Genomic DNA, 133,780 nt, shown 5'->3' on the forward strand with positions numbered 1-133,780 from the left:
TGGAAGAGCCTTTGCACTGTCTTCTGTCACAATGTAGCAACCCACTTCTGGCTCATTCTCCCACCCACAACCGTACAGATATGAAAAATATATAAAAGAACTCTTGTGAGGGCATTGCTGAAGGAAAGATTATTCTGATACTTTAATAAAACACCATGGAATACTTTCATTAAGATTGATACAATGGGGCATTATAACAGAAGAAAAATTAGATTCAGCTGTGAATTCAGCAAAGCTAGCTAGGAATTTGTAGCCTAAGCAAAAGAGTAGACACATGGAAACTTTTAAGAGTATACATGAAGGCTAAGAGTTGGATGTTTGCTAAGACTGAGCTGGGCAGACCAAAAACAGGACAGGGGCCTTAGCTGACGCCTATTTGACGAGAGGGTACGGAAGAACCTTCCCAAAATGCCAAGAATTCGCAAGATCAAGTATCAGCACTATACAGTAATGGATATAGAGATCTTGAAACTTGAGGGGACAGAATCTTTCAGAGAAATGGACATCTGGTCAGTTTTTACTCTTGAGAGCATTTTCTGATTTATTTCCCAAGCAGAGAGAATTAAGGAAATACTTTATAAAGCTACAAACATTTATGGGAAAAGTCTTGGTAAGGGGATGGACAGAGAACTCAAAATCAGGCAGATCATTCCAAGAAAGGAAAGCTACCAATATTCATGATGACTATAGGTGCAAAAATCCTCATCAACAAAAACCCTAACCAATCATATTTATCAACATGGTCAAAAGTATATTGCTAGGAATGGAGAGATGGCTCAGTAGATAGATGTTCTTCCTGCTCCTCTGAAGGACCAGAGTTTGATTCTCAGCACCTGTGTAAGGTGGCTCACAACCTGTAACTCCAGCTCCAAGGGATGCATACCCCCTTCTAGCCTCTTTGGAGACCTACACACATGTGGCATGTACACACAAGCGCACACACACACAAATAATATTTTTTAAAAATCAAGTATTATCAAGAGGAATTTATTTTAGAAAGGCAAAGTTTATAAAGCTATTAGTATAATACATCATCATATAAGTAGACTAGGAGAAAAAATATATAAGTTATTTAGATAAAACATCTAACAAAACATATATGTATGTACACATACACGCGTGCGCATGCACAGGCATTCATACGTATGCATGCATTTTGAGACATACTCATAAAGCCCAGGCTGGACTTGAACTTGCTGTGTAGTGGAGGGTGACCTTGAACTTCTGATTTCCTAGTGCACAACTACACACTCACCCCTTTCTCATGTAGTTGGGGTTGAACCTAGGGCCTTCTACATGCTAGATAAATACTCTACCAAGTGATTTACACCCTCAGATCCCAATATTTTTTATATGTAAAGAATATTATTATATTATTAAATATATTAAATATAAAATTAGTTTTATAATATTATAAACTCTTATTTTTTAGTCATAGAAATATTAAAGTCGAAAAAGAAAAGGCATTCTCATTCTGACAAAGGGATAAAGAAAATTCTTAGTTAACATCATATTAAACTGCGGGAAAAAAATTACCCCTAAGATAAAGAATAAGACAAGGATATCATCTGCTTTTATCACCTTTATACAACATTGTACTAGAGATTTGGCCAGGCTAATTAGTTAAGAGGAAACTATCTGCAGTTACAGATGAGATAATCTCACATGTAAAAAAATCCTGAGGACTAGCTGGGCATGGTGGAGCATGCTGTGACTTAACAGTCTGAGTTAGGAAGATTGTCAGTTCAAGGCCAGCATGAACTACATTGCACAGCTAGTTCCAGGCAGAATACCTAGACCTCTCAACACAACAAAGAAAGGAGGGAAAGAGGGAGGGATAATGGAAGCTCTTGTGCAAATATATGCACACAAGAATGAAAATTCCTAGAGCAACAAGTTCAAGTATGCAAGATATAAGGACTATCAGTTATACTTCAATATGCTATCAGTGTATAATCCCAAACAAAATTAGGAAAACAATTTAACTTGGTCAAGAAAACGACTCTGTCAGAAAAGTGATTGCCTTGAAAGCCTGAGGGCCTGAGTTCTATCTCCAGAACTCATGCAATACTCATCCAGAGAGGACTGGACTGGCTAATTATGGTCTACTCATATAGTCATTTAAAAAATGAGTATTGTAAGAGACATGGAGGTCTTTGTGTTCACAGATGAGCACTGAGGAATTAGAATGTTAAACACACAGGGTTATTCCTTCAAAGGAAGGAATATATAACCTGTTATTTCCCAGAAGGCTGGGAGCAGAGCTGGCTATTGCCTGCTGACCTTGGAGCTATCTGTGTGGTCTAAGACCACACTGGATGCTCCCACATAACCTTATCATAAACTTGTTTTTCTCAGTCAAATCTCTAGAGCCCATCTTTAGGGAAGCTGTCACACATTCTTTACAAAGAGTTGATGTAGTCATGTCCAATCTTCATTTAGTTTATTTTGTTCCTTAGGGAGATTCATGCATGCTTTATTGTACATACAGGATTAAGTTAATTATCACCAAGGAAGTTTCCACCAAATTGTGTTGTGCTTAAATAAGCTCAAAATAAACTTCTTGGGGTTAGACCAAAATTCAAACCAATACTGGTGTTGAACCAAACTGCCTTCCTGCATCCTGTGGATTGTTTTTCTGCTGGCCAAGGTGGTCACAGAGCCCCCTGCAGGGTATCTTGTGTACTGGAAAGCTCTTCAAGTTGTATTATTCATTTTTTTAAAAAGGAAGATAAATATGTCCCCAGAATGGGCTGGAGAGATGGAACACTGGCTGCTCTTCCAGAGGACCCAGGTTCAATTCCCAGCACCCACATGGCAGCTCACACCTATCTGTAACTCCATTTCCAGGGACCCTATTCTGGCCCCTTAGGGCACCAGTCACACAAGTGGTACACAAACATGCATGGAAGATGGCAGACAAAAAAAAAACAAAAAACAAAAAAAAACATACATATAAAATAAAAATCAAATGTTCCTACAACTATAAAGTTGAGATAAAACGCAATAAAATGGAGTGTGGTCATTTGTAGACATTCTAGGTCAATATTTTCTAACTTAGTGACAGTATATTAGCCAACATTGTTCTGACCTCTTCTTATTTTATCATCTGTAAAATTACTATATACTTTTATTAGTCTGAAGCTTCTATTATAAAGAGGAACTTTTAAGAAAAAAATTATGCAAAGCTAAGTAGAAAACGGGGTTGAGCAGTCTTTGTTACACAAGTCTTTCAAACCTTCCAGCACACTGGAACGAGGAAGGATGAGGTCACCTCTGCAGGGCTTTGCTCCTGTAGTTTCCACTCTTCCGTATGATCAGAAAATGTCTTCCATGTGTGGTATGTACTCTTTATAAGTGGATATCAGCCTTAAAGTACGGGATAACCGCAGACACAAAGAAGTTAAGTAACAAGGAAAGCCCAATGGAGGAAACTTGAATCTCACTCAGAAGGGGAAATAAACATCACAAATGGAGAAAGGGAACTGGGTGGGAGAGGGGGTGGGGAGGGGGACTGGGATGGGGATCAGGTATAGGGATAACGGGATGGTGGTGGAAAGGGAGAAGAACAGAGCATGTTCTAAAATGATCAGAAGTTTATTACTGCTTTTCTAGTAAATGTCTTCAGCTTTTACAGTTGTTAGTGGAGACAATCACTTTTGTAGGGTGTTCTGAAATCCAGGGTAGATTGAGGCTTCTCTGTATGAGCTACATGGAGATTTATTTATTTCATGTATGTGAGTATACCATTGCTGTCATCAGACACAGCAGAAGGGGGCATGATACACCATTACAGATGGTTGTGAGCCACCATGTGGTTATGAAAGAACCTAGTGGGGAAACCCCCACTCAATTCCCTATTCGGCATGCACCCAAGAATCACGAACAGAACAGAACACCTCGATGTGAAAACACGAGGTAGTTTAATGGCGGAGCTCCGGATTGAAAAGTATCTCACGCAGGAGACAGTGGTTTTGACCACGAGGCTTGGAAGCTAGGGGTTTTTTATAGAAAAGGGGCTGGGGCTGGGGGAGGAATTGGCGCGGTTTCACATGATTGGTCCATTTAAACATCAGCAGACTGTTAACATTTAACTTAGGTCAGAAGGGCGGGAGATAGGGAGGTGCCGGGCCAGTCCCGCATGTCATTCTCTTTATCTTTATGGCTAAGCAGCCTCAGGATATCTTAACCGGGCCTGCACGGGCATGTCCTGGCCTGTTCTGCTATGTTCTCAGCCCCAGGTTTCAAAGCTCACAAACAACTCTTTGGGCTATTTGACATAAATTACATGAATCACAGGTCTCAAGTTTTATTTCCTTTCAGTTGCTGGGAATTGAACTCAGGATCTCTGGAAGAGCAGTCAGTGCTCTTAACTACTGAGCCCCTACAGCAGAGATTTATAATACAGACATGGGTTCTAGAAACAAGAATGCTGGTTAGTTTGTTCTGTGAGGTTTCACAAGAACAGTATGATTATCTACTTGAAACCAGTGAGTTCTTCACAGTAGGGAACTCCTGCTCCATCAACAGGAATGAGAACCAAGTTCCCATACATGTGGACTTGGATGGATTGGAAGAAATTCTCCACTGATTGGCTTTAAGTGCTACAAATTTTGACCTTGTTTTCTCCTAGTACTCACCTGCTCTAGATCTGACACCTAACTGCAGAAAAGCCCTGGCCCTGTGTCCTGTCACGCTGCTGCTTGATCCACACACACAGTAGACCATGGAGGAACATTGCTTACTAGCTTGCTAGATCTGTGGTTCTCAACCCTCCTCAGCATGTGGCACTTTAATACAGCAGCTCCTTATGCTGTAGTGACCCTAACCATGCAATTATTTCATTGCCACGCCATAACAGTAGCTTTATGAACTACACTGTTCATATAACTGTACTGTTATGAACCATAATGTAAACATCTGACGTGCAACATATATGTGATCTCTATGAAAGGGTCGGTCCACCCACGAAAGGGTCACAACGCACAGGTTGAGAATCCCTGTCCTACAGCATCTGAGAGAGAGTTGGGGGAGGGAAGAGAGGGGGGGAGAGAAGGAGAGAGAGGGAAGGAGAGAGAGGGAGAGAGAGAGAAAGAGAGAGAGAGAGACTGGGAGCCACAGACCACAGTTAAGTGCTCCTCCACTCACCTCCTTTTTATGCTCTGACTCAGGGAAATTGTCATGGAAGATTTTCTTTTTGATAAGCATCAGTCAACCAACTGTTGTGAAATACCTTATTCTTCAAAGTTTACAAAAGCATAGGCTTGTGTGTAGATGTTGCTGGGGTCCTCATGCCAGTGAACTCCCTGAGCTTTAGCTCCATGAGTTTGAAGACAGGGCTGCCCTGCAGAGGCTCTGTAATGGTTAACAGAAGTGAGATGTGGAAAGCCTGCAGGAGGGTCTGGTGCTCCACAAATCATAGTATACGTGGCTGGTTAAGTGGTAGTCTACCATACATACAGACAGACAAGATAACAGTTCATGTTAGTGGAGAAAGTATGGGATTCATTAGTAAAGATACTAGTGGAAAATTACTTAACTCATGTGAGTTAGTGCTACATCCACTCCAGTAGTGACAAGTGCGACAGGCCCCGAAAACCTGGGCACTGTCCCAAGGCAAAAAGTTCATGGAAACTTAGTCTCCTAGAATCGTGGCATCCTGTATAAAGAATGCTCCAATGTCCTTGCTTTAGTTGGTAAATGGATCTATGTGCTTTCCCTTAATATTGCTTTATTACAAGTGCTCCTAAGGATTGACATTTTGACATATAGCTAAGTTAGATTCTAGGCAGTCCTTGATCCGACCTTGGGCATGGATAGCTAAGTCACTGTCCTACACAGAAATTTACCATTACCTAGTTTGTGACCTAAAGAGGAACCAGAGTAGATACTTAGAACTATAGATAGCTGAGTTACACCCATACACAAGTATTTACAATGGCCTGGGGGGAAGGTGGACTATTCAATAGACTAGAGTAGGAACTATGGGAAGGGCACGAAGCCCTTGCCCCTGACTTCTAAGGTTAAGTGGACCTTAGGTGGAGCTGTTTTTTTTTTTTTTTTAAACTGACTTTTCACTTTTTTTTTTTTTTTTTTTTGGTTTTTCGAGACAGGGTTTCTCTGTATAGCCCTAGCTGTCCTGGAACTCACTTTGTAGACCAGGCTGGCCTCGAACTCAGAAATTTGCCTGCCTCTGCCTCCCAAGTGCTGGGATCAAAGGCGTGTGCCACCACGCCCGGCTGGTGGAGCTGTTTTTGATCCCAGTTGTTAACATTGAGTTTTACCCCAGTTGGTTTCTGCCAGGTCTTCCGTGTTTGCATTCCTCTGTTTTGTGTAAGAATCCAGTAACCTCTTTGTACCTTGCCGGTGTGTCACCCAACTTCCCTATTTTCTTCTGTATAAAAAGTTTGGTGCTCAATTTGACAAATTACATTCAGATCCACACTCCCTTGTGTCGAGTCTGTCTGTCAATTCCCACCGACTCCTTGCCCACCTGCACTAGAGACTCATTCCACGCAGACAAGGGACCAAGAGGGTCTGCAGCAAGTTAGAATATATTTCTCCCCTATATGCTTGAAATGGTAGTCTATATATTTTAAAATATGATATAAACCCATCTGTGTCAATAATTATATGTAATTTCTGCACTCAGGTGGTTGAGACAGGTGAGTTTGAGGCCAACCTGGGATATATAGTGAGTTCAAAGCAGGTCTAAGCCTAATACTGGGAACTTGCCTTAACAAAACAAAACCATAATGATAAAAAAAAAAAGGAAGAGCAAGGAAGAGCAACACCAAGAAGAGACTATAAAGGAACCAGGGTAAAATTCAAGTGGAAATGATTGCTTTTAGAGTAGGAAATGCCTTTATAAGCAGAAAATCAATAATCAATATCCATAAAATAAAAAATAAAAATGTATAATAAAATTAAAAGTAGGAAAAACAAAGTAATACTGAGTTTACATGACAGAATTTAGACAAAGTCATGGATTGTAATATATAAAGGACCTTTATAAATCAATAAGACAAACACCCATCGCCCTCTTTTGTTCTAGAACTCAAACCCAGGGCCTTGTACATATTAGGGAAACACTCTACCAATGAACTATATCCACAGCTCATTCTCACTTTCAGTGGATAAAACAATAAATGTACTGAAGTAATTCAGAAGTGTGTGTCCACAGATTAAAGCCAACACATATCCTGTTTAAGAAACTCTGTCTATGGTAATCTATCTTGAAGAAATAGAGCTGGGTGTAGATTTTAAGACAGCAAGGATAGAGAAGTGTTATGATGCTTTTCCAAATGGGCACTTGACTATTGCTCTGGGTTGCTCTCCGTTGCTGTGGTAAAACTGAAGGCATCTTGGGGGAAGAGGGTTTTTTTCATCTTACAGGTCCATCATTGAGGGAGGTCAGAGCAAGAGCTAGAGGCAGGAGCTTGAGGCAGGGACTACAGCAGAGACCATGGAGGAACCTTGCTTACTAGCTTGATTCCCTGGGCTTGAGTTCAGCCAGCTGCCTTATACGACCCAGTACAACTATGCTGAGTGGCACAGCCCACACTGGGAGGGTCCCTCCCACACCAACCATCTATTGAGAAAGTGCACCACAGACATGCACACGAGGCAGTCTGACCTCGGCAGTGCCTCAGTTCAGTATCCTTCTTCCCGTGACCCCTCAGGACAGTCAGCCATGTGATGGAGTGACAATTATCTGTTGGAACGAGGTTTATAGAAGTGAAAACGTGTCCACAACACATAATACTGATGAAAAAGAGCCCCCACACACAGCCAGGGACACAGCAACTGTTTTGTCCTCCGGGCTCAGAGTAATGCATTTTGTTTGAAATGCCTAAGACTTTATAAAAACATTTGCACCATATATACAGGAAAGCATATATCCACTGCTATTCTATCTTACAGAATGGTGAGGTTAAGGGTGCTTTCCCTCGCTTAATAACTAATTGAGAGAAAAACAGGAGGTTGATTTCTATAGGGAAAAACACTGGAAAGAGACTACACTAAAATCTTAAGGGAACTCCCAGGTAAGCTCCAACAGGGACACCAGGCATGACTGTCATAAGTCACCATTATTTCTTGGGTCTCTGAAATGCCAGGAGGCATTGAATCTGAAGAGATGCCATTTAACTCACTTCTGCACCCACTGCAGAGATAGGGGTGAAATTACAAAAGTGACTAGAACGAACCTCACTTGTCCCAGCTCCCAGGAAGCTTCTACCTTACCAAGAGGTGGAAGGCCTGCTCAGCTCAAAAGCAAACTCCTTTTTTTCTGTATTTCTTTAAGTACCATGGGCAGCAACAGCAATTTGCCATGCCCTAAACTAAACGAGGCTTTCCTCCAGAGCCCTTCTTTCCTTGCTTGTCAGTGCCTTCTGGAAGTCAGCCTAGGGAAGGTAACATATGCCACCATGCGTGCTGGTTTATAATTAGAGCAGATGTGAAGCCTCAGAAGAAAAAGACCTACTGACAGAAAGGCATTGAGGAAAACTCTAGAAAAGGCAGCTGGGGAAAGGCAGAGGAAAGGTTCTATTTTGGAAAATGAGATGATGCCAAAGAAGAAAAGAGCTTTAGAGAGCATAAAAGGCGGTGATTAGAGCCCTGCCATTGCTGTGTCCCAGGGAGTGCATGAAACAGTAGCCGCTGTTAGACTGCCTGCTCTCTAAAGGATGAGCACTGAGGGTATAAATAGAAGCTAAGGCGAAGGAGCCAAAGGCAGAAACACTCACGTGTGCCACAGAAACTGACAACCATGTGAAATCGCATCCTCTACTCCTTGAGACTTGTGCACTATGCTTACAACCTCAGTTTGAGCTCCAGGCAAGGGGCAGGTCAAAGAGAGAGAAGCCCAAACTGCAGCCTTGACAGCAGCTCCTAAGCCAGCCCTAGCCTCCCACAGGTCTCCCACAGACTTGGAGATCTTGAGTGTTGGGACTAAACGCACGCACCACTTCTGCCTGGTTTAGTGTTCTTCCTTTAAGATAGGAGATTTATCCGACCTCAGAAGGAAGGAGTAGGAATTTGGCCTCCTTATCAAGGTAATTTGGAGAAAGCTCAGTAGCCGAGGAGGAGACGTGGTGCTCACCAGCTCCTGAGCCTCTTAGCTCCCAGGTTTAGTTAAGAGCAACTAGATTTCCATAGTCCTGCTGGGTGGGGCAAAGTTGTCCTCCTTGCCTGGACCTTCCAGCTAGGGCCTGGTTGACAATGTGTCAGGGAAACTCATGGGGTCAGCAAAAGCCAAACTGAGGCTGAGCCAGCTGGCGAGGCTAGCCCTCAGGTTCTAGCCAAGAGAAGCAAAACTAGGCCACAGGTTAGAACGAATGCTAAGGTCAACTGTGGACACCAGAATGCCAGAGGCAGGACCAGTATGTCAGCCATCACCAGCCTGCACATAGGACAGATCCGGGACAAGGCCAAGCTAGCTGAGTATCTCACCAATATCCTGAGGTCACGTGGGTCCTTCCCCACAACATACAGCTGCTAACATACGGATAGGGTGGGGAAAAAGGTAGACTCCAGAGACTTTTTCTGGCTGAGGGAATGGGCTGTGTAGGGATTGGTTGTCTTCCTGCCTTGGATAAACTGTACTGAAGCAAGTTAGACACATTTCCCCAGCTCATGTAGTAGGTGGGACCTAGTAAGACCAATATGCTTTAAGATAAATAAGGAAGTCCCATTCCTCAGTGTCTGCGTGTGAGTATTGTGTGGGATATTTACCAACTCTCTTCTGTTTGTTTTTCCAACCTTTATGGTTACCATGAGAGTAGCTTACTTTGAATTTTTCTAGACTTCTGATGAGAATTTAAGGAGGAAACTCCAGGCGCCATTGCCCCCACACCACCCTTTATTTACTAGTAAAATATTTGAACATGTTCTCCTCCTCACTCCGCTTACCAGCCAATCATCTAGCCTATGTAGCAGCCACTTCTTTGGATTCGTGTCTCAGATACCGAGACAGAAGATGGAGACGACTTCATGCCTCTAGAACAGAGACTCACAGCATTTCAGCCACTCCCCCACACAGCCACATAGATGTCTGTCATACTCCAGCATCTAAATGCTGCTTCTGAGACTCAGGACAAGATGGCGGTCTTTCTCCATGCAGGGTCGTATGTTGAGATGTACACAGCTCCTGCCTCAGACCCAAGAGAGCTTAGTGGTTGTAAAGTGGCGTCTCATTTGTGGTTTTGGTTTTTATTTCCCTGATTATTCATGAGCTTACCCAATCATTAATCTCATGTGCTTATTGACCATTTTAAAATTGTGATTTTGAGTTGTAATTATTCACCACATGCTCTGGAATGCTGGGGCTTTATTGAATGCGTGGCTTACAAATACAGTCTCCATTCTGTTGCCTGTCTTCTTACTTTCTTGCTACTGTTGTTAGGACCTTAAAACTTTTTAGTTTTGATTAGATCCACTGGTCTAGTTTCTCATTTTCTCTTTTAAAAGATTTATTTATTATTTTATGTACATGAGGGTTTGCCTGCATGTATGTGTACCTGGTGTCCTCAGAGGCAGGCATGAGGGCCTAAATTCAGTTCCCAGAATTCATACAAAAACCTGCATGATTATAAGCCTAGCAGAGGAGAGGTAGAGACAGGCAGATCCTTGGGGCTTGGTGGCCAGCCAGCTTATCTGCTGGGCAGTTCCAGATCAATTAGAGACTGTAGTGGTTTGAATAGCAATGGCTCCTTTAAGCTCTTGGATTTGAATGCTTGGTCACCAGGAAGTGGCACTATTAGGAAGTGTGTCCCTGTTGGAATAGGTGTGGCCTGATTGGAGGAAGTAAGTTACTGGGGGTGGGTGGGCTTTGAGGTTTCAAATAAACAAACCAGGCCTAGAGTCTCTCTCTTCCTGCTGCCTGTGGATCAGGATGTAGGACTCTCAGCTACTTCTCCAACGCCATGTCTGCCTGTGTGCCACAGTGCTTCCTGCCATGCTGATAATGAACTAAACCTCTGAAAATGTAAGCAAGCTCCAATGAAATGCTTTCCTTTATAAGAGTTGCTGTGGTCATGATGTCTCTTCACAGCCATAGAATCTCGACTAAGACAGACTCTGTTTTTGTTTTTGTTTTTGTTTTAAAAACAATTATAGATGGCACTGGAGGAATCATGTTTGTCCTCTGAGCTCCACATGCAAGTGCACACATGTTCATATGCATCTGCACACATATGAATGTGCACACTCATACACACACACACAACAAAACTTATTTCTCCTTTATTAACCTTATTTCAAAGTATTCTTTTTGATGCTATTAGGAATGGAATTTTTTAAAAGTATATTTGAATGGTCCATTGATCATACAACAGATTTCCGGGTTTTGATCTTATATCTGCCAAACTGCCAAATCCAGCAATTAATTCTAATGGCTCTTGTGCATATATCCTTTGGTACTTTCTCTGTATAGAATCAGATAATCTGTGACTAGAAACAGTTTCATTTCAGACTTCCCACTTTAGATGTTTGTTCTCTTTCTTTTCTTTTATCCTGACTGCTCTGTCTTGGAGTCCTAGAGCAGTGCTGACCAGGGGAGGTGAGAATGAGCCTATTGTGTTCCTGATCCCGAGAGCGGCTTTGGAGGATCTGAAAGGGGAGCCTGGTACCTACATAGCCTTGGCCACTGAGTAGTTCTCCCTGTAGGGAAGGACATCCTCTCAGTGCACAGCCTTAAGAGGGATGTGCGTGCGTGGGATAGTGAGAGAGAAAGAGGACACTCTGCCAGACAGACAGATCAACCACAGACATCGCAGGCAGACCACCCTCCCTTCTAATGGCCGCATCGTCACAGCAATGTCTTTCCCCATTGAGTATAAAGCTAACTATGGTTTGCTCGCTGCTGCTCTTTCCATGTTGAGGGTAGTAACCTTTTTGCTTATTCCTAGTTAGCTGAGGATTTTTCATCATAAAAACCATTATATTTTCTAAGATCCTGAGACCAAAAGTGTTAAGCTTCTTGAGCACAGTGTAAGAGCTGCTGGCATAGGGTAGGGACAGATGAGAGAAAGGATTCTGAACTCAATTCGCCTGGTTTTGAATTGCATCGGGGCCACAATTTATGACGTGACCGGTTTACCTCACCTTCCCACCCCCCATTTTCCTTGCTACAAAATGCGAGAAATTACTCAAAAATGAGTCAGTTTGAATACTAACTGCTGATTTCTTTTTGTTTGGCTTCTTGTTTGTTTGTTTTATAGATTCTTCCTATGTATCCTAGGCTAGCTTTGAACCCTTGACCCTCTGTCTTCACATCCTCAGCATCACAAGCCAGGGCCACAAGGCTTAGGTTCTCACTGCTCATTTCTGTGCTACGTATTTCCTAAGGCCCACTCTACACGAACTTACTTTGACTTTAATTTCGTTTCCCTTACAGTGTCTCGTTTCTTCAACTTCCCAGGTTTGCATTTGCTCTCATCACGGCCACCTTGCCACTTTTAATCTCCTGTCACCGTTCAGTTGCACTATTATTGTTAGATGTCTCAGGATTTTTGTGATAATAAAAGTAACCTTAGGGCTTACGGCATGGAGGAGCTGGGCCATGTGTTCTGAGCACAGTTGCTGTGATTCTGCTGCGGGATTTAAATATGACCTTCCACGAAAAACACGTCCCGGCCAGAAGTGAAATACAAAGCAGCAGGTTGGGTTTCAGAGTCCACTTCTCCTGCATTTGCTGCCTCTCGGGTTACAGGGAAATAAATATAGATGCTGATTATGTGAGCACGTCTTGTTAGCTCTGCCCATCTCTACTTACTCCCTAGCCCTTGGGAAGTAGACGGCCGAAGTGTAAGAAGTTGCTTGACCCTTGCCTGCCAGCTGCAGAAATCCGCTTTCTTTTCAAGACTAATTTTCCTGTCTTTGCACTTGAATTCATCCCACCATCCAGAACTACTCTGTGCATGCTCCTTCTGGTGACATTGACTAGGCATTAACATGCCTATCCCATAGTTCTTTCTTCCAGATATCTATAAGTATATGGCCATTGCCCATCATGGGAAGTTTCCTCAACCCTGCCTCAGCTTCCTTTCATGTTTCCTCTTCCTTCCTGTCTAAGCATCTTCATCTCCTCCCATGCCTCATGCGCCCCAAGCTGGCATTGTCTGGCTCTGCCATCCACCCCTGTGTGTAGCTCTAGGGCTGCTGGCTGGTGATCTAACTGTCAAGGCCTCTGAGTCTTTTCCGTTCTGTGTTGACCTCCTTGGGCATGAAGTTTGACCTTGTGGTCTGCAACTGCCTTTGCCTGGGCTTTGTAGCACGTGTTTTATAGTTTTTCACAGCATCTTGAATGCTGGTTATTGGTGTATTCACTTATGGCTTGCTTGGCCTACTTTCTTAAACCATGCAGAACAAACTAATCAGAGGTGGCATCACCCACAGAGAGCTGAATCCTCTCACACCAATTAGTAATAAAACCCCCCGCCAGACAGACTTGCCTATAGGCAATCTGATGGAGGGAGGCATTTTCTCAATGGAGGTTCCTCTTCCCAGATATGTCTAGGTTTGTGTCAAATTGACAAAAGTCAACTGGCGCACACCATAAGGATGGCTCAGTAAGCAAAGGTACTTTCCCTTCAGCCTGAGGACATGAATTTGATCCCCAGAATCCACATGTTAGAAGAAGAGAGCTAACTCTGAAGTTGCCCTCGGACCTATGCCTTCATGCAAGAGACACATCACGCACACGCACATACAACAAATACATGTAAACAGATTTAAGTTCAGCCAAAATTCTAGCTATGAAGTGGGAAGGCAGTCAGGCTATCAGCTTCGCCTGTGGTCTCAATAGCCACAACAGAACTGTACAGCACGCTAGCCATTGTGTTTACAGACGGAGTCACTTGATGACACTCCTGTCCCTTGATCTGGCACCACGGTCCAGTCAGCCACAAGCCGGTGGTAGGAAGCCTCCAAGCACTGGTGCTCTGCTGTTCTGTTTAGTGTAGATGAACTCCCACAAGGGTTTAAATCTCCAAGCTCTGTTTGCTCACCTGTCAAAGGGATGTGATAACATTGTTATTTATTTACCTGAGATAACAAAAGGATTCATTGTTTACACTCACAACTCCCGGGCGTCTTACTCAACACTGGCTTTTACTACTGATTAAAAAGATGCAGATGGCTTTGAGTCTAAGGCCAGCTGAGAGGTATCTGGGACCAGCAATGAAGGGCTGGCCTCTCCAACAGTAGGATGTACAGCAGCCCATAAGGAACATACTGGAACATGCAGGACACCACTTACACCAAGGAGTTAGGAAACACCCTTATTTTGCAGTGCAGTAGTTAAGACACTGTCACTAAAGCTTTCCGCTGTGCTTGGACCCTTACATGCATACATCCCAGACAGGACAGTGCAGATAAACCTAGCCGGATCCTGCTAAGTGTGTTGCATGGATAAGATCTTTTAAAAATCTTTTTAACCCTGGCACGATGGTGCATGCCCTTAACCCCACCCTCACGTGGGAGGCAGAGGCCAGCCTGCCTCTGTGAGTTTAAGGCCAACCTGGTTTACAGAGCGAGTTGAGGACAGCCAGGGTTATACACAGAAACTCTGTCTCAAACAACGACAACAAATCTTTCTATTGTTAAGTGCCACCAAGAAGTATTTAGGAGGCCTTCTGCTTTTCTTTCCTTCTTTTCTTTCTACATATCTTCCTCTTCGCCCGTGATATTCCAAAGCACAGACAACCACTTTCTATTTCTTTTCTAGATTATAGCATCTGGTCTCACTCAGTGACATCACATGCCCTTGAGGGACTGACTCTGTTTTCAGAGGAGTAACCACGGCTGGTGTTGTCTCCCTCCCTGCTGGTGACGCTGAACCAATCAAACTGTGAGTTCCAGCCAATGAGAAGGTGTGTGTGTGTGTGGCCTAGTTAAATTAAAAAGCCCCAGAGGAACCAGGAGTGTATTCCAAGCTTCGAGGTGAAAATCCAGCATGCCGAGGGGAGGATTAGGAAGGCACAGAGGCCATGTCTTCAGTGACATCCCGAGCCACTCACACTGAAGGAGGACCCTTATTTCTCGAGGATTTCTCATATCAGATTGTCAAGGCGCTTCTCCTAAGCTAGGTGAGGGATGCACGCAGAGTCTCAGAACCCCTGCGTTCCCAAGGAAAGCAGAGCCTTGGGGAGGTGTCTGAGAATCCAACACTGAGGACAGCTCCAAGGCAAATTCACAGGCTCCTGTGATTCCAGCAGTGGGAAGACTGAGATAGGAGAATGAGTTCCAGGTTAGCCCAGGCTACGTAATGGAAACCTGGATGGAGAGGATGAGCAGAGAAACCATCCAATAGATCTTTATCTTACAACTACTTTCTGATAGTCTTTCCCGTCTTTCCCAGTTTATAACGCTCAATTGTTTTATTTGGGAAGCAACAAGCATAAGGAAGGAGGAACCTGACTCCAGGTTTTAGAGAAAAACCATAAACCATAATGGGATTCAGTCCAGTCCAGTTCAGAATGTCTTTCTCCTTGGCTCCTTTTCCCCTAGCCACCTGTCATCCCTAAATCCTCCGGCCCTCTTTACTCTCAGTCAATTAAGCACCAGACTCTAGGCTCCAGCTCCTAATTAACAGGTCCTTTCCGCTTTCAGCGGCTCAGCACTGGCCCCTTAGTTTCCTGCTGAGATGAGTGTACTCTCCCCTCCTAGCTGCCTGTTTCCTCCTGCTCACCTGATCCCTGCACACCACCAGCCCCAGCTACTGAAACAGCCTAGCTGAGTGTGACAACTCTTATTAGACTTTCCACTAGTCCCCTTGTCCCAAGCATTTCCTCCGTTGGGCCATTCCATATGCTTTTTGAAAGGTCCCCTCCACTCTGCTCCTTCTGAGGTCACATTTGCTGACTTGCCTGTACCCTGAGGCTCAGGACGGGTTATTTCTTGGTGGTGGTTTGGATAAGAACGGCCCCCATAGGCTTGTATATTTGAGTGCGGGGGTCATCAGGGAGTGGCACTACTTGAGAGGGATTAGAAGGTGTGGTCTTGTGTGTCACTGGGGGCTTTGTAATCTCAAAAACACAAGCTGGGTCTCGTCTCTCTTCCTGCTGCCTGTGGATCTAGATGTAGGACTCTCAGCTATGTCTCTAATACCGTGTCTGCCTGTACGCTGCCATAGTAATGGATTAAACCTCTGAACCTGTAAGCAAGCCCCACTTAAATGCTTTCTTGTATTGTTGTTGTTGTTTATTTGTTTGTCTTATTGAGACAGCGTTTCTCTGTGTAGCCCTGGCTGTCCTGAAATTTGCTGTGGAGATCAGGCCTTGAACTCAGATCCTCCTGCTTCTGCCGTCCAAGGTATGTGGGATTAAAGGCATGTGCCACCACAGCCCGGCTAAATGCTTTTTTTTGTAAGGGCTGCCTTGATCACGGTGTCTTTCCACAGCAGTAGAGAGCAGTGCCTGAGATACCTCTGAATGCAGCATCTTGACATCTGAGAAAACAACAGATCCAGAACACCATCATTGTGCCCGTGAACCAGGTCGCAAAGTGTTCATTCTAGAAGTGACCATGTGGACAGGGATCTCCTTATCCCCGAAGACCCAGAGACGCCAAGCAAAACCTGAACAAACTGCTCTGGCGCCATCCTCATCTGTGATGGCTGCCCTTGTTCAGCTTTATTTTCCCGTGATAGACACTTCTCATCAAATAGCACATAAATAAACACAGGCTTCCGGGGTCCTTCAAGTCTTCATTTCTGAAGGCTGTGGTATTGCAGAAAAGTTATAAGTCCCCTTATATGATTTTCTCTTGATCATTTGTCTTTTGCTTTAGGTGTCTCAGCCATGAACCTAGCGGCAGGTCAGAAAGATATCACGCCCGTCATACTTCCCTTGCTGTGGGGCCCACGCTCTCGTTATTAAGTTTTCCCATCCCAACTGTGATTGTGATGAGTGATATGTCTAACTCCCTTGTAGACTGTAAATGAGTTGGTAACTTACCCATAATGCCTGGTACAGGAAGTGTCCAGTCAATGCAGAAAAGTCCTTTGGGGACATTGCGTTAAATCTGACAACTAGGGTAGAGTTCACTCAGCTCTCCAGCACTGAGTGGGGTAGTTTGCTCATCTCCGGCTGTGTTCTCTTTCTCACTTCTCCTTTCTACTTCCTGACTATAGGCCAGGCTGACCTACACGAGGATCAAGGATATGGTGAACTCCTGAAGGAAGAACATATGTGACAGACAGCTAATACCCAACACCCAGAATTCATATTGTCTGATTTTTTTGTTATTCAAGATCCCGCCATGGGGTGTGTGAAACAGCTTTCGTCACAGACAGGGTGCCCGAGACCATGAATCTACTGGGAAGGAAGATCTACTTAATGTTAAGGTTCACAGGTTTCTGTCCCTCATCTCTGGGTTCCGTTGCTTGTGGGTCTGAGGCAGACCATCAGGAGCACACGGGGAAGGGAAGTGGCTCCCCCTGTGGTTAACTAGAGGCCCTGAGAGAAACCAGAGGGTCCAAGCAAAATATGACCCTAAAGATGCACGTAGGTAACTCCGTTCTCCAGCCAGGCCCCACCCCAATAACCCTTTCAGTATGAAGTCATCTGTGGAGTAGCTCATTGGTTAAGTGGCCCTCATGGCACTTCCCACAGCACCTGCAGTTGGGGACCCAGCTTTGAACACATCAGGATCTAGAGGGACACGGGATGTGACATGATACTTCAATCTTTACATACAGTCTGTGAAAAAGTAGCAAAAGCCATCAACTCTTCAAAATCCTTGCTACCAAGCTGGTCAATGATAGAAGTGGTATCCACTGGGCTATTCCACAGCCCACCTCCACCACTGATCCTTTGATAGTCAACCTACCCATTTGGAAGCATTTGCCGTGCCTCTATCTTTGTTACCCGGCTGTTTGTTGATTTCACAGTTAAAGTCTTATTTTTGTAGGTAAGCCATTCTCGGCCACCACTTTAATCAACATCATGAAGTTCTGCAGTTCAGCCATCCAGGAAAGGCTGTCTGTGAGGGGGAGGGCCACTGCCTCTGTGGGGAGCGTGGGGAACAGACGCAGTGTGAGCAGAGCCAGAGGACATTTATAAATGTGAAAAGTCATGTCATTACATTGTGCTGCTCTAAGCAGATTCTCTGAGTGTCCCTTAAGTTCTGGCTTCCTTCAATCCTTGGAATTTCAGTTTCTTGTTTCCATGTTGTCTTCTTTCTTGGACCGCCTTTGATTTTTACTGAACAGTATTGTTGATTCATTTTCCTACCTAGGGAGTATGGATAGTAAATATCCTGGGTTATAGCATGTTTGGAAATGTACTCTTTAGCACTTGACAGTAGCTGTTTTGGCAGAGTTCATTATTCTGGGACCAATGTCCTCTAACTTGCTGACTCTGTTTGCTAGGACCTAAAGCTCTCTGTGTTCGGTGATAGCTCTGCTTTCCATTCTCTTGAAGGAAACACCAAAGTTTTCATGATTTTCTTCTTATAACTGGAGTTATAAGACATTGCTCTCTGCACCCAGGTTTAATTTAATTCAATAAATCTTTGTTGGCATTTTTTGAGTCTAGGCACAAAAAGATGTTTGTTAGTGAATAAGTCAGGCAGCAGTTCCTGTTTTCCTGGAGCTGGCAGAATCGTAGGGGGAGACAGGGCATAGCCGATATGTGTAATGCATAAGAAAAGTGTGCAGCATGCTAGTGATGGACAGGCCTGTGGAGAATAGAAGCGAGCAGACCAGGTTGAGGGACACGGGGAGTTTATTTTTTCCTAATCCTATCCAGTGAGGTTTTTCAGTCTTAAGGACTCACGGACTTAATTAAGTAAGTGTTCACTCAGGCGTGGTAGTACACGTCTATAGTCTCAGACTGGGAAGGGATGTGGGAGGATGTCTGGTCTTTTCCTAATCACACAGTTGATGGAGCTCTAGTTTTCTCTCCCTTTAATACTTCTGGCCCTTTGTTTTTCTTACATCCTGAAATTCCTGGGCCAACTGCTTTGTTGTTGTTTTTTTGTCCCTTTCCCACCTCTTCCTGCTTTTAAGATGCCTCAGATCCCTGCAGATGGTAACTAGTTTTGGACTACACTCTTCTTTAAGTTGCCCGTTTCCTCCACGGTCAGCCTCCTGGTTGGTTCTTTTTGGACCTGTCTTCTGTGCTGTTGGTTTTCCTGACGTATTTGGAAATCCTTGGGTTTTGCTTATATTTATGAATAGAGGACTGTGGTGGTCAATATGCACACTTTTGTGTCTTTGCAGGTGTGTGGGTTGCTGGGCAGGCCTTCTTTAGCTGACAGGTCAGCAGAGAGTTTTGTGTAAGCAGGCAGGATCTAAAAGAATGTTACCGAGAAGTAGTAGTAGGCTTAGCGTTGCGCATAGAACCAAGCAGGCCTTGTTCTAAGGGATAGGACACTTCAGCACTTTAGGCTGGGGTCCCTACACCCTCCTCTAAGCACTCCCTTGGCAGATCACCTATATTCTTACAGATCCTGATTGGGAAACAGGAAGCCATTACTTCAGGCCATTTCCTAGTCTTGTAGGGAAGAGGACAGGCATGCCAAGCCCTGCTCCTGTGGCCTCTGACCCTGGTCTTCTTGTCTTCTCCCACAGGAAGCCTTGGATAGGTCAGGATTAGGTTCCTCTGGTCTCTCCTGTCGCTATCTCCTCATCACTGCCCACTGCGGCACAACAAAGCACCCACAATTCCGTGCTTTAGGACATCAAAGCTTTGCAATCTGTAAAGATTAAGAAAATTTGCCTTCAGGTGGTGTCAGTGTTGGGTTGGCTAGAAGGTTAAAAATACTGCCTACTTGCTGGGACTGTCTATGGCCGTCAGCAAGGCCTTTTCTCGTGGCTACTAGGACTTCCTTCCTCATGTCATAGCTGGGTTCTAAGAGAGTGGACTCCAGAAGCGAGACCCACTAACAGACCTCAGCTTACCTGTGCTAGTGTCTCATTGGGAGGAATAGGCTACGCTGCCAAGCCTAATGTCCAGTGGCGTGGCTCACTGTCCCCACCCCTGTGACAGCCATCATAGTCTTCTGCCTATCCCTCAGACTTCATGGCCTATCAATCTTATTGGATTTTTTTTTCTTTTTTCTTTTTTTTTTTTTAAAGATTTATTTATTTATTATATGTAAGTACACTGTAGCTGTCTTCAGACACTCCAGAAGAGGGAGTCAGATCTCGTTACAGATGGTTGTGAGCCACCATGTGGTCGCTGGGATTTGAACTCTGGACCTTCGGAAGAGCAGTTGGGTGCTCTAACCCACTGAGCCATCTCACCAGCCCTCTTTTTTCTTTTTAAGTAGGTTAGTTTTTAAGCCCTTCTCCAGTCAGTTCTTCCTAATGCAAAACTTGGTGATGTCTTCTTGTCCTGCCTCAGGAACAGCCTGAACACTACTGACATGTTGGGGTTTGATGGGTTGTAGCCCGATTCACCTTATTTATTCAGAGTGTCAAATCATCTATTTTCCATGCTTACTTAAAAGCATGGAACATAAGCCAGGCGTGGTGGCGCACGCCTTTAATCCCAGCACTTGGGAGGCAAAGGCAGGCAGATTTCTGTATTTCTGAGTTCGAGGCCAGCCTGGTCTACAAAGTGAGTTCCAGGACAGCCAGGGCTATACAGAGAAACTCTGTCTTGAAAAACCAAAAAAAAAAGCATGGAACATTTTTTTCTGCCACAACTTCAATCTCCCTATCACTTCTTTCGTAGTAAAATGCCCTTCCTCTGTCTCTCCCTCCTCTTCCTCCTCTCTCTCCGTTTCGTACTTGGAGACAGGGCCTCCAGAGGTTGGTCTCTAATTCACTATGTAACTAAGTCTAACTGTGAATTCTCATCTTGTTTTTATTTTCTAAGTTGTGTTATTACAGAAATATGCCATCAAACTTGGCCTTAAAACTTTCTTTGTAATCCCAGCACTTGGGAGGCAGAGGCAGGCAGATTTCTGAGTTCGAGGCCAGCCTAGTCTACAGAGTGAGTTCCAGGACAGCCAGGGCTACACAGAGAAACCCTGTCTCGAAAAACCAAAAACCAAAACAAAACAAAACAAAAAACAAAAAAACAAACAAAAAACAAAAAGCAACAACAACAACAAAAAAAAACCCAAAACCAACCAAACAAAAAACTTTCTTTGAAGCCGGGCGTGGTGGCACACATCTTTAATCCCAGCACTTGGGAGGCAAAGGCAGGCGAATTTCTGAGTTCAAGGCCAGCCTGGTCTACAGAGTGAGTTCCAGGACAGCCAGGGCTATACAGAGAAACCTGTCTCGAAAAGCAAAAACAAAAACAAACAAACAAACAAACAAACAAAAAAACTTTCTTTGAGAGTGCGCGCACTTGTGTGTGCATGTGTGTGTATGTGTTTTTGTGTGTGTTCTTATTGAGACCAGAAGTCACCTTGGGTATCATTTTTTAGGAAACCCCTTCCCCACCTTGTTATTTTTGAGATAGGGTCAGGGTCTCTTACTGGCCTGGACTTTGCTGATTAGGCTAGATTGGTTGGTGTGGTGGTTTGAGCAAGAATGGCCGCATAGGCTCTTGTATTTGAATGCTTGGCCAACAGGGAGTGGCACTATTTAAGAGGGAGGAGGTGTAACCTTGTTGGAGGGAGTGTGTCACTTGGGGTATGCTCAGAGATCTCAAAAGCCCAGGCCAGGCCTCCCTTTTCCTGGAGTTCTACCCTCAACTGCTCCTCAAGCACCGTGTCTGCCTGCATGCCTCCATGTTTCCTGCCTCCATGTTCCCTGCCTCCATGTTCCCTGCCTCCATGTTCCCTGCCTCCATGTTTCCCTGCCTCCATGTTCCCTGCCTCCATGTTTCCCACCATGATGTTAATGGACTTAAGCTCTGAAACTGTAACAAGCGCCAGTTAGATGCTTTCTTTTAAAGAAAGATGCTTTTTTCATAACAGTTGCCATGGTCATGTCTCCTCACATAGCACTAGAACAGCGACTAAGACAGCAGGGCAGTGAGCCCCAGGAACCTACCTGTTTCTCCACATTGAAATTACAAGTGCACATCGCCGTGCTAGGCTTCCGCCATTATGGAAATTAAATTCACTTCTCCAGGCTTGCATGGCAAACGCTGTGCAAAGGAAACTTACCAGCATGCTCTGTTGGGGAGGTGACACCTGGAGCAGGAGAGTGCCCTGGTCAGGTAGGTGGCGGTGTCTCTCCTGTACTTAACTGCTAGAAAAGTATCTTCCAACATCACTGTCCCCAGATTTTATAAAATCTCCCTCTGAACCGATTCCAAGTGCCCAGAGAGTTCTTATCTCCATGAAATTGCTTTGACCACTCAAGTATACTGAGTGACACTTGGCAAAATGCCACTCACCTGCCTGAGGATGTACTGAACACCAGCTGTCTGGAACATGAGCCCACATTTACTGTAGGAATGTTCCCTTAAGACTGAGGGAAGCATTCTTCTGAGCAACTGCTCTGTTTTTATCTTATGGGCACAGTGAATGCTACAACTGATTGTGTTTCTTTTTTTGCTCTGGTTGCTAGGAAACCCAGGGCAAAACTGCAGACCTCCACTAGCGACTGCTTAGGACCTTTGCAACCCTTTTACAGTCTGCTTTCATTTTCTTCTCTTACTGCTCTTTTCTACATTACTTCTGTACATGGCACCCCCACTTGCTTCCCCCTCTGCGGTCAGTATTGAACATGTTCTATGCTTGGTGCCGTTAGGGGCTGGACGCACAGCGACTTCACTTCCCTCAAGATCCTTGTTTATAATGAGTCCACTCATAGTAACTGTAGAGTTAAGCAGTCATAGGCACTGCGAGATTCTTCCTGTAGGGAGGGAAGTGGTGGGTTATTCCTTCCTGGCTTCTGTCATCACACAGCGTCCTTATGATGTACCCTATGAGTCACACTGTCCTTACTGTGATCACTTTCAAGTCATTTGTTTTGCCACAGTGTATCCCACAGAACACCCTGAGTGTCTCAAGCACACTCATCTAGAGCACGTTAGCTCTGTAAGAACACCTACTCAGCTGCCTCCTCCTCCTCCTCCTCCTCCTCCTCCTCTTCTTCTTCTTCTTCTTCTTCTTCTTCTTCTTCTTCTTCTTCTTCTTCTTCTTCTTCTTCTTCTTCTTCTTCTTCTTCTTGACACTTGGAATCAGTCTGGTGTTTGGTTGTAGCTATAGTTTTAGCATTCACAGCTTATAGGATTGGTACTTCTTTTTTTCTTTTGTTTTTTTGAGACAGGGTTTCTCTGTGTAGCCCTGGCTGTCCTGGAACTCACTCTGTAGACCAGGCTGGCCTCGAACTCAAAATTGGCCTGCCTTTGCCTCCCTCTTCTGGCATGTAAAAGTTTTAAGGCATGCAGATAATGAAATTGTTTTTTGTCTTATACATATTTTTTAATTTGCTTTTAAAGAAGTACCAATACAGCCAGGTGTGGTGGTACATGCCTTTAATCCCAGTACTTGGGAGGCAGAGGCAGGTGCATCTGAGTTACAGATGGTTGTGAGTCGCCACATGGGTGCTAGAAAGCAGACCTGGGTCCTATGGAAGAAGAGCAGCCAGGTTTGTTAACTCCTGAGCCATCTCTCCAGACCCCTGAATGTCCTTTTAAAAGCAGAATTTGTCCCTCTCTCAAACTTAAATTACTAAGTTGAGTGAGGCTCTGGGTCACCCAGACAAACTTGAGGTGTGTGCACAGTTTCCTAAGGTGCCATTTCCAGTGTTCTGGTGCTGTCTGGCTGTGGCATGCTGAGCAACTGAAGGAGACCTGAATTTGTCATTCCTTCTTCTTTACCCTTTGGCTATTAGTAAGTCAGCTAACTTCTCAGCTTCTTCATCCACAAATAAATCTATATTCTTTAGGACTTTCTACAGGAGATAGCATTGTGCGGCTGTGGAGTCGTGGGACCCGTAGCAACAGGCCTGGAGGAAGAGTGGGGTCCAGGCATGTCCAAACCCTGGAAATCTCGCCCTGAGATCGGCGGGAGTAGGATTGCTTTCCTCCTGCCCTGGGCCTGAATGTCCTGGTACATATAGTGTTGTGCCCCCAAGCCTTGCCTCACCAGAGGACATAACAAAACCTGGTAGCCAAGTTTCATTTCCTCTCCCCTCACAAAGTCAAGTCCAGCCGCACTGGAATTCCTCTTTATGCAAATGAGGCATCCCTAGCACCCTAGTCCTGGCCAATGATGTACACTCAGACCCATAGCCCCTACTTACCAGCATGCTCTGTTGGGGAGGTGACACCTGGAGCAGGAGAGTGCCCTGGTCAGTTAGGTGACCAGGTTTAAGGTTTAAATAACCTTTGTTGTCCCCCGCAAGCCCCATAACTGAAACAGTTCTTCGAGAGCCGTTTCCAGGTGTATGTTCTTTGCCCAAGTACTCACTGCTGAACAAAATCCTGCCTGCACCCACCTGCCCAGCTAAGCTTCCCTTCCCCCATCCCGGCCTGGTGCCCAACTGGCCTGGTTACCCTTAGACTGAGAAGCAGACACGGAGTGGCAAAAGATGGGGGTTACTTTTTAATCTACAGGGTACTATTATAGATGGGTTTCTATTTGCTAGATGTGACTACTCACAAGCCCAGGGGAAGTTCTGCGAAACCTTCCCACCTCTTACTATCCACGTGTTCATCTTCAAGATAAAGCACTGCAAACACAAGTCCAATATGCCTGTTATATAAACCTTTGTCAGCGCTCAGCCGTGGGATGTTAGTTGATGGTGCTGTCAGGGTAGCTGTGAGTGTACTGGTCTGCCGGTGGCAATGCACACAGACCTCTCTCAGATAGCTCCTGTTTACCCTTCTCATTGACTCTTCCTCTGTGCTGAATTCACTGTCTTGATTTTAAGCCCCACCTCTAGGCTGGTGACACCCAAACTTGTATCTACAGCCTTTGCCTCTTTTGCTGGAACAGATCAAGACTCCCAATTGCCTTTGGGATAGTGGGAACACTGTGGGTACTGAAAATCCAACACACCCAGAACACGTTCTTTTCTAGTCTCCTCCCACTTTGTCCGATTCTTTCTGGCATCTTTCATGTCTGTCTCCTCTGCCCTCTCATTGCCATTGGGTTGGTTCTGGTCTTATCATCTCTTGGCAGGATAAATTGTAGAGGCTTCCCAACTGATCTTGCTGCCTCTTTTTCTGGAAAGCAGTTGTGCATACCACAGGCTTTTAAGATGCTTCCCTCACCAGGTCGGACCTTAGAAGTAGCTTCCTGCACTTGAGGTTTTCTGAGAGGAGCCTGATCACCTCTCTGTCCCTCAACACCTCAGTTTCCATCCGGAGCGGGTGACGCGGAGCTCAGGATGTGGCATACTCTGTGGCATTTCCCGGTACCTTTTTGTTAGTTGAGACAGAATCTCATATATCCCAGGTCGGCCTCAGACTTGCTGGGTAGCTAAGGATGACCTTGAACCAGGGACTCCCTCTGCCTCCATCTCTTAGTGCTGGGATTTCAGATGAGCCCCCATCAAAGTCAGTTCATGAAGTGCACGAGGACAGAGCCTTAAGATTTGTGCACACAAAGCAAGCACGATCAACTACACCCCCAGCCTCTATTAAGTTATTTCCATAAATATGATTCTGAATTTTAAAAAAGCCCAAGCATGGATGAGAAGGAATAGAAATGATATGCAGCAAGTGTCTAGGTAGACAAGAAAGATTCAGAGCAGCCCGAGAGACTCAGGATACACGCAGACGGCTAAAGCAGCTCGGTGTGGGATGTGGAGGAGGTTGGACTGGCTGGGAAACTGGCCTAGGAGATGGCCTGGAGGAGAGAAGGCGCTTTGGGGAATGAAGGAGGTGGTAAAGGCAAGGAGCGATCATGGAAGATCGTGAGCGATGTCCAGGTTCCCACTGAGACTTCTGGGAGAAGCTTTGCGAGATGCTGCCGTTTGGACAGTCTTTACCCTTTTGTGCCCATTGTTGGCTGAGTTTTCAAGAAAAGGGAGGGCAGATAGTAGGAGAGCTGGCTTTGGAACAACCGACTGTCCTGGTGCAGGTTCATTTTCCTCACATTGAAAATGAGCCAAATGACCTGTAAGCCTCTGACCTAAAGACAGGAAGGCGCGCACTCTGCTGCCCCCACTGTTGCTCCGGAGCCCACTTCTTTTCCCTTCCCTGGGGCCATACCAACAGGACTCAGGCCCAGGGGGCTTCCTGAGCACACCCTGCTCAAGCAGCTCTTTGGGCGGCACTCTCATGCTCTACACCCAGACGTCTGGGAATATTCCACGAAGAGCCCTAATCTTCAGGACCTGCCAGGCTAGCCGGTGGTAACCTGGCCTCCAAAAACACTCCAGGCAAGGAATGAACGCTGCCTCAGTGTCTTACATCAGGGCATTCCTCTGAGGGTCAGTTCTGCTACAAAAAAAGAAAGGGAGCAGGAGACAGACCAGTGTGCTGAGCAGTGCAGGGCAAGCACTCCACGCTTGTTAACTCGGTCGATTTCCACAATCATACGAGGGAGCAGGTTATTCCCATTTCACAGAGAAATGATACAGAATGTTTCAGTAACTTGATCAAGGTCAAGGGGCGGTGAGTGAGCAACCAAGGTGGAAAACAAATATTTCCACTTGGCACTGGAACATTGGTTGCGGACGTTGATGGCAGCTGTGTGTAGGGAAGGGGTGCGCGCGGGGGGTGGGGTGGGAGGGCGGCACAGTGTTGTTCCAGGAGCATCTGTCCCCACAGGTCTCTGAGCCGATCTCGCGGGCCTGCGGGCTCTGACACCCTCAGATCTGGCTCCACCCTCTGCTGGCCCTTGGCTCAGCCCAGCTCCGTTCCAGCTCGAGGATGCCCAGCTCCCATCTGTGACCCGCGTCCTTCGCCGGGCCCTTCCTTTTCCCATTAAAGCAAGCGTCCTGGGGCGCTTGTCTCCTCGCGGTGGCTGCTGAGCCCTTGCGTTCGTTAGCAGGAGCCTGGTGGGGACGCCTCTGGGGATCGTACAGCGGCCCTAGAGCACCCGGGTGGTGCCTCTCTCTGTGCGCGCCGGGCAGCTACGGGCGACGGGGACGCGCAGAGGAGACGCGGCCGGGGGCCGCCTGGAAGGGCAGCGGCGAGGGGCGCGGCGCCGCCGGAAGCTGAGCCAGGGGACCCCCGGCGCGATGCGGTGAAAGAAGAGCGACCCGGAGGTGGCAATGAGTGCCTCTGCGGCCACGGGGGTTTTTGTGCTGTCCCTCTCAGCCATCCCGGTCACCTACATCTTCAACCACCTGGCGGCCCAGCACGAGTGAGTGAGCGCGCGCGGGGTAGACAAGAGCCCGCAACTTTTCCGCGGGTTTGGGACCGCGGCTTTGGGACTGGGTAGCTTCCAGAAACGCCACGCCCGCAGCATGAGGGAGGCACCAGGGTCACCCGGCCCTAGGTCCTCAAACTGGGCTAGGGCAGTTCAAGGTCTGAGAGCTGGGCGCCTGCTCTTTGCCAGTACTGGGTGGGTAGCTGATATTACCAAGGTCAATACCGAAATGCCCCTGCCTCCGAGGCTCTCAGACACTAGAGGGGTGCAGAGCAACACGGAAGGCACGAACCGCCTTATTTGAAAGGAACGCTTTCCTTGTATGGACTTTCACATACTTACCATTTTATAATTTTAGAAACTGTTGTGAGCGGCTAACAGAAATAACCATGGTTTTCTGAGCCTTTGCTACTAACAGGGTGACCTGGCTTTAGTGTTCTGGTCTGTCTTTGCACCTCAAGGATCTTGTGGGAACTTTGTGCAAGGGCGCTGTGAAAGGGATAGAGGTTCGATGCTGGCCAGGAGCAAAGGTTCAGTGATCAGTTTAATGCTAAGGAACCGACGAATTCTGTAAGGGCTCTGGGTCCCAGTCTTGGCTTTCACTTCTCTAAAGGGATCACTGACTGACGAGCCCCCATGGGCAGCCGAAGGCCTGGGTGGTCAGTGGAAAGGCGCCAGCGGTGGCCCTGCTGAAGTTGATTGTGGGCTGCTGGAGGAGGAAGTAACTGGCTGTGCTTTTCATAGCAGTTGGTGCTAAGGAAATTGCATCAATCTATACCCTGCAGCCCGTGCCAGACCTCCAGACTGCTAGCGGAGTATGCACACAGTCAATGGTTTTCTCTCACTGCTGAGGTCACCTCATCCAGACGGCATGAGTGAGCACTGCGACGCTCCCTTAGACACAGGCTGCCCCTGTGCTTGGCCTTTGGTGCATCTCCTGAAGCAGCAGCTCCGAGCAGTCAGATGTTTTGTGCCTGTCAACAGAGCACAGGGACCTAGGCTCCTAAAGTAATACCATTCATTGAACACCTCTGTGCTTGGAGCCCTCGCTGAACAGGCCATGTCCTTGCTGAGGAGTCATGCATTAAAACAGACACCATCAGATATATAGAGTAGCATGCTATGAAGACAACAGAGCAGGGCATAGGGAAGGGGGTGAGCGTGGTAGGGGAAGGAAGTGGATGTGATGGACAGGCATTTGCAGGAAGAGCAATTTAGGAAGGGCTGCTGCTGGTGGTGAGGATTTGATGACATATTACTGTGTGTTACTGATCAGTGCTGAGCCCTGGTGTGGACTCGTTCCAGCCACACACACATACACACACACACACACACACACACACACACACACACACACCCTCCTGCACGGTTGGACCTGCAGGCTAAATGCCAGCAGCCCATAACGCCTCCCTTATAGCACTTCACTTTCTTCTTCCTACTGTCTCCTTTCTTGGTAAGTCTCAGAGCTACTCTAGTGTCCATGTCCTCCTCTGAGTTCGCTGGTGCTGGCTTACTCTGACACAGCCAATGGCAAAGGCTCCCTCCTGCTTGAGCCCCTTCACATCTCTGAGCCTCCAGCTCCCCCACTCCCACCCCCAATGTTGACTGTCTTTAGCACCTGCTCCACCTTCTCGCCTCCTTCTTCCTTCCTCCCCATTGCTGACTGCCGAAGACACGCTTAGCTTGACAGCCCTGAGTAAATGAAACGGTCACTTCTTCATTTGTGCATCCTCCCACTGAATCAGGGCCTTCTGCTTTGAGCCCCCTCAGCCTCATGACTCACTTTTCCCACAGAGTTCCTTCCTGTGGTCAGAGCTCACCTTCCCAGGCTGTAGCCTGTCTTGGTACTGCTCTGTCCAGCCCAGTGCCTTGTGTGTAGCAGGCATTCAGTTACACTTTCTTAACCTGGGCTTCTGTTTCCCCAGGGTCTTTTATGAAACTCAGAAATAGCCTGATCAGATAGGTTGAAGGGTCAGGAAAGGGCTTGAGGGGGGGTCTCACAATGCACCCACCTACACCTATGTTCAGTAATGGTGAGATCTGGGGACAGAGCCTTGCAGGTGTTCTGGGGTATATGTGAGCTAGGTAAGGAAGGGGGAGGGCTAGCCTGGTGTTTGTTGGGAGAGCAGCCTAGGGCTGTTTGGCAGTCCGGAGGATTCACCAAAGAGCCCCAGTAACTTTTCCCACCATTCAAGGCTAACAACCATGGCTTATTCAAAGCTCCGCTTGCCCATCACCTGCAATCCCACTTAGACCTCTTTCTGTCTGTCTCAGGCATGTGTTGTTTTCCCTAGAGGGTCTCCAAGAACAGACCTAGGAGGAAGAAATGACCTACTGCCCCAGTTTCTCTTCATTTGTCTTCCTCTCTCAGAGGTAGGGAGCATGAGAGGACAGCCTGAACTAATTCATGCTGCCTGCCATATCCCATCAGTGCCCAGCCCCGAAAGCAGGCTGGCTGTGAGCTCAGTCTTTGGTGTCCAGGGAGAGCCCTGTCTCCTGACCAGTCCCCGCCTCTGGGCTCATCCTTCACACCTTGTCACATGGCTCACCCAACTGCTCCTCTCCTCCCTGGATATCTTAGAGCAGCATCACGCTTGTGACCCATGACAGGTTCTCCTTCCTCTGCTTTGGACCCTTGTGAGACGTCTGGAGAAGGCACTGCTGTGAGGCATTAGAAACCTCTATTTTTAGCTCTCCCACAGACCCAGCCTCCTTCTCATGATATTAGAGAACTCATCCTACATCCCAAGGCTCTTTCACCTACCACCCCTCCACCCACTCTCCATGTAAGTGGGTACATTTACCTGCCCATCATTTCCCCTTCCGTTCTGTTCATCCCCCTTTCTTCCTCGTTCCCAGAGGCACGTGATGAAGGTTATCTGGAGATCTCAGGGTGCAGGCCATGGTGTGGAGACCTACCGGCTGAGGATCAGTGCTTGTAGCGTCTCTGAGTGGCAGTGGAGGGAGAGTGGGTGGTATACACCAGGGTGACAGAGAGAACCAGGCAGATATTTCGCCAGAATAGGAAGTCCTGCCAGTATTGGCAATCTGGATGTCTCTGTAGGGCTGGGGTGTCCTTACGGTAGGTGGAGCTCAGAATCTACAAGATAAGTCTCTCCATGTAGACAGAGGCCTCTCTTGTTCGTCTGGAGTCTCTCTGAGGCCAGTAAAGGTACCTGGCGCATGGGGAAGCAGAGCTCTCTCCCTGGAGGGCAAGTGCAATCATAAGGAACTCAGTGTGAGGGGTTACGGCTGGCCCAGGGGCGGTGGCAGACTCGGTGCTTAGGCTCGTTAGCTTCCAGGGAGATGGGTTAGAGAAACAGGAGGGCAGAGGCAGCTAGGCCGCTGCCATATTAGAGGTAAGGGAGGATGAGGAAGAAGCAGGTGCACAGGATGGGTGGGAAGGAGAAACCAATGAGTTGGGTTTCTGGTCCTGAGCGCCATGGGGTTGTGACCCAGATCCGCGTGCAGTAGATAAACCGAACTAACTTTCCAATGCAATTGAGGCTGGATTCCAGGAGCCTTCTGCAGCCATAGCCAGGAAATTCCAGGCGCCATTGTTTATTGTGATTGCTGACCGCCTCCCTGCTCTGGTCCTCACAGTTCCTGGACCATTGTTGGGGTTGCTGCCCTCATCCTGCTCCTGGTGGCCCTTTTGGCCCGGGTCCTTGTCAGAAGAAAACCACCGAGGGACCCTCTGTTCTACGGTAGGTAGGCTTCCTCGGAGGGGAAGGGTTTGTATCCTCTCTGTGGCAGGAAGCCGGGCACTGGGTCTGACTACCTTCTGAGCTGTGACTGCTCTGAGCCCACAGAAAGCGGAAGTGGAGGGCTGTTCCGGAGAAGGCTCTTCCCTCTCAGCTCCCCTGCTAGGCGGTGGTGTCTTCTTTCTAAATAGAGTTCTGCTGGAGAGTGACTGGCAGGGCCAGGCGGGCCTCCTCCCTGCACTCTGTTGAGCCCCCAGCGAGCTCTTACCTCAGCCTCCTGGCTGGGCTTTCTGCCTTCAACTGGCAGCTGGCATGTGGCATTGAATTTAGTGTACGGTGTCTCAGTCCACACCAGCGGTTCCCACCCTTCCAAATGCTGAGACCCTTAAATACTCGTGTGGTGACCTCCAACCATAAAATTACTTGTTGCTACTTCCTAGCTGTTATTTTGCTATTATGAATCATAATGCACATATCTGTGTTTTCCATTGGTCCTAAGTGAGCCACAAAGGGTTGCAACTCACAGGTTCTCCCTGTTTGAACACACACAAAACTGACCCTTAGAGAAACCATATACCTCTCACGTCTAGCTGCACCTCTCTGAAGTCAGCACTGGGTCCTTATCCCTGTCCCACCCCTAAACCCTACAGGCCCAGACCAGTCCCCTCTGCTGTCTATCCTTCTTCTCTCCCTCCCCCAGAGAGCCCACACTTAACCTACTGATGCAGTCCCCCGTCCTTGAGGCAGGGCAACCACTCTTGTGTCCTCAGTTCTGTTAGAGCCTAGGTCAAGGCTTTGACCTTGAGGTCAAGCCTTGAACAAGGTTCCTCATCTACTAGGAGGCAGAGGCTCTGTCGCTGTCACCTCTAAGACAGTATCTACCCCTCCATGGCTCAGCAGCTGCTAATGGGTTTTCCAGGAGACACGATGGCTACTCACCTGGGAGTCAGCAGGAAGTAGCCATGGGCTTGCCTCAGTGGAGTCTGGTGAAACATTCTCAGGGACGCCTCACTTCTGATGGCTTCCCACCATTGTATCTATCCCACGCTTTTTGCTTTTCCATAGCTTTCCAGTTCACCAACTGGGTTTTCTACAGCCCCTTCCACGGGCTCAGACATCAGTTCATTATAACCTGGAAATGCAGTTTTCTTTCTAGACTCAGAGGCCCTGAGTGGGCTCCCCAGCTGTTAAAAAGTTCTGGTCCACAGCTGGTGGGCGCTCATAGTGTGTAAAGCTTAGTTAGGGATCTTGTAAAACTGGCTGGATTCCTCAGACAATGCAGCTCGTCTCCTGCATCTCCAGCCATACCATCTCATGTGCATTTTAATCCCAGCACTCGGGAGGCAGAGGCAGGCGGATTTCTGAGTTTGAGGCCAGCCTGGTCTACCAAAAGTGAGTTCCAGGACAACCAGGGCTATACAGAGAAACCCTGTCTCGAAAAAAAACCAAAACCGAAACTGAAACTGAAACCGAAAACAAAAAAGAAAAACCAAAACCAAAACAAAAAAAATCAAAAACACAACAAAAAAAACCTCACTGCCTTTCTTCTGAAAGTGGTTGGCAGTCACATATCAGCCACCTGTCATGAGGACCTGGGGGTGGGGGGCATACTCTTAATTGTCCTGCATCCCACACTGGAATGACCCATCTTTTCTAGACCACCCGAGGGCCTCTTTGACTGCCTGGTCACAGGCACAGGTCCTGCTGCCCAAGTGGGATGTGGGTTTCATTCGAAGCTAAGGAGCATAGTGGGGTCGCCTGGCAGAGTATTCTGGGACACCGCGATTGTCTCCCTGACATGAGTTCCCTCAGGGAGAGCCTTGGATAGGTATGCAGAGGTCCGGGACAACGGGTAAATGCTCAGCTGATGTGAAGCAGACGCAGCCTGCTTCTCTGTGTAGATGACGCCCACAGAATCTTCTGGGACACCTAGTGGATGTCCCGTCCTGGTTGTCTCCTATGGCACGCATTTTCACCTCTCCTTTCTTTGTTCTAGTGTATGCAGTGTTTGGATTTACCAGTGTGGTGAACCTTATCATAGGCTTGGAGCAAGATGGCATCATTGATGGATTCATGACGCACTACTTGAGAGAGGTACGCTGGTTGCTCAAGGGTCGCTCAATGAGTGGGTGGCTCAAATGCAGGCTGCTGTTGGAGTGTGTTTCCTCAGTCACCAAGCAGGCAGATGGAAAGCCAGCCACAGAAAACAGAGGCCCGGGAGACCACTCTCTCTTCACAGCGCCTTCACTCCAGAACCAAGGTGTGAGCTAGCATTTCCCTTTAAGTGAAGAACTCTACATGGATTTAGTATTTGGGTTTCTGTTACTGGGTTGTAATCTCAGGGAGTCCCTAACCAGCCTACCTGTAATCAGGATACCTGTAATCTCAGCATTTGGGAAGCTAAGGCAGGAGGATTGCTGCAAGTCTGAGGGCAGTCTGACAACATGGGGAGTTCTAGGCCAGCGTGGACTACAGTGTGAGACCCTGTATCAAAAGTAATGATAATAATAATAATATCAAGGTACTTACTTAAGCTTTTGGAAGTCCCTACCAACCAAATCATAGCACTCGAGGAAACTAGTCTTGTTTTCTAATTTAGAGTGGGTCAAATCCAGTCCCAGAGTGGCCAAGTGACTTGCTTAAGGTCGCGTGGAGAGTAAGGCATAGAGATGAAAACAGTGCTGTCTATTATCTTTCTGTGCTTCAAATGATGGGGAGTTTATATGTCTCCCCAGGAGTGTGTGTGAGGAGAGTTTGAATCAGGGAAGAAGGCAAGTTTGTAGGCATGGAGCCATGCCATGAGGTGGGACATCCCTAAGGTGGCTTCTTCAAGGCCAGCGAGGGCATAGAGCTAGCCAGAGGCAGCGCAGGGCAAACAGAGGACTGAGTTTCAGGGATTGGGATTTGGGGGTCGAGTTGGGGTGGGGAGTGATGGAGAGGACCGCTGGGGAGGACGTCCTGGTTCCTGCTTTGAGGTTTATTAGAATGCTGGAATTACTATGCTGGAGGCTTGAGGAGCCACGTTCTGTGGAGAGTCATTGAATCTAACCTTGTCTCCTGCCTTTAAAGTTCACTGTCTGGGGCTGGAGAGATGGCTCAGTGGTTAGAGCACTGACTGCTCTTCCAGAGGTCCTGAGTTCAAATCCCAGCAACCACATGGTGGCTCACAACCATCTGTAATGGGATCTGATGCCCTCTTCTGGTGTGTCTGAAGATAGCGACAGTGTGCTCACATATATAAAAATGAAGACATCTTTAAAAAAAAAAATAGAGTTCACTGTCCAATGTGAAGGGAGGACGACCTTGCCCTGGGTGTGATGGCAGAGGCATACTCTCTATGACAAAGGCACACTCTCCATACAGATGGATGGGCTCTGGGGCTGGCCAGGAGGGCCTCTTTGAGTTGCTGTTGTTTCCACAGAATTTCTGAATGGCCATGGGAGAGGAGCACACACACTTCTGCATGGTGAAAGGAAGGGAAAGGCCTTCCTTCTATGGCAAAGGGAAAGCTTAGGCAAAGGTCTGGAGAGCAGGCCCAGTGTCTAGGGCCCCCCTAGGGGGCCTAGGAATGTTTGCAGAGTGATGCAGAGCTCATCTGGGAATGTTTGGAGTCTTGAGTGCTTGAAGGACATCTACCAATGCCCCAGATGGCGGGTCTGGGCAGGTCTGGACCTTTGAATGATGGTTCTGTTACAGAGGCTCAAGAGCTACCCAAATATAGTTGAAACTTAGAAGTCCAAGAAGAGAATTGCTCCCACAGGCAGTGATGAAGAGATGCTCAAACTCTGGAGACTGGTCAGAAGGGGAGGAGCTTTGGAAATGGGCCATGGTCGGCAGACAGAGGCAGAAGGGAAGCCCAGAGAGGGGCCAATGGGCCCAGAGGAGGGGTCTTCAGGAGGGAGGCTGCTGGTCAGGGGCAAGATATCTACCTGGTGAGGTTGACAAGAAACGGGGCAAATAGCTACAAGAAAGGAAACTGGGGTGCAACAGTGGTAAGACCCGAGGACCGAGTAGAAGAGATGGGGCTTGTGGGCCCGCAGTGGGAGTGTGGGAAGCGGGGAGAGGTGATGTCCATTTGGAATGTAGCCGTGGTTCTCTGCGTGACTCTGAAGGCCTACTGTGATGAAGAGGGAAGATCGCCTGAGCTGACAGCATAGACACAACATTGGTGAGATTTGTCCAAAGTCTGCACAGCAGAGCTTGGAGCTGCCTGAGCCCTGTGTGGAGAGGCCAGGAAGGGCTTGGCTGAAGGGAGAGGCAGTTGGAGCTTGGCTGAAGGAGTTCAGGTGAGTTTGAAGGGCCCACGGGGGTCAGTCAAGCTCTCAGAGGAGGCCAGTGCTGGCTCACAGAGTTGAGTGTGTAGGTAGGAATGACTGGAGCCATGAAATAAGTTGGAATTATGCAGTGAATGCCAAGGTGAGAGAAAAGGGCAGCCAGGCTTTGGGCTAGAGTTTGGGTGTGGCTTCCTCCCCCATTGTGATTGAATTTGATTTGACTTTGGGCAAAAGGCTGCTTTCCTTACCCCAGGGGAACCACGGCATTTCAGAGAATGCCTGCTTGGATGTTTGGCATAGTTTGGCTGCTCAGACCTTTCCTAGTTAGAGAAAGGACTGCAGGTATTTTAGGGATACATTAGAAACAACCTGGGAGGGCACTAACCTGGGAGAAGGAAGAGAGAAAACACCATCGGAGAACCCAAGTCCCCTGAGGGGACCCGGAAACAAGACTACCTGGGGGGAGGGAAGTATACATAGTTCATCATATAATCTTGTATTCATGAAACAAATAATATCTCAGAAATGTGGTTCTGTGTTAGCTATGTGACCTTAGGCAAGTCTTAAAGCTTTTGAAACACATTTCCTCCTCTCAGGACAGTCAGTCCTGACCAACCCACAAGCCTGTTTCGGGAATAATGGGTAGATAGGAAGCTGAGCTCAGGGCTGCCTGGGTGTACCCACGGAATTGGGCCCAGGCAGCTCCTCACTACTGCCCAGCCCACAAGCGCAGCATGAGTGGTTACGGCCAGCAGGTGGCACCAGTGAACAGGGCCTTCCTGGGCTGCCCCTCTGTGCGAAGGCCAAGCACCTGCAGGCTCAGGTTTGGCCTTGCTCCAGCTGGCTGGGATTGCCCACACAGCCATCTGATGCCTTTGTGTTGTTGTACAAACCTTTGCTGAGCCATCAGATGCCAATCTGTCAGAGATTCTCCTGTCTGGCGCCATGGCAGACCCTGGTTTTGGCAGCCCTAGGGTAAAGACATATTTTCACAGTCCTACCAACTGCACGGAGGCTGTTTCATCTCAGCAAATGAACAGCATTTAGCTCTGTTGTTTTATTTGCAATGTAAAGATCCGAGTCTTCCTTAACATGTCTTTTTAATGCTTTCCTTAGGGTGAACCGTATCTGAACACGGCCTATGGGCACATGATCTGCTACTGGGATGGCTCTGTTCATTACCTGATGTACCTAGTGATGGTGGCCGCCATAGCCTGGGAGTAAGTTAGCTCTCCTGGCTGTGCTATCCTTTGCAACTCATAAGGGGTATGTAAGGACAGTGCATGCACAGAGGCGAGTACGCGAGGGCACGCCAGGGCGAGAATGGATGAGCTGAACAAAGCTGTATTTCCCTGAATCACTGGTTTGTTTTGTTCTATTGCTTTTTTTTTTTCTTTTTTTTTTTTTGTGGCAGCTCAGACAGAATCTCTCTTGGTGTGGTGGCTCACACTTTTATCCCAGCACTCAGGAGGCAGAGGCAGGCAGATCTGTGAGTTCAAGGCCAGCCTGGTCTACAGAGTGAGTTCCAGGCTAGGGCTACAAAGTGAGACCCTGTCTCAACAAATAAATGAACACACAACAACAACAAAACGTGTATGTGTGTGTTTGCTATGATAGGCAGGTGGAGGTTAATTTACACAAGGCTGGGGTCTCTCCTTGCACCCTGGAGACCTAACTTAGGTTGCCAGCTTGGCAGCAGAGGCCTTTACCCACTGAGCCACCTTGTTGGCTCACCATCTTATAGTTAGAGGTAGGGTATCTCGCTGAGGTAGGAGCTCGCCATTTTGGCTAGGTTGGCTGGCCAGCAAGCCCCTGGGGTCTTCCTTGTCTCTGCCTTCCCCCTGGTGCACAACACCAGTCTCGGCTTTTCATTTGGGCGCTAGGGATCTGAACTCAGGTTCACAAGGAGCCAAAGTCAAGCACCTTGTACTTCCATGGTTCTTCTGGTCTCAGGTCAGAGTTTCGCCTCAAGTTCAGGTGTGGCCCCAGGGCTTGGGAAATTGCGCACACACACACACATTTGGGTTACCCCTCAAATCTGTGTGGCTGGCCCCTCTGGGAGCATGACTGTGTTATTAAAGAAATGAGGTAAGATTTTGTGACAGTTGCTGTTTTGGGGGTACCAGTACCCTTTGCTGTGACAAACTAGCTGTATCTCACAGCACATGGGCTCTTTGGGGGAACTCCCGCAGCAGAATTCCTTGCATCACACCAACTGCAAAAGTAACCAGCGGCTTTGGTTGGATTCTCACTCTCTGTCCACTATGGCTTCCATGGCTTCTTTTGAGCCCAGGAGGCAGGCTTTGCCTATGGACTCTTTCCAAACAGCCTGAGCTTCCCCATCCTCAGTGTGGCCTGAGGTTAGAGAAGGTCTTTCAGTTCTGTCCCTGGAAGCTGCAGTGTGCCCCATGAGCTGACCCCCACTTCCTGTGTCATGCTTCAGCTTGGTCTTGTCTGTCTTCCTGTGGCATTCTGAGACTAATCATTGGCCTGGCTCCATTAGGGGCTGCAGCAGAGCAGAAAATGTACAGTGCTCACCACTCTGTCCCCTCCTTTTGGATTCCTCTCAGCCTCTGGTGTGGTGTTGTTTCTGGGTTATCAGTTGAAGGGACATCTGGCCATCACTGAGATTAGAGCAGCCCCTTTAGAACACAGGGACATGCCACTATCCTCACCTCTGGGGCTTTATCCCAAACTCAGTTGCCACAAAAAGTCCACTTTATACCCCAGCGGGCACCTGGAGCCCCAGTGCTGGGTGCAGTGAGGAGAAAAGAGGACCGGGGATTGCTGTCCGGCCACTTAGCTGAATTGGCCAGAGCTCCAGGCTCAGTGAGAAACCCTGTCTCAAAAAATAAGGTGGCGAGTGATTGAGAACGGAGCCTGACAGAGCCTTCTGGTCTCTACACACACATGGAGAGGCCTACACGTACATGTGCCCACACACACACTACATGCTTTTGTGAATGAGTGCATAAAGCTACAAAGGATACAAAGGCGGCTCTGTTCTGTGTCACTTCTCGAAGTGATGCTTGATCGTCAGGGTTTCTTGGGCTTATCATTTGATTTGGTGAGTTTCTAGTCTTGTGCCTCTATAACTAGAATGAAAGATAAATTTAGGATCGTCCTTGGAGTCCCAAGACAAGTGCACTGTATCAAAAATGTCTTGTTGTAGGGAAAGCTACAGAACCATTGGCCTATACTGGGTCGGATCCATTATAATGAGCATCGTGGTTTTTGTGCCTGGAAACATCGTAGGTAAGAACCCTGTTCTAACGGTCACTTTGTTGTCAGCGTCTGTCTGCTTTGCGATAACGGGTTTTTAGAGGAGTTGTTTTTTAAAACATTGTAATAGAATAATTCCAATATTTTGAAAACAATTTGGCAAAGTTGTTCCTATCTCACTCGGTGCTCTTGCCTGTTAGGAAGCGCTTCCTGGCTGCTTTCAGACGCGTGCACTGAGCAGTTAGCTGAACAACTGGCACTGGTGCACGGACGGTGCATACAGCGCCGAGTATCGTGCTTACCCCTCACACACTCCGAGAGCTCATGCTAAATGCACTGGGACATTAAGAGTCTTCCAGGCTGAAGTAAGAGATGTCATAGGATGTGCAAGACCTTAGGACATATGTGTTATATATACTTTTTAATGTATCTAGGACGTCACTGTTACAAACATCTCATGGCTCTAAGTTGACTTGTCTTACCTAATACAAATATTGCCTGGTTCATAGCGAAATTGTATAATTTGGGATGGAAGGTAGCTTAAATGTGACTGTATTTATGTATGCAGTATGTAACGCAGTGAACACACATTTGACTGTCTTTTCCTCTTTCTTTTGAATAGGAAAGTATGGGACACGGATTTGCCCTGCATTTTTCTTAAGCATACCATATACATGTCTTCCGGTCTGGGCTGGCTTCAGAATCTATAATCAACCATCAGAAAACTATAATTATCCCTCAAAGGTGATTTTATTACATTTAGATTTATCCACTGTGAAGATTTCAGTGCTGGCGTGTGAACTCAGGCTAGCTCTCCAGCAGCTGCTATGTCTTACTTATTCTCAGCCTCGCAGGGCTCACTCACATCTCCTGGGAGGAGAGGCACATCTGGGACTGTACTGATGGCCTGGCATTTGCTGCCATCTTCTGTAACATGGCCGACAGTCTGCTTCTGCAGACTGGACGGCCCGAGCCCATCCAAGCCACACACTTCTGGGGACTTCCTTTGCAGGGAATCGCCTCCGTTCCTGTTACCCTTCTGTGTTAGTGTGACAGGTGAAGTTCAGAGAATGTGCTTTGCTTGTGGCTGAGCACCTGATACATTTTTCAGTAATATCATTTACTGCTGAGGGTTCCACATGGCCGTAGGATCTGTTCCCCGGGGATGCTGGCCCCTGGACAGGGGTTGCAGGAGCACACCCGAGGCCCCTCCCTTCCATTCACTGCTGAGACGGTGTGGGCGAGGTAAGGCCAGCCCTGCAGGGTTGGTTAAACCCAGTGATTTCTTTCTAACTTTCTCTTCCGTTTATACACAAGATCCTTGGGTAAGGTCCTTTAGATCTGCACTACTAGCTAGAGTACAATTACTGACCTTACAAAGCCATTTTAGCTTTAAATGTATTATTTTTGAGGCAGGGTCTCACTATGTAGCTGGCCTTAAACTCTGTGTAAACCAGAGATCTACCTGTCTCTGTCTCTTGAGTTCTGGGATTAAAAGTGTGCACCACCACACCTGGCCCAAGTTATTTTTGCAAATAGAAATCATTAAAATGCCAGCACTCGGGAGGCAGAGGCAGGCAGATCTCTGAGCTCAAGGCCAGCCTAGTCTACAAAGTGAGTTCCAGGACAGCCAGGGCTACACAGAGAAACCCTGTCTCCAAAAACCAAAAGAAAAAAAATGCTGTTTTAGGAGAGTGTTGGGAATAAAGTCATGGCCACCTGTGTGCTGAACCATGCAGATTTCCAGCTTGCTCCATGTACATTCTAACTTACACAGTTAGTTTGTAAATATTTAGATACCGCTATTCTAACTTACACAGTTGGTTTGTAAATATTTAGATACCGCTGAGTAAACTCAGGCCAAGGGCAGCTACACTCATCTGTCTGTTTGAGGAGCGAGTGGGTGTTAAAGGAAAAGGTAAACAGAAACCCTGTGGCCCCGGCTCCTTGGCCCCGAGAGGTCTCCCCCGAGAGGTCAGGGTATGAACACTCTGCGTAACAGAGACACAGAACCAGTTGTTAATTCAATGCTAAAGCACAGCTCATAAGAACTAAACTCAGAGCAAACAAAGCCAACCTCTCAGAAGCACTCTACGAAGAGTGTAACCAGGCTTCCAGCCCAGCCCCACCGGGGCCTTTCCCGAGACAGGCGTGATGCAGACAACAGAGATGCCTTTGCCAGCCTGTTCTCCATCACAGGAAGCATTCCGGTGAAAACTGCCCAGCGTCTTGCAGTGGGAGGACAAGTGGCTTCCTTATGGTGTTCTCAGTTTTTAATCATGGGGGTGGGGGGCGGGGGGAGATGTGCTCACAGGCAGTTATTCAGTGAATGCAAAACTGTTTGTATTCTAAGTCCTGTTTTTCAAAAAGGTTACATGTGAGTATATGTATATACATATAAATGTATAGGAACGTATGAGTCAGGCATGGTGGCACAAATGACATCTAATCTTAGCAATTGGGAGGTGGAGACAGGATGGATGATCATGAATTTGAGGCTGACCTGAGCTACCCAGGGAGTCTATCTCAGCTACATAATTGAGATCCTGTCTAAATAAAACAAAAACAAAACAAAAAAACAAAACCAACCAACCAACCAAAGCTGACCATCAACCCAGCAGCTGACCAGCCAACCAGAGAGCACCACAGATGAGGGCGACCGTGTGCAGTGTGGCAGCTTATGGTTTACTGTCTAAAACTTCATTTTTCAAATGAACATAGCTAACCTTTAAAATCATAAAATCATGTAGTTTCAAGAAAAAAAAATACAGACTAAAGCTGGAAGGGCACACATCACCTGGCTCAGTGCCTCCATCCCCAGGGAAGGGATGCACTGGAGGAGGAGACCCTTGCCGTCAGTGCCAGTGGGCTATCATGTGAACTGGGCCTCTTCTAGACTCAGTATTCATATCCTGCCATTCAGTGTTTCAGACTTGTCTCTGGCATTGGGACAAGTTTGTTCTCTGGTGGCAAACTCTATTTCAGGTTCTTCAAGAAGCCCAAGCAAAGGCCCTGCTGAGAAGACCGTTTGACTTAGTGTTGGTTTTGTGTCTTTTCTTGGCAACTGGATTTTGCCTGTTCAGAGGCTTGGTAAGCATGGTGTCAAGTAATAATATACTATTCCAAACAGGAAAAAACCCTCTCTCTTCCTCTCTCTCTGTCTCTCTGTCTCTGCCTCTGTGTGTGTGTGTGTGTGTGTGTGTGTGTGTGTGTGTAAAATCAAACTGACAAACTTCTGCCACAGCCTGGAGCTCTGGACTCCTTCCTGTTTGCTATCAGCACCCCCCCCATCCCCCCCTTGCCCCCACGCAGGAAATGTCTCATCCTGGGCTATCTCATCTGTCTTCCTTTGGGCCCTCAGGTCAAGCTCTGTCTAGAAGTAAAATAGTCACCTGACAAATTAGTATTAGAATTTTATTTTTTTGTTTCCTTTTTTTAAAAATTTTTATTTCTTTCTGATGTAAAGGCAACCATCATGGGTCAGAGTGATCCTCTAAGACCTCAATTCACCTGTGGTCCAGAGTGTCCACGTGCTCTCAAGAGTGGGGTCCCTGATCCTCACCTGTGCAGGGTCCCGTGAGTTTCTCACTGTTAAGGGTATTGCTGACGTAGGCTCAGGTTTGGAGTCTGATAACATGAAGGCCTCACGAGCTTTTTGGTTTTGTTTTCTTTTTCCCTTTTCCCTTTATCATTTTTGTACCTAGTAAGTACTCAATAAACAATTGTTATGGTCTTAATTCATTAGTGATTATTCACTCTGACCCAGCTTTATAACTTATTCTTAGAAGAAATACTTTCTATCTCAGAATTATTTGCTATTCATATTCAGCTTCAACAGTTACCAATTATTCTAAACTCACTGGTGTTGGCACAAGTTGAGAACACGCCATAGAACCTTTTTGCCAAGTTCAAACCTAAGAGACGAGTGGAATCCTTCCATGCCCTTTTCCTCTTGCCCCTGAGAGAGATGTGTGCTTGTACACTGGGTGGGGCTTTTGCAGATGAGAATTTGGGCAGAGGCCCAAATCCACTGCCAGCATGTAATCTACATTGTCATCGAGGTGGAAAATTTCATGTGCAGCCAAGGATATGAGGAGTGGTGCCTGAGGGCGAAGTGTCTCAGGAATGTGCCGAAGACTCTTCTGTGGCCTGGTGTTCAGTGCCAGGGCTCAATCTGCTCTCCGCCCTTTTACAAAGTGGGCAGAGGGGGGCTTCACACGAGGACCCAGCTTTCTTTTCTTTTTAAATAGATTTATTTATTTATTTTTATGGATATGAGTACACTGTAGCTGTATAGATGGTTTTGAGCCTTCATGTGGTTGTTGGGAATTGTATTTAGGACCTCTGCTCGCTCCAGCCCAAAGATTTATTTATTATTAGACATAAGTACACTGTAGCTGTCTTCAGACTCACTAGAAGAGGGCGCCAGAAGAGGGCGTCAGATCTCATTACAGATGGTTGTGAGCCACCATGTAGTTGCTGGGATTTGAACTCAGGACCTTCAGAAAAGCAGTCACTACTCTTACCTGCTGAGCCATCTCGCCAGCCCAGGACCCAGCTTTCAAAGCAATCCTTACTGCCTCCAGGGGCCATATGCTCTTTGAGGCACTGGAGAGAGGAGGATACTATCTTTGAATCTTGCAAAGCATAGTACAGTTTTGTACAGAAGCCTTCCTTTTCTTCCTGTAGAGGCTTGTTGGCCGCCCCAGCCGCCGTGCTTTAGCTCACTACACCTAGGTGCAGAAGCTGTGACTATCCATCTCAAAGCCCTTCTCCACTGTTAACGTAGGCTTAGCCACTTAGAGAGGTCTGAACATTTCTTGCATATTTCTCCTTTTCCTTTTACTGGTGAGCCTATAAAGACACATGATTTATGTTGAGAACCGAAGCAGCTTATGACTAAAGCTGGCACACCGCCTTATCAGCAAACCGAAGAACCAGACAAGACTATTTATAATGATCTCACTTTGTCCTTAGATTGCTTTGGATTGCCCAGCTGAGCTCTGCCGACTCTACACGCAGTTTCAAGAGCCCTACCTAAAGGACCCTGCTGCTTATCCTAAGATTCAGGTCAACTAGTTACAATTTGTCTAAAGTTAATTCTCTTATTTTAAATGGGAATAGGAATTAGCATTTTTATCTTTGAAAATATTTCATGTTTTTGCTTTTTTGTTTTTTTTTTTTTTTGTCAAGCTGTTAATTTGTCTTTTCCTTTTTTTTTTACACAGATGCTGGCATACATGTTCTATTCCGTCCCTTACTTTGTGATTGCCCTTTATGGCTTAGTGGTCCCTGGATGCTCATGGATGCCTGATATAACGCTGGTCCATGCTGGAGGTCTAGCTCAGGTACTAAGACTATTCCCTGAGGGTGGGAAGTTCATTAGTTCTCTAGCTTTTATTGGATTTATGTAGCCCATTTCTGCTTGGTGTCTGAGTAAGAAATTGCCTTCTAGTGTGTTGGAAGGCATTTCTGCTACATACACACACACATACAAACACACACACAATTACTTTAAATCTAATGATACCACCTTGTAGATGTGGTTAAATGGTGAAATTAAGAGTTTTCTGGAGTCATAAGAGTATCAAGCAGTACTGCTGTGTAATAGAACCGTTTCCCAAACTATGGACATAATGATTACTGATGAGTTCAGAACTGTAACTCTTAAGCTGTCTACTAGAGCTAAATGAAGAGTCTAGAGCTCTGCTACACAATGCTCAGCAGAACCAAGAAGGCTGGTTCTGTTTCTGCAAAGCTGAGCCTTCCTGGTCCCTCACCCTGGCACCTCGACAAGTTCCTGCCTGACAGCAGGTGTTTAATGAAAGCAACTCTGACCTGGAAATGAGATTGGGGTCCACCCAGAAGCAAAACACTGTCAATTAAACACTCATGGTACAGTAACCACGATGGCAGAAAGACCCCAGAATTCATAGGGTTGAAAAACAGAGTACTCATGGGGTCAGTGGGCTAAATCCTTCCTAGGGTACTTAATTAGACTATTTATAGAAAAAATAGATAATGCTTGCAGAAGAAACACCACTTAGCTCTCCTTGGTCAGTCTCTGAATACCTTATCCTCAAGGCCTTGGCTTGGGCTTTAATTTCATCATCTTCAAGGCCTTACAACTTATAACTGTAAGCTGGTGACAGTCTCTTCAGCCCTGAGTGCTAACTCCTAAATTTAACTCCCAAATTAATAATCTCATTTGGATGTCTTACTAGCTCATCAGAATTTTTTTTTGATGCGTTTTGAGAAACTTCTGGTGTCTTTGTAATGCAAGCAGGTACACATGAGTTTTTAAGCACAGCTGCAGATCAAGTATCAGTCTATACAAGAAAACATATTTTCCTGTTTGATGCAGAGTCTTGCTTTGTAGCCCAGACTAGCCTTAAACTCACGATCTCTTACCTTGTCCAGGGAGCATGGCAAATGCAGAGACTCAAATAGGACTCTCGGTCTCACCATTTCTCCTGTTGTCCATTGTCTTTGTAAATAGCCTGAGCTTGCATTGGCCAACTCAAGCCAAAACCTGGAATCTTCTAAATTCATTTCATGTATATGGTGTTTTGCCTGCATGTGTATCTATGCACCATTTGTGGACCTGTGGAGGCTAGAACAGGAGCCTTCTCACCTGGACCTGGAGTTCCAGATGGCAGTGAGTCACCATGTGGGTGCTGGGAATTGAATTCCAGTCCTCTTAAGAAAAGCCAGTTCTTTTAAACACTGAGCCATCTCTCCAGAACCTGGAATAATTCTTTCTACTCCCCTTCCCCTCACCCGCTACGTATAAGCCCATCTCTAGGTCAGGTCAAATCTGTTGTTTCCAGTGTGAGCCTGTTGCCACTATGCTAGTCCGAGCGTCTAACCTCCTGTTTTGTTTTACTTGCCTGTGTGAGGGTAGGCTACATGCTCTGTGGTAGTAATGAAGTAAACACGTGTTTTACTGGGGCCAGTGGAGTCAGCTCATGCAAAGATCACAGGAAAGTTTTCATGGGCCAGATTTTGCAGTTTAGCTGCAGGGAAGGCTGGCAAATGTGATCTTAGTTCTCTGAAGCAATGGTGTAACTAATGGACGGAACATCTGTGTTCTTATTTAAATGACTACCCCTTCAAAGATGAGGCACAGCATCACCAAATGACATGTAGGGCTAAATTCTTCTGTCCAGCTCTAAACCTCATATCCACAGCATCATCTCCTCCTGCCCCTGCAAGCAATCAGCTGAGGCAGTGCCCAACAGCACAAAGTAAGCCAGCCCTGTGTGTGGCATCGGGGAGCAGAACCACTGTAGGGCAAGCATAGTGGTGGGAGGCAGTGCTGCCTGCAGCCAGTTTTTGAGGGCTGAATGGGACGTCACTAAGTTGAACTGCTTCAGGAAACAATAGATGGATAGCATTTAGGTATGGAAGCAGGTGGTCAGGGCAGACTTAGCAGTAGCTTTTGTCTCCTTGGCTTGGTTCCCCTTTTCACTTGTACCCTCTAGGGCAAAGGAGGCACACTTACCTCACTCTCTCCAGCCAGTCCAACAGCTAACTGTGCTTTGATTCAGGTGGACATCCTCTACATGACACTGCCACCACCCCAAGATAGGATTCTGAGTGTCCTCAGCTAAGGTGGCAAAGGACAGGTATGCAGCCTGGTCAGTCTCAGGGGATAACTCGAGAACTAGACAGAAGAACCGAAACGCATGTCCAGTTATGTGGAAGAATCACATGGCCAAGACAGGAGGTTTAGGAAGGCCTAACCTAGAGGCAAATAGGTTTAGAGCCTACAGCAAGACTAACCGTTCTGTGGATGAGGCTTAGTCTGCAAGTGGGTCGCTGTGACTCCAAACAGGTGGCCCTGGGAAGGGCAGCCTGGGCTGCGGGCCTGGCAGAGGTAGGGCAGCCTGGGCTGCGGGCCTGGCAGAGGTAGGGTAGCCTGGGCTGCGGGCCTGGCAGAGGTAGCTCAGCCAGACTGAAAGCTTTTCAGCAGATCCTTGGCTTATCTATCATCGTCCAGTTTGACAAGATAGACTGAAGTCTCTCTTGCTGTTGAGTACAGATCCAGGTCACGAGGGTCAGGTCCTGTAATGTCCGTTTTCTCCCAACAGATCAACCCACGTGGCATGGTGCAGAGATTGTATGTTCAACATCCTCCTAGTTTGGGCTTTAATATCTACTTATTGTGTTCAGCTTCTGTAAAAGTTAGAAATGATGCTACAACAAAGCAATGCACATACTGAAGCGCACTTAGGAAATGCCCGCCTGTTATGAGGGTATTCTCGTGGCAGAAAGGATCTCTGTCACCTTGACCAGCATCCCCTAGCTTCTAAAACTGTTGCCTAATTCAGACACTTCAGCCTCCTGTGCTGGAATCAGAAACACAAACCACCATGTTAACTCCTAAGGCACTACAGTGGAGTAAGAAAAATTCCTAATGTTTGCTTATTTAGGTCACTGGAAGACACACTGGGTGATTGGTTATTGGGTCTTTGATTTCAGACTGGGTTAGGAACCTCTCAAATCTGTCCTCTTCAGAAAATATAAGCTTAGTCAACACTTTAAAATAAAAACCCGGCCAAGTTCCACTGGGGGACTTTATCTCTCTTCATACACAGCTTGCTGCTATAGGACTAAAGTTGTAAGACTAAGGAGAGACACTTACTAGTGCTTCCTCTCGCCTGGCGCAGTCAGCTCTTAGCGATGTGCAGAACCAACCAACTTAAGAGATGTATGTTGAGGCCTGTGACTGTAATCAGTACTGAACAAAACTTTCTAGACTTTTCTTATTTCCAAAAAGACAGTACAACTGCGTATACTGCATGTACACTGTTTGGCTCTGTGAGTCATTTAATGTAACACGTGCACAAAGATGTACAGAACACACAAACATGTTTTATATAAGGGACTTGAGGCTCCAAAGATTTTGACATATATGGGATTTCCCAAGGTGCTGGAACCAGTCCTCCTTGGATCCCAAAGGCTGACTGACTGCACACTGTTAGAATCTAAGTTAATATAATGAACAGCAGGAGCTGATCAAGTTCCTCGTCGTTTCTAGGTAATTCAGTAAATCCAGTTAAAGCGACGTCTGTTACTTTCTCTTCTGTCAAGCTGCTGAGGCTTAAATAGGGTTCTAAGTCCAGAGCCAACGACAGTGCCTGACATGTCAAAGCCATGCGACTCCTATTTATAATTACTATTAATACAGATTCCCAGAAAGGACTGAGAGAAAAATGCTTTCTCACTGAGATTAATTTTTCTACAATTTAAGCAAAGTGTATCCCTCATATAATGACCTAAAAAAACCCTAGACAAAAGCTTAGGGGTAGGTTCCTGGTGGGCATTCAGTAAGCCCATGCTGACTGGGGCCAGCTGAGTCTGGTGACATCCCTTCCCATGCACTGTCCACCCCCACCCTACCCCACCCGCTCTGCTGGGATCCACAGGTACATCTGTGGACAGTCTAGCTGAAAAGAGTTGATCTTCCTTGAGTTAAGCTTTGTAACATTTTTTCCTTCAGGAAAACCTTTTAGGAAGCCCGCAGGTTACCAATCTCCCATCTGCTCAGGTGCTTCGTTACCAAGCACCTTTAGTGGTGACATTTTGACGTTGGGTTTTACTTTCTTACATGCTTCTCCTTTGATAGAGGAGTTAAAAGGTCAGACAGGTATCTAACTGAGCTTTGTGAGCCTAGCCCTCCCCTGCTGGGGCAGACCTTTCACCTGGCTTGTGGTGGAGCTATGACCCAATCGAGCCATAACTGCCAACCCCACGCTGTGGGGCATCTGCTTGCAGTGAATGAAGTCCAACAGTGGGCTACAGAGTTTGCCCTCTTAACATCCACCTGGACATGTAAGGCTCACTTCATTTTGGAGCCAGGATTGTGACTGGGGGGGGGGGTCGTCATCCTTTCCTAATTTTCTCTATAAACACAGGAAAGGGAGCTATTACAATTTAGCTTTTGCTTACTTTCATTACTATGTTCTAAACATCCAATTGGACCAAAACAAAAACAAACAACCCAAAAGCCAAAAACAAGTATCTCTTATTTCTACTAGGTAGAGAAGTTAGAATTGAGTCAAAGGCAAATGACTAGATGTGTCAGCCACATCACTGAGTTTTATAGTTATCATAATTGAGATGTGGAATTTAGCAGCACACAGTACCTTCCTCCCTCAACTCCAGCAGGGTTCCCAGCAGAGTTCTAGGCCCTGCAGGGAAGCAGGTGTGGTGGGTACTGCGGTCCAGTAAGCGTGGGAAAGGAACCCTGAGCAGCTGACATCAGAGGAAGCTGCAGGTGTGGGCCCACTCAGCTGCCACAAACACACCCGTGCAGTGCCAGGAGCGGCACACAACTGGTCTCACTTTTCTTTTCTCATGGGCACACACCTTTTGGTAAAGAATGTTATGATCTTCACCCCTTATTAATAATTCTGAGTGTAATGTCCTACTACTACTACTACTGGTATAGGAAAAATGCTTTCAAGATTCTTTTTGTATTCTGACAGTCACAAGAGCATTGTTGTTGAATGTTTATTGAACTCTAACAACGTGATAGGTGCCACACAAAACATTAGACACAGTATCTGCCCAGTGGGCGTACAATCTAATCTAAGGACGCATCATTTTTTTGAATGTTGTCATGACCTTCCTGTTCACGAGAATGAGGTATTAACTGCACTGTTCAGTGCAGAGAAGGGCCCACACAATCACTGACCTTTCATACAGGTTTACCTATATAGGTACACCCAGCTGCTCATGTTACTTATTCTTGGGAATTGTGGGTAGTATTTTTCTGTCATTTTATGATGAGCACAATAATCTCTAAGGATAGAATCACTAAACCCACAAGTCTGACAAAACCAGGGTTCAAAACTGGCCTCTAGTCCAGAAGAAAATTGTTGTATGTTCAAAAAAACAGCTAAAGCAGGGCCCAGAGAACAAGTGTCAGGAGTCAAGGCTTCTGCCAGAGTCCCCAGACTGTTCACAGCAGTGTCTCTTCTGGGCAGCTTCCAAAGTGCCCTTTATTCTCAAGGACTCTGTCTGTGTAGCCTTGAGATGCACTCATTTGCTGGGCCTTTGGCTTTGTGCCCTAGGGAGTGTGTCTGCGGGCAGAACCTTCTCAGTGCCCGAGGAGAATCACAGTGTGGGTAAGCCACTTGTTGGTCCTTGTCAACACACATCAGGAATTTAATTTTTATTTCCAGAGTAGTAAAAGTATCCGGAATATATCAGTAATTTATAAATTGTAGCCCATTAAAATATCTGCCATTTATACAAATTCCTAAACATGCTCTTTTCTTTGCCAAGGTCACATCAAATGCCAAGTAGCACTTTTATCTGTTAGCACTTAGCACTCTCAATTGATCATATGGAAGGACATATAAGGTAACAATACATTAAGAACACACTCTCTAGTGATTCACTGTTACTTCTGTCTCTTTAGATTGCAGGATCCTTTATCGTCTCACTTTGATCATAGTATACTGATAATCTGCCATTTAACTACATTTAAATCTTTAGTCTTTATTTCTGTGTATCTTGAATTTCAGGCAAACATAAAAGTGCAGACTTGGGGTTTGCATTTTATAATAACAAGTTTTCTGAGAAAAATACTCTGTCGGTTTTCAATTCTGCTATGGCCTGTATTACTTTTCTAATAGTTTTTCTCTGTGCTTATGAAAAGTACAAAAAACAAATGAGCCAAGCAAAATTCAACTGGCACATTCTGAATAGTTTATAAACTATCCCATGTAAACAGAGGGAGCCCTTGCTGTTCTGTTCTGAAACTTCAAACATGCTGACCAGTCACAATTCTAAGTAGATTTCAGTCTGATTTGGAAAGGCTGCCTGTGTATATATTTGCCATTTTATAATCATATTGCTATCCACAGCCAAGCTATTAACAAGCTTACCTTACAAACAATCATAGTGCTATTAAGTTACATAAAACCAAACACACGGATGAATAAGCAGTACATGTGATGGTCTCTGAGCTCTGGCATCCAGTGGTTGGTCTGAGACCCTTAGTGCTTCTCTCTAAAGTAGCTCCTCATACTAATTACAGCTTAAATGTTAAAACCCAACTTCATTTGTAATTCAAACCCAATTTGTGAGACCTTGCTGAGTGTCTATATAGTTAGTGTTCCTAAGATTCAAATTAGAAAGAGGGGGAGATTTTGTTGTTGTTGTTGTTGAATTGAGCCAGTATTGTTTGTTATTTGGCACAGGATAGGTTAAAAATACACAACTGGAATAATAAAATCACACTTTAAGAAGGATACATTATTTGAATACTTATATCAAGAACAACCTTAAATTTAGTGAAAGATTATATATTAAGACTGGATTACCTAAAGGTATTTTGCCTTTAAGACAGGTTTTGAGGGCACATGGTCTGAATGAGACACTCAGAATTCATCATTAATCCAAGTGAACAGAGCTCATCCTTACTGTTTTTTTGTTTTGTTTTAATATAAACAGGCTCAGTTTTCTCACATTGGTGCGTCCCTTCATGCTAGAACTGCTTATGTCTACAGAGTCCCCGAAGAAGCGAAAATCTTTTTTCTAGCACTAAACATAGCATATGGAGTTCTTCCTCAGCTCTTGGCCTACCGTTGTACCTACAATCCCGAGTTCTTCCTAAGAACTAAGGCAGATGAGAAGTTGGAATAAACAAACATACCTCACAGTTCTCTCTGACCTGTTAATGGGACTGGCGCTCTCCTTTATCCCCTCCATACAGGAATACTCACAAGAACACACTTGTTCTGCAGCATACATGTGAGTGAAACTAAGGGTAGTATCTGGGTATATTCTCAGTTTTGAAAGAAAATTAAAGTTGAGAAACAGCTTTTTTAAGGAAATATATCACCATTTGTCTATGAATGTGACCATTGATTTTAGCATTGTTTGCACATAGTATGTGTGAAAATTACAACTCTAGTGCCTACAAAAAGCATAAAAATGAAACTATTCAGAAGTAACTAACCATACTATGCATAAGAAATAATTCAAAACAGCAATTGCAGGTTGGAGAAATGGCTTCATATGAAATGTATGAGTTGTTGACAATCTTAATATAAATGCCAGATCATCACAATATTTTTAAATTGATTCAAGTGTTTTCACAAGGAAAGCATATTATTTATTGCCATTTTAAAAATTGCTGTCAAAACTTCTATTGTGAATTTGAATAGCTAAGATGACACAAATCAACTTTATTAGTTGCCTTAATGAACACTTGTTTTATTGGTTGATAATATTTCTCTTGTGTTTCTGTGTATACCTTCAATACTGTGTATACCTTCAATAAAATTATTTTTGGTGTTTATGAAGATAAACTTTATTAATTTTGAAGCATTTTATATATACATTTTCATGACAAATTTTGAACTTTTTATTTAAGAAATCTGTGCCAGGTAGTGGTAGCACACGCCTTTAATCCTTGCACTTGGGATTCAGAGACAGGCTGATCTTTTGAGTTCCAGGCTAGCCTGGTCTACAGAGTGAGTTCCAGGATAATCAGGGCTACACAGAGAAACCCTGCCTCAAACAAACAAACAAACAAAAAAACCTTTGTTATATGTTCCAATTTAAAAATGCTATCTACATTCTCCATATGTTTTGCATGATAATGAAGAGATCTTTTGTCAAATTTCATTATTTTAAACTAAAATATTTAAAATTAAAAAGTACCTTTTAAAGAAAAAACCCTGACTTAACAGCCTGTCTCTTAATGAATTTTCCATACATGGAACTGCGTGAGCACAACAGGGGACCACTGATTGCTAACCGGCAGGAGCAAGCCCAAAGGACAGTGATGTCCTGGAGGGAGGGGTGAGTAGACCAGTGCATCCAGAGCCCCACATCACCTCCATCTTCACAACGACACTGGGCTCTTAGGTCTTCTTCTATTTTCTCTTCACGTTCATTAGTTCTTCAACACAGTAAGAACACCAAAAGCAAACTGGATGCACGGAAGGCTGTGTGTAAATGCAGGGTCCCCTGAGCTGGGCTGTCGCAGACGTGCAGACAGCCCCTGCTGCTGCAGCTCCTGCTGTTGCTCCCTCCTGTCCCCCCACGGCTTTCACTTAACCTAACATCCAGAATACTTAAAAAGAAACATGATAGAAAAAATAAAATTTTCACCTGCACTTAATTCTAATGTCAATTTGCTGTCAATCTTTGCTATAATACAAGAAACACATTAATACTTCACATTACACATATGAAGCCAAATAACACTAACTCGGCTGTTTATAACCTCAAACCTTACTCCCAGTACACATTCCAATAAATTTATTCTGTAAAAACAATACATTTTTTTGTTTTTGATTTTTTTTTTTTACAGTAAACTTCTCAGCTACAAACCTCAAACACACACAAAAGATCTTCCAAGGACAAGCATAGCAGGGTTGATGAGACCCAAACTGACTAATGAGTTCTCACAGTATAAGCTGGCATAAAAATAAATAAGACTCTATCACCACAAGAGCGACAGTAATGCACACGTAACAATGGTTGGCGGATGAACGTTAACTACTCTAATTCTAGTTCTAAAAGAAAAGTCTATTTTAAACTCTGTACTCAAGAGTCAATGCTTTGTTTCCCACAGTGCTCCTGCTGAGCTCAGCTTTCAGTGTAAAGTGACCATCTTGAGGGATTGGCTCAAATTGTATTGGCTTTGGGAAAAAAAATAAGTCCTTGCTTTATTTTGGTATGACACAAAAAGACTCAGTAAGTTCACATATAAACTTAGTTTGTGGACACAGGAACATGAGTTTTGAGAAGTATTAAGTTTCAACTAGCTATTTCTAATACAGAATAGGTATTGTACATATGGTTAAACTTTACACATGGCCTTAAAACTGAAAGATGACTCTAACTTCATCTCCAATACACCAACAGTATGTATCTAGGAGTTGGTTCTTGGGTTCTGCTACAAAGAAAATCCCATCCTGAAGTATTATGTTGAGCAGTCACCTAACAATATGAATTACTGTTTAGCTGAGTATCTGATGATGGTGGGAGAGAGGCAGGAAGCTGATGACTTGGAAAAGGAGCCTAGACACAGAGAAGTCTGCAAAATCTTCATCATTCTTAGTGATTAAGGGCAACTTCATGCAACCAAATAACATAAAATAAAGTCAACCTTAAAAGGGTTAAAATGTCTCTTTTTCCTTCAACAGAACAGAGAGGAATGTGACTAATGCACACACATACTGGGGCTCTGTCAATGACAACAAAGACCGTTGGTTCATATCAAATCCAAATCCAAGAATTAGACAATCAAACAGTTAACCTTCTTGTGGTGTCTCTCAATATGCAGCATTCATTACGGTAGTTAGGTCTGTAAAAAAAAAAGCAAATAAAACAAGCCTTAGATGAGCTAGGACACTACCGAGGGAAGCTCATCACCATCACCCTGTGGGCACTGGGTTCTTGTCCTTTGCAGTCTGAGTCAGCATCACAGCAGCAGTACTTAACGAAACAGCGTCAGAGGCTTTGCTTTCTATCAACTAAACACTGACACGCTACGTTAGTATCCTGTTCAAAACCAGACAAACCCTAGGGGTAACCTCTGTTGCCTCTCCAGTGGAGGAAGCTATGGCAGTGGCACATGCTGTACCACTCAAGGAGGTGAGTACTGCTGCTGCCCACCACACTCCTAAGAGAGGTGGTCTGTCTGACCGGGGTGAGCAGTATAAGCTGAAGGCCATCTGGGTGCACGCAGACTGTCCTTCACAATACTTGCAACTTTAGTTACTTGGGGCACACATGGTGCAGCAAAGTACAGACGTTAACAACTTCAGTATGTCTAGTCTCTGACTTTGCACTTTTGAAGAAAAAGAAAAAAAAAAACAACAGATGAAACAAAACCGTCCAGATTTTCTTTAAAACTTATATGGCATGCATATGACAAAGATAAAATATTCCTGCTTTGTAAAATAATTAAATTCTTAATTTTTATATTTTATCCTTTTTAATATGTGTGTCTATTTGTCTGTGTGTGTATGTGTATATGCACATGATAGAGTGAACATATGAAGGTCAGATCACAACTTACTGGAGTAGGTCTTCTCTTACCATGTAGACTCTGGGATCAAGACTTAGGTCAAGAGGGCAGTGGTGGCGCACGCCTTTAATCCCAGCACTTGGGAGACAGAGGCAGGCAGATTTCTGAGTTCGAGGCCAGCCTGGTCTACAGAGTGAGTTCCAGGACAGCCAGGGCTACACAGAGAAACCCTGTCTCAGAAAACCAAACCAAAACAAACCAAAAAAGCCTTAGGTCATCAGGCTTGGGGGTAAGTCACTTTATTCACTGAGCCATCTTATAAACCCAAGAATTACATCTAAATTTAGATTTCACTTTAAATTATGTCAGGTTATATTTCCCCAAAGAGATATTATTTTTGTTTTCTGTGTCATTAACCTAAATATATTAACCACTTCTAGTTCTCATGAGATGAGCAAAAAAGGGAACTCAGGCCCCAAATATTTTCCCCTTAAAACAGCTTTATCATAAATAACTCAATCAACACACGTATGAGCAGATGTTCCCTCTTAAGCAAAGCCTGTTACACTCACCCTGTCAAATCACATAGGCCTTTCACAAGGAGAAAAGCTATCAAGCTTACCATTCCCACAGAAAAGAACATTTAATTTCTCTGTCCCTACCCCAAACAAGGAGAATAGTGGATCTTTAAACTTTTAAAGGCATATTTACAACCTTTGAACTTGAGAAATATAATGCCTGGTAACTGATTTATCAGTAAATGAAACACTAACCATATGATTATACTCACAGATACTCTGGAGGACTCTTTCCTTGGGTAAATATGGGTAGATACCCAGATAATGAAAATTTGTTAAAGAAATCTTTAAAAGTGTATTTTATTAATATTACGTGAGAAAGGCAATAAATTCTTTGTTTACTGTGGCAGAAAATTCATTTAACAGCTCAATTCATATTAAAGAATAGTTTAAAGCAAATCCAACAGTAGACTCGGAGTACTGTCATGCAGTGAGGAGATGATAGTACCAGTGTGACCACTTTAAGAGCACACCTCTTTGTTTTAAGTAAGGCGCTGTTAAATGGGTTCTTGTAGAGCAATTGTAGAGTTTATGACTTTTAAATGTCTACTATAACTACTGTGATTACATGTATTAATTTTCAATTCATAATGGTATCTATAGACTGGACACAGAATTCTGGATATCTGCTAGGCCTGATGCTTCCTTGACCTAAAAGTCAATGGGCTGGGTGGTCATTTTCTGTGGTCACCTTTTGAGCTCTTCGTTGGCTATGTTGGCTGACATCTGGAAAATGTCATCAGAGTCTACCTTGAGGTATTTTAATGAGAGACACAGTGAAAGAGCCTCTAGGGGACAGCAAAGCTAATGGATACCCAAAATATGGCAAGCAGAAGCCAAAAAGATTTTTTTCATATATACCATTTTTATATGAAAAGATTTGGTATTATGATTTTGATATTTGGTGAGTTGAGCAGTGTTGTGCAAATCAAAATTACAGTAAGATCTCATCTCATGCCAGCAGGAATAGCTATCCATCATCAAAAAAACAAGCATCAAACACTGGGGAGGATACAGGTGGCAAATGGAAGCTTAACACACTGTTGGGAAACAAATTAGCATAGCTATTATTATCTGTATGGAGGGCCCCAAAAGACTGAAAATAAGAGCTGGGAGCATGGCTCTACAAGTAAAGTGCTTGAGCAGCAAGACCTGAATTCAGATCCCTAGCGCAGTGCCTATGTAAAGCCTGGTATAACAGTATATTGGTAATGCCAGTGCTCATAAGAGGAAAGCAGAGATAGGGGAGGCACTAGCCAGTCAGCCTAGCAAAATCTGTGAGCATCAGGTTTACTGAGAAACTGTCTTCTTCTTTTTTTTAAAAGTGGAGAATAATAGAGGATTTTCAATGTTGCCCTCTGAAATACACATGCATAAAATTTTTTAAAAAATCAATAATGAGACAGAATTATTACAGTTCATATATACCAATCCTGAATATGTATATATGAAGAACCAAGGCAGCATACAGTAGAGGTACATGTACACTCATGTCTATTGTAGCACGTACGATAAGAGCCCAGTTATGGAATCAGGCTGGGTGTCTATGAGAGGATAAAGATAATGACAGACAGACAGAAACACAGACATGCACATTCATTTTACTCAGTTAAAAGAAACTATGGTGTTTGAAGAAAAATTATTAGAACTAGAGATCATTGTGTTAAAACATATAAACAAGACTTAGGAAGACAAAGAAGGCTTGTTTTCTCTCACATACAGATTCTAGATTGGAAACAGAAAGAGATAAGCAGGAGGTGGGAGTGGACAAGGACCAGGATATGTGTGTGTGTGTATGTGTAGTTATTAAGTTACTATACACTGATAAAAAACTTTACTATTGGCACTTAGTAAAGAATAAAGTGACTTCTAATTCATAGGAAAAAATATATTATTTGTTGCTAGTGATAAAATTTGATGAAGTGAAAATTATAATATTAAATCCTCCATGTGACAGCTTCTTGACATTTAAAGACTTCTAAAAAAACAGAGATATTTAGAAACCTGATTAAAATATAATAAAATACATCAATACATGAAGCAGTAAACCACAACAAAGCAGTAGCGTAAAGAAGTAATAACCAGTATTTGCAAACAAGTGAAAGCTACCTGAGTGTCAAGTAGTCTAAGAGACTTGACTGAACCAAAACATAAAAAGTTCAGATTCTATCACTGTTAACATCAGCTGTCAACCTGACACAGCCTAGAATTATCTCAGGGTCTCAACTGAGAGACTACCCAGATCAGGTTATCTATGGCCATGTTTGGGAGCAACTGTCTTGGACTGATGATTGATGTGGTAGAGCGCAGCGCACTGTGGCCAGTGCCATCCCTACACAGGTGGTCTTGGGCTATATAAGGAAGCTAGCTGACTACAAACCAATGGGAAAGCCAGTGAGTGAGCCAACAAACAACATTCCCCTGTTGTTTCCTCCTCAAGCTCCTGCCTTGCTTGAGTTCCTGCCCTGACATCCCTCAATAACAGACTGTGACCTGCAATGTAAGCCAAATAAACCCTCTCCTCCTCAAGGTGTTTTTGGTCAGTGTTTGTCACAGCAACAGAAGGAAACTAGACAAGTTCTTAATGCAATGACCTTTAAGGCCCTACTATACACAAGAACTAAAAGGGCTAGAGATGTGGATAAAGAAGTCATCCTCACATGCAGTGCAGCTGACAGTCCTCAAAGTCTCACCAGAGAATTCTCAGACCACAAAAACAAAGGATCAAGATACAAAGACCACATACAGACATCAAAAACACTTGCTATACACTGTTGATGAGAACCAGAGAAAACCATCTCATTGTAAAAGAAAGTAAAATGCCCAGGAATAAGTCTAACTAAGGAAGTTGAAGACCTTCACGATGAAAACTGAAGACGCTGAAGAAAGAAACTGGAAAGAGGAGATGGACGGGGTTATCATGCTTATGGACTGGAAGGATCAATACCTGATCAAAAATACCTCATACGTATGTGTGAAATTCTCCATAATTTTTTAAACCTGAATAAAGTGAAGAAAAACATAGGCAAAGTATTTTAAGGCATAAGCACAGGCAAGGACTTTCTAAAGGCTTCAGCAGCATGAAAAATATCACAAGGAAATTAAAATGCTCCTGTTAAGGTAAAGGAAAAGATGAAGGAGGAGGTGAGACAACCTGTTGTGTTGTGGGGAATAACCTTTGCCAACTCTACATTCCCCAGAGAATTAGTATCTAGAATGTATGAGAAACTGCAGAAACTGAACACTAAGAAATTCAATTAATAAACATCTTTTGGATTCTATTGCTAGCCACCCCACCCCCACTCCTTGGCCTCAACCTCCTTTACTGTATTCAAGATGAACTGAACTCCCACTGCTTACTTCAGATGCACACCCACTAGCCCCACGAGCTCAACAAGTATTCTCATTTCCTAAGTCCGTTCACTCTCCTCCTCCTGTAAGAGACTATTTAAAACTTTGTCCTTTCCTGTGAAACCTCAGCACTCTTTCCTGCACCCCCTCAAGCCATGACCTTGTTTCCTTGGAAAACAAGCAATCACACAAGTGTTTTTATAAGCTTGTATCCCAAGCAAGCATCCACATACCTGCCTTTCTGCCCTAATACTGTCCCATGATATGTACTCATCTCATGCTTCTCTGCTTTCTAAAGGTCATGGCACTGTTAACTTTTTGTTTTGATAAATCATATATTGAAGCATTCTATCCAGCTCATGACTAAGTATCTACAGTACGTTTACCATCAGGCCGTCAGCTTTATGAAGTATCGTTACTCTTTAGAAAGCTACTATAACTTAGGGTGGGTGGGTAATTGACCAAGGGAACCCAGGAGAACCCAGACAGAAACTTACAGACAATCTCAGTAAGAAGGCTGACATGGTTACCCGTAAAGACAGAAACTGCTAACCACAGAAAGAAATGTGAACAGCTGAATATAATAAAGTTAACAAAATATGGTTTTTTTTAAAGCAAAAGAAAGTGATCAGATAGGACACAAACATTCTACAGAGTAAGCGAAGTCATATAAACCAGTAAGAAAAAAGTCTAATGGGGCAATAGGTGAACACCCTAGAACTTCGTATCATAAAAAAGAAACATGGCTGTTTGATAGAAACAAAGCAGAACAACTTGACCTCATCATTGATCATACTGCGTTACAATTCGTAACACAATGACTACTTTACACCAATATGTTGTCAAAAATAAACGTCAGATAACACCAGGTTAGCTACAGGGGCTTTAATATGCTGTTGGCCTGAGCATAAACTGGCCGACTCCTCCATAAAGTAACTGATAAGGCTGAAAGCCACCGTCAGTTCTGGTTACATACCTAAAACACTTGAGCATGTACACTAGGAGACAAAATGCTTCTAACAATACTGTCCAAAGCTGGAAACAGGCTGGATATCCATTAATAGTAGACTCAATAAATTGTGTTCACATAGCGTTATATATACCATATAAATGAAAACACTGAAAACTGATAAAGCCTGGCAAGATGGCACTTTCTGCTAAGCTCAAGGTCTGAGCTGGATCCCCAGGAATAATGTGAAGAGTATGGCTCCTCAAAAGGTGTCCTGGGACCTCCATGCATGGACCATTGCAAGCTGTGACTGGCGCACCCCAAGAAATAACTTTTTTTTTTTATTAACCAAAAGAATAAACCTTAGAAGCACAGTGGTGAGTAAATGCCATCATTAAAAAAAACTCATTAACAAACTGAACAATGTTGACAAGACAGATCTGTGGCCTTTTAAGGAAGTGTACCTAGACAGATGGAAGGAAGGGTTCTGGGAGCCTGAGGGAAGCAGAAGAGAATAGTGGCTGGTAAAGAAAGTCAGAACAAACTGCCTAATGCTACCAAATGCTGCAAGACAGAGCAAGTGTCTTGCACCCTGCAGACCTGCACTCAGGAGGGTTAAGCTTGGGGCTATGGATCTGAGGCCAGCCTGAGCTACACGGTGAGGCAGACAGCGGTATACACACAGCAAGACCTTGTCTCAAATACTGAGAGGAGGGATGAGGAGGATGTTGAGGAAGGTTAACCTGAGTGACAGGAGTAAGACAACACTGAAACCAAACTTCAAGAGAAATGACGGAGAAATGAGATGAAAGAAGACAGAGCTGAGAGGCACGGGACTGATATGAACAGGTAAGAACAGACACAATCAGAGCCCAACGCAGAGTAACAATGTACCTGGTGGGCATCACCATTCACCCACTCATTCCATCACTGTAAGCAAGAGTCAATCCTTAGGCCAGCGCTCTGCGCTCAAGTGCTCAGCCTTCATGGGTCATTATGTGAAGACGAGGAGTGTACAAAGAAGAAATGCTATGGGAAATGCCTATGTGCACAAATGACCGTTACCACACTATGAATGCGGACCTGCCTGTAAATGCCTAAGTCAAGAGCATTTAACAAGAGTCAAGGTAAGTAAATCTGTCCCTATGGGTATTTTAAATATCAGTGCTCAGATAGAGCTTGACTCCTACTCCTGTAGGTCTCATGTTTTGTGCACTATGGAAGGTTTACCTTTGCTATTCAAGTACTTATTTCTCTGCCCTCATATCATACCTGGACATGGCATTGCGATGCTTATACCAAGAATCTCCTGTTAAGTTTGTGTAAACATTCTTACCATTATTCTCTGCCGTGTCAATAAATGCTGATCACCCAATGTCTGGGCAGGAGAGAGACTAGGGTGGGACATTTGCAGCGAAGAGGGGCGGGGAGAGGAGACCAGCAGCAGATGGAGGGATCTGAGCCACCGAGGAGGAGGGGTCAGAAGAGCCAGATTAGCAGGGGAGCTAAAGGCAATCATTTAATTGCTCAGTGATTGAAACAAGCTTTGAATAAATCTTATCTCTTCTGTGTGATTATTGGGGAATAGCATAAGGTAAAGAAATATAGCTGCCTTATTAATTCATCCTTAATATTTATCTTAAGGATACTTCATTTACATATTCTATTTTGGACATGCCATCGACTTTGTAATAAAAGAAACAGAATTGTAGCCAGGCGTGGTGGTGCACGCCTTTAATCCCAGCACTTGGGAGGCAGAGGCAGGCAGACTTCTGAGTTCGAGTCCTGCCTGGTCTACAAAGTGAGTTCCAGGACAGCCAGGGCTATACAGAGAAATACTGTCTCAAAACAAACAAACAAAAAACAAAAACAAAAAAACAGAATTGTTAAATTTCATAGTATCATAATTTGTAACCTACTTTAAAATACTCTATAGTTACTAATGTAGTTTGAAAAAGTAATATTCAGAGCTTGAATTTTTCAAGAAGGTACACTTTCCACATGGCTCTCTTTCGTCCTGAGATTCTAAGCATCTAGCCAGTCATGCAGGCTTTGTGAATGGGCAAGCTGACTGACCGGCCCCTAACATTAGGCCATGGACACTGATCCCAAGTGCAATGTCTTCTAAGGCCGACAGGAAGGAGATAAGGAGACCATCAGCACATCCTCACCCCTTCACCGGCTTTCTGCAAGTCTGCAGTCGTGTTTCTCGTGTCATTGCCAGCGTCTCCGCCCTCAGAGCTGCTTTTGTTCTCCTCTTCTTTGCAGTCTTTATCATCTTCGTCTCCTGGAGATTTCCGGGACTGTTTAGAAGACTTCTAAACATTTAGACAAGTTAAGAATTAGAGTCAAAAGTAGAGCTCCAAACGCACACATGTAAGTAAAGAGGTGCACAAGGAGCTGTAGGGTAGTCTGTGTGGCTGGCTTGACATAGCACATACAGAGGAGACCATGCACTGCCCAAGGCTGAACCAGGTGATGATGCACACGTCATTTTAGTGCCCTGGGCCTCTAATAACTAGCTAGAAAGGAAGCAGATGTAGACTAGACAACTCCTGAGTTCTTGTAAGAAGTGTGATATTAAAATCTAGACTACACAGATACCCACAACAGGCCTGAATATAACTGGGTGAGTCCCTACTACCTCAGGAGACATGAGAACTGGGAGGCATGCTCAAAATCATCATGTCCTTCTCTGTCACATCAGAGTAATAGAAACCAAAGGCCAGAGAAGTGAGGTCAACTTTCCAAGACAACATATGGCATTCAAGGCAGAATCCTTGCAGCAGTTTGGCTAAGGATATACACAGAAAGAACCTGGACAAAGCTTTTGTATCACAGCACAACACAAAAAATTTAATCTTTAAACTATGGGTAATGACTTAAACACTAAAGATATACTGGTAAACCAGTCTATTTTCTTTGTCATCTTGCATTTGAAATCAAACTATAGCTTGCATCAAAAGTCTCCTGGCAGAACAGTACTGAAGTTAGAAAAAGGATGCCTCCAATTTTATGTCTTATTCACAATGATGAAATGTAGGATTTTCTAGCATTTCCTTTTAAAAGACTTTTTTTGACTTTTAAAAAGATATATTTATTTACTTAATGTATATGAGTACACTTTAGTTGTCTTCAGACACACCAGAAGAGGGCATTGGAGCCTATTACAGATGGTTGTGAGCCACCATGTGGTTGTTGGGAATTGAACCCAAGATCTCTGGAAGATCAGTCAGTGTTCTTAACCACTGAGCCATCTCTCCAGCCCTGACTTTTTATAACTGCATTTATTTACTGTGTATGAGTATGTATTTGAGTGGGTGTATGCACCTGCCACTGCATGTGTGGAAGTCAGAGAACAACCTGTGGGAGCCAGCTCTGTCCTCCAGCCAAGTGGTTCCTGAGTCTAACTGAGGTCATCAGGCTTGGTAGCAAGTGACGTCACCCACTGGGTCCCCTTGATGACTGCTCGTAAGTGGCTTTTTGTTTTAAGTAAAAAATGAGTTTAATTCCAAGCACATAAACAATGACTAATGGCTTGTGTGAATGAAAAGCTAGACAGTTTGTTTTAATGCAGTCCCTTTAACATTTTTGCTTTCTCATCTGTCAAATTCATTTTCCTCTTAAGAAGTTTTGAGGGCTGGGATTATAGCTCAGCTAGTAGTGCTTGCCTAGAATGTAGGAAACTCTGGGTTTGAGTCTGAAGCATTATAGCATTATATATACTGGGCATGAGGGTGCATGTCTGTAACCCCAGCCCTCAGGAGAGAGAGAGAGAGAGGAGGATCTCAAGTTCAAGGGCAACCTTGGACTATATAATGAGTTTGAGATCAACCTGGGCTATATGCAACCATTTCTCTAGGGCAAGAAGTAAAAAGGGGAGAGGGAAACTTAAAAGAAATTAATTTTCAAATACTTTGCAAACAAAAAGTAAGGTAAGTAGACTCAACTAAATTACTTTTTGGCCTTCCAGAAATGAGTTACTAAATTTAAGCCCCTGATACAATCAGATTTTAAATTCTGTATTATTTTGTTTGTGCATGAGTGTGTGTGTACAGTGTGGTATAAGCAGTTGTGAGAAGCCGGATGTGAGTAAGGAGAAGCCAACTCTGGTCCTCCCCAAGAACAGTAAGTGCTTTTCATTTCTGAGCCACCTCTCCAGCCCCTTACCTACACAATCATTTATTTTTGGGGGTGGGGGTGTTTGGCGTGCTGTTGTTTTTAACACAAAGATGGGCTGAAAAGACGGCTCAGTGGTTAAAAGAACTTACTTGCAGAGAACCTGGGTTCAATCAGTTCCCAGCACCGACATGATGGCTCGTAACTATTTGTGACTCCAGTTCCAGGGGACCCCATAGCCCCATTCTGGTCTTTGCAGGCGATACACACATGTATTGTATATACATACATGCCGGTGACACACACACACACATACACACACACACACACAATTTAAATAAATTCAAAATGCATAAATGTAAAATACAAAGAGAAAGATCATCCAGTTACATGACAGAACACATTACATTCCTTCTATTTTACTGAACTAAAGCTACAAAGTACACTCAAAATGTTAGTTTAAAATGTTATTACTTTTAACTTTTATATTTAAAAAAAGATTTATGCCAGGCATGGTGGCACACGCCTTTAATCCCAGCACTTGGGAGGCAGAGGCAGGCGGATTTCTGAGTTCAAGGCCAGCCTGGTCTACAGAGTGAGTCCCAGGACAGCCAGGGCTACACAGAGAAACCCTGTCTCGGAAAACCGAAAAAAAAAAAAAAAAGATTTATTAACAAAGTTTGGAGCATGGTCAGTTAAAGATTCCATATGATGATATAACAGCAACTTTTTCATTTTAGTAACTAACATGTAACAGTTGAAATATGCTAACTGCATTATCCAGTAATCCTCAAATAACAGTTTGATCTACCACTCTCAGCCTAATGTACATCACGAGATACATACACACACACACACACACACACACACACACACAAACACACACATACACTCTGTGCAGGATGTTTGCAAATAACACTTAGTTTATGCTTCTCAGCATTTGGCATGATACAAACACCAAATCTCAATACCAACGGGAACCAGGGCATCACTGTACTTCCACTAACGGGTAACAATATTTAGTATCTTAGCAGGAGGTCTAGCTGCCAAACTAACTTTCTAAATCTCTTCAGATCATAATTCCTATATAATTGTTTGAAATTGGTGTTTATCATCTATTTTATTAGTGTGGTACTGAATTGGGTTTATGTCTAATGGCTACTTTGTTAACTAAAATTCTTGCTCTTTTAGCATCTTTACTAGTTAATTTAAGAATTTGATAAGCCTTAACTGTAAATCATTTGCATACAAATACTTTTAATCTATATCTTTCATTATCTGCTAGTGCGTAAAATGAAATAGCTATACCGTTCCTTAAAAGATAATATAATTTTCTCCAGATCTGTTATCCTTTCGCTCTTTTGATTACTGAAGTTTTCCCCACAGGTAAATGATTAGGTAAATAGAGGAGACGGGAGGTAATCCTTTACCTAACTGGGAGGTTGCAGAAGATTTACTGACTACTAGTTTTAAGTGCAAAGGGAGACTACTCAACTTTACGAGAAATTCAACACATTCAACAAAAAGAAACCAGTGGGAATCCAGAAAAGGCACCAGGGTTAGAGCAGGAGGTAGTTTCTCCAAGTGCTATTCCCATGTCAGTGCACTTGGAAACCAGATTCCCCATCTTTTCCTACAAACTCTCAATTAGCAGTGCTGGGGCCTTAAGGCCTGTCAACAGCAGTTCACAGGATTCTGATACACATGGGACCCCTATGGGATACTGACAGGAAAAAGCAAGAGTTCTGACTGGCTTCTGGGCCAATACCTGCAATCATATCATTTGGGAGTTTGAGGCAAGAAGACTACCATGACATGAGTTCAAGGCTAGTCTGGGATTGTGCCTCTACAAGTTAAAAAAAAAAAAAAGTCAAAAACCAAAACCAAAATAACAACAACAACAAAAACAACCCTTCCTCCATTCTAACATACAAATGTTATTTAAAAAGTTAAAATTCTTGGTTGGGCTATGGCTCAGGTGGTAGAGTATTTGCCTAGCATTGTGCAAAAAACACCAATAGCAAAAAAATTAAACAGTTCTTAAGTGACTGTGAAGCTGAAATTAAATATAACTTGTAACTTTATTTAAGTAAAACACTCCTCTAAACAGATAAACCTTAGCCCTCCCCTTCAGTGCTTTAAAGTATTAACTCCATGAGTCTTGGTACTGTTGATCTTTGAACCATGTAATGAAATAATGACATTTAAAGGTCACATGTTTGTTGTTAAAAGTCTACAAATCGTATGTGGCTTTTACATAATCTAGGGTTGCAAACACATCCCATAGAAGCTCAGCAGACAATCAATTAAATAAAAATAACCCAAATGGATGTTTAAGTGAAACCCAAAATGCTAAAAGAAATTCAGTCTAAAAATAAATGCAATGGAAGAAACAGTTTGAGAGGGATTTTTTTAAAAGCCATTTATAAATGTTATCCCCCATCAGAAGCAGTCATGTTTGTTTGTTTGCTTATTGTGGTATATGTGTGCATGCACATATGTGTTATTGTGGTATATGTGTGTATGCACATGTGTTCAACTCCTTCTCTCCCCTCCCACTACTCTCCCCTGCCAACTGCACGTGCTTGTGCTTTTTAAAAAAAATTTAACTTAATGCCAACTGTGTCCATTTAGCCTGTATGTTCACAGGAGCAGGGCTATCTACCAGAACATAGATATCCTCGAAGGGCCTGAATCTACCTTCTATCTTTAGATGGGGTCTCTCAGTGAATTTGGAGTTCTCAGTACCTGCCCAGCTTAGGAGTGACAGCCGAGCAGCATGGGCCCGATTTTAGATGGGTGCTAGGTTATCAAACCTTGGTCCTCCTGCTTGTTCAGGAAACACCGTACCCACATGAACAATCTCTCCAGCCCCAGCCATCATGTTTGTAATCAATAAGGTACACAGAGAATAACACAACCGGGAACACAGGAAATTCATACAATTTTACCAGTCTGCTAGCAAGGTGGATTTTAAAGACTGCCAAGAGAAAATGTTAATAGTCGGAGAGGTTCTTGGTACTTGTTTTCTCAGATGATTCCTAAATATATATAGCCACTAAAGACAAGAATCTAAATAGAAATCATTTCTTCAAGTATTCAATCATGTGAAAGACTACTGAATCTTGAACCGTAAGTCTTTAAGGATCCATATGTCTCGCTTGTAGTGTTTACAGGACAGTTTTCACAAATACCTGACATACTGTATAACAGACCTAGTCTTTTCTTTTGTAAATCATCACGTTGCTGCTGCTACATTTGGAATAAAATCTAAAGTCATTGATACAGCTTACAAGTCTGCCCCGTCAGCATTTACCTTCTCTCTTTCCTCAGGATCTGGGCATGCCTGCGCTGAGGTTAGGTGCCTGCCAGACCTTTGCCTTCTCAGGTTTCCTGCTCCACTCCTTTCCCTCTGCCACACATGGCTCTTCTTCACCCTTCTTTCAAGTCTTTAGCACAAGCTGTGTCTTTTCAGAAAGGTCTGGCCACTTTTCTAGCGTGTGATTTCCTGACCTCATTCCCTTCAGAACCCCTTCCACCATTGACATGTATTTATTAACTCGTTATTCTCTCCCCTCTCCTTTTCCATGGAGTTGAATTTCCTCACTCCCGCACAACCTGCTCAATCCCGTGTCTGGTCAGCCTGTATGCCTAGCCCTCCTCCCGCAACTAAGCTTGTACTTTCAGGGCAAGTCAGCCCCGAGGAGTCAGTAGTGACTCCCTTAGCACCGCACAGTTTCTGGCTTCCTCTCCTGGGTACACTGCTGCTCTGAAGTCTGTAGTGTGTGCTGGGCTGGGGTGGGGGGGAAGTGGTGCTGAACGACGTGTTCTAGGCAAGTACTTTGCCTAAGAGCTATCCCTCCCACCCAATCCGGAAGCCTCGGAGAGTACGCAGGACACATAACAGTAGGAGGGGTTTTCAGTGACCTTTGACGTGTAGGACTTTTTCCGTTTTGAGCCTCCTTTTTCATTCTTTCTTTTGCCTTTTCCATCTTCTACTCTATCACCTTCTTCCTCACTGCTTGCATCTGCAGTATTTCCACCTTCTCCCTCAGTTTCTGAAGAGCTCTGTTGCTGAATTGTCTAAGGAAAAAAAATTAGCCAATTACATTTTAAAAAAAAAAGAGCAGGAACAAAAACTGGAAAAAAATAACTATGTTTTAATTTTAAAGATATTGGCCTACTTTTAACATTTTCAAAATAAAGGACTATGGGAGCCAGGCACAGTGGCACATATATCTAATTTCAGCTACTAGGGAGGCTGAGGTAGGAGAGTTGCTTGAAGCCAAGATTGAAGCTAACCTTAGCAGCATGTGTAATCCTGATTCAATTAATGACTCAAGTGGCTGCCAAAGTCAATTTTTCAATGTCCACTTAACTCAGGCTCTTCTGGGCAAGAGCTGGTACTTAATCAAAGAAGAACTCTGACCTCAAATGAATGGAAGGTTAGTACTAACATGAAGGACACTTTACACAGGTGCATAAGAGTTAAAAGCAAAGAATGAGACATAACAAGAGACTGTGATGCAAACTATTACCTGGTACCCAGTAAATTTCACTCCTGGATTATTTTCAATTTCCCATAATCCTTCATTAAATCCTTTCCGTTTGTTTGACTTTCCAAACTTGTCTTTGTATTCCTTATATGGGAAAAGGTCTTTAGGACCTAGAAATGCACTGCAGGAATAGATAGAAATAGAACTGACATGCTGATCTTCAAATACAAGGTATTCTAAACATAAGGATCAAATGTGATGTCAGAGCACATTACAATAAACATATTTAAAATATACACAAACCCTGTGGGATAAGCACATATCATAAGATGCTTTAGAAACATATCTCAAGGCAATACAAACGGGTATCTGAGCGTGTAAGCCACCAACTCTGGATTGTCCTACTTTAACTTTACATTAATATACAATATGCTTTGCTTAAAACTGACTCCTAGTTACACAAGTATAGCTAGAGCTTTTTACTTTGATTGCATCTATCATCATTTAAACTAGTATCTATGTTTTACTGTAAATAAGGGTTTGTGAGATTTATAGTAAGTTAAATACTGGACTAAAAATTATTTAATTCTGTATAGTACTTTAGAATAGTTAGCCAGTTTTATTTCTGTAAATTGGGCATCAATGGGGGGAGGGGAGAACCAACCAGAAGTATAAAGAATTGTATCTAATTTAAATCTTACTCTAAAATACTTGTAACCATTAAAAAGTAGTTAAATTCTCTAGCTAACACACTGCTGCACTCTAAACAGCCTGTAGCATCGTTATTTGTGATCTAAATCCAGTGAATGAAGCTATGGAAGCTCACTTTGACTGACACCCTGGAGACTTACATTTCAAACACCAATCAAACACCTATAGTGTGACGGGCATTGTTGCAGTTGTGCTAGAATTCCACAGAGAATAAGGCACAGCCATTGCTGCCTTCATGAGGTATAGGTGCTAATACATTAAAATGGTAAACAAAGCATGTATATTGTGTATTCAGAGAAGAAGGATGGTATCTTAGTTTCTTCTCCTATTGCTGTGATAAAACACCCTGAAGTGTGGGGAGGCAGGGGGGGGGGAGATACTCAAGGGGCTCCCCACCCTCTCAGAGGAGGAGGAGAAGAGGGTGGAAGGAAGGAATGTGGACAGGGTGACTGGGAGAGGGACAATGAGTGGGGTGCAAAGTGAATAAACAAACCGAAACAAACCCCCAAAAAACGACAACCAAAACACCCTGGAAAAAAAAAGCAACTTAAGGAAGGAAGGATCTATTTAGCTTACAATTTAGGTTATCATCCATCATTGTAGGGGAGTCTGGGTGGCAGGGATTTGAAGCAGCTAGACACATTTAAATCCACAGTCAAGAGCAGAGAGTAACAAATTAACGCTCAACTCACACCATTCATACCCTTAGAATCCATTTTAGGGAATGGTGCTGTCATTTTGGGTGGGTCTTTCTATCTCAACTCAATTAAGAAATGCCCACACAGACATACCCATAAGCCAACTCGGTCTAGATAATTTCTCATTGAAACTTACTGTGGTGATTCTGGATTGGGTCAAACTGACAATTAAAACTAGCCATCACAGACGGTTAGGCTAGGCATGACCTTTATAATTTTAGCTACATATATATATATATAATTTTAGACTGGGTGAGGCATCACCAGGAAGGAAACATCTAAGAAAAGGAGTTGTAGAAAAGATTTAATCCCAATCCGGGATTTTTTTTTATCCCGTCTTTGACCATTCCATTTTTGGTTAAAAGACACACAACTTTTATTATTTACAATAAGCCTTAATCAGTACTAGAGCTGGGCAGATAATTACGCTCTATGCTACTAAAATCTATTTTCTATAGATGACCTCAAGTTACTCCTTGGCTAGTCCTCATAGTCATACTTTCTTGACTCCTAACCCTCAGAGTCTTTCTCCTCTCTCCACCTTCTTCTCTCCACACTCACATTTCGGAACACCAAGCCCTGTCTATCTCAATTCTGTCCAGTTACAGGCTGTAGGCATCTTTATTCACCAATGAGAAATAACCTGGAGGCATGGTCACATAGCTTCTCTTGAGTCTAAGGGCAGATTCTCTAGTCTCTGGGACAGGCCTTGCCCCTTATCCCAATCTTGCACTTAGCATTACAATACACAGAAACAGATCAAACCTCTACAAGAGGGTGAAGGAACCATCTGTGCTGTACCTGGGAAAGAATAACATGTCTGAGAGACACAGAAGAGGCCAGGGGAGCTGGAGTGAAATGAGTAACAGTAGACCAGTGTGGGATAAGGACGGAGAGGTAACAGGTTAGCAACACAGACTATTTAGGGTCCTGGCGATCACTGCAAAGTGATGGGTCAACAGCATCATTTTGGCTGGTGTTTTTGGAAACCAAGTAAAGGTTAGGGAGAAGGATGTAAGGCAGAAGTGACAGAAGGCTACTGAAGTAAACTAATACTGACAACCTGAGCCAGGATGGACAATGTAGTTGGTGAAGAAATAGTCAAGTCCAGAATTCATTCTTTGGAAAGAACTTTTGATAAAGTGGATTTGAGGCTATCTCTAAGGTTTCAGAATAAGAAATAAGAAAGCTGGAGTTGTTATTTACTGAAATACGATTTTTCTTTTGGAGGAAAATATTTTGGGAGAAGGTCATTGTTAGGTATAAAATCTAAAGTCCCAATTAAGAAATTTAAATGAAGATATCAAGTAGGGAGTTAGAAGATGATTCTAGAAATTTAAAAAGGCCTGAACTAGATAGGATTTTAGAAATCAGCAAAAGACGACACTGGAACCTTCCAGTCAACATGTTACCAGTAATTCATAAATTCCATTTTCTGACAGAGTATAGCAATGATCTCCCACACTGTCCAGTTGATTAAAAAATACAACTAATGCCGGGCAGTGGTGGTGCACACCTTTAATCCCAGCACTTGGGAGGCAGAGGCAGGCAGATTTCTGAGTTCGAGGCCAGCCTGGTCTACAAAGTGAGTTCCAGGACAGCCAGGGCTATACAGAGAAACCCTGTCTCAAAAAACCGAAAAAAAAAAAAAAAAAAAAACCAACTAACAAATATCTTTATACTAAGCATGCTGACACATCCTCCTAATGCATTTAGGAAGTGGAGGCAGGGTTTGAACCCATTCTGGGCTATGGTGAGACCCTGTCTGTAAAAGAGAAGGAAAGGCAGTTTTATCTAAGAATGCAGCCCTGGTAGTTAATCATACTCTAGGAAGACCACACATTTACGACTATTTGAGCAGTACAAATCGCTATTGGTGATTTAAAAAGAGACAACACAAAGTTGAGTGGATAGAGAAGGTGAGGGTCCAGGAAGAGTTGGGGGAGGGGAAATGGTATGATCAAAACACAAACCCAAGAACTAATGAAACTGATTGAGGGGTGGGTATGCCAAAGTCTTATTTGACAAACGATAGGAACATGAGAAAAAATGGACACTATATAAGGCTAGTTCATTTTCAAGAAAACATAACAGGAATTAGTACTCTGGCTTTTGACTTTCTGGAAGCATTGACTCTATGCATAGAAAGTAACTGTGGGTTAAGGTACCTAATAAAGAGAAGGCACATACAATTTTTATTAGATGAAAATACAGGGCTTGGATATAGCTTAGTTGTAAAGTTCATGCCTGCTTGAGGGCTTGCAGCTAGTCCAGCAACACACACACACACACACACACACACTCACACACACACTCACGAAAACAAAAAAAGCTAAAACAAAACAAAAAAATAGCTAAGCCAAACTTAAAATACCAAAAAAAAAAAAAAAAAAAAACTCTTACAAAATGTCTATTTCCTGAAAGATGCACAATTATTTCTACATAAGAGAAAACTCTGTCTTTAGGACTTCATCAAGACCAGAATGAAGTTAGAAAGGAAGAAACAGCAAGCTAGGATTCATGCCAATTCTGTCAACATTCAAATGAAAATAAACGATACAGCGGCAGTGTGGCAAGACCACCACTGCCCCCAGTACCATTCTCTTATGTTTCATTAACAGAGACTCCTCCCACGTCCTAGAACTGCTCAGCTGGAGGCTACTTCCCAGCTCCCCCACAGCCTAGTATGGCCACATGACCAAGTTCCTGACAGTGGGATGAATGACTGTAAGCAGAAGTGATCCATAAGCCTTTCTCGCCACTTCCTTACAAGGGCTTCCTAGTTTTTTCACTCTTCTCTTCTCCCCTCTCCCTGGACAATGCATATATAACTGAAGCATGGTAATTTTTAGAAATAAGCAAACAAGCTGGGTGTGAAGGTAAGTGACTTTAAGTCTAGCACGTAGGAGGGAGAAGCAAGGGGATCTCTGTGAGTTCAAGGCCAGCCTGGTCTACAGAGTGAGACTCTCACAAACAAGTACACTAACACCAAGGACTGGTAGGGCCTGACAAAGGATACTGAGTTCTTAGCAAGCCTGTCTATCCACTCTACCTGCGCTCACGTGTGTACTACTGTGAAAGAAGGAAATACATGACTGCATTACTTTAATCTATATATTAACAGATATAATCAGACAACCTTCCAAAGGCAGTGCATTTGTCATAGGTCTAAAACTGCGAGAGTTTAAAAGAACATAGCTTTGTCCTATACAAAGTGAGTTGAAGAAGCTTCTGTAAAGAGAACATATACAGAGTTCCAAAGGGGCTACCAGAGTGGTAAGTCTACCACTCCAGGACTTTACCAGTGTCCGGAAAGGAGACTGTGGGTGACAGCCAACACTTAAAACAGAAACAAGCAAAGATGTGCTTTCAGTAATCAAGACTTCTATGCATGAAAACTTATTTCATGGCTTGAATTTGAAATGCTTCCCCTACTCCTGTGTTTGGACATGCAGTCCCCAGATGGTGATGCTAATTTGGGAAGCAGTGATGTCTTATGAGGTGAGGCCTGAATGATAGGCCAATAGAAATGGATCTTTTAAGCTATGCCTACGTCTGTTCCTGTTTTGCCTTTTCTACATGTTCTAATTCACCTTGTAAAAACCCATCACCAAATATCCTTGCAGACACAGACCCCATCATGCCTGCCCTGCTATGATTAACTGAAATCCTCAGAAACCGGGGGCAAAATAAACATTTTCTTCCTAATGCTGCTTCTGTTATGTACTTTGATACAACATAAAAAAAATAATATACCTTTCATTAATAAAAATATGTTAAGTTTGGCTACTTTTAAAATGGATATAATGACTAACAACACATAAAATAGTATAGATCACAGTTAAGTATATAATCTAGTGTAGTCAAATTAGAGCTATTGAAAAATTTAAGCTATTTTGTTAACTTACGTTTCATGGGTACCAAAAAAGAAGATAGGGTACTTGTTTGCTGGAGGCTTCACAGCTCCCTCTGGGAGTTCATCAATCTATTAAAGATAAATTTAGTTATGAAATAATGTGAACACATATAAACATTGTTTTGAATTTATTGCTAATTTCAAAATAAAATTAGTATAATAAAAATTCTAATAGTTATTTTTCCTCAAACCTAGCAAAATTATTCTAACCATCCTATTTGGCCTACTTAACACTGTAAATTGGTTACACCCATTACAATAATTTATTGAGCCCAAACTATTAATTTCTTTTGACTTAAGAGGTACTCCTAGAAATCTGTCCTAGTGAAATAAAATAACAGAGAAACAAAAGCTGTACTTTTTATTAATACCTCTCGAGTTCCATCTGATTTTTTATTAACATAATAGTTTATGGATTACTTAGGAATCTCATATCATGCACCCCAATTGAGTTCACCTCCCCATCCTCCCATATCTATCTCCCTTCTCTTACATCCTTCTGCCTCTAAAAATGGCAGAGAAGCACCTGAAAAAATGTCCAACATCATCAGGGAAATGCAAATCAAAACAACCCTGAGATTCCACCTCATACCAGTCAGAATGGCTAAGATCAAAAATTCAGGTGACAACAGATGCTGGCGAGGATGTGGAGAAAGAGGAACACTCCTCCATTGTTGGTGGGATTTCAAGCTTGTACAACCACTCTGGAAATCAGTCTGGTGGTTCCTCAGAAAATTGGACATAGTACTACCGGAGGATCCCGCAATACCTCTCCTGGGCATATATCCAGAAGCTGTCCCAACCGGTAAGAAGGACACATGCTCCACTATGTTCATAGCAGCCTTATTTATAATAGCCAGAAGCTGGGAAGAATCCAGATGCCCCTCAACAGAGGAATGGATACAGAAAATGTGGTACATTTACACAATGGAGTACTACTCAGCTATTAAAAAGAATGAATTTATGAAATTCCTAGGCAAATGGATGGACCTGGAAGGCATCGTCCTGAGTGAGGTAACTCAATCACAAAGGAACTCACACAATATGTACTCACTGATAAGTGGATATTAGCCCAGAAACTTAGGATACCCAAGATATAAGATGCAATTTGCTAAACACATGAAACTCAGGAAGAACGAAGACCAAAGTGTGGACTCTTTGCCCCTTCTTAGAATTGGGAACAAAACACCCATGGAAGGAGTTACAGAGACAAAGTTTGGAGCTGAGACGAAAGGATGGACCATCTAGAGACTGCCATATCCGGGGATCCATCCCATAATCAGCTTCCAAACGCTGACACCATTGCCCACCCTAGCAAGATTTTGCTGAAAGGACCCAGATATAGCTCTCTCTTGTGAGACTATGCTGGGGCCTAGCAAACACAGAAGTGGATGCTCACAGTCAGCTATTGGATGGATCACAGGGCCCCCAACTGGAGGAGCTAGAGAAAGTACCCAAGGAGCTAAAGGGATCTGCAACCCTATAGGTGGAACAACATTATTAACTAACCAGTACCCCGGAGCTCTTGACTCCAGCTGCATATGTATCAAAAGATGGCCTAGTTGGCCATCACTGGAAAGAGAGGCCCATTGGACTTGCAAACTTTATATGTCCCAGTACAGGGGAATGCCAGGGCCAAAAAGTGGGAGTGGGTGGGTAGGGGAGTGGGGGGGAGGGTATAGGGGACTTTTGGGATAGCATTGGAAATGTAAATGAGGAAAATACCTAATAAAAATATTTAAAAAGAAAAGGAGAAAAAACAAAGACTGATGGCATTTGGACCCCATTTAAAAAAAAATCCAAGTCCATCATGTTGTGTTGACCATCTACTTCTTGTATACTGTCAACCTCCTAATAGCCGCCCCCCCCCCTCCCGCCCAGAGAAGCTGAGTCCTTCTCCACCTGCACCCCCTGCCAGAAGCCATCACTGTGAAGAGCTACACCTCAGCATTCCCATACATTTTTTAAAAGTTCTCTTTGATAGCTTCCTCTCTAGGCTGTCACTTCTTTTGGGGAAGGGTTGGAGTGGAGGCAGGGGTTGTCACAGAAGCCGTTTATATTCCTCTTTCTCAACTGTGTCCCTACAGTCATTGTTAACACTGCAAGAATGGATTCCTTGTCCCTCCGTCAGTGGGAGCAGGTATCCTAGGCTGCCACATGGTTTCTAGCAACAGCACAGGTCCCTGAACACCCACTGGGTCTCTGGTTGCAGCACCAACTGAGAACATTGCTATGGTCCTCTGCGGAAGCACAGGCAACTGAGCTGCATGGTCCCTGGGAGAAGCATGGATTGACTGTGGAGGACTTTTGAGGAGGTCTAATCCAGTCAATAGACCATTCTTCACTTGCAGGATCCGGTGGCTGGGCAGCCTGTTTGGGGGCTGACTCTGCAAGCTCCAGGCTGTTGTACACCATCCTGTTAGTCCTACTGGGTGACAACCTGCTCTTCTACCGACCACGCTGACAAGTCTCCAGTTCTACTGTGCATGCACCGTTCAGATCCATCTTCCCTACTCTGTCACATACTGGTTAGTCACAGTGGCACTGGAAGCTGTAGCGTGCCACACAGTATACCCTTTTGCCCAAATATCTTTACATGCAAGTGTTCCTTGCAACGAGTTGTTGGTCGGATTCAAAGCCCCTGGCTTCTGCACACCGTCACTACTGGATCCTTGCTGAGCCTCCTCTCTGATATTCTGCTGTTGACCAGTCACTGATATCCTGTGGCTATGCTTCCACAGGACCAGTCCCTTCACGCACTCTAGATTTTTACCAACTACAAATGTGATAGAGAGTTAATATCCAAATATATAAAGAAATAAAACACCTAGATATCAAGAAAATAAATAACCCAATTAAAAATGGGGTACAGATATAAACAGAATTCTTAAAAGAAGAAATTCAAGTGGCTGAGAAACACTTAATGAAATGTACAACATTCTCAGTTGTCTTACTAGTTGGGTTACTAGTGTGATGAAACCATGATGGAAGCAAACTAGGGAGGGAAGGGCTTATCACTTTCACATCACTGTTCATCATCAACGGAAGTCAGGAAGGGTCTCAAATGGCAGGAACCTGGAGGTAGGAGCTGATTCAGAAGGCATGCAGGGGTGTGACTTATTGGCTTGCTCAGCTTGCTTTCTTATACATCCCAGGGCCACCAGCCTAATAGCACCATCCCACAATGAGGTGGGCCCTTCCCTGTCAATCACTAATTAAGAAAATGACCTACAGCCTGATCTTATGGAGGCATTTTCTCAGTTGAGGTTCCCTCCTTTCAGATAACTCTAGCTTCTGTCAAGTTGGCATAAAGCTAGCCAGCACATTAGGAAATCCAAATCAAACTGGAGATTTCATCTTACACCCCCTCAGAATGACTAAGATCAATAAAACAAGTGACAGTTCATGCTGGCAAGGATGCAGAGTAAGAGAAGCACTCATCCACTGCCGATGGACATGCAAACTCATACAGCCACTGTGAAAACCAGTGTGTGTTCACCAGGAAATGAAATCAGCTCCCTCAAGATTCAGCGATCCCAGTCTTGGTTATAAATCCAATGGACACTTGTCCTCCTACAGAGACATCTGCTCAAACATGTCCACTGCTGCTCTATTCAAAGTAGCCAGGAATTATAAATAACTTAGATGTCCCCAACAGAGGAATAGGTGAAGAGAGTGTGGTACATTAACAAGCTGGAGTGCAGCAGCATGAAATTTCTAGGCAAATAAATAGAACTAAAAAAAAAAAAAAAGAAAAATCACTGTAAGTGAGGTATCTCAGACCCAGAAAGACAAATATAGTGTGCATTTGCTTATAAGTGGATATTAGCTGTTAAGTCAATGCTAACCAAGCTACAATCAGAAGAATCAGATTAGTTATAGAGTAAGGGACTAGAGGGACAAACAGATCTCATTAGAAAGAGTGAAAAGAATACATAGGATGGAGAAAGGGAGCAAAACCAGGGTGGATCAAGTGGGGAGACAGAAGGGGATGAGGGAGGGAATGGGGGAGAAAGCTAACACTAAAGGCCATCTGAGGGGTAGTGGGGAAACCTAATACAGTAGAAGCTTCTAGAATATTACATATATGAAAGTGATATAAATTGCCAAATAATGGAGGACAGAGCCCTACCTGGAAGCTTCCAGTACCAGGATTTGTTGTCAGCCAAAGGCGTCCTGTGAGAATCTCCAAATGGCCCAGGCTGTTACCAAGATTACAGGTTGCCCTCCACAAACTGATGGCAAGGCCTTATTGCTGAAGACAACACCCACAACTCATTGAACGTGGAGAAGCTGAACTGGTGCCTAAAACTTAAGTTCAGTGTTCCAGTGTCTTTGGCACATGAAGGTAGTCTGCATGCTACTATAAGAAATGAAAACACCAACCCAGCCATGAAACCTTACGATGACACCCTGCCTGTAAAATATGCTAGGGCAATGGTGGCACAAAGACTGTAGAAGCAACCAACCAATATCTGATTTAAGGACCACTCCATGAGATGGAGCCCATATTCCCTGCTGAGGTGACCTGAGACTAGATAGCCCAGGGACATAGGGTGAAACCAACTGGTAAACACACACACACACACACACACACACACACACACACACACACGTGCGCGTGCAACAAAATGACTCCTAACTGAATGAAAAAAGAGAAATAAAAAGAAAAAGAAAGGACATAATTGCTCCTAGACATGGTAATGGAGGTTTATTGTAGATAAAAGGGAGAGCATAGTCAGAGGCAGACATTCTCTGGGAGAGTTCAGAGTGGACATGACTAGAATGAGCTGAGCCACGTAGGGAGGGGAGGATTGGAAGGAAGAGGGGAGAAAGGATCCAGGAGCAGCAGCCAGAGGCCCAAAGGTACAAAGAGAACAAGCAGGTAAATGGTTGGATTATATAGGAAAGAGCAGCCCAGATCTCTGGGCTGGAGAGTTCAGGTTAGAGGGCAGAGCATGCCGGCCAGAAGGGCCCTATAACATGTAAGGACTGGGGGATTGCAGAGAGAGCCTGGTGGCCAGGTCCAATATGATATGTTAAATAAGCACCTCCATCAGCTGTCGTAGGGCTGAAAGCTAACACTAATGTTTTTCTGCTGTACTTGTACGCCAGAGTTTTGCTCAGCCATCATAAGAGAAGCTTCCTTCTGCAACAGATGGGAACAAATACAGAGGAGAGCCACAGGCAGACATCAGAGTGTGAGAGACCTTGGAACACACACTTCAACCCTGAAGAGGATGTCTCCATCAAATCCTTCCCTTTGGGGTTCAGGGAACCCCGTGGAAGAGGAGGCAGAAAGAATGTGAGAGGCAGAGGGGTTGGAGGACACCAGGAGAGCAAGGCCCTCTGAATCAACATGTTAAAGCTCATGTGAACTCACAGACTGAGGCAGCGTGAACCGCATGCACAGCTGTGCACCAGGCCCTCTGAGTATATACTATAGTTTCCAGTTTAGTTTTTTATGGATTCCTGTGAGTGTAAATGAGTGGGTCTGTTTCTTGTGTCTTCTCTCAGGCTCTTTTCCTTTTGCTTGCTAACACAATCCTCGGTGTTTTATTATATTTTAGTATAATTTTTTAAAAGAATCTTTATTTTTAGAAACTTTAGACTTCTCTTTTCCAGGTCCCCAGGCAGGATTCTTAGCAGGTTCTTATCCAGCAAAAATGTCCTATCCATAGCCAAGATTTTCTATTCTAATAGGGAACCCTGCCCTCTCATTAAAAATTTTAAATGAAGATGAGCACGTGAAGTTAATTATTTGAAACACTTATAAACCCAGGTTATTTGTGACAATTTGCACCCCCCTTTTTGATGTCACATAAATAGTCATCTTTTTGTTTTATGTAAATATACCTTTCCAATTTGGAAACTATTTTTTTGCTTTCTATTCTCTTTGTTAAGTCAGTCTCTTATAAGGGTTATACTGTTGGATTTTATTAGCCTAAATAAAAATCACTTATGCTGTACCTTTTAAACACCAGTCTTTTTTATATGTATCCTTTTCCTGTAAATTATAACTTAAACACCTCATTTAAAATTCTATCAGCAGTTAAACTGTCCCCAAACCACAATATTTATCATAATCTAAAATAAGATATTTAGTGCTTTCTTCTCACCCTGCTCTCCCTTCCCAATCTTTATTAACCTGCCCCTTCCTCTTCATCAGGTTTCAGTTTAGTAAATTAGTTAGCAACCACTTTTCTTGTTAGTGACGCGGAGAGTAAACAGTCCCAAATAAAAGAGCTGCAAGAAGACAAGTACCACAGGTCAGGATGAGGACACAAAGCTCCCTGAGTGCCAGTTTTAGCTGAAGATCCAAAATTTAAAAAACAGTATATTCCAAAAAGAGGTGAGTAAACACCCAACGGACAAGAATGCAGTCAAAAATCCATGTAAATTTTACTCTACATAACAAACGCAAAGGGTGAGAGGGAAAGAGCTGGAGAAGATTCTGGTATGCTGGGATACTCTCTTTTCCCAAGGATTTCAACCTACAGAAAGGTCCCTTGAGAGCCCAAGATATGTCTTCTAGATCTTCAGATGACTTAAATCTGTGAAATCTGCGAGAGAGGCTACAGACAATCATTTGACTATTCTCACGGCAGCATGAAATCAAGGGAGACTGCCAGGAATTCCTGTAAATAACGTCAAATTCCATGGTTCACCTGCAAGAGGTAGTATGGGCTCTCTAACTCCTGTTCAAGAGGACCACCTGGAGGTAAGGTGGTGACTGCAGGGAGGGAAAAAAAGCTGATAACACCAGAAGATGACCAGGGAAAAGATCACGGAGAGGATGTACACTTATTTATAGTAAGGAAATAAAAACGAGGTAATCCCATGAGATTGGTATGAGAACTGTAGTTTGCTTTAAAAATGGTGCCTAGTACAAGAGAGAGACCTGATATAAGAGAGGTCCCCAAGAATCAATTGGGGGGAGTGTAATTTTAGCTGTGACTCACAACATTGGCGATATGAACCCTGAAGAGGCTACCTACTCCTTGTAGCCAGGCAGGAACCACATTGGAGCAATAGAGACACCAACCCACCCACAAAACTTTCAACTCAAATGTTATCCTGTCTACAAGAAATGCAGGCACAGGGGATGGAGCAGAGACTGGGGGAATGGCCATCCAATAACCAGTCTAACTTGAGACCCATCCCATGGGCAATCACCGATCCCTGACACTATTAATGATACTCTGTTACGCTTGCAGACAGGAGTCTAGAATGGCTGTCCTCTGAGAGGCTCCACTCAGCAGGTGTTTCAGACAGATGCAGACACCCACAGCCAAACTGTGGATGGAGCTTGGGGACTCATGGAAGAACAGGAGGAAGGATTGTGAGCCCCAAAGGGGATAAGAACTCCACAGGAAACCAATAGAGTCAACTATCCTGGATCCTTGGGGTTCTGTCTGAACAACCAACTAAAAACCATGCACAGGCTGGACATGAGCCTCCCTGACCCTGAACATATGTAGCCTGTTTTTCATGTGGGTCCAGAACAACTGAGTAGGGGGCTGTCCCAGAAGCTGTTGCCTGTACATGTGGAATATTCTAGTTGGACTACCTGGTCTGGCCTCAGTGGGAGAGCCTCACAGGGACTTGAAGTGCCAGGATGGGGGCGGTGGGAGGAGGGGAAGGGCGGGGCACCAGCTCAGAGGAGAAGGGGAGGAGAAGTGAGAAAAGGGTTGTGGGAGCTGGTGATTGAGAGGGAGGCAATGAGTGAGATGTAAAGTGAGTAAGTAGAAAAAGAAAATTAAATGGAAAAAAAATAGTGCCTGTGATAGCCATGCCTGATAGTCATTGTTTTGTGTAAAATCTCTTTCCTATAGTACAGGCTAGATCTAGCTATATACTAGTAATGAGTAAAACATGACAAACATGATTAGATGTCATTCTAAGGTTAATCAGACAATGACTTTTGTTGTGCTGTGGACTGATATTTTAAGCCTGTAAGGCATGGGGTACAGGACAACCTCTGACTAACAGCTCTGAAGAAGTGAACTCCTAGCTTGGTGGTAGTAGTGGTTCACACCTTTAATCCCAGTACTATAGAGGCAGAGGCAGGTGAATCTGAGTTTGAGAGCAGCCTGGACTACAGAGCAAGTTCCAAGACAGCCAGGACTACACAGAGAAACCCTGTCTTGAAAAGCAAGCAAACTAACTAACAAACTAATGACAAGGAAAAAGAAAAGAACTCCTTAGGTCAACAAATCAAGAGAACCTGAATCCTTCCAAAAGTAGATCCATCCTATATAGAGCCTTAAGATAACTGTGCTCTTCTGAAGATGCAGAGCCAAAGGACCCACATCTACAGAAACTATTAAATAGTGTGTGCTGTTTTAAACTACTAAATTTTAGAGTAATCTGTTATTATGAAGGTATTTAATTTGGAATGGTAACATATTATAACAGATTAGTAAGTAATATAAAGACAATTAGGGAGTAATTAAGAAGAAATTGCAAAGAATTCACAAGCAAAGAATTAGCTTTAAAGAGTTGCCGAGTCCAGGCAGCAGACACACCAGCTCACCAGTTGTTGGTCAAGTATAAGTAAGAACTTTCAGCAGCAGAGGAGTTTAGCATATAGAAAGCCCAGAGCTCAACGCTCTGTACCCAAACAAACCCAAAAACCTTCCCTGCCATTTCTACCTCACTTCCACTGAGGTGACTGAAGCCTGAAGAATATGGCTAGTAAGGATGTGGGGGGAAAGGGGTCTGTAAGAAAGGTAAGGTCAGAAATATTAGTTGATGTCTCACCTATTGTAATAGGTCACTATTCAGGAGGCATGTACAAATTACTTTAGACAGGAGAACTGAACAGAAAATTCAAAGTTCTCAATCATTACACAGAATTGACTATATTAATTATTGATTTTGGTGTGTTAAACTAGAACTGACTTCAGGACTTTTCATTAGCAGACCTTACTCAAGGTGGCAGAGTAAAGGCCAGCATCATCACATCAGTAGAGACAAAGCATAGCTTCAACAGAGCAAAGAAAACAGAGAAGTCTTATCAGTTGAATTACAGCTCAACACCAAATTAAGGACATAAGAAAAAACTAGCAAGGTTAGATATAACATTTTATGAATGATAGTTAGCAAACACACAGGTACCCAACACACTGCCAGGTATTAGTTCACTTCCATTTAAAATTCAAAGTAGATAATAATTTACGTATTTCTTCTCTAAAACCTAATAGTATGTTACTATGTCTACACTGAACAAACATGTTTAACAGTAGAGGGTATCAGATAATTGTGCTCACAATTTACACTCAATTAAGCACTGCTAGTTATTTGTGACTTTAACTATTAAACTGTTCCAATGTTCATTATTAGTCTCATATTATTTAGTTTATACCCAAAATAAAGGTGATGGTTAAAAATGGTAAGTGAAAGTAACAAAATTAACATGGAAATAAACATTAGTGAAAAGCATAAAATAATAACATTTCTGTATATTTCTCACAAGTAAAATAATATAAATTGAACCCTGGCCAATGTAAAGATTTTTTTCCATCTAAACCATCATTGAAAGGTTAATAAAGAGGTACTGAGTACTTACCAACTAGCACTTTATCTTTAAAATTAATTATCCCTAAAATTGTAATTTGTATCTTCTGCATGTGTGCATCTATACTACATAAATGGGACATGTTTGATCATGGAGTCCCTTCTTCTTTGTTGAGACAGGCTTACTTTCCTATCTTCTCTTAGATTTGCTCACTCCCAGGTAAATACTATTTATAACAAAGTATGCTCTTCTCCATTTCCATACACATAACCCTAGCAAATGTTTTAGACAGCGCTGGGCTGGTTTGGGGGCAGGGTGGAGGGAAGAGTGGTGCCTGTGACAGTTCTCATACACAAACAAACAGAGGAATTTCATTTTATAAAATGCTCTTCATTATGAAAATTCTTAAAATTAGCATAGACCAATTAACTTTTTAAATGAATAATAATAGAATGATTATAGAAGCTATACACTCACCTTTCCTTAAGAGATGGACATGTACCTTGCTTTTCAGGGCCTTTTATCCTACACTTATGTAACAATCTCAATGAAATAAATTGCTAGGACTTTGCTGGGTCATAGATAAAATTGTTTTCAATAGGGCTGTAGTAAGTCACATCTCCACCAAAGTATAAAAATGGCCTCCTTTTCCATCTTTGATAGCATTTGGGTGTTACTTTTTTTAAATTTGCATGTTTTGATTGATGGGGAAGGTTAAACATCTGTTCATAGCTTTATTGGCCATTATAACATTACAATTTGCCCTTCAGCAAACTGCCTCCTATGCATGTTTTTTCACTTCTGTACAGAATTGTCTTTCCCCCTTCATTCTCTGCCATATCTTAACCCTACATTTGTTATTTCCTTAGTACACAGCGTTCCCAAGACCAATGCCTTTGGAGACATTTTCTTTTTTTGAATTCCAGGATATTGATCACTCACATCTCTCTCTCCCTCTCTCCCTCTCTCCCTCTCTCCCTCTCCCTCTCCCTCTCCCCCCCCCCCTCTCTCTCTCTCTCTCTCTCTCTCCCTCCTTCCCTCCCTCCCTCCCTCCCTCCCTCCCTCCCTCCCTCTCCACAAACTACCTCTTCTCATGAGTCACCTCTATTTTCACTTACTCTTTTAGTGATCTTCATGGCTTTCAATGTCATCTATAAGCTGATGAGTCTCATTTTGTAAATACCCAAATGCCAGCATTTTGTAGGACTCTGATCACATACTGAGGCTGTCATAAAAACTGAGCTTGTGGCCTAACCTGCTGGTCACCACATAAGTAAATGGCACCACTGTCTACTCAGCTGTTTCCTACCAGACACTGAGAAGACCCTTGTTGATGTATTCCTCTTCAAAGGCAAGACACCTTGGTCATCACTAACTTCTTCCAATTATGTTGCTAAGAAACATCTCCAAACTAGCCACTTCTTTCCAAGCACACTGTTCTCCTAGTCCTTGTTAGTCATCTAACAGGACCCACACTTGTACAAGCCTCCTAAAAAGGCCCTTGCATTCAACATCCCCAATCCTTACCCTCCCCAACTGCACACCTAACTTTCAATTCCTTAGTTCCTAAATATAAATCAGATTGCCACTGCCTGCTCAAAATTCCCCAATGACTTTTTACCAGTTAAAATATTCTAAATAGGCTATAAAATCTAAAGGCCTACATGTTAATAAGGCTTTCTTGTCTACCTTGCAGAACTCATTTCCCATGTCTTTTTACCAAAAGGAGGATCTTTATGAGCCTCCCTCGTCTACTTACCTCTTCTTGACTATTCTAACCTCTCTGTCCCTTTTCCTTCAGGGAGTTGTATGGATTTTTGAATAATACAATCTGCCAAAAAACCATTGGCATTTGCAGAAAGTTCTTCTCTTTGTCATGCAGACACATATGCTGTCCTCACCTCAGCATTACACCATAAGCACCCTCTTTAGCTTGCTTCATCTCTTGTTCTCTCATGGTTACATTACATTACATGTGATTCTGCTTGCTGGCTTATCCATAAGTCCCTTCTAACTAAAACATCTCACAAGGGCAGAAACATTTTCATACTATTCAACATTTAATCTCTAGCACCCAGGACAATGTATAGTGTGACAGCTAATCTTGGTTGTAACCTGACTATATTTGATCTGGTATCAGCCAAGAAACTGGACACACCAATGGATGATTGGATTATCTGAGGTACGAAGTCTATCCTAAATCTGGACATCTTTTAGTGGCAGTCCAGATAAAAAGACATGGAAGAAGGAAGCTTTGCCTTCTGACCAGTGGCCCACACGCTCACAGGCAATGTCATCTATCCTGCTGGTGAGGCTTCCTTCACTAGTATTAGAAGCTGCTTCTTCAGGATTCCAGCATAGACTGCAGCCCAACAGCTCTCGATGATTCCTTGAAGACTCTAGCACCAGATTGAGACTGCTGAGACATCCTGTCTCATAGACTGAAGTACTACTGTATCCTTGGCCTACTGGGAAAAATCCATTATTGAATATTTGGATGACAGCATATAAGCCACTCTAATAAACTGCACGCATGTGGTGTGTGTGTGTGTTTCATTCTACCAACTAAACTAATTTCCTAGTCTTATAGATGTGGGAATATATGGCCATGGAAATTATAGATCCTGAGTCAGAAAGCATACAACATTCTACTTCACAATATAAATTGTTTTCTAAAGTGGCTGGACTCTTACACAATCCTTCAGTTGTGTTAAAGAATCTCTTTTGAGGTACATCATCAGCAATTTATGATACTTACAAATTTCTTAATTTCTGGCATTCCCATAGTGACACTAATTTTCATTTCTGTGAACACTTTTATAAATGTATAGACATATGTATTTCTTTAATGAAATGGGTGTTCATGCAACTTTGCTCATTTTTGTCTTTGTCTACTTGACTCATTAAATACACTCAAGCTTTATAGGTTCCATGTAGTATAGTAAGCATACTTTTCAATCTCATTTACCTTTGCAGTTATATTATGGTATTTTCTAAAATTTATTTTTAATGAGCTCAAATTTACCAACCTCTCCTTTTACAGTTCATCCCCTTTGTATTGTCACAAAATTCTTCCCTGATCTTGGGACATAATGATGCTCTCACATATACATCCTAAAAACGTTTCATAATTTCACCCGACGTTTGTATCTGGTGTAAAAATAGATGTTTGGTTTTATGAAGATGTTACAACAGTTAACTCATCTGAATATTTGATGTGGTATTAATCTTGTCAACTTAAGATTAAATATGCCTAAGAAATTAGTAAAGAGCTTCTCTGGGTATATGGCTAGATTATGAGGCTCTGACCTAATCAACCAATTAACTATTGGAAGCTAATGGATCTGTAGGCTAGCCAGAGGAAGTGGGTAATTGGAGGCATGCCTGGCCCCACACTGTTACTCCGCACTGGCTTCTTGGCGTCACTGAGTAAGCAGAGCTCTGTTCTGACATGCCCTTTCACTATGATGCTCTACCTCCTTCAAGCACAATTAGAACCAGATGACTACGGATTGAAACAGCTAAAGCTGGGAACAAAACAAATGCTGTTTATAGTGTTTCGGTTGTTTGTCACAAACAAAACAAAATAAGACTCTGAAACAATGCATATGACTAACTAAGCACGTTAGCATCACCTTCAAACACTCCCCAATTTGTAACCCCACAGTTCTCACCGACTGTGGACAGCATCATTTGTGGACCAGTTTCTGAATTCACTTTTTCTGAGTCTAAACTATCTTACTTTATACCTTATCTTTAATTACTCTTTGAAAATTTCTATGTTTTGCTATCTTATAAAGTCCCATCATTTTAATATTATTTATAAACGTTTTGTCTTGACCATTTCTTATTTTTACGTACATTTCGAATAATAGAAACAAAAATAAAATATAAATGAAATACAAATAACATGGGTGTGATGGTTTGTATATCCTTGGACCAGGGAGTGGCACCATCTGAAGGTGTGGCCTTGTTGGAATAGGTGTGACCTGGTTGGAATGGGTGTGTCACTGTGGGTGTGGGTATAAGATCCTCACCCTAGTTGAAAGTCAGTCTTCCACTAGCAGCCTTTGGATGAAGACATAGAACTCTCAGCTCCTCCTGTGCCATGCCTGCCTGGATACTGCCATGCTCCCTCTTTGATGATAATGGACTGAACCTCTGAACCTGTAAGCCAGCCCCAATTAAATGTTGTTTTTTATAAGACTTGCCTTGGTCATGGTGTCTGTTCACAGCAGTAAAACCGTAACTAAGACAATAGGTAAAAAATTATAACAAGATTAAAATGCATTTAAAACAGATGTGCAGAAAATTATGAAGATTTAAAGGCCTAAATAAACAGAGAAGTAAATAAACTACATTCATGAGTAAGAGGCCTCACTATTATGTCAACTCTTCCCATATTAACACATGGTGAAATTTAAATCCAATCAAAACCCAAAATCCCAACACAGTTCATTGATTGGAAACATTCAGATTTGTAAGTCTAAGACTTTAACAATGTGTTTTGTAAAGCATGTTAAATACTACCTAGCTCTAAATGCAGATCTTTCTTTTAAAGTAAATCTAGAGCTTTTTCCTGATACTCTTAAATTATTTGTTCTGTCTTTTGGCATTCATGTTTCAGAAAGTTGACTTTCCCACAGCATACTTCATTAATTATCATTTTATCTCTAATAATTTTTTTTGGCTATATGTCTCAAAGTCTGGCTCTGCTGGCTAGTCTCTTCTCTACAGCTCTGATTCTCCTAGGTGTCAGAGTTTTATAGACTCCAGTCTGCATTTTCCCATTTTATGTCACCATTGTTAACATTCTAATTTTCTTCACTGATTAAAAACATTTTAAAAGCATAGATGTGGGCAAGATGCCAAAAAGAATGACTTTGGATGAAGATGAAGATTAACACGAAAGAACACAAAACTTCAGGTCAAGGAAGAAGTAATGCAAAGACCAATGAGAGAGATACTTTATATAATTTCAGATTTAGGAATCAAGCAATTATCTTATTTACCTCTGAAAACAGGAACATATGTACTATAAAATACTAGACAATTGGCAAAAATCACTGAATCAATGCACAAATTTCATAGTCTATCGAATACCTCAAAAATTTAACCTACAGTAGTAATAATATCATTCTAAGAATTTAATGCACCCCTCTGTAAACTATCTCTTTTTAAGGGTAAAATATAAATGTAGCTTTGGTATCTTTCAAACGCTTTAACACAAAAATAAACAAAACAAAATAAAAATTATTTTGATGGACATATGCTTTTGACAGAATAAGTAAGCAGAAGGAAGGAATTACCAATGTATGCTACAGTTCTAAAGTCGCATGATTCTGAGTACTGTGATTGGAAAGCTAATGACATTACAGATGAGGTAATATAATGCTAATAAGTAAGGTGGGGGTGTGTACTGAGCTAAGCAAACAAAGCCCTTCTCCCTGACTTCCTCTCCACCAGGGCGCTTTATCACAGCAAAAGTGAGTGAGCCTGATTAAGAAATGCTTAATCATGACCTTTCTACTTGGTTTTAGAGGGTAAGTGACCGTACCTACTAGCCCTCACTAGAATCTCGCCTTTGTCCTAGGACTCTAGTTCTTCACTCACTTAAAGGAACATTATTTGGTTTTTAAAAGAGAAAGAATCCTGACACAACATGAACGAACCTTGAGAACATTATGCTAAGTGAAATAAGCCAGCCACAAAAACATGTAGAATGTGTGATTCTTCTTATGGGAGATGCCTAGACAAATCACATACATAGAGACTGTTGCCAGGCGTTAGCAGGTAGGAAATGGAGAGCTACTGTTAAATGGACATAGAGTTTCATTTTTATAGGGAGAAATAATTTCTAAATCTAAAGATAGATGAAGGGGATATTACATTACTAAACTGCTCACTTGTGCATGGTTATTAAGCTGGTATATGCTCTATTAACAAGGAAATGATGTAGAAAAGCTGTAAGTTGGCCGGGCGTGGTAGCTCAGTACTTGGGAGGCAGAGGCAGGCGGATTTCCGAGTTCGAGGCCAGTCTGGTCTACAAAGTGAGCTCTAGGACAGCCAGGGCTATACAGAGAAACCCTGTCTGGTAAAACAAACAAACAAACAAACAAACAAACAAACAAAGAAAAAGAAAAGCTAAAAGTTCTAGGCCTGAGCTACCTAGTGTAAAAACATTAAATATTAATTTTAATTTTTCTATCAAACACTGTAAAATTTGTGTTCCTTACAAGGAATTCAAGTCTTTTTTTATTTCCCCTACCTGGTCAGACTTTAGTACAAATTTTAAAACACTCCCACTGGGCAAAACCTTTGTTTATACAAAGGTCATACTGCATTCTCAGAACTTAAATGAATTAAGTGGCACACCTCAACCAGCTTTTCTCCATTTCTTTTATGTGGATTCTTTTAAACCTAGCCAATTGTGAAAAGACTATGAGATTGGACTCCAGCCAATGGGGAAGACACAGTCACCACCTACATTAGAATACACTTAGGTGCACTTCCCCTTTCCTGAGGGCATACCCTCTTGATTAAGAGTCAAGTTGTTGAGACTATTTAATTAGAATGGTGGTCTTTTCCTTTGCAAACTTGGACACTGGTCTAATAATAGCAAAGTCCTGTAGCAAACAAGATACAGTTAAGATGGTTTTATATGTGTACTGTACCATGATTTCTAATTGTCAAAACCAGAGTTACCTCATTTACTTTCACTTCCTCCTCTCCCTTACACGGGTATATAAGAGCATCAAGTTTAGCAAAGCACTTTCTATTAACTGAGTGTAATCTAAGCAACTTAGTTGGTTGCCTAGAGTAATACATTTAAATTTTCTCATCTTCTCTAAAACAACAAACCTTAAACCTTACATTTCAGAAAGTACTACCATTTAACTTTTTATTCCTCAGCTATTTAAGCAATGCTTGAAGACAGGGTCTTTGTCAGATTCCAAACATATAAACCCTGTCTCTAGACCAGTGTACAGGCACTCAATAGCTTTTGAATGAAAAAGATGAATAAACTTGCACTGCCAGATATAAACACACAATTCGCTGGATAGTTTAAAGTAAGTACTAGAGACAGTTTTCAGTGTATCAATTACTATAATTGGGCAACTTAGGGAAGATACTTAGAATCTCTCTAGACTTTAGGTTTTTTCCATCTGTAAAAGGAGGGATAATAATATTTATTATATAGGGCTTCTGTGCTGATTAGTGGTGCACAAATACTATATAAATGCTTCAAATTTCTCCTTTAAACATTTTCTCCCCATACATTTACATATTTTGTGTGTAAGTGCTCTAGTGCTTCTAGAGGTAAGAGGGTAACTTCTGGGAACTGGTCCTCTCCTCCCACCATCTGTATTCCACAAATTTGCCTTTTGTGAACTTAACAAAATTCTTCATCCTTAGTCACAGATGGTCTAACGCTTTAACAGTTTAACACTGTAAACCCAAGCAAATTCCAGAGCCTCAATATTAGCCAGGGAATATTATATAGTCAGACTCTGCATAAATAGCAATTAGTAAGTACATAGTATTTTTTACCCTTAACAAGTGATATACGTAAAATTATAACAGCTTTGAGGTAGTTATAGGTATATTACAGTTAAAAAATTAGAAAGAATAGGAAAGTAGAAAAGTTCAAGTTTGTATTTTAGAGTCTTTGAGAACAAGAAATATATAGGCCTGGATGATTACAATATCTAACACAGTATCACTTTCATCTCTTCTATTTATGACTTTGATATAAGACTGTAGTACTAAAATACACAATTCAGGAATGTTAGTAAATCATTATTATTCTTAAAACCTAACAATTATTCCATATAAACACATATAACACACAATAGATTAACTCCCCCCTTGCATAATAGAACAAAACCGTGCTTTTAAATTAGTAAAAACTGATTTACTGGCATTCAACCTAACCTTACATCAAATTACATATAAAACTATCAGGCTGCATTACATGTAGAAAGTATGGATTGGAAATCAATTCTAGTGTATGTGTGCTGGGAACGAGGATTTATTTTTTCCCATGGAATATAGCAAAAACAATCAAAACCAAACCAAAATACACCCTAAGTGAAGCAGCAATTATTCATTTTTTTAGGGTCCACATCTTCAAAACCAGTGAGTGAATCATACAGCAGCCCAGTGAAGTGGGAAGTTTTACCTTGTTTGACAACAGTTGGCCTCATACTGAAAAATCAGACACGTAGAGAGAAAATTCATTTTCAATCAATTCAACATGTGAATTTAAAAACTCACTGAGAATTTATAATATTCTTCCTTCTAGATATGTATTTTCTTTAAAATTAAAGATGTCATTAGTACAAAGTTTCTACTTCAGAATCAAAAAAGGAGAGTTCTAAAGCCGAGTTATTTTCTGACATTCCTGCCTACATAATTTTTTCAATCTTCTGTGAAGCTTATTTTTATATGCACTAAGCACTACTGAACCAAACTTGAAATAACTTTAATCTTAAGCATATTTTGCACTAGAAACTACTACTGTGTTATCAAGAATTTTCTAGTGCCCACACAAGAAACATTGTTGCCATCACTGACTATCCTACTTTGTGGAAACTGGACATCACTTCTTAAACTATTATCAGTATTTTTATGGTGCTTGAGTCCCAGTGACCAAACAGAAAAGTTGACTTGTTCATTCACTGACCCATTTGTGCACCAAAATGGTCACCATGTCTTGCCCCCAAATTCTGAAGCTATGCGGAATCTCTAGAAATGGTTCCTTGCACTTGAAAATCTTACAATAGGAAGGCCCCACACATCTCAGAACCTAGTGTCAAAATGATCATTATGAAATCACAAGAAAACTGTTGAAAAACATACCAGCCAAGCCATATAAAACATTTGCATTTACTGAGGTTTTTACTAGCCTTTTTTTTTTTTTTTTTTTTGCATTACTAAGTAGAGAGCTGGGTGCTCTTAGGAAGTAATGGACTAGTCATTTAAAAGTTCTCTCATGCATTAGTTAATAGTCAATCCCTAGGGAAAAGATGTGAGACGTTATCATCCTTCTTGTAGAAGCTATGCCTAACCTAGCAGGCCCAAAGAGCGGGTGAACAGATGCTTGGCTTCCTCAGTATCTGGAAGATGTTATCCTACAGGTTTGAATTTATCTTTCTTTTTCCTTCCTTTCCTTCTAAATGGTTCTCTGTAATCACAGTTATTTACCAGACTAACTGTAATCAATTTGTATTTGGGCAGGAAAGAAATAGGAAAGAAACAGATAGAAAGTAAGTAGGAGGAACAACAATATGAACTAACCTGTACCCCCACCCCACCCCCTCAGAGCTCGTGTCTCTAGCCGCATATGTAGCAGAGGATGACCTAGTCGGCCATCAATGGGAGGAGAGGCCCTTGGTCTTGTAAAGATTATATGCCCCAGTACAGGGGAATGCCAGGTCCTTTACTAACTCTAATTTAATTAGGCTTAAAGGTTACCATATGGATGGCAGGGAAATTCAGAAAGATGTTCTCAGGATTAGGAATGCAGTAAATTGGTAGAAACTACACTGGTTAATAGTCTTACAACTTAACTTAAAGGCTCCAGCAACTAAATACTCTTTTTTATGTTTATATCATTTATTCAAGAAATCAAGTCTTTAAAAAAATTTTTTTTTTGCATTTGAAGACATTTCCTGGAGGCCAAGAAGGCTCCCCCCTCCTCGTTAGATATTTTCTTCATTTACATTTCAAATGCTATCTCCTTTCCTAGTTTCCTCTCTGAAAATCCCCTATACCCTTCCCCCTTCCTCTGCTTCCCAACCCACTCACTCCCGCTTACTGGTCCTGGCATTCCCCTGTGATAGGGCATATAATCTTTACAAGATCAAGGGCCTCTCCTCCCATTGATGACCGACTAGGCCATCTTCTGCTACATGTGCAGCTAGAGACATGAGCTCTGGGGGTACTGGTTAGTTCATATTGTTGTCCCTCCTATAGGGCTTCAGACCCCTTCAGCTCCTTGGGTACTTTCTCTAGCTCCTTCTTTGGGGAACCTGTGTTCCATCCAATAGATGACTGTGAGCATCCACTTCTGTATTTGCCAGACACTGGCATAGCCTCACAAGAGACAGCTATGTCAGGGTCCTGTCAGCAAAACCTTGTTAACATATGCAATAGTGTCTGGGTTTGGTGGTTGCTTATGGGATGGATCCCTATCTGATGTTCAGAGAGTATATTTTCTCTTACACATGCAGGTTTTGAAACCTCACCTAAGTAAACAATACTGTGCAACTAACTCAGAATTGATTTTAATAGTTCTTTAATTTGTCTAAATACATAACAACTACCTTATTTATTTTCATATTCTCTTAAATAAAAGGGCTTTTAAAGAGATGAACTAGAGACATAAAATACAAACCACTGTAATGAATGTCCTATGATTTAAGATTGTCAGCTTCATAGATGCTTGGACTATCTATCTATCTATCTATCTATCTATCTATCTATCTATCTCTCTGATCTTCTTACATATTTTCAAATGTTTCCTCAGTCATTTCATCTAATCTAATGTCACACTTGTTAGCCTCTTGAGTCATTCTTAACAGTCAGGGATTGGGCTGGCAAGATGGCTCGGCAGGTAAGAGCACTGACTGCTCTTCTGAAGGTCCTGAGTTCAAATCCCAGCAACCACATGGTGGCTCACAAGCACCCGTAATGAGATTTGATGCCCTCTTCTGGTGTGTCTGAAGTCAGCTACAGTGTACTTATGTATAATAATAAATAAAATTTAAAAAAACAGTCAGGGATTAAGACAGATGGCAGAGTGTTTGCTTAGAAATCCTGAGGCCCCAGGTTTGACCCCCAGCACTGGTAATGCATATCCATTGTCCTAGTACTCAGTGGGTTTACAACAGAAAGAGCAGAAGTTATTTATTATTTCATAATGGATTTGGGGTCAGCCTGGAAAATAGGAGACTTTGGTATTTATTTATTTAGTGTTTCGTATTTTGAGACAGGGTTTCTCTGTGTAGCCCTGGCTGGCCTCAAACTCAGAAATCCACCTGCCTCTGCCTCCCAAGTGCTGGGAGACTCTGTTTTAAAACAATAATAAAAATAAGATATTCATTAATTGGGCAATCCTTAGTGCATTTAAGATAAGTCTTGGGAATAAAACGTATTATTATATTTACCTTATCCTATTATCAAAAATATATGACATATATGTATACACACACACACACACACACACACACACACATATATGTATATGTATGTATACACACACACACTCTTAGAGATAATTAACCATAACTAAATAACTTGATTCAGGTACATGTGAGCATTTATTAAACTGACAGATTGATTTATTTATTGGTGCTGAAGATAGAACCTAGAGCCTTATGCATGCTAGACACTTAAAAAGGCAAGATGTTTATTTTTAATTAATTAGAAGTAAAACAGGTATTCATTTTCTTTGCTAATAAACATGTGGGAGGCAAAAACGTCTCTGTTAAAGCAATTTTAGTAATACAAATCCAGAGCTCTAAAATGCACACACATCCCTTGACTCAAAAGAGAATTTCTAGAGCTAGCCCATCAACTAAAATCAGGATTTAGAATGTTTCTGAGTCTTGTAATATACTTACAAATTGAAATAACCTATGTTGTATAACAGGAACTATTATAATTTGTAACTACTCTAAGTGCAAATTCAGGTTGGTTACAACTAGATACGGTAATATTAATCTTTCTACAATGACTACTATTTGCATAATACAACTTTTTATCAGGAGCAACTAGTACATACAATATAAAATTCAATCTATTTTCTTTTTAAAAAGTTGATAATAGTACAGTTTATAGTGTTGAGTCAAACATTTTAGATGAAAAGGCCACTAGTAATTTGCCTTAAAATAGTCTTTTATAAATAGCATTTCTACTTACTGTGAAGGACACTGATATTTTTAAAAAGTCTACCGGTGTTTACAAAACATAATAAGGCTAAATAATTTAAAAAGTAATAACTAAAAGGCACACAAAATTAAGTCTTGGTTTAAAATAATTATATTCACAAACAAAACTACCCTAAAAGATTTTCACATATATTTTGTTTGTTTGTTTGTTTGTTTTTCAAAACAGGGCTCCACTATGTAGTCCTGACTGTCCTGGAACTTGCTCTGTAGAACATGTTGGCCTCAAACTCCTGATTGCCTCTGCTTCATGAGTGCTGGAACTTAAGGCATGCGTCACCACCACTGGGCTACATTTTCACATTCTTATTATACTTTTCTTTATCTATTTTGCAAATGACAGTTGACAACCTGGAGATCATGTTCCCAGTAACACGCATGAAGTGATCAGAAAGGCCTAAATCAGTAACCACACCAAGCAGACCAGATTCTTGGCTAGCCTTTGGATACTCTTAACAATTAGAAAATGGTCTCCTGCTGGGCAGCCTAGACTGCTCTGATGCTCCTGGACACTTCTAATAAAGCTGTATACAGTTCTAAACTATCAGTCACCTTTCAAAAGAATCATAAACAGTACCTTAGAGATTTTTACATCAAAGAATTAATGCACAGATTGGTATTAAGGGTTTAAGCTGCCTACTTGCTCTCAGTTTATTTAAAAGAATGAGACAACCCAACTATTTCTTGGCAAGGTCAATGCAGCCCCTGGGGGAAGAGGCCTGTGCTGTTTTCTACCTGAAGATAACTTCTCTGGACTCATGCGTAAGTTGTGAACATTACAGACATCTTCCTTTATGCTGAGATTTATGCAAACTTAAATTCTTGAAAATGTGTGGCCTGCTTTCCCGAAACAAAGTCTTATATACTAGTACTTTACTGTCAAAGGGAAAGAAACAAATGCATGACCACCACTGCCTGGACAGTGCTATGGTAAGGAACCAAAATGTTCCAAATCCTTACATTAGTAAAGGTTAGAAAATACTTTATATTTATGGCTTTACCATGCCACAAATTTGACTAAGTTTTAAATTGCATCTAGTATTGTGCCATACACAGAATAAATACCCAACAAAATTTCAGTAAATGTTCAGGACTTCAAGCAATACCGAAGGGTGAGGTAAATGCTTTTCTGTAAAGTTCTATCAAGTGATAGAGTTTAGACAGATCTAAAACATGATCCTCAGTGATTCAGTAAGAAAGGAACAGAAGGACAAACACAAGTAAAGAGACAGCTGAATCCAGAACTGAGAGAAGATCTGAGAGAAAGGTGTGGGATCCATCCCATAAACAACCACCAAACCCAGACACTACGGCAGATGCCAACAAGAGCCTGCTGACAGGAGCCTGATATAGCAGTCTCCTGAGGGGCTCTGCCAGTGCCTGGCAAATACAGAAGTGGATGCTGACAGTCATCCTTGGATGGAGGACAAGGTCCCCAATGAAGGAGCCAGAGACAATACCCAAGGAGCTGAAGGGGTCTGAAGCCCCATATTGTTATATGAACTAATCAGTACCCCCCAGAGCTCCCTGGTACTAAACCACCAATCAAAACAAAACACACAGTGGAACTTATGGTTCTAGCTGCGTATGTAGCAGAGGATGGCCTAGTCAGTTATCAATGAGAGGAGAGGCCCTAGGTCCTGTGAGGGCTCTATGCCCCAGTATAGGGGAATGCCAGGACTGGGAATGGGACTGGGTGGGTTGGGGAGCAGGAGGAGGGAGAAGGGGATTTTCGGAGGGGAAACTAGGAAAGGGGATAACATTTGAAATGTAAATAAAGAAAATATCTAATAAAAAATACAAGAGAGAGAGGGAGAGGGAGAGGTAGAGGAAGAGGTAGAGGGAGAGGGAGAGGGAGAGAGAGAAAGGGAGAGGGAGAGAGAGAGAGGGAGAGGGGGAGAGAGAGAGAGAGAGAGAGAACACGTACAAGCTGTAAAGTGGCAAATGGAACCTACTTTTTTCTGTCTTCCAGTGCCTCGGAATGGAACTTAGGGCATCACATTGCTAAGTGAGCACTACCACTGAGCTAAATCTCCGGCAGAAACAGGAAAACAAAACACTGAACACTAAAAATGGAGAAATCTAATCCATGTAGCTTATAGAACCACTTCCTGTCTCCTAACCTCATATCAAATGTGTGAGAGAGGCTGCAATACCACACACTGCCCCAAAATGTGTTTCTAAAAACTAAGTGCATTACAGCACAATTGGACAGGCTTGCCGTGAACTCTGGCTTATCCAGCACCAGAGATGAAGGCGCAGGACAGCTGCAGCGCGGCTCCCACTGCATGCTCACCATCACTGTGACACTTTGCCCGTTTCTGAACATTATATTAAACAGGTTTCTACTCAGTATACTGTCAGGCCTGCCTTCTTTGGTTCACCTTTATATTTTGTGGGTATCATCAGTAATACTTGACACAGTACAAAGTCTCCTCTGAGGGGCATTTGGTTGTTTCTACAGTCTTATTATGAATATGCTGCTGTGTGCAGACACTTTTAGACCTTTTGCTAGACATAAATATGTATTTTTTCTTGGTTCTAAGACAACAGACTGCTAGGCCATAAAGTAGGTTTGTGTCCAATTTCATCAGATAAAGCCATATTTTGAAAGTGAGTATATTAATTACTTATGAACAGTGTTTAGGAGTTCATATGAAATATATTCATTGAAACTTTGAGATGGGGAGGAGGGGTGTGTCTCACTATGTTACCCAGACTGTCCTTGAACTCTCCATCCTCCTGTGGTAGCTTCCTGAGTAGTAGGACTAAAGGAATAGGCCAACATGCCTGACAATAACTTGGGGCAGAGGGGAGGAACTCGGGAGTGCAAAGCACATGGTTACCACTGAAGTCCATCATATCAAGTTTTCCCATTTAAAAAAGCTCTTCAGTTGAAGTACAAAAGCTTTGAGGCTATTCCCTGATCTCAGTTACACAGTGCTCGTAACTCACACACAAGGTGAATGGGGTGTGGGTGTGCAAAGAAAACACTTATTTTTTATTCTTCTATCTAAAAAGTAGGTTTCACTATCATTTAATATATAAATAAACAGTAATGTCCTTACACAAGACAGCTGTGTTTATTTACCTTAGTCTTACTATTAATTTAGTAACTTATGTTACTGTTAATATTTTGACAATAAAACATTTGAACCATAAAATAACCTTCCCTCATCCCCTGTGAGTCACTTTGGTGTTTATTTTACAATGTACATAGTATTAGTATAAAATAAAAGGATGTATTATATTTTAAGGTACATTTACATATATTAGGGATATATGCTTCAATCTTACCAACAGGAGCCAATCAAGAGCTCAGATCCTTGTCTAATGCACATTTTTTTTTAGTATTAAACTAGCAAATCCTTATTCACAAATGAACTAGTTTTTAAAGTCATATACAACAGTTGAGGAAATAGTTGCTATTTAATATTAAAATAACACACACAAATGGTGGAGGAAAAGGGAGGAGGACTGCTGGGAAGAGACACAAGAGAAATTTCATAGTTACTGCAACTAATTTACATCTTGGTAGGTATTTTTATTGTGTCATGTATAATCTAGCATTATATATATTGGTCAAATTTAGTGAATGCACATTTAAGTTTCCCTCTTAGTAAATTTTGCCTCATAAGGAAAAAAGGATTCATTAAACATGTTGACCTCTTAGTTAATGACAAGCATATTTAACTGTCTAAGAGTAAATTATAATAATGTCTACAACTTAGGTTGAAATATATCAAATTAAAGTAGACTGCTATATGGATAAAAGAATTGATTGATATATGATATGATAAACTACAGTATAATTGATACAAATCTAGGTGAAAGATACATGGATGTTCACTGTATAATTGAACTTCTCTTACCATTTTTCATGGTAAAATATTGAGAAAATTAACACATCTATGAAAGAGCTGAAAACTGCCAGATATGAATGTAAATGGTATAATGGTACTGTAAGTTATGAATTTACAAAGGAAAAATAGGGACATTGCTCAAACACACTGCTTTGGGAGACAGTAGCTCCTTATCACCTCCGTAGGCTTCAAGATTCACAGTCAATATCTAAATGAGGCAGTACAAAATCCTGTAAAATTGTTTTTTTTTCTTGAAATGCATATAACTATGAAAAAGTTCAACTTACAAATTATGTAAAGGGAAACAATAAAGTACAATAATTTAAGCAATTTACTGTAATAAAAGTCATTTGAATGTTGTCTTTGCCTATCTCTCAAAATATTGTATGGCACCACACTGGGTTTTTGGACTGCAGGAAATGAAAGCACAGGTAAAGCAGACTAATAAGCTCTCAAAAGTGAGAATTATTACTAAATTCAAATGCAGAAGAGATTACAGAAGTAGAGCCAGAGCACTAAGCATCAAGGCCTGATCCTGCCAGGAGAGGAATCCAGCTTTCCCTATGCATCCTCTTGACCCACATTCCTCACAAGGTGCTTCCCTGAACCAACCATCTTCCTCAGAAGCAAGGAAGCTATTCTCCCATTCTTGTATGCATCAGCTCTGGCCCTGCAGCAGCTCCTTCCTGCTGTATGAAACAGAGCACACCTTCCCACCTGAGGCTTGACTCTTTGGGGCCTCATACACTGCTAGCTTTTATATAAGGTGAACGTATCGGAAATGCAAACAAGATTCGTTTTCCAGTTAGTATTTTTAAATATCAACCTTCAAAGTTAGAAGCAGGTATAAAAGGAGAGATAATGCTGCATAAAACTGAGGTGAAAATGAGAACATATGTAATCAACATATGTAATCAAGAGTAGGGCCTCAAAATACTCTTTTTCTCCTAACCTTTACCTTTCCTTGGAAAATGCAAAATGTTGCTATAGCTTTTTGTGAGCCTTAGAACTTTCCTTAAGAAGGCAAATGTGGGTGGGGGAGGTTTTTTGGGATTTAGCTCAGTGGTAGAGCACTTGCCTAGCAAGCGCAAGACCCTGGGTTTGGTCCTCAGCTCCCAGGGGTGGATGGGGAGAAAAAAAAGGAAGAAAAAAAAAAAAAGAAGGTAAATGTGAACACATGTTCTTCCATGCGTCCTTTTAAATCTGAAAATCTAATGGTTTTGCTTTCTCATTTTATATTGGTTTGGAATTATACCTTCTAGGAATTTTTTTTTTTTTGTACAACTAGAAATACTTTCGTAGTAGTTTTGTTTCACTAATTACCACAGGTGGTCAACCTGTGACAGCAACGTGTTAATGAGGCTGTAAGTATTTTCTTTTTGATCCTCGGAAGATACTTTTCCATGGCCAGACTATGGCACAGACTGTGAGTATATACATACAACCTCACAGAGTTGTTTATTGGCTTGACAATACACACAGGGACTCCCTAGAAGACCCCTAAAATCGTCAACCTTGCCCTTCGAGTATTATTCACTATTTTGTAAGATTAAAGCAAACAAATAACAAAACAATGACAACCAGTACTTCGACGTTGAAACTCTGCCTTATTCCAGGTCTTAGAGTTTATACATGAAGAATTTATCACATCCGAGTGGAATCTGAGTAAGACTGTTTTTTTCCTCTTGATGCCTGAGGTTGTTAGTGTTGGAAGGAATCCTGGAGATGGTTATTCTAAAGTTACAGAAATGGAAGTGCAGGCAGTTAAAATGATTAGTTCCTAACAGTGCCTGACCCACTCTCCAGATCCCCTAAGTTCCTGGCCCAGTGTCCTTTCCATTTTAAAATCATGCCAAAACAAACGAGTTCAAAATGATTATGTCTATCCATTACCTCAACTACACTGATCTTCAGCCTGCCCCTCTTGATGTCACTTCCTTGTGTGAATGGGTGTACTTTCCCCTTGGTCTTGTTACCTTCACTTTATCACCACACAACACGAGTTCACGCTCCCAAGCTCCCAATTTCTGTCAGCTTCTCCCTTGACTATTTTTGTTCCTCAAGAATACCCAGCATTGTCTCCAAACTGCTTTAACTATCTTTTAACTGTATTCTTTTCAGTCAGTCAACCGCCAGCTATTAAATTTAAACAAATTGAAGGTGAAAGTGATTGTTTTTTTTTTTCAACATAAGGTGCGCACAGACGCGGTAGTGCTTCTTCCTCAGTAAGGATCGGAATAAAAATACTGAATGCTGTGTATTAAATGCAGATGCTTTCTAGAGAAAACCTAGCGACAGTCTTGCTGTTTAGGAAGAAGAGAGCTGTCGTGGGTTTGGTTCGAGGCCAAGAATAAGGTTCGGGAACCGACCTAAAACAAATATGGAGGTGAAAAGGCACAAGGAAGCTCCTTGAATTCACCAGCCAGTGACAGGCTATTTGGTGTCAGTTTCTAAGAACCAGGGCACCAGGGAGGCAATGGACAATGAGAGGGCAGGTGAGGCACAGGGGATCGCGCCCAGGAAACACTCAACAAGTCTGGAAGATGAAGGATGCTCTGAGATCGAAGATTGCTACCATGAGACTGCCGCTGGCCTCTGCACGACCATCCCCTTTCCCAGGACTGACCGTCACCGGCTCTCGCCGGCTGGGGGACAGCCTTTCGCTCTCCTACCTGCCTCGACGTTCGCCCGGATCAGGGCGTCTACTCAGGACCATGCTGGGAGCCAGCCGGCGCCTCCACCCCGGACCCGCTTCCCGGTCCCCGCCGGCTTCCATGAGGAAGGCGACGTCGGGCCTGTCCGGTCGAACCCGCCTTCGAACGTGGGCGTCAGGATGGCCGCCGAGCCGGCGAGGGCGCAGCCCGGAACCTTCGCCTCGGCCCGGAGCCCGGTGCGCAGCACAGCTCGCGGTTCAGCCCAGGCGGCGGCCAGGCGCGAGGCGGGCTCGAGCCGAGGTGATGGGGAAAGGGGGCGGGCGCGCCATCATGAAGGGAAAATGGTGGGCGGGCGGGCCCGCGCGCGCGGCCGCCGTACTCACCCGGGCGGGCCAGTGCGGGTAGCCCTTCATCTTGGCGAAGACCAGGTCTCCCGCTTTGTACTCGCGGGGCCGCGGACGCGCCATCCCGGTCGTTCTCCTGCTCGCCGGTCCTTGGCCGCCGCGAAGATGCTGGGAGGCCGCCCCTCCGCGGGACGACGGAACCGCGCCGCGCTCCCCGCGGGGCCTCGAGCCGAACGCTCGAGCGGCCGCTCCGACGAGGGAGAGCGGCGAGGCAGTGGCCGAGGCGAGCGGTGGGCGGGGGGCACCGCAGGCCCCGCAGATCCCCGCCCGGCTGCGGGGGATGGGAGCCCGCGTCCGGCCGCGCCGAGTCCCGACGCCGCCGCTACCGCCGCGCGCTGCTCACAGGAGCCGCGTCGCCAGCCTCATGCAGCCGCCGCCTCCCCGCCGAGCTTCTGGGTTCCGTGCGAGCTCCGGGCCTCGCGCCTCCTCCGAATTCCTCCTCGGGCAGCGACCGCAAACACGATCTTATTATTGTTCTCGCGCGCGCTCAGCATTCCCCCCCTCCACCCCTCGCCCGCCCCGCTTCCCTCCCCTCGCGCGCCGGCCGGTTAATTCCTAGGTGCACGGCCGGCTTTCTCGGAGAAACCGCGCGCGCCGCCTGGCTTGCTCCGCGGGCTGCTGGTGGGCGCGTCCTCCCGCAGCAGCGAAGCCGGTGCCCCGCGGGTGGGAGCGCCTACTCCAAAGACGCCCGCCGCCTGCTCTCTTTTGTTCTTGGCCGGGAGCTGCCTGGTGAAGCCCAGCCAATCACCACCCGGCCGCCCCTCTTTCCCCTCCTGCTCGCGCCCACCCCCTGCGGACTGCACCCCCTTTCTGACTGCCCCCTACCCGTGGGCCACTTCCTCGGGTGCTCTCTGGTGAGTTGGGGGAGAGGGGGGACAAAGGCTTCCCAGGCATGGGGGATAGCTGCGCAGGGGACTCGCTGCCTGGTCAGTAGGTACCTGGAAAGAACAAGGGCAAGGTTCTTGCCCCAGGTCTGCCTTAATGATGCAGTGTGACCCACCTAGGGCAAGCGACTTCACTGGAGTCAAGGCCAGTCCTCACCGACAGGATGGCACAGTCGGGCTTTGAACATGGATCTATATGGTTCAGTGCCCATAGCCTAAGTTATGCTTCTCTGTGTGGGGCCTTCATGGGCCAATAATTTTGGGGCAAAGGACTTACCCTGACAAGTCAAATCAGTTGTTTTCAATTCTGGTAACATACTGGAGAGCAGCTTCTAGAGATTTCTTTATACAGGTTAGTAAGTCTACGACAAACGTGTGCATTCACCATTGTTTTATTTGGATTTCAGCTGACTGCTTTCAAAAAGACATTTTGGGAGTGAGAATCTTTATAGCATTCTCCTTTGTGAGAGGTAAATAAAATAATTCACTCTTTTCTGCATCTGCTCGATGAATGGATGAATGCGCCCTGTGGAAGATCCCTGTGATCTTGCCTTCTTTAAAAGGTCCTCTGGTGCTGCACCTAGTTGGGAAGACAGCTCTCCTTTGTGAATTGCCCTCTTTGCCATTTCTCCCCTCTGTAGAAAGTGGGTTTTCCAAGCATCTGCCCCACTCACTTGTGCTTGAGAGCTGTGCTTACCGCAGCCTCTCCGTGATGGGTTTCCAGTGGCCGGCTGTAGAGTCTGGAGACATTCCGAGGAGCGTTTACTTTGTTCACAGTACTTGGCTGTTTCTTTTTTTGCATCTCTTAATTCTCCAGCACCCACCCCTCACCTTCCCTATAGGCTCACCTTGTCCTCTCTTGCGCTGCAAAATTAGTCTAGGTTTTTTCCCCCGGCTGTGATAGCCCGAGAACGAGCTTGTCACGTCTACAAGTCATATCACACACATCCTAGGTGCCATGTCAAAGCCGCATCTCTTGACAGGCCACCAGAGCCCTAACTGTCCAAAGCTGGAATGGCCGAGGCTGCCTGTGGGCTCTGGGCGGTCATGAGTAGGGGAGAGAATCAGTGTGGAAGCCATGCAAGGAAGTTAAGCTGGAAGTGATCATAATTGTGTTAAAGAGTACTCAGGTGGCCAGAAGAGAGGTTGATCTGAGGGTGCGGGGCTGGAGCGGGGTTTTCACTAAGAGAGAGAAGACGTGGTCTCAGCCATCTTGCTAACTCACAAGTGGCAAGTAGTAGGAAGAATGGTGACTAAAATATGGTTCCTTTGTTTCCAGATTAAGTAACGGGATCTTTAGCATCTGGAAAGGCCAGGCAGTCTGTGAAGAACAGGCAGGTTTGCAAGATAGGGCCTGGCCCTGAGTGAGTTTTTGATGTGTTGAGATTTCTGTAGGTCATATTTAGTGGGCTGTTGGTTAATGTAGAAATTTGAATGATGTCAGTATACGAGTGGCTATTGAAGCTCTGGCAGAGCCCGAGGTCTGTAGAATGAGAGAAGCGACAGACAGGTCACCAGAAGACACTTGGAGACAGGTCACCAGTGTAGTTCAACATAGAGGAGAACCGTCCTGGGAGCCAGAGAGTTAGAGCATCTCTAGATGAAAGGAAAGGTCTCAGTAGATGGCACAGAGAATGAGTGAGCTGTTAAGGAGACGGCCCATTCATTATGCTGACTGGGAAGTCCCTGGTGAGCTTGTTGGGAATGAAGAGTTGTGGAAAGAAACCAGAGCGGAGACTTGAGGTGCGTCAGAGGCACAACTGTGGAAGCAGGAAGTGCAGACGGCTCTCATTCTCACCAGCGGAGAGAAGTCCTCGAGGAGGCAGGGAGAGGGCTAAGGTTTAGTGTGGCTTCGTTATTTGTAGAAAGGGGAAAGAGCTAGCCAGACTGTCAGAGGGAGGCTAAAGGGGACCATTGACAGGACTTGGGTTATTCTGAGAAGGTGGACATTTCTCCCAACCTTCGTCTCTTGTTTCCAATTGAGCTTGGCCTTACTGCTCAGCGCATAGTATTGGCCCAACTCTTGTGCCCTAACCCAGCCAGACTTAGTAACACAGAAACAGGGAATCCCCATCTGTGTTGATTTGGATGATCATCAGGGCCACCGCACGCCTGGCTAAGAGCCTGTCTGTCTGTCTGCAGCCAGGTTGGATGCAGACCACTGTCCTGCTGAAGCTCTGACTGGTTTCTCCAAAGGACTGATGCTGTGGAAACTCCAGAACAATGCTCTATTCAACTATCTAGCAGATAATATGAAACCCTTTAGAGGTATCATTAGGACCATACAAAAAAACCTGATGTATTTATTTATTCTGTGTGGTCCCAGAAGTTGGTCTGTTTGTTACATTAGCACTTGAGAGGCAGAGGCAGGAGAGTCAAAACTTTAAAGCCAGCTCAGGTACAAAATGAGTGTGCATCCAATCTGGGTTATATGAGACCATATCTAAAAAAACAAAAACAAAAAATATTAATTTTATTTCTAAAACTTGGAGGGAAATCCATTTAAAAATGTAATACTATCTATATTCTTTGATTACTTTTAAATTTAGTATTCTTAAATCCCCTGGGCTAATAATTTCTCTGCCTCTGGCTCCATGATTTACTTTCGCAAATCTTTATTTCATTCATCTCCATCCATGTATTTGGAGCTGATCCTGCTTTTACCTTCTCCTTCATATCTTAAGCTAGCATCCAGTAAAGTTCCAGTAGTTCCTTCGCATCCTGCCCTTAAATTTGCCCATTCCAATCGCCAGAAATCTATTTCTTTGCCTGAAATTATGTGTGAAGTAGAATATATAGAGATAATTATATAAAATTATATAAATGTAATTATATATTACACATTTTATAATTATATAACATATATAATATTATGTGTCGCATATATAAATTGTATATATTACTATATATTTATGTATATATTTGTATATAAATATAATGACATATGTATATATAAATAAAATTTAGACAGTGCTGAGCACACAGTAACTGCTCTTTAATTGTTAACATGGACTGGAAAGGGAGTCTGGGAAAGCTGAGCCTAATCCAACACGCACAGTGCATCAGGCCATTTCCACTGATTTTGCTACTTGAAGCATCTCTTAAATGTCTGCCACTCATCCCCAGGTCTTATCCTCCTTCAGAAATAATTGGCTTGTCCACACTGACATCTTGAAAGTCATAGCAAACTGCCTGAGAGAACCCCCTCATCAAGTGTGAATTGGAAGCAGTGTTAAATGGACGGAAGGCCCTGAAAAGCCTACGTGGGCTAGGATGGGGAGAGGTTAGGGGCTGGCAGTATTAGCATCTGAGCATTGGAGTAGGGGTGGGTAACATAAGAAACCACACTGAGGCGACCAAGCAGATAAGCAGAGGATGCTCTCATAATAATCTAGGACATAGTAAAAGCCTCTGAAGACGCTGCATGGACTGCCCGAGATTGTTGCAGGTCTTGGAAACTCTGAGACACAGCTTAAAACCAAGGTCATTTCCACTCTTACTCCTTCACCGTCCTGTTCCAGACTGAAGAAGAAAGTGGATAAGTTTAATAAATTAGTTGCTACTTGGGAAGGAGAGATTCAGGATGTAGAATACATTAAACACTCAAAGACTCTGCAAAATTGCCTATCATTTTTGCTAGCATTGTTCTAATGTTAATATGCATGGTTATGAAGAAAGCATTGGATCAATATTAGCATCCATTCCTTCATCTTTTCAGTGAATAGTTGTTGAATGCTGGTGTGTACCAGTCATATTCTAGAGACCTAGGACCACAGAGAGCAAAGAGTGATGGTGCCAGATGCAAAGCCACGAAAGTAGTGGTACAGGAGTCTGCGGGCAGAGGCTGAGATTCTGGGTATCACAAGGGGATGTGGAGTGAAGGGTGTAGAGGAAATGATGTTTTGATCGTTCCAGGATCAGACATCCAGAGGCATAGTGCTTTCACTTTTATTCTCTTAGAGTCCCAACACCATGTCAAGAATTAGGAAAATTTTGATGCTGTGGAAAGGGCATATGGAGAGAGATGGTGGCCTAGTTAGCTTTCACTGTCAACTTGACACAGCCTAGCCAGTCACCTGAGAAAGGAGTCTGAATTGATGGACTGCAAGATCAGACTGGCCTGTGGGCATGTGTGTGTCTGTGGGGGGTTGTCTTGATTATGATGTGGTGGTGGGAAGCACATTATTGGTGGCAGCATTTCCGGGGCCGATGGCTCTGGGACATGTAAGAGAGCTATGTAAGCATGAGACTGCCATTAAGCCTGCAAGCAGCATTTCTCCATGGGCTCTGCTTCAAATTCTTGCTTGAGTTCTTGCCGTGACCTTAGTGATGGACAGTGACCTGAAAGTGTAAGCCCAAGAAATGTTGCTTTTAGTCATAGTGTTCTATCACAGCAGTAGAAAGGAAAGCAGAATAGATAGATGATGGGTAAGATACCGAAAAGACAAAGTGATAGAAAGTGAGGAGAAAGAAGCCTGAAGAAGCCATCTCTGTCTCCACATTTGAGTTGCCAGCCATGTGGGTAAAGCCATATTGGTTCCTTGTATAAACAGGAGTTAGCTTTTCAGTGGCTTTTTCAGCTGCCTTTGAGAGTCCTCTGTTATAGCAGCCTAAAAATACTTAGTAACAAACACATGGATTAAAAAGTATTTTGTATGCCAATCATGATGACAGCTTAATCTTATCATAAGATCATTGGGACACATAGGCAAGATGTGTCTACACAAAAAAGATGTGCAAAGCCTCATTATCTTCAGAGATACAGCACAAGACAAAGTGCTGATTTATCAGCAGAAATAAGTAGCAGCCTAAAATTCTAAATCAAGTTAGCTTTCAAATAAAGGAGAAATAAAGACTGTAGAAATAGAAATCCAGAGAACTCATCAACATCAAATTTATACTAAATGAAATACTAATGAGAGACAGTCAGGCAAAACCAAAGTGGTCCTAAATTGAAGCAGGAAGATGCAGAAGAAACAGACAATTGAGAGAACAAATATCGCAGTAAATCAAAATAAAAATGGAGTGCTTTGATTAGGCAGTGATTGCTTACTTGAGCTATATATGGTGAATTAAGAATTCATAAAAAGGTGGCAGTGGAGATGATTCAGAGGTTAAGAGAGCTAGCTGCTTTCAGAGAGAACCTGAGTTTGATTCCCAGCATTCACAGGACAGCTCACAACCATCTGCCACTTCAGTACCAGGGGATCTGACACCCTCTTCTGGCCTCTATGGGTACCAGGAAAACATGTGGACACAGACATATCCAGACAACACCCCCATGCATATGAATCAACTTAGCTATAAATATTTTTGAAGAATTCCTAAGGAGGACTGAGAGGATGCCTCAGTGAATAATGGGCTTGTTGAACAAGCATGTGGAACAGAGTTTGGATCCCTAGACCCATGGAAAGGCTGGGTACATTTGGTGTCTTGTCTGTAGTTACAATGCCTCTAAGGTATGTTTGCAGGGTAGCGATGGATCCCCTGAGAGACCCATCCTTGATGAATGTTGCAGTGGAAGCAAGGAATACTCTCACCATCAGCCTTGGGCAACCACATGCATGCACATACACTTTCATGTGCACCCACACACAGAATACACACACGGGGAACTCATGAGGATTATGAAAATGTATATATTCAATCCAAAACATGGAGTGGGGAGGGCTGGAGAAGTGAGTCAGCAGTTAAGATCACTTGTTGCTCTTACAGAGGAGCTAGGTTCATTTCCCAGAATCCACAGGCAGCTCACAATCTTCTGTAACTCCAATCCCAGGGGATCCAACACCCTCTTCTGGTCTCAGCACTCACTGTACACACATGTGGTATGGACATACATGCAGGCAAACCACCGATAAACATAAAATACAAATAAAGGTTGACATTTTTAAAAAAATCACAGTAGCCCATAGTTTTTTATGCAGGGATTAAAACTTTAAATGAGGCTGAAGGGTCTACTCAGGAGTTAAGAGTGGCTAGTGCTCATGAAGAGGACATGAGCCTGTAACTTAAACTCCAGATAATCTGATGTCTCTGGTCTCCATGGTTACCTGCACTCAGGTAAGCACACAGACACACACAGACACATACAGACAAACAAACAAACACATACACACACACACACACAATTTAAAAATCTTAAAAAACACAGGATTGTAATGAATGGAATAAAGAGGTCTACATTCTTAATATATAAAGAATTAACAAAGGCAATAAAATACTAAATTTTAACAAAGATACATGTGACTTTTAGGATAACTACCAGTGTAATAATAATTAAATGCTCAGATTAATAAAAAGAACCCATGCTCCTAAATGGGGAAAAGTGAGAAAAATATCATAGAATATGAAATAATTACACAGAACCTATAAGTTCATGTACATCAATGACCACACCATAGATAAAGTGACAAATTTTCCAATTAAAAGATTGCCAAACTGAATTTAAAAGGCAACTTTATACCACTCACAAGAGATTTCTCCCACTCTTCTTCTTTGACAAAGTTTTACTTGTCTTCCAGGTTGACCTTGAACTCACTATAGTTACCCTGCCTTCCAAGTGTTGGGATTGTAGATATAAGCCATTACTCCCAAGGCAGAGAGATAGCTTGAATACAGACATTGAAAGGTAAGATGATGGATAGGCAAAGGCACTTGCCAATTCAAGTACAAGTGGCTCAAACAAAATATCAAACAAAATAGACTGTAAGGCACAAAACATTACTATAAATTGGTAGTGCATAACCAGGAGTGATGGCCACCAAGTGTCTACCACCATCGACATTTGACAATACCTAAAGATAGTTTTGATCTTCGCTGTTTGGGCTGAGGATACTACTGCCATGTAGTTTACTGAGGAAAAGGGTGCTATTAGACACTCATTATCCTGCCTCTATATCAATATGCTTATTGGAGAAATGCTGCTACAAAGAGATAGTATACAAAAACAAGGGGATCAATAAGTGAAATCCTTAGTTTGTATAGATTAAAACGTATCTCAAAATATATAAAGGAATATGACAGCAAAAGAAATAGATGAGTTTACAGTCATAGTTGGAGATTTCTATATAATTCCCTTCGGAACTGATAGAATATATAGATTTTTAAAAAAAAAAAATCTGTGAGAAAGGTTATATAGTTCAATCGTAGAGCACTTGCTTAGCCCCGGATTCCATCACTAGCACTGCAAAAACATTAGTAAGGCCATAGATAAGTAACGAGTAGAGCTGTGAAGATGGCTCAGTGGCTAAAGCCCTTGTGCAAGAATAAATTGGTGAGTTCAGATCTTCAGAACACAAACCCAGATGCAGTAGCTTGCTCCTGTAATCCCAGCGTTAGATGGGAGGTTGAGATCTGAGAATCCTGGGAAGCCAGCTAGTCAGTGTAGCACACACATAGATGAATACTGAGAGACCCTTTCTTAAAGTAGAAAGTTCTTACACGCGTTCTCGCGACCGGCCAGGAAGAACACAACAAACCGGAATCTTCTGCGGCAAAGCTTTATTGCTTACATCTTCAGGAGCCAGAGAGCAAGAGAGCAAGAGCTCTATTGCTTACATCTTTAGGAGCCAGAGCGCAAGAGCGCTAGAGTGCAAGAGAGCGCGAGCGCTTTATTGCTTACATCTTTAGGAGCCAGAGCGCAAGAGAGCAGGAGCTCTATTGCTTACATCTTTAGGAGCCAGAGCACAAGAGTGCAAGAGCCAGAGCAAGAGAGCAAGAGAGAGAATGGCGAAACCCCGTCCCTTTTTAAGGAGAATTATCCTCCACCTAGGACGTGTCACTCCTTGATTGGCTGCAGCCCATCGGCCGAGTTGTCGTCACGGGGAAGGCAGAGCACATGGGGTGGAAAACTACCCTTGGCACATGCGCAGATTATTTGTTTACCACTTAGAACACAGGATGTCAGCGCCATCTTGTAACGGCGAATGTGAGGGCGGCTCCCCACAGAAAGTGAGGCTCTACACCTGAGGTTGTCCGCTGAGCCCCATCAATGGCATATGTTTACCTAGACTCACACCATACATCAACACACATACACAGCCCCACAAATAATAAATGTAACTTTATTAATATAGTTAAGACACAATGCCAAATATGCATATGGAACATTTGTCAAAATTGACCATATGCAGAATAGTATGGTAATTTCCAGTATCTTGCAATTTTAGCTTTTTAAAATTAGATATGCTATATAGTCTCTGATCCTAGAGCTATGCATCAATAACCAAAATATTAGGAAATTCCTAGGAACTTGGAAATTAAATAATATATTATTCAAGGAAGAAATAACAATGGAAATTAAAATATATTTTGAATGAATAATACTGGAAACACAATGTATCTATTCTTGAAAACTCAAGCTAAAGCTGTTTAGAGAATTCTAAATTCATATCATAGAAAGAAGCCTGAAAAGCAGTGATCTATCCCAAAAAGCCAGGGAGACACCCAAAATATGACTCAAAAGGGAGAATAAATATATGATAAAAATATAGTGATTTAGCAAAACCAGGGATAGTAAAATGCACATGCCACTATAGAATTTGATCAAGACAGAAAGTGTAATAAAAAATATGAGTGTTAAAAATGGTATATAACTTCAAATCCAATGGATATTCAACATAAAGGACATTATAGACAATTAAATGTCCATACATTTGAAATATTAGCTGAAATAGAAAATACAGCTTACAAAGTTAACACAAGAAGAAAGAGAAGTGAGAATAGTCCTATATCTTCCAGAGAAATTAATTTCATCTATAATATAAAATCTTTCAAAGAAATTCAGGCTTGCATAGATTTATTAGCAAGTCATACTAAATATTTTTAGGCTTAATCCATGCCAATAACCATACCAAACCAGAGCCTACAAAGAGGGTGAATTTAAATTGTTTAATATTAACATTTGACAAGTATAACATGAGAAAGGAAAACTTCACACTAGTTTCTCATATTAGTAGTGGAAAAATCAACTATCAAACTAAATTCTGGTATATACAGAAAGGATAGTCCAGCACACCAATAAAATAAATCTAGAATGCAAGTTGGCATTTGAAAACCAACTCATCATCAAACTGTCTCACCCTGCCAGCCGCCCGAGTAAGGATGAAGAGATCTTTTATTAGTTTTGAGAGCTTGGCCTTAGGTTAAGGTTGTTCACAACTATCTCCAATAACTTAAACTAGTCCATTTGCACTAACCTACCTTCTGCCACGTGGCTTGCTACCTCTCCTCACCTGTTTCTTCCTCTAGTTCTGGCTGGCCAATCTCTGGTACCTGATTCTTTCCCAGAGTTCCTATCTCTGCTGGCCTATCCTCTCCTGTTCTGCTTTAGGCCATTCAGCTCTTTATTAAATCAACCAGAAGGTGATGGAGAACATGTTTACAAAGTCCTGAGATAGGTATGCTTCATAAAAATAACAATACCAAAGTGTGGCCTCCTCTGAACTCTCTGCTGGTACTGAAATCAGTATTTAAATAATACAAAGACAATCTTTATACAGAACATAAGGCATTATCCTGACATCAACTGATGTCGTCGCTTTAATAGATTATAGGAGAGGGAAAAAAAAAAAAAACTCATGACTCTTTAAAGGGATTTAGGGAGAGTGTTTAAGTTTAAAAAAAAGTCTAAAATATCCCAGAAAACTAGAAATAGGGCTTTTCTAACTCAAATACAAGATATCCATAAAATGCCTGCAGAAAACATCACATTTAGTGGTAGAATATTGAAAACTTTCTCTAGAATTATGAATAAAAAAGTCATCTGATACTATTTCTTAAATATATTCTTGGCCTGTGAAATATGGTAAGAAAAAATCCACAGGGTTGGAAAATAATAAATCCACTTTTAAAACTTAAAATATAATTATGCATATAGTAATTTTAAAAACTGGTAGCTATTAGAATCAAGAAGTAAATTCAACAAGTTTATTGCTGAAAATGTTGCTTCAGAAAAATTAGCTGTAGAGGCTAGAGAGATGGCTCAGAGGTTGAGAGCACCTGCTGCTCTTTTAGAGGATCGGGTTTAGTTCCCAGCACCCACATGGGGATCTGAGGTCTGCGCAGGCTTCTGTGGGCGTGGCACTCACATGGTGCACAGACATTCATGCACACAAACACTCATACAATCAACATAAATGTTTTTAATTTGAAAGAAAAATAAATGTATTTCTTTATAACAGCAACAATTATAAAGTGAAATTTTAACAATGTCATCATTTATAATAATGCCAAAATTCAACTACTTATGAATAAATTAGTGAAAAATTATAAGAACCCTGAACAGGGAACTATAAAGCATTATATAGAGAAATTAATACCAACATATCAGTGGAATTTCATGTACATATCCTGGAACTCAATATTATATTATTCCACCTTAAACTCATCTATGGGTTCTAATTAAGCCACATTAAAACCCCGGTGCTCTTTGAGGTATATTGAAGGGACAAAGCTCAAAGCCAGGCTGACTTCATGACAGGCTGCAAACTGACAGTTTAGGAGACTAGACCTAAGTTTCTGTTTCCCAGGGATCCAGGAACCTGTGGTCAGCCAACCACTGTCTCGGGCAGCCAATCCTTGTCTTCTGGTCTGAAGTAAGAATAGGTAGCTAGAATGAATAAGCGACCCTCCAGGGAGGTCTCCAGAGCCTAACCAATTGTAGAATCAGTCAGAACCCTAGAGATAGAGCTAACCAATCAAGGTAAAAGGGCACGCGCCCCTCCCTGGGATTCCCCTAACTGACTATTAAAGCTGGGCCTGTGCCCACTAGGGGTCTCCATTCCCAAATAGAGGAAATTCCCTGTGTACAGGAAATTCAATGGAATCAATGCTCTTTGCTCTTGCATACTGTTTAAGTCTGGAGTACCATTCTTTAGCCATCCTTGGACACTAACAATATGGCTCTTTGCTTCTAAAACTTATATAAAATGTAGTATACCAAAGAGAAACAAGAAAATATTGAAAATATTAAAGAACAAATTTGAAGGATTGATGTTACTAGATATTAATATTTTTCAGTATTAATTCAATATACCGTATCAAGACAGTAAGTTTTAGAATGAAAGTAGACTAACAGACTATGAGATAAAATTGAAAGATCAGTTACCACACATGTATTGCGGAGCCTGGTGTGGCCCTGGCGGGGACAGAGTGCCATGGTTCCTGCCCCTGAGACGGGGCCCTGGTGTTGATGGCTGCTGTGGGCAGAAGGCTTGTTTGTATACTATCTACGTATTTCACACTTCTCTGAGGAATGTCCTCCCTGTTAAGGTTAATGACTCATGATGATTAGAAACAGCATGGCTCTGGGAGTTGAGGTGCAGCTACCTCTCAGCAAAATGGTAAATACTGGGGCCTGCAGAACAGCCCTTAAAGTCATGGGAAAGAGCTCTAAATACATGAGTTTGAAAATAGATAATTTCTCAACTATGCAAAAAATAAGGGTGCACTACGAATTATTTGAGGGGCTTCACAGAGAGGAAGGAACAGAGAGGTAGCTACACCATGAGCCAGTTTGTCAGAAAGATACAAAGGCAGGCAGATTCCTGAGTTCAGGGTCAGCCTAGGACATTTCTTTTGCAATGTTAAGAAAAAAGGTATGCTTGCTGTCTCCTAAAAATCAAATGGTTGGAGTCATGGGATACGGATTCTTAAGATAATCAAAAGGAAACCAGGAGTGAATGACTGGATGCAAAATAAAAGACTGGACCTGTGTTCTATGGGAGATGAGCTATCCAGAGAATTTTTAGGATAAAAAGAAAACTGGTTGGAGAACACACACACACACACACACACACACACACACACACACACAAGCAGGACACGGACAGAGAGATCTCTTAGAATAGCAAGCAAGCAGAATATAGAAATCTTCAGAGAGAAAGCAAAACAGAAACAGACTGGTCGTCAGCTTGAATCCAAGATTTGACCTTGAGTCTTTCTTATTTGTGCTCCCAGACAACCCTTCTCTCAGATCCCATCTCCAAGCTGAGGCTGGTCCTTGGCAACATATTTGTTTAAGCCTGTGTGGTAGCATATACCTGTAACCCTAGCAGTCAGGAGACTGTGCTAAGAGGATTACTACTAGTCTGAGGTTAGCCTGGGCTATATAGTAAAAACCTGATGTCCTAGTCAGCTTTAATTGCCAACACAGCCTAGAGTCCTCGGAGAAGAGAGTCTTAGTTGAGGGACAGCCCAGATCAGACTGACCAGTTAGCTTATCTGTAATAGATTATCTAAGTTCTGTTTTTTCCCATACATACATACATAATACATACTATGACAAAGTTTAATTTATAAATTAGGCACAGTGAGCAAGTAACAACAATCAAAGAGCAAGATAATTTTAACACTGTGCTGTGATAAAAAGCTGTTTCAACATGAATTATTTACTTTTGAAAGTTTTTCATTTATTTTTCCAACCACAGTTGACCATAGATTAAGACAAGACTCCACCTCAACAAATTTGAAATCATGTGGTCAATTTTCACTAAAGTTGGAGCTATCCACCACAGTTGAAGTGACTTACCTCTTTGTGTTTATAAATGTGAACATGTGTGCAACGGAAGTCAGGCACAACAGGTTTACTAGAAGCATCATTCATGGTAGTCAAGAGCTGGAAATAAGCCAGCACTAGAATGGATGAATGCACCGTGAGACGATCATAGAATAGCACATGGGAATGGAGAGCAAATGGCCACTATATGCTCGGGTTGTATCAGAATGTAAAACAGAAGAAGCAAATCCCGTGCCATTCCTCTGACACCAAGGTCAGAATTTGTCAATGGCATTTGAAGCAACAGTGGTTGCTTTTATGTAGAAAGATGGAATTTGGAAGGGCGTGGGGACTTTGGGGTGCTAAGTGTTTATTTCTCACAGGGGATTGGCTGCACAGGTATGTTCATTTTATGCTAATTCATCAAGCTGCACACAAGATTCTCTTCACTATAACTATTATGCTTGAATAAAGTTACTTCAAAATAAAAGCATTAATTGAGTTTTGGAACCATGGCTTACACATTGTGAACTGAGTACCACAAAAAATGCTTGAATGCCTAATGTTTCTTTGAACAAATCCCTAAAGGATGAAAGGGAGTTGTCGTTTTCAAAATGACTTCAGGAATGGGAGAGAGAATTCTTAGAAACACAGAATCTTGTTCAGGTCATTAAGGGTCACTTACCAGTAACATTTCGACTTCCCCTAAGGGGGGGCTGTTTTATTCACTTAGGTGTGCTGAGAATCTACCATAAACGAACCCAACTTTGGGCTAGGCAATAGCAAATAGGTTTCATCCACGGTGTCAATTCCAAACCACTGGTTATAGATCCCTGGAGCAGTATAGAAGAATGCATCTTGAAACTGCCCGTAGGATCAGTAGGAAATGTTCTGCCTCCCCCTCAGCCATGTATGTAGATACTATAGACAAAACAGTGGTTCATGAGACCATTTAAGCCATTCGAGGCCTTAAATTCCACAACCATAGGATGTTGATGGATGATGTGGAATACTGAATTATAAACATCACTGGACAAGGAACTCACAGTAGGAGCAAACGGATGTTGGTCTAATGCTGGATATTATGACAGAAAAGTCAGTGAACCAATCCATACAATTACTGTGAAGATAATCAAGTTTGATGGGAAGACAAAGACTAGTGAAAGATGTCGGCAGTTCATCACAGTGAAATGAAAACAGAATAGGAATCCACACCATACATCACCTTTTCCCAAGCAGCTGTTCCGAAGAAGACTGTCTTTTAGGCTCTTCATAAGTAAACTTAGGCCTGCTCTGAATATTTCCAAAACCCAGGTCAAGGGTGTAAGTTGCAACTGCATAGCTTATGAATCATGATAACACGTTGTTAGATAGAATGTGTATTTACCTACTTTGACAAACATCTTCAAAACAACAAAATTCTTTATGCATCTGAAAGATGGTAGAAACCAATGATGACGACTTCAATGATTATTAAGCATATCTGGCCAGGTATGCTGCACACCGATAACTCCAAACCTTGGAAAATAGAGCTAGGAGGATCCAGAGCTCAAGGTCAGTCTTGACTACACATTGATTTGGAGGTATTATATGAGATTATATGAGACTCTGTTTTATAAAATAAAATAGTCTCAAACATGTCTGACTTTTCATCTGTTGTTGTCCAAGTGATATTTGGATAAATAATAAAGAGCACATATAGCTAATTATTTCATATTTTCCCTCTTTGTTTACTTTCTTTCCTTTATCTTAGCAAAACCAAGATTTATAAGGTGCATTTTATTGACAATAATGTAAAAACAGATACAACTAATGTCTATAATTCCCCGATTGCAATTCATCAATAATATATTGAGCTATTTATCACTGGAATGAAATACTGGACACAGGCTATTCCTGAAGAAGGAGAGGTTCATTTAGCTCACAGTTTTAGAAGCTTAAGTGCACGGTGCTGACATTAGCTCAGTTCTTGGCTCCGACCCATCATGGCAGAGAGCAGTGGTTGAAGTATGCATGAGCAAGTAGCAGACCTGATCCAGGTTAAGAAAGAGAAAAAAATAGGAGTACGGAGGAGCTGGTACCTACCAGCCTCACTGAGCACACATCCAGATGACAGAAAGACCTTTCATGTGGCCCCACTTGGAAAAAATCCCTTCACCTCCTGGCAGCTTCACCTGGAGAACCAGGTCTTTAATCAGGGAATACAACCCATAAGAGATGTTTTTAAAAAGCTATTTCAGAGTACAACATAGTGGCACACACCAGAGTTCTCAGCTATTTGGCAGGCTGAGGCAGGAGGATCACTTAGGTCTAGGAGGTCAGGGCCAGAATATGCAACAAATCAAATGCCTGTTTCTTAAAAACAAACAAACAAACAAACAAACACCTAAAAATAAAAGACAGACTAGAGAAATAGCTCAGTGATTAAGAGCACAGTCTATTCTTGCAGAGTATCTGGATGGTTCCCAGTACCTACATGATGGCTTATCACCATCTGAAACTCCTGTTTCAGGGGATCCAATATCCACTAGGCTTGCTTGCAGTACACATAAATACATGTAGGCTAAACATTTATAGACAATAAAAAAAAAAAGCAAAAAGTGGTGGCATATTGCATTTAATCCCAGCACTCAGCCAGGGCTGTTACACAGAGAAACCCTGCCTCAAAAAACCAAACAACCAACCAAACAACAACAATAAAACACTCATGGATGTGAAATTTTTAAAAAATTAAAAATTAAAGTTAAAAAAAAAAGCCTACGGCTTTGCCTGAGCTGTAACAACTTTAATTGTGAATAATATTTTCAAATAAGATTTAGAAACAAGTCAGCAAGCTTACCTGCCATGCATATCATTATAATGGGTTAGCTTATGGAAATAATCATTAGCTTAGGATATGTTACAAAATCCTTCAATTGCACTGTATATTATTTTCTGTATCATGACTTTTACTGACTCTTAGCTAGATTTGTTATCACACATACTATCCCTCTTGTTTATGAGGGTCTTAAGTCCAATTAGACAAAAAAATTTTTATGAAAAGTATTTGCCTTTCTAGCTTAAAATGTCAAACTAGTTACAAATACAAGGTATTGATGTCACATGCTTTTTATGGCATAGTTTAAATGGTTGAGTCCACAACATGTTTTTGAACCATCCTGCATACAACTGTTGGTGAACACCTTGGTGATTCATAATACAAAGAAAGAAGAGAAAAAGAAGTCTTTCTCCACCAGGGAAAGATGCTTGGTTATGTAAAGACAGATTGTTTCCAGCTATCTTGGCGCATTCATTTTTCTTTTCTCTTACCTAAGTGCTTCGCCCACTTGGCTCTTCTCCAGACTCCTAGCCAGCTGGGAGCATCCACACTCCAGCAGAGTCACCCACATACTTTCATTATGTTTTCACACAGTCACCTTGGAGTTTGAGAATGCAGAGGCTAGAAAAGCAATAGATGGCTGCCTTTCTCTAGGTCCTAGGAATGTTTGTTACATGTGGGCTCCAGGACAAAGGTTTCTCTTGCTAGGGCTTGTGACCAAGACAGTATATAAATGTGGAGCAAAATGAAGTGCATAGTCAAATTAGTTTGAGAAATGCTAAATAAAAGCACAGACAGAGACATTTAAGGGAATTCTCAGAGCCTTTAATATGTTTACAGAATTTAACCAAAGGGGGATAACTTCAAGACAAAGAAGTCACTCACAGTATCCTTTAGTGTTGAAACAGCTCAAGAGCTTGCATTTCAGGGAGCAGAATGGGAAAAACAGTCCGGGGCACAGGGTTTCTCAACTACAGAGGTCTAGGAAGAAGGAAGGCACCGTCTGGACCACGACTTGGTCTTTGTCTTTCCACTACTTGTCTATCAAAGGCAAGTCAGTAAACCACCTCTAGCATTTGGGAGTGACTCTAAGGAGAGGCCACTGGCATTTGTCTCTTGATTATGTGCTTGCTCAATCAGCTGATCCCTCTGCTGGGAGAGAAACGTGTGTGTGCTGGGACAGAAGCACTAGGACTATTTGCCCTACTTGATAGCAGCTAAAAAAATGGGAGAACCTACGTATACCCAAGGGCTCATGGATTCCCATGGAGAAGAGATGACATAAGGGAGGGTGAGTCTTGCTAAGACCACCACAGTGGGCAATGACAAGACAAGACATCTCAGGAATGTAACATGACTTCACTAACTGTCAATCACCCTGAAGATGAGGCTATGTCTCCTAATGGCACGGTCCCATCACCAACAGGACTGGTTGGAGTTACCACTATCCACACCATGTTAACAGACACTGATCTAAGAGGCTTGTAGCATGGACGACCCGGTTCTTCCAGCTCTCTCTCTGCCCAGGAGAGGGGCATCCCCAGGAATTGATAATGCAGATCTCTCTTCCTGCTGCTTTCTGTGGTGACTCTGTGCCCCGGCCATGGAGTGAGATGGAGAGGGAAGGAGATTTCAATCACATTTTCAAAGGATACATTGAATACACTGGTCTGAATCTTGAGTTTCGGGAATTTGATGGAGAAGAGAAACTATCAAGTAGTAAAAGGGATCTCCAGAGACAATAAATAAAACTATTTCACTTTAATGATTTAAAAAAACATGAAAATGTGAAGCAGATTATCTCCATTCAAAGGTTGGGGTTTTCCTTTCTATTACTGAGTGATTTCTAACGTTCATTAACCTTTTTGTGTCTCAATTACCTCTACAGAATGAAGGTTATCAATCCCATAGGGTCATTATGAGTTACTATTTATATCTGATGAGCACATAGGGAATGCTTATAAATGGCTATTATGATGGTTTGTATATGCTTGGCCCAGGGAGTGGCACTGTTGAGAGGTGTGGCCTTGTTGGAGTAGGTGTGGCCTTGTGGGTGTGGGCTTTAATACCCTTGTCCTAGCTGCCTGGGAGCCAGTATCCTGCTAGCAGCCTTCAGATGAAGATGTAGAACTCTCAGCTCTGCCTGCACCATGCCTGCCTGGATGCTGCCATGTTCCTGCCTTGATGATAATGGACTGAACCTCTGAACCTGTAAGCCAGCCCCAATTAAATGTTGAGCTTTATAAGACTTGCTTTGGGAACTGCAACCCTATAGGTGGAACAACAATATGAACTAATCAGTACCCTGGAGCTCTTGTTGCTAGCTGCATATGAATCAAAAGATGGCCTAGTCAGCCATCACTGGAAAGAGAGGCCCATTGGACACGCAAACTTTATATGCCCCAGTACAGGGGAACGCCAGGGCCAAAAAGGGGGAGTGGGTGGGTAGGGGAGTGGGGGTGGGTAGGTATGGGGGACTTTTGGGATAGCATTGGAAATGTAAATGAGGAAAATACCTAATTTAAAAAAATGGGAAAAAAACTCAACATTTAGAATTTTTAGACATTTATTTAAATTGGGGTGTTGTTCTGTTACCTGGTTACATTTCTTACAATCTGTACATTAAATAGACACTACAATATTTACTAAATATCCTAAACCATATCTAAATGTATTTTTAGTTAGCTATTTAGTTCATTGTTTAAGTATTTGATAGCAAATTATTTGATAGAGAAAACGCTCTTCCATAGTTGCTTTCCAGTTTTTTTTTCCTAGAAATTTTGCACCTTCATATGTTTTATTGTTTAAATCACTCATCTCTTTTGAGTTTACTTCTTTTATGGTGGAAGTATATCCACCTTGTCATTCTTGTGGGCCCATATTCCTGGTTTCCCCAACACTGGAAAGAAAAAAAATGTGAAAGAGTTTTTGTATTCAGAGATTATAAAACTCAAGTTTTAGTAATTATTCCTGTAACTTCCCATAATCTGTAAATTTTTCATGATCAGTGGCCACTGGCTCTTTATTGGTCCATGATAGAAGAGTTTTTAACTGTGGTTTCCTGCCTCAGAGAGTTGTTGGTATATATGATATAATGACAAGTCTATAAAATCTGGAAGCATCAGGTTTGAATTGAAATTTAAAATTCTGAAAATTTGAATATTGCTACTGAAATATGTTCCCTTAAGTGTTAGGGATAACTTGAATATTAAATAAGTAAATAAAAATTTTAAATGACAAAAAAAAAAGACTTGCTTTGGTCATGGTGTCTATTCACAGCAGTAAAACCCTAAGACACTCCTGTACACACACAGTATACATACACACAGACTCATACAAATAAAGTTGTTGTTTTGAAAAGAAATTATTAATTTTTGAAAAAAATATTTACTTTATTTTTCATGTGTATGAGTGTTTTGCCTGCATACATGTGTGTATGTGTGCCTTGTGTGTATGCTTAGTATCTGCAGAGGCCAGAAGAGGGTGGTGGATCCCCTGGAACTGGAGTTACAGACAGCCATGGGTGCTGGGAACAGACCTGAGTCCTCTGGAAGAGCAGTCAGTGCTCTTAACTATGGAGCCATCTCTCCAGCCCCTGTAAAAATGATTATTTAAAACAACAGTTGTGAATGGCTGTTTCTGGAGATTAGGAGCAAGTCAGGGAGGCAATGGGGACCAGAAATTCCTAGTTATCATAAGAGCAACCCTAGCTTTTGAGAATGGAATATGGATCTTTTGTAAAATTAAACAAACAAACAAACAAATAGCCTGGGGGTGAAAATAGCATAGAAAGAGAAACAAAATGTCCCAGTGTCCCTTTTTCCAGCTCCAAAGCCAGGAAGGGAGAGTCTCCTTTCTTAAGGAGCAAGGCAAAGCTCTCTGCCATCAACGTTCATACTAGCTATAGACAGTTTTGCAGCTTTGAAGGCATACAGCCAGAACATCTAGGTGCCACCTGAAATCTGCAGAGCTGCCTGTTTCTGAAAAGGAATTGACTTCATTCAGAGCTCTCTTGAGAGAGACTCTAATTGGCTGAATTTGGGCTACTTTAGGAGCCCTGCATGCCCCAACCCTGGGGACCCCAGGCACTACTGTATTGGCTTTACAGGTAGCAGCTTTAGAAACCAGACCTGACTTGTGGCTCAATGCTAACACAGACTTCCAGAGAGTGCTACTATAGGGAGGGAGACAGTGCAAAGCAGAAGGAAGGAAGGTTGCCATCTAGAGGAACCAAGGGGTAGGAGATGAGTTGCCTGCTGAGTTTGAAGATAGTTTCCTGTGGGAGCCAGGACCACAGTGGTGACACTGACAATTGTCCTATTGTCAAATATAGGTGTTTATATCACTTACAAGAGCAGAAGGATTTATTAGTTTCTACTAATCCCAACCCACAATGGAGTTCTGGGGCTATGTTCAGGATGATGGCTGTTTTGGTGGTTACCATGACTACATCTAGGATTAGCTAAAACTCAAGTGGCTGGGTATACATACATATCTGTGAGGTATTGATTTAATCATGTGAGGTGGGAAGGTCTACTTTTAATCAGGGCCACACCTTCTGCTGGCAGCCTATATAAAGGCCATGGGGGAAGGAAGTTTGCTGGCTTTTGTCTGCTTGCTCTCACTCTCACTGGCAAGTCCATTTCTTTACCAACATTAAGACATACTGGATTCCAGCATCTACTGAAGACCAGCTGAGACAGCCTGAACAACTACTGGATTCTTGATCCTTTCAGTTGGTAGACAGACAGCCATCATTGAACTAGCTAGGCCACAGCCCGTAAGCCATTCTAAATTCCAGCTCTATATATCTATAGATCCACTCCACCAGCTCTGTTCCTCCAGAGATCTCTGACAAATAATACATCCAGCCTTGATGCTGTAGCCTTGCTCCAAATGCACAGCCTAAGAAGGTCCAGAAACCCAGTGTTGGTGGTGTCTGACCTCAGGCTCTTCCCAGAGCTCCTTACCTGAGAGGAATTTGTCCAGCTGTAGCCAGCTGCAGCCTATTCACTATTGATCTCTGGAGGATGCTACAAGGAAAGAAATGGTGAGAAAAGATCCTGGCCAATACTTTGTTTTCATGCATATGTGCAAGGGAGGCCTGAGGTCACTTGTAGCAGCAGAGAGGAGTACCATCATTGTTACCAGCTATGAATCTACGTGGGTCCCCACAGTGGGTGCTCCCACACCTTCTCTGACCAGGCACTACTGACAAGACAGAGTATGAATATGCCAGAGGGGATGCTGTCAACCCCCTGTCCCTCTGTGGGAAGCACTTGGATCCACCACCAGTGTGTAACCAGAAGGCGAAGCTTCAGGTGCCTTACTAGTACTGGATAAACCAATTCTGCTGTGACCCATTTATAACAGCCAATAGCGACTATGCCTAAGGAAATTTCCATCACTCACTCAATGGGGCCACTGCTCCTTTTGAGGAGTACACATGTAGGTGACTCCTCCCCACAGCTCTTCCTAGGATATGTTTCCACTATGCAAGAGACCCACTGTAGGATGCTCTCCTCTGAGGATAGCAGCTATCACCATCATCAGGGCAGCTGTGACTACTCACAAGTGGCCCCCAAGTTTGGCTGTTGCTGTCCCTGCTTAGAAGGGGCTGGGGGGGTCATTAAACTCTCACCAACACCCTGGCTACCCTCCCTTGCATGCCTCTGCCAGCTCTGTAATTCTGCCACTGCGGCATGTGGGTTCAGGAGGGGCTAGAATATATAGCGTTTGGAAGCTTGGATGAAGTGGGTGGAGAGACCATGTCTGGGGAAGTTATCATCCATGTTGGGTAGGGATATCACTGTTTGGGGGGTCACCTGTACGTAAGCCGGATAAAGTCATTGGCTCATCCAGCTAGACTTGGGTGGGTCTATTATTTGCTCTGTAGTTGGTGCCCTATTCTGGGTGAGTAGAGATTTGTTCACATTTCCCCAGGAAAAGTTTCCACGGTAGGGTTTTCCAACTCTGATACAGTATGCATTGTGCCCAAACTCACCGATCACAGCCAAAGAAGCTGTGTGGAGATTACACTGGGGTACAGGCTGGAAATAATCGTGGCCTTGTATAGCAAATTAATAACCCAAGATAAAGTTCTAGGAGAAAGTCATTTTTAAAAAACTTAAAATATGTTCTTTGACAATTTCATACATGTATTTGGTGAATCCTGCTTACTTTCTCCCTGCCATCACTATCTCCCCCATGATGTTCTACTCCCCGCACCCCACAGGTCTCCTCACCTTCATGACCTTTTGTTTTGTACGACATTGTTTTGTAACTAGCACCCTCTGTTTACCCTGGGTTTATAACTACCCTTTGGAGCTGAATGGGCAGGCCACTGTTTGGTACACAGTTAACCGAGAGCAAGGGAGGCTGGCACCCCAGTCTTGTTGCTGACCCAGTGCAAGCAATCCCAGCTGCTGTGAAATCCTGTCTGCAATGGCTAGGTTATGTCCTGAAAATAGCATTTTGCAGCTCTTCCCCCTATCTTCTGGCTCTGACACTCTTTCTGCTTCCTCTTCTGTAGTGTTCCCTGAACATCAGAGGAGGCTGTATACATGCCCTGCTTAGGGCTGAGTGCTCAACCATCATGTCTGCTAAGTATCTCGAGCAGCTGGGAGTCTGCATCCACTGCAAAGGCATGCTTCTCTGATTAAGAATGGGAGGAGTGGCTGTCTATGAGTATAAACATGGATATTTAGATTGTAGTTTTGTATCATGCCAATTTATCTAAAAAACAATAATGAGTTCCCAACTAGGGCCTATGACCTTCCTAGCCATGGGCTTTTGACTGGGTTTACAGTCCTGGATCTGTTGATTCTTGAGTACATGCCTGGAGGGGCTCATGTGAAGTGCCCTGCAAATTATTTGGTGCTTTCCAAAAGCCCAAGGAATTATTTGGTAGTTTACAATTAATCATGAAACAGTGATGTTAGCTTAGTTCATTCCTGAGCTCTGAGCCTGGGACCTCTCAAGTATATGAAAAGTGGGTTTTCCCCAGGAGCTACTGTTGATTCAAAAAATTCTACCAGACTCGGTGAGAATTTAAAAATCTCACCCGTTGTATGAACCCAGCAGACTTCACTTCTCAGATTTTAACATTAGGAAGAAAATAGGCAGCATCTCCAGTGGAAGGCTGAGCAACAACAGCCGTCTACACACATGGCATGCAAATCCACTGATGAAGGAAGGCACAAGTACTGTTACAGAGTGGGAGCCCAGCTTCAATGTCTAGAATTTGGGTGGACATTGTGTCAGATCTCTTACTTTCTTCTGGTGCTGGGACCTGAGCTCAGTGCTTTGTGTATGCTAGGCAGGTACTCTATCTACCATTGAGTAGCATCCGACCAGGGTCTCTCTCTCTCTCTCTCTCTCTCTCTCTCTCTCTCTCTCTCTCTCTCTCTCTCTCTCTCTCTCTTTGTGTGTGTGTGTGTGTGTGTGTGTGTGTGTGTGTGTGTGTGTGCAATTCTAGGGAGTTATTCTCTCTTGACACCTTGTGGGAACTGAGACGCACCCGGCATTACATGGGTGCCGGGATTTGAACTCTAGTTTTATGCTTGTATGACAAGCACTGTATCCTCTGAACCACCTCTCTGTTCCTGGGCTCTTCTATTTTAAATGTGAATGTCTACTGAGCCTCCTCCCCATTCCTGGGATAGGGGAGGTGTCACATTTTACACGTGAAACTTTAGAAATGATTTTCAAAGGATTGCGTCAGCTTCCCCTGAACAAGGTATAGTCACAGGTCTTCCTGACCAGCTCCAACGAGGTTGCATTTGGCTGAACCAATCTCTTCATAGAAGATGCAGAGTGAACCTCGGTGTATGACAAGTTATAGAGCTTGTTAGGAAACGGATTTTAGCCGGTGTCATCAGTACACTGAGCAACTGACTGCAGCTCACTGTAAACTAGGTCACCCTTGCTCTCACTGTTCTCTACAGCACAGCTTGACAAACAGGGAAGAGGGGAGCAGGGGGCAGGAGTCAGAGAAACCTGGACTTTAGAGGTCATCTTCTGGATGGTTTTGGAGAGAAAAGTCTTTCCTTTTTTAGGATCAATCCATACAATAGTTAGTGATCTGTGCCTTTTATGATGGTGCAAAAGTGAACCCATACAGTGAGACAGTCAACACTTTATATTGGAAAGGTGTGGCATGACTTTGTATCGCTAGGCTAACGTGGGTGTTGAGTTAAGGTGGGACAGACCTGTGCAGTTCGGTAGCCTGGCAGATTTAGAAGAAGATGGCTGAATCCTTAAGTTGAAAAGCATCTATGAATAAAAACAGGTGGGAGGGGAAGATGGGAAGGTAGGAGGTTAGGTAGGAGTAGAGTAACTATGGTCTAGAATAATCTATGATACATGACAAGATAACTGGAAGTTCAAAGGTCACCCGCACAAGGATAATTGATGCCCGAGGAGGGGCAATGCTTGGTGAGGTCATTGCATGGCACACACCCGTATTGAATTAGTGTACAGTAGACCGTACCTGTGCAGTTATGTGTTCTAGAATGTGGCCCTTTGAGCAAAACAGCTGCCACTTTCACCAAACCAGTTGTGCCTGCTTGCAAGAGGTCCTGAGGGCCTGCCTTATGATCATTGACAAGACAGAGGTCCTGTCAGGTCCTCTGGTGCCCACAGTGGCTCTAGCGGGTCTTCCTAGCCATTTGTATTCAAATTTACCTTCATTGCCTGTAGCCTCAGAGACTTCAAGTCTTAGGAGGTGATAAACTGGGAAGTGAAAGGATTCTCTTTCCTTGGGACCAGGAGATGCCAGCATCAATGCTGCTGAGGACTTTGCAGTGCCACTGTTTGAGGGTAACCCACACTCTTTATTCACATGCTGTTGCTAAGCCCGATAAGCCCATCAGTCCCCCAGGTAAACTTTGGTGGATTCATATTTTGGTTTGTTGCTGGGACCTTATGAGGAGTGGGTGGACACTGTTCACATCTCCCCATGGAAGGAATTCTCGCAACAGACATGGAACACAAACAAAGAACAACGACCCCTAAAAGGACCAACCTTGGAGACTATAATGTCACACATCTCTAAGTCCAGCATTTGGAGGTGGAGGCAGGGGCATCAAGAGTTGAAGGACAATTGGAGCTACGTGAAAACCTGTTTCAACACTAGGGACTGTAACTGAAAACCAACCCCCCCCAAAAAAAACCATCAACCCCCCCAACCCAAGGAAAAATCCCGAGTCCCTAAAACCGCAATTGGATGGAAATCGAGTAAAGTCCATCTCATGAAGTAGAGTGAGCTCCAGCACAGTAGCTTCTCTCTACATTCTCTTCGCTGTCCTTCAATAATGCCACGCGAGGCATTTCTGAGGTTCCCCCAGAACACCTCAACGTGCACTATGGGGCCACCACGTCACAGATAAGGAGATGGGAACTCCAGAGTTGATGTTTAAGGTCTTACAGCCAGGTGTGCTGAGGTGGAAGGTGATGCCAGGGGTCAGGGCAGGAAACAGGATAGGTTCCTGACAACACAGACTTCCCCATTCTGCTTTTGTTTCACCAAGGAAATGACAAAGCTGTGTTGTCTGGAACACTGGATTAAAGTTCTATCTAAGGCACTTAACTCCTGTGAGAGGGACTGTGCAGGGAACAGGTCCTTTCTCAGCTGTGCTTAGAACTGGAGGGCAAGGATGGCAGACTCAGGAAACTTTCCAATTACATTCCTAAATCCGGAGGACTCCAGAGTAGCACACAGTGCCTATTGCAATAACCCATAAATTCCGGCAGAGGGCACTCCTCCCTAATAATCTAAATAGCCAGCAGCTTTGATTGGAAAGCCACAGTGTATCTTTATAACTTTTCCCCTTGACCTCGGTATTCCAGCCCTTCTGTAAAGATAAAGTACTATGATTATGATTAGAGAAAATTCACACTTAGACTTATAGAGGCAGATTTTACATGTTTTCTCTCACTTGTGAATCCTAGATTTTATATAGATGCATAAACATACACACTCACAGACATCTAGACATACACACACACACTCTTTACATATATAAACATGAAAGTAGAAATATCAAATAATATTTTACATACATGTAAGAAATTAGAAGTGAGATTGGGGGGAAGGAAAGACCCTAGTAAGAAGGAAGAAAGAGGAAGGCACCGAGGGTGAATTCAGCCAAAGTAGATGACATGCATTTGAAAATGTCTTTATGAAATGTACCACCACGTACAATTTGTACCACTATGTACCAAAATAGGCTCAAAGCACAACTTACCAACGACACAGATTTCTAGTGTAAAAGCATCAGGTAGGAATCCTTTCTCTGAAGTGTCCTTAAGTAGCCACTTAACAATTCCTGGAAAAACAAGTGTATCAGAACACATGCTCAAACTGGGTTGAAACTCCTGTCTTGGGGGTTAAGTGCAGGAGTTATTGACTAATGACACAATCTCCGGGTCTCTCAGGCCTACAGCAGAAACTGTTGAGCCAGGATGGGACAATCAGCTGGGGAGTTTCCTGGCTTTGCACCTAGGCCACAGAATGACCAGGCAGGCTGCATCACAACTTTTGAAGGCCGGACCGGGTAACTGGTCTTTTAAAAAGCTGCACGGGGGATTCCAGTATAAAGCTTCATTTAGGAATCAGGGGCCTTCAAACAGTCTAGCAAGTTCTCAAACATATAGTTAACATATGATCAGTAATTCTACTCATAGGTAAACACCCAAGAGAATAAAAAAAAAACATGAATTTACACAAAAACTTGTACACAAATATTCACAGTTAAAATAGCTGTAAAGCGGGTCAAAAGATACCCGTTAGCCAATGAGTGGATCAATGCAATTAACAGATGAGTTCTGTGGATGCAATGGAATAGTGTCTGGTGATATCAAGAAATGACACGTTACAACATGGATGAACCTTAAACACAGGAAGGAAACAAGTTTCAAAAGGCCTCAAATGGTATGAATCTATCTCCATGAGGTATTAAGAATGGGTGAATCCATAGATACAGGAAGTAGATCAGTGGTTGCTAGGGGCTGGTAGGAGCTGGGAATTTCCAAAAAGTGAGTGTTTAGCGGACACAGTTTTATTTGAGGATGATGAAACGTTTTGGAACATTTGGAACATTTGGAAGATAGAGTGGTACAGCACTATGAAAATCATCGAAGAGAACACTTTAAAGTGGTAAGTTTTATGCTACACAGATTTTATCTCAAAGGAAAATGCACACAACAAACAACAAAGCCAACCGCAGTGTTCTGTAAGTGTTCCTAAAAAAGGTTTTAAGAAACCAGGGACAATGTACATCGTCTATTAGCTTAGTCAGGGGAAATACCCTAACACAGACAACACGACATAGCTGTACTCCTCTGATTTTGAACACCTGACCAGAACAGGGAGTGAGATGCTTTTGGAGTTTGACTGAAGTGTGTGCGATCAGACCCTGTGATGAAGAGCAATGATGCAGGTTTTCTCCCGGGAGCTGTAACTTATTATTTGAAAATTTGTCTTAAGAATGAGGTTTGTGCTTTTCTGACATTTAGAGGCTAATGGAGAGAATCATTGCTGAGACAAATTTTCTTCATGTGTGTGGTGGAGACTCAGTTATTTAATATGAGTATAAATGGAAGGACGGCTTGCCACTATAAGCAATTGACACTTAGGATACATGCATGTATGTAGCCATTTATGTAGCTCGTCTTTTTAGAAAAAATCTCTGTGTTTCTGTGGGTCTGTGCATGCGCACATGCTCTTGGAAGCCAGAGGAGGGCATAGGATCCACCAGGATTAGAATTACACGGACTTGTGAGCTGCCAGACATAGGTGCTGGGAATGAACTTGGATTCTCTGAGAAAGCAGTATCTCAGTTACTTTCTCATTGCTGTGACAAAATACCATGACCAAGGTAATACAAAAGAAAGCTTTTAATTCCACTTAGGGTTTCCGAGGCTTAGGCCACAGGAACAGCTGAGAGCTCATGTCTTGATCCTTAAGTAGAAAGTGGACAGCTAACTCAAAATGTTATCTTTTGCAACCTCAAAGCCCCCCCCCCCCCGCCACCTCCTCCAACAAGACCACACCTCCTAATCCTTCCCAAACATTTCACCATTTGGGGGCCAAGTATTCAAACACATGAGCCCACGAAGGCCATTCTCATTCAAATCAACACAAACATTATGAGCTTTTAACCTTGTCTTAAAGAAGAAAAGTCCTGGGAGGTGTCCTGACCCTAGCCCTCAGTTACTTACAAATGGGTATCTATGAGAGGGATCATAGCAAATAAAACACAAAACAGAATTGTCTTCTAACAGTTTAGTTTGTATTACTTTCTTGTTTTAATTTTTGGCTTACAACCTTTCTTTCCTTCTCTCATACTTTACATCCTCACTCACCCTCCTTCCCCTCCTCCCAATCCTCCCCTTTCTTGATATACTCCAAATTTCCTAAGGGCAGGGACTAAGTGCTTAGTGGACTTGATACTGTGTATTTAGCAGTTCTTGGGCTCTCAGCCTCTCTCTGTTGATGGACACCAACCTGGAGGTCACCGTCATGGTCTGTGAATACTGAGATCTGTGAATACTGAGATCTGTGAATACTGACAAGAGGACCCCTGGTAAGGAAATCTGAGAGCCGACCCTGAGTATGTGGTGCTCAACCCTGCCGTAGAAAACAGTAGGAGTCAAAAGAGGCTTCCTACAAACCATGATTGCTGAGCTGAATCTCAAAGGAAGACCATGGACTAGTGGGCCGGAGTTGGAAAGGCGCTTTCTGTAGAGTAGCTGTCATATGCAGGGTCACAAGAGGCTGAGCCCAGAGAGAGGGACAACTGTAGAGATCAGGCTATGGAGCATGGTTGCAATCATATGTGACAGGCTTGGTCTTGCTGGATTCTACATGAGGGCGGTGGGATGCAGCTAGAGGTTGGGATGCAGTCAAATGTGTGCAATGGCGGAACTTCCTGCAATTGCTATGTGAAGGCCAGATGTGAGAATTTGAGAGCAAACAGAAGTAGTGTACTGAAACAGTCTTGGACAAAAAGAGGAAAGCATTGTCTTTATCAGTGGTTCTCAACTTTCCTGATGCTGCAACCCCTTAATACAATTCCTCACATTCTGGTGACCCCACAACCATAAAACTGTTTTCATGCTACTTCATAACTGTAATTTTACTGTTATGAATTATAATACAAATATCTGTTTTCCAATGGTCTTAGGTGGTCCCTCCCCCAAGGGTTGAGAACCATCAATCTTGATAAACAAAAATTCATTCTGGGCATGAAGAAGTGTAGGAGGAAGGTAGTTGTGTTGGAATTTGTTGACTGCTGCCTTCTTGGAGTGAGGAAAAGAAGCGCTAGATTGTGTGTAGCACCACAGGATGTGGGACTGTGATAGGCAGCCTATTTTGGTTGTTTGAGACAGGGTTTCTCTGTATAGCCCTAGCTGTCCTGGAATTCACTCTGTAGACCAGACTGGCCTCGAACTCAGAAATCCGCCTGCCTCTGCCTCCCAAGTGCTGGAATTAAAGGCGTGCGCCACCACTGCCCGGTTCACCCCCCACAACAGACTACATTTATTAAGAACTTATGTACCTAGCACTGAGCTAAGAGGTACATGCCCACTGTCATTAGGGTCTTACATGACTCCGGAAGTGGAGACCATTTTCTATGTTCCTGGCATTAATGAGAACTATGACTCAGAGAAGCCCCTCCTTCCTTAAAGTCACCTGTTAGAATGTGGAGTAGCCACTTGACCTTGGACAGTTGGACAAGAGCAATGTCCTTGACTACAGTCGATGTTCTTCCAGGTTTTGAGTGTTCATGGGAAATGATACCTCTTCTCTAACATGAGGAAATATTCGGAGGATAATGATTGGGTAGAGGAGACACTGATGTGCCACAGAATTGAGTTTAGGGTAAGTTGAGCTGGAGAGGCTGTGAACTGGTTATTCTGTGACATCTAATGGGCATTTATTTCCTGCCTGAGAAGGCACTAGCTATGCATAGGAGTCAGTTGTGGAGATGTAACCCGGGGAAGAGGAGACAAAGTTCAAGTCAAGAGCAAGAGACGACAAAGAACCAAATGTGTCCTTTAAATGTGGCCATCAGAAAGTCACTGGGAACCTTGGTATGTGCTGGCTGGTTGATAGGGTAATGGAAGAGCCGCTACTGACTCGGCTGCAGGAGAATACCACAAGAAAGGACACGAGCCCAGAAGGCTTGTGTCTTAGTTAGGGTTTTACTGCTATGAACAGACACCGTCACCATGGCAAGTCTTATAAGAAACAACATTTAATTGGGGCTGGCTTACAGGTTCAGAGGTTCAGTCCATTATCATCAAGGTGGGAGCATGGTAGCATCTAGGCAGGCATGGCACAGGCAGAGCTAAGAGTTCTACATCTTCATCCAAAGGCTGCTAGTGGAAGACTGACTTCCAGGCAATTAGGGTGAGGATCTTAAGCCCACACCCACAGTGACACACCTACTCCAATCAGGTCACACTTATTCCAACAAGGCCACACCTCCAAATGGTGCCACTCCTTGGTGCAAGAATATACAAACCATCACAGCTTAGCTTTCTTTACTTCTGAGATGAAGGAGCTTTGTAAACGTTATAAGGGAACTCACTGGAGTGAGTTGGGCATGATGGTGCACACCCGCAATCCCAGCCATTGGGAGGCTGAAGCAGGAGCAACTCTAGTTCAAGGCAGCCTGGGCTATGTGGGATGCTCTCATCTTTAAAATAAAGCAAGTAGTGGAAAGGATGGGTTAGACACTGAGTGGGAAAGGAGAAGTGATGGTTACTGTCCCTCAACGGGAGGGAGATGACAGACATGGGGAAGAAACCTGGAGGGTGAGCTCTCAGCTCTCAGTAGCATCCTTCCGACAGGACGAATACTTCTGTGGAGTCTAGAAAAAGTAAAGGTTTGAACTCACTTTGACCAGGACATACAGATTTCAGAAAGGTGACATTTGGCTAAGGGCTCCAGGCACTGTGTTCTGAAGTTCACGGTTACATTTACACTGAAGGCCCCATGGCTGCCTAGACTTTGAAGTCATGTTGGGTGCTTTCTCTATATCTTCTCTCCCTTCAGGATAGAACTGCACCATGTATGCTGTCTGTCCTGCTTTCCCTTTCCGTCTTAAAGAAGTTCCTCACAATAAAATCATCCTGTATTTTAAATCTGGTTCATGGAGGTTCCAGACCTATACATAGCTCTAAATGGGGAAAACCAACCAACCAATCAAAAAAAGCCAGACAGGCGGAGCTAGGGAAAACTGGATCTTTTAGTCATAGGTGATTCTAGGGAGACTGGGATGAGACTGAGTTGTGAGAGAAAAATGGGTGGTGGGGGAATCCCACTCACTTCTCAGAGAGATTTGCAGGTCACTCTGATGGCACACAAACACAAGCTGGATCTTCTGCAGGTGTAGACAGATGTGGCCACACACAACCAATGTGAATATGGACACTGTGACTAGGGCAGTGCACAAATGGATTCTTATCTAGTTATCTGAAGAAAGAAGTGACGTCATCTGCAATGGGATTTGTGAATGGAGTTTTGAAAGAGCTACACACCCCAGCTGTAGGCAGCTACCTAGGTTTCCTTGTACCTAGGCAAGTGTTACACTGCTGAGAGAACAGCAGCCAATAGCTGGTTGGCATTTTGGGCCTGGTTTATGCCAACTCTGTTGTTAACCATTACCAAGATATCAGCATAGTTGCTTAAGAAAAAAAGAAGAAGGAAAGGAAGAAAGGAAGAAGGGAGGGAGGGAGGGAGGGAGGGAGGGAGGGAGGGGGGGGGAAGCAAGCAAGCAAGCGAGCTACTGCAGGAGAAGGAAGAGGTACACTGTATGCAAAGAAGGCAGCATAGTGGGCAAGAGGATGGAGACGTTAATACAGGTAGAAAAATATTGCTATTGACTGTTAGGTGAAGCCAGTGGAGGCAGTTTGAACTTGGGCACATGATCTAATTTACAATGGTCAAGATCATTGTAGCTGCTATAGGATGC

At 43.1% G+C, this 133,780-nt stretch overlaps 2 protein-coding genes and 2 long non-coding RNA genes across 12 annotated transcripts; 2 read left to right on the plus strand and 2 right to left on the minus strand.

The window, feature by feature from the left end:
• The first annotated feature begins 3,172 nt into the window (after nucleotides 1–3,172).
• On the plus strand, nucleotides 3,173–16,695 carry Gm32695. Of its 3 annotated transcripts, none has more exons than XR_882266.3 (3): nucleotides 3,173–3,340; nucleotides 14,729–14,851; nucleotides 16,403–16,695. It is a non-coding gene; the product is annotated as a predicted gene, 32695 (long non-coding RNA). The 3 variants fall into 3 exon arrangements; XR_001778193.2 differs by lacking the exon at nucleotides 16,403–16,695 and adding an exon at nucleotides 16,244–16,278; XR_882264.3 differs by having other exon boundaries at nucleotides 3,174–3,340; nucleotides 16,406–16,695.
• Nucleotides 11,072–22,988, minus strand: Gm51491. Of its 2 annotated transcripts, none has more exons than XR_003946809.1 (3): nucleotides 22,075–22,988; nucleotides 16,959–19,701; nucleotides 11,072–14,009 (listed from the first exon to the last, which is right to left on the minus strand). It is a non-coding gene; the product is annotated as a predicted gene, 51491 (long non-coding RNA). The 2 variants fall into 2 exon arrangements; XR_003946810.1 differs by lacking the exon at nucleotides 22,075–22,988 and having other exon boundaries at nucleotides 16,959–17,145; nucleotides 17,833–20,059.
• Nucleotides 22,989–26,354: 3,366 nt separating this feature from the next.
• On the plus strand, nucleotides 26,355–51,716 carry Tm6sf1 (transmembrane 6 superfamily member 1). 6 transcript variants are annotated; one of them, NM_145375.4, is made up of 10 exons: nucleotides 26,638–27,177; nucleotides 30,787–30,890; nucleotides 32,884–32,981; nucleotides 36,278–36,381; nucleotides 38,334–38,416; nucleotides 39,006–39,127; nucleotides 41,369–41,473; nucleotides 43,361–43,453; nucleotides 43,612–43,731; nucleotides 50,852–51,716. In NM_145375.4, exons 1-10 carry the CDS (start codon nucleotides 27,086–27,088, stop codon nucleotides 51,041–51,043), a joined length of 1,113 nt encoding a protein of 370 aa, NP_663350.2. In that variant the 5' UTR covers nucleotides 26,638–27,085; the 3' UTR covers nucleotides 51,044–51,716. The 6 variants fall into 6 exon arrangements, 5 of the variants coding, with proteins under 5 accessions (XP_030097831.1, NP_663350.2, NP_001278211.1 ...); NM_001291282.1 differs by lacking the exon at nucleotides 26,638–27,177 and adding an exon at nucleotides 30,324–30,355; XM_006540551.3 differs by lacking the exons at nucleotides 26,638–27,177; nucleotides 30,787–30,890 and adding an exon at nucleotides 35,000–35,173 and having other exon boundaries at nucleotides 32,903–32,981; nucleotides 50,852–51,711.
• On the minus strand, nucleotides 48,893–102,096 carry Hdgfl3 (HDGF like 3). Its single transcript, NM_013886.4, has 6 exons — nucleotides 101,576–102,096; nucleotides 73,197–73,273; nucleotides 67,922–68,060; nucleotides 67,311–67,466; nucleotides 61,436–61,582; nucleotides 48,893–53,720 (listed from the first exon to the last, which is right to left on the minus strand). Exons 1-6 carry the CDS (start codon nucleotides 101,657–101,659, stop codon nucleotides 53,715–53,717), a joined length of 609 nt encoding a protein of 202 aa, NP_038914.2. The 5' UTR covers nucleotides 101,660–102,096; the 3' UTR covers nucleotides 48,893–53,714.
• Nucleotides 102,097–133,780: the final 31,684 nt, after the last annotated feature.

Source organism: Mus musculus, chromosome 7 (genome assembly GCF_000001635.26).
Source record: "Mus musculus strain C57BL/6J chromosome 7, GRCm38.p6 C57BL/6J".
Classification (NCBI taxonomy): domain Eukaryota; kingdom Metazoa; phylum Chordata; class Mammalia; order Rodentia; family Muridae; genus Mus; species Mus musculus.

Coding starts and splice junctions, on each gene's coding strand:
- Hdgfl3 (NM_013886.4), bottom strand. CDS start 101,659: ATGGCGCGTCCGCGGCCCCGCGAGTACAAAGCGGGAGACCTGGTCTTC. Junction 73,274..101,575: donor ACCCGCACTGGCCCGCCCGG/GTGAGTACGGCG, acceptor TATCTTTAATAG/ATTGATGAACTCCCAGAGGG. Junction 67,467..67,921: donor TGAAATTTACTGGGTACCAG/GTAATAGTTTGC, acceptor TTTTTTCCTTAG/ACAATTCAGCAACAGAGCTC.
- Tm6sf1 (NM_145375.4), top strand. CDS start 27,086: ATGAGTGCCTCTGCGGCCACGGGGGTTTTTGTGCTGTCCCTCTCAGCC. Junction 30,891..32,883: donor GAGGGACCCTCTGTTCTACG/GTAGGTAGGCTT, acceptor TCTTTGTTCTAG/TGTATGCAGTGTTTGGATTT. Junction 43,732..50,851: donor ATGCTGGAGGTCTAGCTCAG/GTACTAAGACTA, acceptor TAATATAAACAG/GCTCAGTTTTCTCACATTGG.